Below are 121,896 nucleotides of genomic sequence, written 5' to 3'. Positions count from 1 at the left end.
GTTTTGGGGTGGGATCAGTCATCCTACTTTACAGACAACGAATATGTAGACATTCGTTGAAGAAATACACAGAAATCTAGCAATCCTAGCTTCAGTGAAGACACGTCTTCCCATACTTTTCAGGTGGGACATCCTTTCCTCCCTTTTTGCGCCGCGCTGACAGCTGCCTTGGGCGTTCCTTCCTCTCTAGTGCATCGCACGAGTACGTCATCAAGTTGCCCGTGTACACGTGCCAGATTCGCCTTTAGACTGTAATCTCTTCGAGATCCAGGAAGCGTGTACCTTCCGGTATCGGCAGTGCAGTACCTGAAATATCCTAGTTACTCAAGTAATATGTAATGAATGAACAGCCGAATCTGCAACCTGTTGAATGAAAGAATGAATGAACCCTCAATACAAACTCCCTCCTTCCTACGGGGCTCCACGGTGAAAATGTTGCTCTGATTCAGCAACAGCATTAAAATCTTTGACCTGTTGGAGGGAAAGGAACAGGCAAACAAGACGGACAGGAAGGGGCGAAAGGACAAAAAAAAGGGAGGACGCGCGGCCAATACGCGTGCCGCGCTGGGTGGCGGGCGCCGCCGCAGGCCCCGCCCTGCCGGCGTTTGTGCGCGTGCGCCGGCTGGAGCGCAGCCGCTGGTCAGAGCCCGGGCGCCGGGGGCGCGCAGCCGGGAGAGTGTTTGACGTGGCAGTTCCCAGCCCAGCTGCAACTCCGCGAGCGAGACCAGCCTGTGGGGACACCGGCCCTAGGCGAGGCACGGCGGGAGCAGCGGCCGCCGCGGGAGCTGGGTCACCGGGGAAAACCGGCACTGGGAGCAGAGCGCAGGCTCTCGGAAGGCCGGCGTCGTGCGGGAGCCGACCAGGTAATGCCTCGCCCAGCCTAGCTGCGCTCCGGCGGGACTCCTCCCCAGGCACAGCTGGAGTGGGGTGCGGTGCCCGGACTGGGGTCGGGAGTGGGCAGAGGCTGGATGCTCACCTGTGGCAGGGCAGCGGAGGAGACCTCCTACTTTGCTCCTTTAGCCCCTTCGTGCAGTTTAATAATGGGGGTGGGGTGGGTGGGCGTGGGCATTTTTTACCCGCCCCATCTTTGTGTCTGGGGATATGCTGGAACTAACTCCCTGATTACGGCCCTCAGTAGCCACGGTGTTCCAGTGTCGCTGCCAGCAGTTTTCTTATCTCCGTATCAACTTAATTTCCCCTTCTTTGGAGGAAGGGAATGTTGGAAATTCTCATAGTAATATTAGCAGCTGTATCTTCAAGCTTCGGGACAACCTGATAGTGAAATTGATTTGTCCAAATCCGAACTTGGCCCAGGGTGAGACTGCATCTTGGCTGGAATGGTCGAGTGACAGCGGACTGGGGGTTGTCCTGGGCTTGAAGCTCCCCAGATTTTGAACCTCGGTCTGCTCGTGCCAAGTGGCTTTCTGCCATGTTGCCTCTTGAAGCTGAGTCAGGTTTCTGTAACTTGGGGCTCCGTGTGAGGAAGTTTGACGTGGCAAACTGGATTGCGTGGGGAAGCAAATTCCTGCCAGGACCAGTTAAGAGGGACCCGACTGCTTCCTGCCCTTTGGAGTGAACATCCCTGCCTTTCCTTTCTGTCACTCAGCAACAGGCTGCTACGTAGGTGTGTTCCTGCTGACTTCCTAAATGCGCTTGGTTGGATGAGCTTGACCAAAGCTCAGGCTGCCACGTCTCTCTCCGCTAAGTGGGAGGAGGGAAAATACATTGTCAGTAACACAGTGGACCAGCAGGCCTATCTCTCCTTTCTTTAGATCTCCCTTTCCAAGGAGAAGAAAGTGATCTTATAATATTTTTACTTCGTTGCTTTAATTTTGGAGTCTTAGAGTTTAATATGAAAACGAAACCAAATGAAGAATGCAGTTTCCTGAATATAGATTTCAGACCTTAGAAGGTTGCACTGAACTTTTAGCTTAAAAGGTAGCATCATAAAATAACAAAAGGAAGAATATTCCTATGCTGGGTGAAGAAACTGGATAGAAATCGTAGAATCATTGTTTTATATCTGGAAAGGCTTTTAGAAGCTTTATTTTGTAAGAGGGAACTGATGCCCAGAGAGGTTCTTCAGCTTATTCCATGTCACACAGCTAAGTATTGGCAGCTTTGTAGTGTAAACCCACTTCTCTTGCCAGGACTCAGAGCTTTTTCTATTATAAATTCTTTTTTAAGAATTGTTCTATGAAATGTCTCTTATTTATGAAACTTGGAGAAAATGACAAATTTAAAACAAATTGATGTTTGGGTTCTGAGTAGAATCAAGATGGATCTGTTGTATTTGTGAGTTGTGTGTGTGTGTGTGTGCCTAAACACATATGCAATTGGACTTTTTTCCTTAGTTTCTTAAATATATGTACATATGTTCTTAGAGGTGTGATATTTAAATCAGAAAGAAAGTCTGTCATCTTTGACTGAGAAACCACTGACAACTCTCAAATAGTTGTAGGCTGCCACCTGGCTTCATCAATATATGACTCATAAAGTCAGTCCATTATCAACTTATCTTCTGCTGTATTTGTTGAACTTTTGATTTCTCTTTATCCTAACTGCCTGATTAAAATGACTAATTAGGATAGCACTAAACTGACACAAGTCAAAACATCTGATTGCAGACTACTGGCAGTTCTGCTGGTCAGTCAATTGAATGACAAGGTGATTATTGCCAGTGACATGCTCTGTGCTGTAACGGGGCTGTGGAAACCAAAGGCACCAAAATAGTAGATACATTATGAGAGACTCTGTGAAACAGTTTAGTCTTACGATGAAAAAGTGGTTGGCAGCTGTTATTCAGGATTTCATGCCTGAGAATTTACCTAGGGCTATAGAAGTGAGTTGCTAAGTTCCACAGAGCTATGGTTAGAGCCTTTTTAGGGGGTAGTGATATGATATATTGTATGATATGAAGCTGTCTCATGCACCTGATAATTGTACCTTTCCTCAAACCATCATAAACATTTATTAACAGTGTTTATATTTTTAATAACATCAAGCGACTCAAACCCTCTTGTTAACAATTTCTTTTATCTGTTGCAGGGTTCTTTTATAGAACTGTTCCTTGGAATGATATTTTTATAATGAGTCAACAAGGCTACGTGGCTACACCTCCTTATTCTCAGTCCCAGCCTGGAATAGGCCTTTCTCCACCGCATTATGGGCACTATGGGGACCCATCTCACGCAGGTTCTCCACCAGGTAAAGTGCATTATTTTGACCCATATGTGATTATTGAATCTCAGCCTCAGAGACATAAGATGTTCTGAAAGAGCTTTGGAAGAGTTGAATGGTCATTATAGATGATGCAATGGCTTGAGATTACAGGATTATTTGGAAAAACCTACCTCATTAGTTTGGTTATTGCATGGACCAGAACGAGTTTGTTTTTAAAATATAGATGAAAACAAAGACACTTGCTGAGTGTTTTGTTTTTACTGTTAGACTTGCTCTTGCTATTAATCAGTGGTGTGAGGTTATTGTAAACACTAAAAAACCCCACAAATTATGTATATATATATATATATATATATATATATATATACACACACACACACACTATATATACTAAATATATGTATATTAAATATATACGTATGTTGATATTGGAAAAATATCATTAGATTTGTATGCAAAAGATTAGTCAGTGATGATAATAACAAGAAAAACATGGCCTTGCTTTGAAATCATTATTGAATAATATTGGTTGCCTTAAAATATGGTACCCAGCAGGGAATCTTGGCTTTGGAGCAGAGGTGGGAGAAAAAGGAGTAATGGAGTGGGGTTGCCATTGCTCTGATGGCAGGTGACACGATGAAGTCACCTCCTATTATCAAGGGGCTGCTCTGAGGGACCAAGTTTCAGCGTCAGAAGTGAGGCTAATAACAGCTTGTTTCAGTTCTGATGATCCCAGATTCCCTAAAAATATCTGTGTAAGACAGTTCTTGGGACTTCTGAGGAATTCAGTTCAAATCCTTGGTGGAAATGGGCTGTGTATAACTCAGTGAGTGCCTCTTGGGGCTCACTAGGACTGACTCAGGTATGTAGGATCCCGGCTGTGTTGAGTAGCATGTATGGAGTGCAGAGTCAGCCGGGGGTGAGGAAGGCCTCTAGGGAGGCTTGGTGGTAGCAGCCACGCACAGTTTGCTGTAGAAGATGCTGTGAGACTGTGAATTTCCTGTGGGAAGTCACTCTGATGACTTAGTCTGCCCATAATTTTTAAAAACCTCCAGATGAGGCATCCTCCTCTTGTCCAGGACCAGTCCTCCCCATAACATTTCTAGGTCTGGATCCTGTAGGAACCATTTAACCCATCTTTCTCTGGTTTCTTTCTGTCCGGTGGTTCATTCCCGCTCAGCATTTATATATAATGATAATTTAAAATTTCTCTTTTTTGCATGCTTTCCATGTATCAAAAAAGAGTTATGTGTATTATCTTCTTTAATCTTCATGCAGTGCTACTCAGGACATTATTAGCCCTATTTTGCAGCTAAGAAAACTGAATGTCTGGTATACAATGATTTATCCAAGGTCACAGAGCTGGTGGTGTAGCCAAGATTCATGCCCCGGTCCCTCAAGAAAACAAACAACAGACTCCAGTACACACCTAAGTATAACATTCAGTATTATTCACTTTTCCTACCTGTCTTCACAGCCATCTTCTTAAACAAGTACTCACTTCACTCACTCACTCTCCATCCTTGCCTTGCAGCCCCTCCATGGCTCAGTGTGGTCTCCACTCCACAGCTTGGGCCCCATCCACCCTTCCCCTTCTCCCACCGGTGTCATTGGTGGCCTCCTAGTACCAAATGCAGTAGACGCTCTCCTGTCCTCTTTTGAATTTGACACTGTTTACTGCTCTTGTTTGTACAAAACTCTTTTCTCCTGTGGTTTCAGTGACACTATCCTTTTGTTATTTTTCTTGGTGGGTTTCTGGACATCTTCTAAGGAGTTCCCACTCCTCTACATGACCCTAAGCAGTGCTGTTTCTCCTTCTTTCTTCTATCTCCACCCCTCTTTTCCTCTCACTCTATAGATTTTTTTCCCTTAACTGTATCGTTCCATATAAAGTACTAGTCTCTCAGATCTATTTCTCCAGTTCAGATGTCTCTCCTAAACTCCAAATCTGTATTTTCAATTGCCCACCTGTTTACATAGGTATATCAAACTCATCATGTCCAAAATAATTCAGTATTTTTTTTATAAAACCTATTTTTTTTCTGATATTCTGTATCTCACCCAGCAGCTATCATTCATTCAGCTACCCAAATTAGAAAGTTTCACTGTTTAAAAAAAAGTCTCTTCCTTTTACCTTCTCTAATCCAAATTCTTCTGGGGTAATTGTAAATGTCTTTTCTACCTACTTCCTCCTTTCTATCCTGTTGTCACTATTCTTGTTCCAGCCATCCACCTCTCGCCTGGATTACTAACATGGTCTCTTAACCGTTATCCCTCTCTCCAGTACTGCCTTTCTCCAAACATTCAGCCCTATGCTGGAGGGACTCTTATAGCCTGCAGATCTAATTCTGACTTTCTTTTGCTTCAGACCTTTCCAGGACCACCAGAAAGCCAATCCGTGCCTCTGTGTTCTTCCTCCCAGCAGGGTGTACCTCACACTCCCCCTTCAGACTCAGTTCACCTGTAGTGCTTGCAGGCATTTCTGACCACTATTCGTCCTCAAGCTTATTTGTAAATCCTCTTCTCCTGTGTTCTCTAACACCTGTGCAGCCTCACTACAATTTACCACACTGTGTATAATAAATGTGCCTGAGCAGAGAAGGTCTTCATTCAATGTATGTTCAATGAATGAGTGAATGACCAGCTGCTGCATTCATCAGCAAAACACTCAGGTGTTTACCAATAATAAAAAAAACTGTCTTTGTTGGATTAAATCCTTCATGCTTTAATTTAAACCTCTTTCTCCTTATTCAATTCTCAGATGGATACCAGGCCATCAGACTCTGTATACATACCTTTCTGTAAATTATGGTGTCTTTGTTTAATGATTTAAGGCGGTCACTAAATTACCCTAGCCTCTATTTCTCTGTGCCGAATGACCTTAGATGTCTTAGTCTTTGGTCATCACGTGCCTTCTTTTCTAGCCTTTTGGTGATCCTTTTGTTTTGTTTTGTTTTTTTGTGACAGACACAGGCAGCTTAGCTGTGGTTCCTTGAAATATCTATTTTACTGTAGATCTGGCCAGTGCTAAGTCTTGGTTTGAATTTCTTACATACCATATTGCCATTTGTGCCTATTGTGTAATGCTAGTGCTATATGATAACAAACATAACAGATTTATTGAGTGAGCAAAATACTTGTGGAGATACAACAGTGAATGAAATGGACCTAATCTCTGTCCTTATAGTACTTACTTGTCTGGCAGGACATGCATTAAGGAAATTGACAATGACAATGCGGGGGAAGCACCACCTTAAGGAGGTAGAGGTGGGCTGGAAGCACACAGTGGGTGCACCTAACCGAGGCTTACAGGTGAAGGGAATCTTCCTGGAAGGAAAGACCTGAAAGATGAGTGAGAGTTGGCCAGGTAGGGAGGCAGCTTGCTGGGGTTGGGGAGGTGCCACTTCTGAGGACCTGCAAGAGGTTTACCATGGCTGAGGTGTAGAGTGTGAGCAGTGAGAGGTGCCTGAAGTGGAAAGTGGGGCCACTAAGACTTTGTTTAGGCTTTATTCTAAGGGCCGTGGGGTGCCGCTGAAGCATTGTAAGCTGGGAAGGGTCACGATCCCGTGTATATTTTTCAGTTACACTCCACGTTAGGAGGAGTGTGGAGAAGGAATCGGAGTGGGCACACTGCTTTCTGGAGCAAGGTTTCTTGTCCTCAGCGCTGTTGACATTTGGGGCCAGCTAGTTCTTTGCTGTGGGAGGCTGTGCTGTGCATTGTAGGGCCCTTAGCAGTGTCTGTGGCTTCTGCCTATTATTAGTAGATACCAATGCTCCCTCTCCTCCCCCACCCCCCGGCCCCAAGCCCTGCCAACCAGAAGTCCTAGACACTGCCTGTTGTCCCTTCAGGAGCAACGTCGCCCTTGGCTGAGGACCACCGGTCTGGAGGCTGAGGGGCAAGAACTGCTGATGTCCTGGAACTGGGGCTGGCGGCTCTGGGGGTGGTGAGGCTTCTGCTAAATAGTGAGCTTATGTAGGTAGGTACAGCACCAGGCACAGTGCCTCAGGAACAATCGTCATTACAGTTCTGCCCACATAATAGGGAGTTTATCTTTGTTTATCTTAGATAAACTTTTTTTTTTTTTTAACGAATGGTTTTTAACTTTGGTTTTAGTTTGTCAGATCCAGGGCCAAATCCAAGATATGCTTTTCTGTGATGTTGTTTTGGTCGGGGTTCTTTTGCCAATAACAGAAGCCAGTCTAGCAGAAAGAGATTTGGAAAAGGGTATCAGGAAGCTAAGAGAATATTAGAGAGTCAGAGAACCAGGCTTGGGACTCTGCGGTCCATAGAGTGCACACCCTGCATGGGGCTGTTCCGTCAGCAGCCACTGCCTGTCTAACCTGGAGCCACCATCTCTGGCCCCTGGCCAGGGTCTCCCGAAGGTGTGTGGCTTTGCTGAATTTAGAGCACGTGGCAGCCCAGTTTATAAGGGAGTCTAGGAAATGGAGAGTCCATCTTTCCAGCTCAGGACCATACAGAAAGGCAAGCCAGAAAGGAATTGGAATTGGTATTGAGTAAGCTAGTCTATAAAATCTGTCACTGTATTAAAGACCAGTTTATGATTTTAGATATTTTTCTTGGAGCATAAGCATAGTTAGATCTTTCTCTTGGTGTGGTTTTGCTTTCCTATTAAAATTCTCATACTGCTCTATAAAGAACCTGATTTCTCTTTATCTCTGATCACTTATGAAAATGCCAGTGATGTGGCCAGGCAAAGACTATGACTTTGCAGATAACAGTGATACTGACTTCCCTTTGCCCTGAGTATAGAGTCCAAATGGCACCCAGGACTTTGCAGTCTGACCCCAACCAACCTGGACAACCTCTGCTCCAGCCACTTTCCCCACCATCTGTTCACACCGCACCTTTTGCCAGTCCCTGATCGCACCGTGCTCTCTCAGGTCTTCACTTGAGCTTTGTCTTCTGCCTGGAATCCCCTATCCTGTCTCTGTACTAAGACAACTCCTGCCTGTCCGTCAAGACTCAGCTCAAGTAGTCCTTCCTCTTTGAACTTTTCTTGATTCCCCTAGGAAGAGTTAGGTAGTCCCTCTGCATATTACAACACTCGTCACAGGGCACTGTAATTGTTTACACGGTTATCTCTTCCCTAAGAGCTCTTAGTGTCTCAGAGGCACATTGAATGTATGTTGAACAAGAGTGAGTTTGAATCATTGCTATAGAGTTAATTTCCAAAAATAAAAGGGATTGACATGTACACACTACTATATTTAAAATAGATAACCAACAAGGACCTACTGTATAGCACAGGGAACTCTGCTCAATATTACATAACAACCTAAATGGGAAAAGAATTTGAAAAAGAATAGATTCATGTATACATAAAATTGAATCACTTTGCTGTACACCTGAATTTAGAGTGCATGGCAGCCCAGTTTATAAGGGAGTCTTATAAACTTCCTTATGTTGTGAAGCTAACACAACATTGTTAATCAACTGTACTCCAATATAAAATAAAAAGTTAAAAAAATAAAAGAGAAAGAACATTTTAGTAAGGTTGGTGTATGACATTTCTGCTTGAGTAAGAACTGTTTTTTGTTTTGTTTTGTTTCGGTTTTGTTTTTAGAAACAATATGTGCATCTCATGTACACATGACATGAGTAACTCCGAGAACAGTTTTTTTGATTTTCTAGACGTATATATGAGGGTTGTTGATGAAATTGCTGTTTACCTACTTATTTAAGAAATGAGAATATCTTTAGTTTCTTGTAGTGCATGTGATTATTTACTGCTTTAGTGCTAATATTGTAGATTTTCTACTTTTGTCCAAAATAATGTTTTAAAAATGAAAATACAAGTGTGCATATAATTATGGTATATATGTCTTGTTAGAATATAAATCCTTGAAAAAAAGAGAGCAAGGGATATGGCCAGGGAGAGAAACTAAGATTTCTTGAGAGATTACCTTTATTTATTGGGCATTGTTCTGGATGCTTTTATACCCATTGCCTCATTTAATTCTCAGAACAATCCACAGAGACAGGGGACATTATTGCCATGGTACAGTGTTAAAAGCTTAGGTTTTCGAAAGAACAACGTATCTTGTCAGGGTCACAGGTGTTTAATGGTAGGGGAGGAATACAAACTCCAGTCTGTGTGACTGCAAGTCTCATGTTTTTCTAACTTTGCTGGATTTGGGGTTTAAACTCTATGTAAAAATAAGAATAATATTAGTTGTTTTTGTTCTTGGTGTATGGAAAATGGCTAAATATACTGTGACTGTAAAGTTAATATAAAATTTTTCTTAAGTTTGAGGAATCCTGTTTTAAGAAAAGAAACCTTTGTAAAAGTTTCAATAATATTATTCATGAATACTGCCACCTCACTGGTTATATTTCATTCTGCATTACCCAAACATCTGAGAGCATGCGCTCCAAAGTGTTGGCCAAAAAGTTCGTTCGGTTTTAACAAAAGACACATTTTTCGTTTCACCAAGAACTTTATTGAACAATGTATTCATTAGCGTATTCATTAACCGAACGAACTTTTTGGCAAACCCAGTGTGACAATGTAAGAAATTCTTTCTGGGCTACTGCAAGGTCATCCAGTCACTTCCCTTACTATCTGAGCGAATAAACTTTCTAGAAGAAGATAAAAGAAGAAAGGAGATGTTGAGTATGAAATACCATCATGAGGTCAAATGGAGGAGTGCACAGAAGCCAGCCAGGAGGTCATTGGTGATGGTGCCAGAGAGGAAAATGGGGTCAAAAGTAAATTGAATGGTAGAAAACAAACTTATGGTTACCAGGGGGTGAGGGAGGGAGGGATAAATTGGGAGATTGGGATTGACATATACATGTTACTACATATAAAATAGATAACTAATAAGGACCTACTGTATAGCACAGGGAGCTCTACTCAATACTCTATAATGGCCTATATGGGAAAAGAATCTAAAAAAGAGTGGATATATGTATACGTGTAACATATTCACTCTGCTGTACAGCAGAAACTAACACAACATTGTAAACCAACTCTACTCCAATAAAAATTAAAAAGAAAAAAGAAAAAAAAAAGGTAAATTGAATGGCCTGGAGCAAAAACAAGCAGGATGGAAGTAGAGAGAGCAAATAGAAGAAATATACATTTTCTCCTTTTTTTTTTCCTTTTAAAAGACTGAAAGAGGTGTCGCAAGTAATCTAGTCTAAGCCTTTCCTTTTGCAGTGAGGGAAAACTGAGGTCCACAAAGATAAACTTCTTGCCCAGAGCCATCCATCTGCTAGTAAGTGGCCGGATGGGGCGTCGAACTGCTCTAACCCAAGCTCAGTGATTTTTCTCCTGTACCATGATTTCTCTAGAAGAAGGAGAGAAAAATGTCTGAGAATGGTTTTAAAGAGAAACCTTTAAAGATCTCTGTTGGAGAAGAGCTGCTTATAAATTAAAACGCCAGCACCGCCAGGGGCATCTCTTCATCACGTGTGATTCTGTATTTTGTATGAGTGACCTGATGACTTGAGAAGTCCCTCAACTCTTTAGAATCCTGGAAAAATTATTAACTCTGAAGGCTGTGCTCTGGATTCGTTGGAGAAACAGATGCTATTCTCCATTCACGTTCCTCATGCTGTAACTCAAATAAAGGTGTTTTCAGAGGTCTTTTTCCCCCCATAATTAGAGTTAGGATGTTTTGTGATGCCTCATACTGTTTTTTTTTTTCCAGATTTGTATTCTGATAGCCAATGGACATTTTTCACTGTTTATTCTAGCATTCTTTGTGCGATAGTGTGTTCCATCAAGGTGCCTCTCTACCAAATGCAAAGATTTATTTCTTTTATTTTAGCTTCTGTTTAGTGTTAAAAGGATTTCTGCTCTCCTATCATTGTGATGGTCAAATAATGATGCCACAGCCTGGCATTGGTAAGTCTGTGATGGTTAAAGCAAGTGTGAAGGAGAACTTGTTCTAACCTGTTTTTCCTTCTCCCCCTCCTATTTTGCATTTTTAACCTAATATCTTTGTGTCCTCTCTCTTTGCACTTTCATACTCTTCTAAACTCATGTCCTTCCCTTGCAGGTATGATGAAGGCAGCAGGGCCTTTGGGGGCTGCTGCCCCCGGGGGGATGTTGCCTCAGGGCCATCTGCCTCCTGGACCCCATCAGTTTGGCCAGAATGGAGCTCATGCCCAAGGTCCTCCTCTTCAAAGGTGAGCGAGATTCCAGCCCTCATTTGTATAATCTACTAAAATTATCTTACAAGTCCCTTCTACTCTTGCATGTTGGTTGATTGAAACTTTCACCTCCTGATACTGCCCACATCCTCGAAAGGATCTACTGGAAAACTGCCAGGAAACAAAGCATTTAAAGAAGTTAGGCCAGTGGTAAAGCCTGTGGATTTGATGTGGAAGGCGCACGGATGCCAGTGAGGGACTCTTGAAAGGCAGGGTGATAGTGACAACACGGGGAATGAATCATCTGTGTTTATAAATTAAGGAAGGGAGAAGTTGGAGGCAGGCCTGGAGAAGCCGAGGTATGAGATGTGGGAGATGCTGGGGCCATGCAACCCCTCAGGACTGTGCCCGCATCACACCTTCCCTGCTGGAATCCCATTGCTGTTTGTCCTGTGAGGTGTTGCTGGTGAGAATCCCAGTGCCAAGCTGTACACAGTGTTTACGTTGCAGTTTCTCCAAGGATCACCCAGAGGCTTCATTTCCCAGGTTCCTTTCTCAGGTTGTCAGGCTGCAAGGTTGGGGTTGGTGGAGGAGTAACCCCTCTTGGAGGACTCTGGACCTTGCTGATGGTGAGGCCATTTCGTTACCCTTTGAAGGAGCCTGTAGTCCCTGCCAGTGGGAAAACTCCCTCTGGAATGTTTTAAATCATCAAGTTCATTCACTGACAGGGCATCTGTGAGGTTGACATTCCCTGGCTCTTGTCTGTTGTGATAACATTTGCCATTGACGTGGTAGCTCTGAGATGCAGAGTGAAGGTTGATGTAGGAATCACTGGATGAGTGAGTCTGAGTAATTGGGTTTACATGGGATCGTGGTTTGAACAAGGAGCACGAAGTCAAAGGGCCTGACTCAGGACCTGCCCCTCCTGCCCCTAGCCTCAATAGCATGGTGGTGGGGCACGAGGGGAGGGCAGAAAGCCTGAACCAAGATGCTGCCTCTGGTTCAAGCAATTCGCTAGCCTTGTGACGCTGGTGACATTCCTGGGCCTCTAGACCGCATTTTCCTCACTTGTAAAATGAGGAAGTAGAATTCTCAGTGCAGAGTATAGAGGAGAAGATCTGGAGAAGTACATTGTTGTGAACTGCCAAGCAGGTCAGATTTTTTTTTTTTTAAAGAAATGCAAAAATTGAACAGCCACTTTGAAGTTAAGAAAAGATTTGAGTCACTGGTATTAGCCTAGATTGGATTGATCTTTTTGGTTATTTCTACTTGTTTCACTTGAATTAGGTTGCTTAGGAGTAGGTAAATCACAGATGTTGCCATCAGACCGATCTAAGCTGTGTGATTGTGATCTCAGCACAGCGTCTGGCACAGTGACGAATAGAGGCTCTAGGGTTGGGCACGTTTGATGCCCTTGGCTCAGGGAGTTCTGGGTGGATAAATTACTCTGCCTCTATGTGCCTTGGTTTCCTCATCACAGTTGTAACAATAATGGTGTGGTGGTGAGGATTTTGATCACTAATCCATGCAGAAAACCTTGCACAGTGCACAGCGCCCATGAAAGACAATGCGTGTTAGCAGTTATCAGCACCACTTCCACTGGATATGGAAAGTCTGCGGTCTCTTGCTTGCCGTTCCTACTAGCTCAGTGTTGCTACCCACCACAGCTCGGTTTAGGGATCTGCCTTCATTGTGATTCCCAGGGAAGCACTGACAGATTTTGCCCCATCTCTTCCTCCTCCACTGTTCACTTGCCTCAACTTGAACTTGAATTACAAGCTGGAAATGGGATTTAAAGATGGAAAAGTCTAATATTCAGGCTAAGCCTCCATAGTGAGGCTACCTAGCCTCATGGGACGTATTTCTGTGTATACAGTTCAGTGCAAGCACAAAGGGCTCAGTGACTGTGCGGGTGAGTCACACCCGTCTGATAACAGGGGTTGTCAGAGAGCATAGATCCCATATGACCTGGCTATGGTTGTAGTACTTCAGGGAGTCATTTGTACTTAGAGGACCCATCATGGACCCATCATAGAAATCTTTTCATTTTTACCATGTCTAAACTGTCAAATAAAAACGTGATTAATTCAGAGTCATTATGTTGATTTAAATTTAAAAATTATAAGTTTTATTTGTAAATGTTGCTACTTCAAAGGTAATGTTTCCTAAAACTTAAAAATCATACCTAATCACTTGTCTTTTGATGTTGGCTAAGGCAGAATAAATGTCTTAAACTTGTAAGTGGTACTAAAGTTATCTACAAAGTGTTACTGCTGGGTGGAATTAATCTCCTAAATAAATTCTATAACCTAAAGTTCCATTTTTTAATTATAGGGGGAAAAGTCAATTGTAAGTGTTCTATTTTGACCAAGAAATGGCAAATTGGGTGGGAAGGAAGGTTGGAAGGAGACTCGTCTTCCCAAATCGAAGCTATTATTAGGGTGAATCTAATAAGAAATTGGTTGCAATGGAAAAGGAGAAAACAAGAAAAATAAGAGAAGTACATACTTGTTTTCTCTTCCATTTGTGTGTGTATGTGTAAAGCAATGACATGATTGGGCAGAGCTTTTGTTTTTCTCTAGTCTATGGGCTGAGTATTTAAAAATCTAGATTTTGTATCAGTCAAATCTTGAAAAATTTGGTACCTTATCTCCAGATTCTAACAAACTTCAGCATACAGCTCACTTCTTAAGCAATTTGTTGTAAACTTGAAAAGTATTTGAGGTTGAGCAGGCCACAGACAACGGAGTCAACTCTCCAGAGGTTTAGGGTTAAACTGAGGCTAACTTTTCATGTTTTATTAATCCTCTGGTTATGATCCTTTATGGTTCTTTTTGGTTCTTTTTGATGGTGAATCTGCCCTCTTCTGACAGTCAATGTTAACAGTTAATTAAAATATGTAATTGAATGTTTCTCAGCCCAGAAATACGTTAAATGAAGTAATCAATGAGAAATATTTAAATCTATATGATTTTTAATTCTAACCACATTATATTTACAGCAGGGAAAGGGATTGTTCCATTTTTATGGATTGAAAGCTGAAAGCTACAGGGAATTAAGTGGCTTGTCCATGCTCACACACCAGCTCTCCAGGGTAGGGTCAGGGGCCTGGATTCTCACCTAAGCTCTGACACCCACATGCTGTGTGGTCTTGGATAAACTAATTCAGTAAAGTAATGAAATTGAAAAATAGTAAACCACTCTGTATGTTTAATATGTTTTGTTGATCTCTTTTTTCATATGTATGTCAGTTTTTTAAAATACTTTTTATTAAAAAATTATTTAATAAAAGTTACCCTTTAATACTATTTTATTTTTACTTTTAAGTTGATCATATTGCTTTAAAATCCAGATCTGGTTAAGACTTAGTTGATCAGAAAAAAAAATTTGTGAATTTCTGACGCCTAACTCCTAGGATATGTATTATGCAATGAGTGATGAATCGGTTTTTTCGAGTCAAAAAGTAATAGCTAATGGTGTACATTCTTTCATTCTGTATTTTAAATCTTTAACCTTTTGTTAAGTTAAAAAAAAATACTTGAGGGTGCTTGTCATAACTTCCATTTGAAACATATTTCATCCTACCTGTACTATCTCTATAAAAAATGATTCACAGAATGTTATATTTTAAAAATATAGTTAACATCTGTGAAACATCTCTGAACATGTTTTGGGGAATTTTTTTCTCAAATGATTAAATAACACTACCTACCCCCTCCTCCCATTAACTGCTGGTTAGCCCAAGCCCTGTAACCATACTGCACACTACAGCCACTAATACATTCTTGTAGAGAATGTACATTCTGCCTGTGTGCAATTGTTTCATATATCTATGAAACCCCATGCATGAGTTTTAAGAAAAAGACAAAAAGCATCATTTCTTGAGAAAAGGAAATGATTTCTTTTTATGAAGCTGTGGATTTACAAAACATATCTTTAAGACAATTCTCAAAATCATTTCTAAGTGATCATAAAGATACAGTCACAAAGCATTTTAGTTTTCTTGACTTCTGGTCTATTGACCATTAGCCCTAGCATAGATTAGGCTGTGATGGACTCAGCTTCCCAAATTGATTTCCAAAACTTGTTCTTTGTTTATGTTAGAATTTTTTTTTTTTTGGCTAGGTGTCTTGATATGTGTAGCATGTGAGCATAGATATGGGATGATGCTACATGATTCGTTTTGAGCTCACATTGAGGTTAATTAAAGATTTAGTGTGTAACTGCTATATTTAAAATGGATAACCAGCAAGGACCTACTGTTTAGCACAGAGACCTCTGCTCAGTGTTATGTGGCAGCCTGGATGGGAGGTGAGTTTGGGGGAGAATGGATACATCTATATGTATGGCTGCGTCCCTTTGCTGTGCACCTGAAACTATCACAACGTTGTTAATCGGCTATACTCCAATATAAAATAAAGAGCTAAAAAATAAATAAATAAAAGAGTTAGTGTATAATATCAGTCATTTTCCTAGTGCCACTAGATGGGCTGATTTAATTTTACAAGTTACTGACATTTGTTGTATGTCATTTGCATATGAGACTGTATGATATTATCACCCCTTTTCTCTCTCAGATTTCCTGGCCCTCCACCTGTCAACAGTGCGGCCCCCTCCTATGCACCATACTCACCCTCTACACAATCGTCTTACCCAAGTCCGGTGCCCACTTCATCCGTCACCCAGCTGGGCACTCAGCTCAGTGCTATGCACGTCAACAGCTATGGTAACAATTTCATTATTCACGCTCATTGACTGTCTTGTCTCATGAGTATTTTTACTAAGAAAGGTTTTCTTCAAATTCAAAATAGACATGCCTCTGGCATACCGTATTGAAGTAGTATTTGGACATTTTCATGTAAATCATCTGTATTATGTATGGCAATAATTACTTTTTTCCAAATCATGCTGCCATTTATTTCAAGATAATTGAAGGACCCTCAGAATACCTTATGTTCAACACCAGATCAATAAAGAACAAAAAATGCTGACTTCACAAATAAACATTAGACCAGTGAAATTATTTTAAGAAATGTGAGGGTAGTTTAACCCTGTGTTTATTATGAGGCCCCCAAATCAAAAATGTAGTACTCTTTGTTTCACAGTGCTTTTTTTTGTTGTTGTTGTTTTTAATATAAATTTATTTATTTATTTATTTTGGCTGCGTTGGGTCTTTGTTGCTGCGCGTGGGCTTTCTCTGGTTGTGGCGAGCAGGGGCTATTCTTCGTTGCAGTGCGTGGGCTTCTCGTTGCAGTGGCTTTTCTTGTTGCAGAGCACGGGCTCTAGGTGCACGGGCTTCAGTAGTTGCAGCACGTGGGCTCAGTAGTTGTGGCTCGCGGGCTCTAGAGCGCAGGCTCAGTAGTTGTGGCACACGGGCTTAGTTGCTCCGTGGCACGTGGGATCTTCCTGGACCAGGGCTCGAACCCATGTCCCCTGCATTGGCAGGCGGATTCTTAACCACTGTGCCACCAGGGAAACGCCACAGTGCATTTTAATTCTGCATTTAGATCATGGGAAGAATGGAAGCTCAGATGCTGTGGGACAGAAAAGAGAACAATAGGAGAGAAAACAGTTACAGTACTGAGATTAACATCAATAGCAATGCTGTATAAGAGCCATAGAAATTTTCACTGGAACAACAGCATAGTCAGCCATTTATCTTGATGACAAATGTTTTCATTACTTAAAGTTAGTTTCTTAAAAGTATCAGTAAAAAACCCCCTCAGAGTATTTCTTTTTACTGGTTTCAAAATGGCTAAGTCTCCAAAGCAGCAGCAGTGCAGTTTCACATAATCGAAGAAAGGAAAAAATAATCTGGTTTTACGATTTCCAGTATGATTGGATAGAATTTTAGTGGCCCATCCCTTCTCCTTGGTTATTTCTACCTACTTCCAAAATCCATTTGATCAAGTGAAGCACAGGATGCAAATAATTTATTGACTTGAGTGAATAATGCTTGTCACGCAAAAAAAGTTTTTTTTCTGTATGATTTTCCTATATTCTGTACCAGATAAAATTCCTTAATTAATGCCATGTGTCATGAAAAGTGAATGCAACTGAGTTAAAATTTATCCTACTAATTTTCTATCATTATAAATGTTGCTCCACTTGTATACAATACTCCAAATAGCATTTGTGTCACTTTCTGAATGATGATTTCATCTTGTGGGGGAAAAAAATGTGACTTGAACGGGTGCCTTCTTGCTTTATTCTGAAAAAGAAGTGTCCCTGTTGTATACGTGGTAGAAGTTAAAGTGTTGAGAAGTGTGGCATTTAGGTGGGCTGGTCTTTTTCTGGCCTAGGTTCGGGCATGGCTCCCCCCAGCCAGGGCCCCCCTGGCCCTCCAGCAGCAGCAGCAGCAGCAGCATTCCAGGGTCCTCCACGGTCTTCGCAGCCATCCATCTTGCAGCCTGGATCTCAGGTTCTCCCACCACCACCCACTGCACTAAACGGCCCCGGTGCCTCACCCTTGCCTCCATCAACGCACAGACAAGACGGGCTCCCTGGGCCTGCTCCTCCGAACGCCCAGTACCAGCCCCCGCCTCCTCCAGGACAGACCCTGGGCCCTGGATATCCTCTGCAGCAGGGTAAGGTGGGCAGGGCTCAGAGGGAGGCCTTGGGTCCCCTGGGGGTGCCCTTAATTGGGAATCAGATTTGTTCCTATGTTACTAGGCATCTATCACTTACTGTTTTTGATTGGTGTGGCAAGTGCAAAGTAAAGGGGAACTGTAAATATTCACGTTTAACTCCCTGCCTTATTTAATATGAAAAATGCAAGGTGCTTGACTGAACAGTATAATATTGTCAGTGAGCCCTACGTCTGGGTTTGGGGATTATAATCATTTCTTTTTAAAATTTTTTCCACGCAGCCAACTATGGCCCCCAGATGGCAGGTGCACAGCTCTCCTACCCAGGAGGCTTCCCCGGAGGTCCTGCACAGATGGCGGGTCCACCGCAGCCCCAGAAGAAGCTGGATCCTGACTCTATCCCCAGCCCAGTAAGTGCTCTTCTCACTCTCACAGTCCACCTAACAAAGAACCATTCTTCACTCATTGTTCTCAGAAACTCTGCAGTTTGTTAGCATTTATCCTGTCCTTTATTGTCAAAGCACAATACCCATCACATGGATAAGGCTTGCTTCCTTCTGTGTATGTATGGGGGTGGTGAGGGTGGGTTATGGCATACCAGAGGTCTCCATGAGAGAAACAGCCTGTGCAGATTTTTTTTTTGGTATCACGTAAACTTGGCAGTATCTATTGATGTTCATATTCACATATATTGGCAGTATGTATTGATATTTAATGAGTAATTAGTAGTAAGAGTATATTCTATATAAAAATGCTATTTTAAGAAACTAAAGGACACTTTTCAGGATACTCATAGGAGTACAAAGTATTTGGCATATTTTAAAAAACTGTTTTAAATAAAATTAGAGCTGTAACTTAATTCTCCTCCACCCAAGTGATTTTCTTTGGAGAATTACTTTTTAGTAACTGTATCAGTCGGCTTTTATTAGGTTAATCTGCATAACAAACACTCCCCAACTTGGCTTACATCCACAAAGATTTATTTATCACTTAGGTTACGTGTACACTGCAGTAGCTGCAGTTTGGTTTTAGATTCTGCTCCATATGCCCTTATCACTCCAGAATCTAAGGTGAAAGGGCACCCCTTATCCGGGACATGTATTCTCGTGGCAAAGAGAGAAAAGGAGGAAAACTGGTCAAAAGGTGCAATAGCTGTTAAAGCTTCCAGTCAGATGTGGTACATGTCACAACCACACACATGCCCTTGGCTGAGACAAGTCATATAACAAAGTCTGATGTCAATGGGGGAGGGACGTAAACACTTCCCTCAGAAGAAACTGCAAGTCTTATGGCTTTGAGCAGGGATATAAAGTCCTTTGGAATAAGAATGAAATTGTCTGCAGTTAACTTGCACCTTTGAAGTGGTTCTATAAACATGAGTAGAAAAAGTTAGAAAGAGACTAAGGAGCACTAAGAGGTATTATATTTCATGTATATATATATATGTATATATGTATGGCCTAACTTTTGCATGTAACAAACCACCAGCAAACTTAGTAGCTTACAACCACTATTTATTAATGCTCGTGAGTCGGTAGGTCCCCTGGGCTGGGCTGGACTGATTTTGGCTGGGCTTGCTTTGTGCATCTGGGGTCAGCTAGAGGCTTGGCTGGAGCCCAGATGGTCTAGGATGGTCTATGAGTTTTCTGCGGTTGTATAATCAAGTACCATAACCTGGGTGGCTTAAAGCAACAGAAATTTATTCTCTTACAGTTCTGGAGGTCATAAGTCTGAAGTCAATGTGTTGGCATGGCTGTCTTCCCTCCGAAGGCTCTGTGTGAGAATCCATTCCTTGTTTTTTCCAGCGTCTGGTGGCTCCAGGCATTCCTTGGCTTGTGGCCGCATCATTCCAATCTTTGCCTCTGTTGTCACATCACCTCCCCCTCTTCTCTGTGTCTTTTCCTCCGGGTGTTGATCTCGGAACTCCCTGTGCCCCTCTCATAAGTTTCATGTGATTCCAGTTGGGGCCCACCCAGATAATCTAGGATAAGCGCTCTCTCTCAAGATCCTTAATTTAATCAATTCTTTTGCTATATGCAGTGTTAGTCACAGGTTTCAGGGATTAGGACATGGATGTATCTTTTTGGGGGGCTATATATTCAGCCCACTATAAATGGTATCATTCATGCATTTGGTATTTGTTACCCATCTGTTAGCTGGGGATGATTGAGTCCTGTCACCAAGCAGGATAGCCTAGCTTTGGCGGTGCCAGAGATCCAAGAGGGAAAGTAGGAATATGCAAGGCCTCCTGAGGATGGTCTGCAGTGTTCTCTCATCCAAAGCAAGTCCCAAGACCACCCCAGAGTCAAGGCGCAGAAAAATAGACCCTGCCTCTGGATGGGAGGAGCAGCAAAGTCCTTAAAAACGGCATAGGTATAGGGAGGGGTGGAGGATTTTGGCTATTTTTTAAAATACAAACTTGAAGATTTGTGATAAAGTATCTGATGCTATGTTAGAAATTAAATTTTAATAACTCTTAGTGCCCTTATTGATGATCATATTACCAGCCATTACTTTTCTAGTTTAATATTATTTGATTATTCCAGTTGAAGAAGTATCATGTATTTACATGATTTACACTTTGACTTCCTGTTTCTCTGCTTGTATATAACATCTACAGACCCTCTGGGTCGTTCCACTTCATTCTCTGATGTTTCTAGCTCCTGGTTCATTGTTAGTTAATCTCTCCAGTACTGTTTCTGTTACAGTTATTGGCAATTTTACTATCCATCTGTAGAAACTTCCATTTCTCTGGCCTCTCAATTCTTGATCTTATTTTCTTCCAATGTTCTTTGTATCTACCCCACTTACTCCTATCATTACCAGTGACTGTACACCTTCAAAGTCTCAGTTGAAAGCATCCCATCCTCCAACCACTGCCTTCTATCTTTTCAGCTCATTTCCTTTAGGACTCAAACGTCAATAATAATTCACCCACCAGGATTTACAACCTACCACTTTTTCTTGACTCACGCCACCTTCATTTTCGCCCTTCTCCTATGCAGCTTATATTATGTGATCCATGACTATAAATCTGTCCCTTGCATCTTCTACCCTGAACTCCTTTGCCCCCCTCCCTCCACTGCATTCACCTAGAAAATTCCCAGTTGTTGTTAAACCAACTCTCCACCTACTCCATGCCTGCACCCCAGATGCTAAGGCAACTTGAGAAAGATGCCCACCACGCTTACTGGTCTCACTTTGAATTCATAACCACTAAACGAAAGTGAACCTTTAGTTGTGTGTTTCTAAAACCTGACTGCACAGAATAATAACTGGCGGAGCATTTAAAATTATTGATGCCTTGCTCCCAGCCCCCCAAATTATGATTTAATTGTACTGGGCATTGGAATTTTTCAAAGTTCCTCTGTTAATTCTAACGTGTAGCAAGTTTGGAGACCATCACCCAACTCCGCTGACCCTCCCATTTTCCTGGATGACTATCATTCCTTCTCTCTTGAAACTCCTAACACTACTTTTTCCTTTTCTGACTCTTTAATGATAACCTGCTCCTTATTACACTGAGAAAATAGAAGAAATCCAAAGAGAACCTCTGCATGTTTCATTTCCACATCTCGCTGCATCTGTGCTCATTTATCACTCTTCCTCCTGTTAGTGTGGATAAGCTTGTCCATACTCCGGACCAAGGCCATCACCTCCACTTGTGCCCTAGAATCCATCTCTATGGCCTTTCAAGAACAGCCCTCCAGAAAATGTCCTCTGTATTAGAGTTCTCCAAAAAACAGAACCAATAGGATATATGTCTATATATGGAAATAAATTTATTTTAAAGAATTGGTTTACTCAATTGTCGGAGACTGGCAAGGCCAAAATCTGCTGGGCTGGCCGGTGCGCTGGAGACACAGGAAGAGCTGATGTTGCAGCTTGACTCTGAAGGCATCTGAAGCAGAATTCCCTCTTCCTCAGGGAGACCTCGGTATTTTTCTCTTAATCCTTCAACAGGTCAGAAGAGACCTGCCCACACTGTGGAGGGTACTCTGCTTCACTCAAGGTCTACTGATGAAATGTTAATCGCATTTAAAAAAATACCTTCACAGCAAGATCTAGACTGGTATTTGAAACTGGCTACCATGGCCTAGCCAAGTTGACACATAAAATTAACTATCACATCCCTTCTCTGCTGCATTATCTTTACTTATTTGAAGATAAACTTCAGTTTTTCTCTGTCTAGATCATTCTCATCAGAATATAAACCTCCCGAAATACCTCTTATTGTTAATGAAAGAAGTCTCCTTTGTCCCTTCCCCATGTCTATCCAGTTTCCTCCCCATTTTGTGGCTCTCTTTTACAGCAAGAAGTCTCTAGAAGGGTTGCCTTTACCCACTGTCTTGGTTCATCTCCTCCTATTCCCTCCTGAACCTGTTCCAGTTTAGATCTTATCACTACAGCCCCACTAATACTATGCTTGTTCAGGTCTCCAGTGACCTCCCATTTCCAAATCTTGTGGCCAATTCTCAGATCTCCTCTGTCTTGACCTGTCAGCAACAGATTTGACACATCTGTTCATTCCATCCTCCTTGAAACACCTTTTCAGTGGGGTTACCGTGTCCCCAGCACATAGTGCCCAGTACATAGTATGCACTCATATTTGTTGAACGAATGAATGTTAACAACAAAAGCAATGAGCAGTATATTGTGTCATTCATCCAAGACCCTTAAAATACACACATACAAATCAGTCCAATATTATTTTATCTTAAGAGTAATGGCAACACCACCCACTCGTTTACATCTCTGCTTGTTTCACTGGTGGCTCTTTCCTGTCTCCTTTGTTGGTTTCACCTCGTCTTTGCAACCTCCTCGTGTTAAAAGTGTCCCAAAGTCTTTGGACCCGTCCCTTTCTCCATTGACATTAACTCTCTAGTCAGCTCTACTCGAAGTGTGCTTCTAGGACGGCACATGAATATTGGCTGGAGCAACCAAAATGTCCATCAGCAGATGACTAGATAAGGAAGATGTGGTACATATATACAGTGGAATACTACTCAGCCATAGAAAGCATGAAATAATGCCATTTGCAGCCATATGGATGGACCTAGAGATTATCATACTAAGTGAAGTAAGTCAGACAGATGAAGACAAATATCATATGATATTACTTATATGTGGAATCTAAAATATGATACAAATGAACTTATTTATGAAACAGAAATAGACTCACGGACATAGAAAACAAGTTTATGGTTACCAAAGGGGAAAGGGGATGGGGGAGATAAATTAGGAGTTTGGGATTAGCATATACAAACTAATATATATAAAATAGATAAACAACAAGGGCCTACTGTATAGCACAGGGAACTATAGTCAATATCCTGTAATAAACCATAATGGAGAAGAATATAAAAAAGAATATATATATATATGTATAACTGAATCACTTTACTGTACACCAGACACTAATACAACATTGTAAATCTACTACACTTCAATAAAAAATTAAAAACAAAGCAAAACAAAAAAAACATTGGCTTGGAGCTTAATAGAAATGCATGGTCTCAGGCTCCACCCCAGACCTGAATCAGAATCTCTAGGAACGGGGCCCTGGAATCTGTTTTAACAAGCTCTTCAGATGGTTCTTAGGCACACTAAGGTTTGAGAAGTACCACTTTAGGGAATTCCCTGATGGTCCAGTAGTTAGGACTCCACACTGTCACTGCTGAGGGCCCAGGTTCAATCCCTGGTCAGGGAACTATCATCCCACAAGCCACACAGCACGGCCAAAAAACAAATTAAAAAAAAACAAAAAACAATAACAGAAAAACCCAAAAACGTGGCCCGAGAAGTACCGCTTTCAATGACTCATTCTCATGGCTTTAAATGAGAACGTAGATACTCCTAGTCAAGACCTTTTCCTTGAAATCCAGATTGCAACCCCATTCTTCCAGGTCTCTGGCCAAAAAACTTGGAGTCATCCTTGATTCTCTCTTTCTCACATATCTCACATTAAGGACTCACATAGTCCTTTAGCTAATTCCATTGCTTCTGCCTTTTGTGCTCATCCTGGTCCAAGCCTCTACCATCTGTACCCACCTGGATTATTGTAAGAGCATCCTAACTGGTCTCCCTGCTATTCTAGTCTGCACAGCAGCCGGAGTGATCCTTTCACATTCTAAGTCAGATGATGTCACGGCTCATAACAAACCCTCCAATACTCCTCTAGTTAGAAACCAAAGTTCTTACAAAGGCCTGCAAGACCCTACCGTATTTGCCACCCCTGACACCGCCCACCCCCTGCCCCCCCCCCACACACACACTCTGACCTGGTCTCTTACCACTCTTCTCCATCACTTTGCTTTGCGTCACACCAGCCTCCTTGTTATTCCTCAGCCACGCCAAGCGTACGCCTGCCTCAAGGCCTTTGCACTTGCAGTTTCCTCTGCCTAGATTCTCCTCCCCTACATACATACGGGGCATGGCTCAATCCTGCATTTCCTTCACGTCCTCATTGCTCATCCCCCATCTCACTGGCACCCCATCCATATCACTTCATATCCACAGCACTTATTACCTGACATAGGATGTATCTTATTTATGCATTTATATATCGCCTATCTTCCATACTAGAATGTCAGCTCCAAGAGGTCAAGGATTTGGTTTTGTTCACTACTGTGCCCCTAACACATAGAACAGGGCCTGGTACAGAGTATGGGCTCACATATTTGTTCAATGAATGAATGTTAACAACAAAAGCAATAAGCAGTATGGGATGTGATTTATTCAAGACCCTTAAAATATACACATATAAGTCAGTCCAATATTATTTTTATCTTAAAAGTAATAAAATAGGGGCTTCCCTGGTGGCGCAGTGGTTGAGAGTCTGCCTGCTAATGCAGGGGACACGGGTTCGAGCCCTGGTCTGGGAAGATCCCACATGCCGCGGAGCAACTAGGCCCGTGAGCCACAACTACTGAGCCTGCGCGTCTGGAGCCTGTGCTCCACAACAAGAGAGGCCGCGACAGTGAGAGGCCCGCGCACCGCGATGAGGAGTGGCCCCCACTTGCCGCAGCTGGAGAAAGCCCTCGCACAGAAACGAAGACCCAACACAGCCAAAAATAAATAAATTAATTAATTAATAAAAAAAAAAAAGTAATAAAATAGCAATACCAGATGGAGCCTGTTTTTATATTCGTATTACCAGAGTAGGATGCTTTTGCTAACTAAATTAATTCTTCCTTCTGGAAAGAAAGATGTGAAATCATGTTTACCGAACTCCTGTTGCATTCCAGTCCTGAGCTAAGTGCTCACTACAACTCTTTTGGGTGGTGGTCTCAGCCATATTTTGGAAGTGAGGACACTGGTATCACCATCAGACTCTTCCTCACTCTTTGTATCAGCAGGAGGATTATTCAGCAGTTGAGCTCTTCCTATTCTCCTCTTTCTCTTACCATGCCCAAGTGCAAATAATTCTGCTTCAAGCAGCCTGCCTTAGATGTGTGCATGCATCTTATTATCTTGTCTCTCCCTTATCCTTTTTGTTCATTTATCTCAAGAGAATCACTTCCTTTTTTTCTCTTTCCTGATTCTATTTTATGAAACTAGAATACTCTGTTCATAGCAGATATGTGTGAAAGTAATTCTAGTGGCGGAAAAAGAGATCTATACATTTTGATGTAGCATTGGCATTATCAGGAGTCACTGTCACCAAATTTGAAACCCTTTAAGAACAGAGACACAGTCACAATCTCTATTGAAATTTCTGTGTTTTGTTTTATCTCTAAGCTGTTTTCCGAGAATATGGATTTGAGGTTAAAAAAAAAAAAAAAAAAAAAAAAAACCCTGTATTTTTAGAAATTACTAGAACTGTTTGTTATATTTCTTACTCCCTTTGTAGTATTCTAGCCAAGATGTGAATTAATTTAGAAATGTAATTACCACCAATGACATTGTTTCTTTGGAGGCAGTGCTTTGTGAGTTGCAAATGGCTAATTTAAAATAGACTTTTTGGAAGTAGAGTCTATCTGAAGACTGAGAGCTGCCTATGTTCAATATATAGATTATTATGACTTTTACCTTGCTTTCGTATTTGACACTTCATTGGTTGACATGATGACAGTAAATGTAAACTACTCCAGTTTTGAATGAACCAGATGAACCTTGTGGTTGAAATGTAGAGTATAATTACAGTGTTTTGATTTTTCTGTTTGCTTCTTGTCTCTGCCCATGGTAGCTTTTAGTCTCATTTGTATCTTACAGTAGTTGTGTTTGGAGCATATTCTATATCCTTAATTTAATAAGAATTCAAATCCTATGAAATTAAAAAGACAGAAATGCATGGATTTAAAAGCAGGCTAAATCTGTCTCTGATACGCTGTAAAAACCAATGATATCAATGCCAGCTGGGGCCTGGATTGGATGAGATGGGAAGGGAAAATGGAGCAGGTAACATTTCAGAGCTTGGGGGAAGACAATTTTCATATTATTAGTAGTTTCTTTTTTTTTAATTGAAATACAGTTGATTTACAATATTGTGTTAGTTTTAGATGTACAGTAAAGTGATTCAGTTATACATATATATTTTTTTTTCAGATTCTTTCCCTTTATAGGTTATTATAAGATATTGAATATAGTTCCCTGTGCTATAAACACAACAGTAAATCCTTGTTTATCTATTTTATATATAGTGGTGTGTATATGTTAACCCCAAACTCCTAGCTTATCTCCTGCTCCTTCCCCTTTGGTAACCATAAATTTGTTTTCTATGTCTGTGAGTCCGTTTTTGTTTTGTAAATAAATTCATTTGTATTATGTTTTAGATTCCACATATAAGTGATATCATGTATTTGTCTTTCTCTGTCTGACTTACTTCGCTTAGTATGATAATCTCTATAAGTCCATGCACCTTGCTGCAAATGGCAATATTTCATTCTTTTTTATGGTTGAGTAATATTCCATTGTGTATATATGTGTGTGTGTGTGTGTGTATACACACACACCACATCTTCTTTATCCACTCATCTGTTGATAGACACTTAGATTGCTTCCAAATCTTAGCTATTGTAAATAGTGCTGCTATGAACGTTGGGGTGCATGTATATTTTTGAATTAGTTTTCATCTTTTCCAGGTATATACTCAGGAGTGGCATCACTGGATCACGCGGTAGCTCTATTTTTGTTTTTCTGAGGAAACTCCATACTGTTTTCCATAGTGGCTGCACCAATTATATTCCCACCAACAGTGTAGGAGGTTTCCTTTTTCTCCACACCCTCTCCAGCATTTATTATTTGTAGACTTTTTGATGATAGTAATTCTGACCAGTGACACCTCACTGTAGTTTTGGTTTGCATTTCCCTAATAATTAGTGACGCTGAGCATCTTTTCGTGTGCCTTTTGGCCATCTGTATGTCTTCTTTGGAGAAATATCGATTTAGGTCTTCTGCCCATTTTTTGATTGGGTTGTTTGTTTCTTTGATATTGAGCTGTATGAGCTGTTTGTATATTTTGGAAACTAATCCCTTGTCAGTCACATCGTTGGCAAATATTTTCTCCCAGTCCATAGGTTGTCTTTTTATTTTGTTTATGGTTTCCTTTGTTGTGCAAAAGCTTTTAAGTTTGATTAGGCCCCACTTGTTTATTTTTTATTTTATTTCTTTTGCCTTGGGAGACTGCTCTAAGAAAATATTGCTATGATTTATGTCGGAGAATGTTTTGCCTATGTTCTCTTCTAGGAGTTTTATGGTGTCATGTCTTATATTTAAGTCTTTAAACCATTTTGAGTTTATTTTTGTATATGGTGTGAGGGAGTGTTCTAACTTCACTGATTTACATGAGGCTATCCACCTTTCTCAGCACCACTTGCTGAAGAGACTGACTGTTCTCCACTGTATGTTCTTGCCTGCTTTGTTGAAGATTAATTGACCATGGGTGTGTGGGTTTATGTCTGGCCTCTCTACTCTGTTCCGTTGAGCCGTGTTTGGTTTTGTGCCAGTACCATACTGTTTTGATTACAGTAGCTTTGTAGGGTTGGCTGAAGTCTGGGAGGGTTATGCCTCCAGCTTTGTTCTTTTTCCTCAGGATTGCTTTGGTAATTCTGGGTTGTTTGTGGTTCCATATAAATTTTAGGATTATTTGTTCTAGTTCTATGAAAAATGTCATAGGTAATTTGATAGGATCACATTAAATCTGTAGATGCTTTGGGTAATATGGCCATTTTAACAATATTAATTCTTCCAATCCAAGAGATGGGATATCTTTCCATTTTACTTTCTCTTTCTGATATTTCATTATTAATGTAAAGAAATGCAACAGATTTCTGTATATTAATCTTGTATCCTGCTACCTTCCTGAATTCATTTATTAGTTCTCATAGTGTTGGTGTGGAGTGTTTAGGGTTTTCTGTATAGAGTATCATGTCATCTGCATATAATGACAATTTTACCTCGTCCTTCTGATTTAGATACCTTTTATTTCTTTTTCCTGTCTGATTGCTGTGGCTAGGGCTTCCAGTACTATTTGAATAGAAGTGATGAGAGAGGGCATCCATGTCTTGTTTCAGAATTTAGCAGGGAGGCTTTCAGCTTTTCACTGTTGAGTATTATGATGGCTATGGGTTTGTCGTAAATGGCTTTTATTATGTTGAGATACGTTCCCTCTGTACCCACTTTGGTGAAAGTTTTTTATCATGAATGGATGTTGAATTTATCAAATGCTTTTTCTGCATCAGTTGAGATGACCATGTGGTTTTTGTCTTTTGTTGATATGGTCTGTCACATTGATTGATTTGCATATGTTGAACCATCCTTGTGACCCTGGAATGAATCCAACTTGATCATGGTGCATAATCCTTATTATGTGCTGGATTCAGTTTGCTAATATTTTGTTGAGGATTTTCGCATCTATATTCATCAAAGATATTGGCCTTTAATTTTCTTTTTTTGTAGTGTCTGTCTGGTTTTGGTATCAGGGTGATGGTGGCTTCATAGAATGACTTTGGGAGTGTTCTTTTCTCTTCAGTCTTTTGGAAGAGTTTGAGAAGGATAGGTATAAGTTCTTTGTATGTTTGGTAGAATTTCCCAGTGAAGCCATCCAGTCCTGGAGTTTTGTTTGCAGGGAGTTTTTTTTAAAGTTACAGATTCTATTTCACTTCTAGTGATTGGTCTGTTCATATTATCTATTTCTACTTGACTCAGTTTTGGCAGGTGGTATGTTTCTTGATATTTCTCCATTTCTTCTAGCTTGTCCAATTTGTTCACATATAACTTCATAGTATTTTCTTACGATTTTTTGTATTTCTGTGGTATTGGTTGTTATTTTTCCTCTTTCATTTTTATTTTTTTTTTAATTTATTTATTTTCCTTCTTGGTGAGCCTGGCTAGAGGTTTGTCAATTTTGTTTGTCCTTTCAAAAAGCAAGCTCTGGTTTTATTGATTTTTTTCTTTTTCTTTTTTTTCTTTTTTGGATCTCTAGTTTATTTATTTCCTCTTTGATCTTTATTCTTTCCTTCCTTCTGCTCACTTTGGGTTTTGTTTGTTCTTTTTCTGATTCTTTTAATTGGTAGTTTAAGTTGTTTATTTGAGATTTTTCTTGTTTTTTGAGGAAGGCCTGTATTGCTATGAACTTTCCTCTTAGAACTGCTTTTGCTGCATCCCATAGGTTTTGTATAGTTGTGTTTTCATTGTTGTTTGTCTCGAGGTATTTTCTGATTTCCCCCTTGATTTTATTGTTGACCCATTGGTTCTTTTATTAGCATATTGTTTAGTTTCCATGTAATCATTTTTTTTTCTCATTTTTCTTTCTGTGGTTGATTTCTAGTTTCATACCATTGTGGTCAGAAAAAAATGCTTGAAATAATTTCTATCCTCTTAAATTTGTCCTAGTATGTGGTCTGTCCTAGAGAATGTTCCATGCATGCTTGAAAAGAATGTGCATTCTGGGTTTTTGGATGTGGTGTCCTGTAGATATCAATTAAGTTCAACTACTCTGTTGTGTGATTTAGGATCTCTGTTGCCTTATTGGTTTTCTTTCTAGAAGATCTGTCCATTGATGTCAGTGGAGTGTTAAAGTCTCCTACTGTTATTGTATTCCCCTCAGTTTCTCCCTTTATGTCTGTTAGTATTTGTTTTATGTATTTAGGTGCTCCTATATTGGGTGCATATCTGTTAACCAGTGTAATATCCTCTTCTTGTATTGATCCTTTTATCATTATATAGTGTCCTTCTTTACCTTTCTTTATGGCCTTTGTTTTAAAGTCTATTTTGTCTGATAAGAGTATTGCTACCCTTGCTTTCTTGTCGTTTCCATTTGCATGAAATATCTTTTTCCATCTCCTCACTTTCAATCTATGTATGTCTTTCACCCTAAAGTGGGTCTCTTGTAGGCAGTATATTATAGGTTCTTGGTTTTTTTTAACCCAATCTTCCACTCTATGTCTTTTGATCAGAGCATTTAGTCCATTGACATTTAAAGTAATTATTGATAAGCATGTATTTATTGCCATTTTAAACCTTGTTTTGCAGTTTATTGTGTAGTTCTTCTTTGTTCCTTTCTTCTTTTTGTTTTTCTTTTGTGACTTGGTGGTTTTCTTTTGTATTATGCTTAAGTTCCTTTCTTTTTGTTTTTTGTGAATCTATTGTATGTTTTTGATTTGTGGTTACCCTGGTTTTCAAGCATGTTAACCCATAACTATTTCTACCTTCTTTAGACTGATAGTCATATAAGTTCAAATACATTCTAAAATATCTACATTTTTATGCCCCTCCCCCACATCTTGTGATTTTGATGTCCTATTTTACATCTTCATGTTTATTTTTTTTTTGCTGTTCATTATAGTTATAACTGCTTTTATAAAAATTTTCTTACTGGCTTATTTAAGTGATCTTCAATCTTTTTATATATTTGCCTCTCCTATTGTGTTTTTCCCTTTCCTATAGATTCTTGCTTCCTTTCTGCTTAGAGAAGACCCTTCAATATTTCTTTTAGGTTAGGTTTAGTATTGCTATATTCTTTTAGTTTTTGCTTGTCTGAGAAATTCTTAGTTTCTCCTTCTATTCTAAAGGATACTCTTCCTGTGTAGAGCATCCTAGGTTGCAGGTTTTTCCCTTTCAGGACTTTGAATGTATAATGCCACTCCCTTCTGGCCTGCAACATTTCTGCAGAGAAATCAGCTGATAACCTTATGGGGGTTCCCTTGTACTGACTCTTTGTTTTTCTCTTGCTGCCTTTAGAATCCTCTCTTTATCCATTTTAATTATGTTATGTCTCACTGTGGGTCCATTTAAGTTCATCTTGTTTGGGACCCTCTGTACTTCCTGTACCTGGATATCTGTTTCCTTCTTAGGTTTGGGAAGTTTTCAGCCATAAATTCTTCAAATACATTTTTGATCCTCTTTTCTCTCTCTTCTCCTTCTGGAACCCCTATTGTATGTATGTTGGCGTGCTTTGTATTATCCAGTAGATCTTGTATGTTCCTTTAATTTTTTTTTTTTTTTTTTACATTTGTCTTCCTGTCTGCTGTTCTGATTGGGTGATTTCTATTATTTATCTTCCAGATCACTTATTTGTTCTTCTACATTATTTGGTCTGCTATTCATTGCCTTTAGCTTGGTGTTTATCTTGGCAATTGAGTTGTCTAATTTTGATTGGTTCCTCTTTATAGTTTCTAGTTCCTTGTTACAGTGACCTGCATTTCTATAGATAAATTTTCTTAATTCCTTCAGCATTTTTATTACCTCATTTTTGAACTTGGGATCTGGTAGACTGGAGTTGTCTTTTTCATTGTTTATTCTTTCAGGGGGTTTCTCCAGTTCTTTTAATTGGGAGTAGTTCCTCTGCTTTTTCATTTTACTTAAGTTTCTCTGGCTCTATGAATTTAGGAGAAAGTTATCTACTGTGGTCGTGAAGGGCTTTTTTTATGTCCGAGTGTCCTTGTGTAGACTGTGTGAGTCCAGTATTTTTGATATAAGGGCTGCTTTTAGTATGGATGTCTGCCACGTCTTTCCTCAGAGTGTGCTGGCTGTTGTCCCTTTGATATGGGGTGTGTTTGGTGTTGTGGTGACCAGAGCCTGCACTGGATGTTGGGTGGGGCCTCCTCTTTGTTATGTGGTTGTCACAGCCCTGTCATGGGCAGGGTCAGCTCCCCAGCTGTTGTAGTAGAAGCCCCTAGATCTGGTTCTAAGCTGTGATGTGAGATAGGTGGGACTGGAGTGCTCCCGCTGGGAAAGGAGGTGCTGCATATTCCTTCCCAGGGGCTTTCCGCTGCAGACATGCAATTCTGTGAGGATTCTGTGACGCCACCCACCACCTGGTGTGCTTGCCCACAAAGTCCACCACTGCTGGTGTGCCCCCTGGACCTTCCCCCACTGTGGGAGCACTGATAATTGGCTGGGATGTCAGCCCCACCTCTGGTGTGTGCCTGCTGCCAAAGCCCACTGCCACCAGAGGCATGACCTGCCATGAGCATGCTGATAATGGGGCTTGTGTGATGGACCTGTGCTCCATCTTGCGCACACCAACAGTGGCGTCCCCGACCACACTCCAGGCCCCTCGGGCTGCCTCTGGGCAGCCAAACTGAGTCCCCTCCCTGGGTCTGTCCACTGAAGCTTATGTTTCAAGACCCAGCCACTGTGCACACCAGCAGGCACATGTCTCGGGCTAGGAAGTGGGACAGCATGGCAGCCCTCAGAGCTGGTCCCTCTCTATGCTGCCTACCAGCAGGCCAGAACCTACACACTCCTCCCGAGCAAAGTCCAGGCCTCTCCAACTCCCTCTCTGTCCCGGCAGACCTCCCAGCAGGGGAAGGAGGTTCCCAGGGTGAGAGAACCTTTCCTCCTTCACAGCTCCCTCCCACGGGCACAGGTCTCATCCCGATGGGATCCTTCTTGCAGCTTTGATCTTGTGCCAGCTTTCAGTTGGTATTCTCTGAGAATTCTTGCACATGTAGATGTATATTTGATGTGTTTGTGGGAGGAGGTGAGCTCCACATCCTTCTGCTCTGCCATCTTGATCTCCCCTCACATTAATAGTTTCATTAGGACCACAAAAACTCCGTATCCTCCAAGGCTACATGTTGCAGTCGGGGCACTCATCTCATTTCTCCCCTTTTTTCCCTCTTTATACTGCCTCTTTTTTTTTTTTTTTTTTATCCCCTTATCTCTTGTCACTCTTATCCTATAAAGAAAGAAGTGAGGACAGGGAGAAGATAAAGAGGAAGAGAAAGATCCTTTTATTATTAGAATTCCTTCTTAACTCCACGCAACTAGATTTTGCTCATTATTTTAATCCCTAGACAGTTACAACAGAAAGACAATGTTTTGTCTCTATAGTCTTCATCAATAAATGTTTCAGTAGAGAAATATAAGATGTTTCCAAATTAAAGGACAAAACTTAAGGGGACTTCCCTCGAGGTCCAGTGGTTAAGACTCCGAGCTTCCAATGCAGGGGGCGCGGGTTCAATCCCTGGTTGGTTGAGGAACTAAGATCCCATGTGCCGTGTGGCACAGCCAAAAAAAAAAAAGAAATTAGGGACTTTTGTTTCTTCTCATGTCTATATGATAGGCAAAAATCATATGGGAACACGATATTGTTTGTTTCTTATGTCTCAAGGAGCAGGGGTGTGGTGGAGGAAACTTGAAAGGCAGATTGAAGATCAAGAGGGATTTGAGGAGAAAAGTTAAGTCTTCTTCAGCTTATATATTTTGAATCATTTCTTCTGAATTTATTTTTAGCCTTTTAGAGTTTTCTTTAACTTCAAAAAGTATTTTCTTTTAAAAAGAAAAGATATTTTCCATTTCTTATCCTATGAGAATCTTTTCCCAAAAAACTCTTATCTATGGGCCCAAGGAACAAATTGAATAAAAATAGAGTTCCCCAAAAGATCAGGTCAGAGCTCAAGAGCATTACAGAATAGAATTTGGAAGCTACTGGCATAAAGTTGTGAAAGTAAGCAAAAGTGGGACTGAAGACATGGTGGGTTCTCAATGAGAGTTTGATCTGAAATGAGCTGAAAGGATTTAGAAAATGCCTTTGTGTGTGTGTGTGAATAGTGTGAGGGGAAGGTTGGGAAGTCTTAACTTACTTTAACTTGCTCTTGATCTCTTATTTATCAGATCCAGGTGATCGAGAATGACAGAGCCACCAGAGGGGGACAGGTTTATACCACCAACACCAGAGGCCAGATCCCTCCCCTGGTCACTACAGATTGTACGATACAAGACCAAGGTATTTCTTTTCAGTTACGGTTTTGACTGAGGTCTTAGTATTTCTCACATTTTTTAAGCAAATACACTGATACCCTTCAATAATGCTGTCACTGATGGGCAACCCCTTTATAGCTGGTTAACAGGAACTAATTTGCCATTAATCAAGTAAAGAGAAGGTACTGTCGTCTGAGTTCTACTGTATTCTCTGCTTGTAAAAATCTAGGGAGTTTCTGGTGAGATACAGTGCAATGTATCAATTTAAGAAAATTTTAAATTTTAATTTATGTGTTTAAAATTGTTCATGCCCTACTTTGGTTTAATTTATTTACTACAGTGGAAACCTGGCAGGATGACATGAGCAGAGCAGTAGGGGATTGAATACTTGAGTCAGCAGACCTGGTTCTAGTCCCAATGACATTTTTTTCAGCAGGTCCTTTAACATTTGGGGTTCTGATTTCCTACTTTTAAACTGGGATGAGGAGAGGCTGAGCTCTGTCTCTACTGACTCTGTCCCACGTCTGCTATCAGCTTCATATATCTGTCAAGCCTCGTGCAGGTTTGATCTTTCCAGGAATATATTATTCTGTTATTTATGGCAAGTTAAAATATAGCCTGATGAGATGTGGCATCTCAGATTCTGAATAAACCCTTTTAATGGGTCATATACTCAATCCTGGAAATATAACATTGGTATACAGGCAGTCGTGTTGTCTCATCTCAAAGTTGTCAAGCCACCAGTTTCCAGATGGGGCTGCCCTGTCTTCAGTCCCTCCTCTGTGCTGCCTTCGGCACTGTCCTTATAGGGCAGGCAGCACAGTGAGGCAGAAAGAGCTCTGATTGGGAGCCTCACACGCCTGCACGCAAATCCAGGGTCTCTTCCTTAGTGTCCTGAGCTCTGCTTATCCCACCTCTCGGAACCTCAGTGCCGCCCGCTGTAAGATGTTAGGACTAAGACCTGCCCTGCAGGGGCAATGTACGGGTCAGAGATGACTCGTGTGTGCGTGTGTGCACACGTATGTATGTTTATATGTATGTAGGGGGCTTGACATGTAGAAGGGGTTGATGTAAATCACACAGGATGTTACTGTTATAGGTATTAATATTAAAACACACTTCAGATTACTTCATTTCCTATTCTTAAAATAATTTGTTCCTGACTACTTACAGAATCCATCCAAACTTGTCAAATGAATTCACATTTGTTAAGCGCTTAGGACCTGGTATATAATAGGTTGAGCTATATGAAATTACTGATTTTTTTTCTATTATTGTTGACCTACAAAAATGGCAATTTCATTTCAACCTAATAGTAAGTGTTACGTTCATGTTTTTAATATTTATTTATTTATTTATTTATTTAATATTTTAGTTTGAGGCACTTTACAGACCTAAAGAATATTCCTTACCAGCCTCGTCTCTCACCTGTTTCTTCCTCTGCATCTGCCTCAGCCATACCAAACTCATCCCCTTCCCCTCCTGTCTCTGATTCTCACTTTGTACTATTTTCTCTGCAACAGACTGGGGACTGTTTTTTGTTCGCTGTTGTACCCCTAGAAATTCACCTGGTATCTAGAATATAATGGTTGCCCAACAAATATCTATTGAATAAATGTATTCGGTATATATAACTCTCACCCTTCTGGTTGAGAAATTCTTAGTTCTTCTAAACTCAATTTAATTTTTTCTTCGAAATCTCCTACAGTTTCTTCCCCCACAGTGCTTTGTATTCACTTCTTTCATAGCTCTTGTTCCATTAAATTTTACTGTGCTTTGGGTCTGTCTTTCCCACGAGACTATGAGCTACGTAGGAGCAGGATCGTACTTGTTCATTCATTCATTCACTCATTCAGCAAATATTTATTCAGTACCTATTACCAACGTGGTTAATATTTATTAAGTGCTTGCTGTGCGTTAAGATGGTCTTCTAAACACTTTATGTGGGTTAATTCACTTAATCCCCTCTGTAACTTAATGAGATAAGCATTAATATCATTCTCATTTTACAGAATGTGAAACGGAGGCACAGAATGCTTAGGTAACTTACGCAAGATACGCAGCTAATGGGAAGCAAAGCTAGAATTTGAACCCCAGCATTCTGATGCTAGAGCCCATGCTCTTAACCACTCACCTACTGCCTCTATTCAGAAATAAAAGCCACAGTTCTATCCTTAAATGGGTGTACCATCTGGCAGGGAAAAAGAGATAACTTAGTATTAATTAAACTGTTGTAATAGCAGGATAAAAGGAGTATTGCTGTGGGAACTTAAATGTCAGGTAACAAACCCAGCCTGTCTTGCTAGAGTGGAGACAACTAAGCTGGGTCTCAAGTGGGCAGGTGTAAACCGGAACAGAAGTGGAGACGTTGGGAGAGGAAAAGGTTGCCAGGCAGCGGAGTGGACATGCTGAGGTTTGGCAGTGGGAGAGAGTGTACGTGTTAAGGAGCAGCATGTGCAGAGTTTTTTGTTTTTTGTTTTATTTTTGAACGTAGAGGTGATTTTAGTATTGTGGTTAAATACACATACAATAAAATTTGCTGTGTTAATAATTTTTAAGTGTACAATTCAGTGACATTAATTACATTCACAGTGTTGTGCACCATCGTGATTATCCATTTCCAGAACGTTTTCATCAACCTGCACTGAAAGTCAGTACCCAATAAACAATCACTCCGCCAGCCCCTGGTATCTCGTATTCTACTTTCTGTCTCTATGAATTTGCCTGGTCTAGGCGCCTCACATAAGTGGATTCATACAATATTTGTCCTTCTGTGTCTGGCTTATTTCACTTAGCATAATATTTTCGAAGTTCGTCCATGTTGTAGCATGTATCAGAATTTCATTCCTGTTTAGGGCTGAAGTGAATACTTTTATGTATATGCTGCATTTTGTTTACCCATTTATGTTTTGAAGGACATTTGGGTTGTTTCCATCTTTTGACTACAGTGAATAGCCTTAGCTATGAACATTGGTGTACAGGTATCTCTTTGAGTTCCTGCTTTCAGTTCTCTTGGGTGTATACCTAGGAGTGGAACTGCTGGGTCATATGGTACATGTAGGGAAAGAGTATGAGGAAGAAGCAGAAAGAGAAGGAAAGACTAGGATGGCAGGGTCCAGATCATTATCATCTCTCCATAGCCTGCAGCCCAGCCCTTGGCAAAAAGAAAGAGCTGCCTGGCATGGAGGGAGCCCTGAAGCCGGCCCAGTCACATCCCATTTGCTGTAAAGCCTCTTCCTCTAGCTGGGTTATTTGCTAATACTTATTCATAGGATTTTTTTTAATTTATTTTTTTAATTGAAGTATAGTTGATTTACAATATCATGTTAGTTTCAAGTGTCCAGCAGAATGATTCAGTTTTATATAGATTCTTTTTCAGATTCTTTTCCTTTATAGGTTATTACAAAATATTGAGCGGAGTTCCCTGTGCTATGCAGTAGGTCCTTGCTGATTATCTATTTTATACATAGTAGTGTGTATATGTTAATCACAACCTCCTAATTTATCCCTCCCCCACCCTCCTTTCCCCTTTGGTAACCATAAGTTTCTTTTCTATGTCTGTGTGAGTCTCTTTCTGTTTTGGAAATAAGTTCATTCCTGTCTTTTTTTTTTTTTTTTAGATTCCACATGTAAGCGATATCATATATCCCATGATATTTGTCTCTGTCTGGCTTACTTCACTTAGTATGATAATCTCTAGGTCCATCCATGTTGCTGCAAATGGCATTATTTCATTCTTTTTTATGGCTGAGTAATATTCCATTGTATAAATATACCACATCTTTACCCATTCATCTGTCAATGGACATTTAGGTTGCTTCCATGTCTTGGCTATTGTAAATAGTGCTGCAGTGAACACTGGGGTGCACGTATCTTTTCAAATTATGGTTTTCTCCGGATATATCCCCAGGAGTGGAATTGCAGGATCATACGGTAGCTCTATTTTTAGTTTTTTGAGGAACCTCCATACTGTTCTCCATAGTGGCTGCACCAATTTACATTCCCACCAACAGTGTAGGAGGGTTTCCTTCTCTCCACACCCTCTCCAACATTTATTATTTGTAGACTTTTTGATGATGGCCATTCTGACTGGTGTGAGATGATACCTCATTGTAGTTTTGATTTGCATTTCTCTAATAACTAGGGATGTTAAGCATCTTTTCATGTACCTTTTGGCTATCTGTATGTCTTTGGAGAAATCTCCATTGAGATCTTCTGCCCATTTTTTTGATTGGGTTGTTTGTTTGTTTGTTTGTTTTTGATATTGAGCTATTTGTATATTTTGGAGATTAATCCCTTGTTGGTCACATCATTTGCAAATATATTTTCTCCCATTCTGTAGGTTGTCTTTTCATCTTGTTGATGATTTCCTTTGCTGTGCAAAAGCTTTTAAGTTTAATTAGCTCCCATTTGTTTATTTTTGTTTTGATTTCCATTACTCTAGGAGACGGATTGAGAAAGATATTGCTGCAATTTATGTCAAAGAGTGTTCTGCCTATGTTTTCCTCTAGGAGATTTATAGTATTCAGTCTTACATTTAGGTCTTTAACCCATTTTGAGTTTATTTTTGTGTATGGTGTTAGAGAATGTTCTAATTTCATTCTTTTACATGTAGCTGTCCAGTTTTCCCACCACCACTTATTGAAGAGACTGTCTTTTCTCCATTGTATATTCTTGCCTCCTTTGTCGTAGATTAATTGACCATACGTATGTGGGTTTATTTCTGGGCATTAGTAGACTTTTTAGGATGTAGCCCAAGGATCTCAGACACACACAGAAATTCACAGATATAAATAAAGTATAGAAACAGAAGGAACCTTGGACTTCGTTTGGTATGCTCTCTCACTTTACAGACGTGAGGGCACTAAGGCCCAGAGAGGTTAAGTGATTCGCCCAGGGCCACACAGCTGATTAGTGGCAAAGCCAGTGAAGAGAAACACGTACTTCAAGAATATTACTCCTTTGCCTTTGGCTGCAGGATCTAATTTAAGACTCAACTTGTCCTTTGCTTCTGTACTTCTGCCCATCCTACAAGACCCTGTTCAAGCACTGCATCCTTTCTGTAGTCACCTCTGATCCACGTGGCAGACTCATTGCCTCCCTTGGGCCACTTCATAATCAGTTTGCTCTTCTGTAATACTTACCAGCCGTGTTGTAATTATCTGTTTTATTATTATTCTCTTCTACCAGACCTTGAAGCCAGAAGCTTCATTCTGTCCTGTCGCTAAGTTTCTAGCATGGGGATTGGCTTCATAAATATTTGTTGAATGAATAACTTATTGAATGTTTTTAGTCAGATTATCCCATAAGTTTCTTTATTAAGCATATTAGGAATTTTGGCTCTTAATTACCAAGGTTGCTAAATTATCTACTATAACCTTACCTTTCATGCCCCACTTCTGTATACTGGCTTAAAAAACAAATGCTTCATTGCTTTTTTAAAATTTTATTCTTTATGTGCATTATCTTCTTGTAACAAGTTTGTTTAGTCACCTTCACGAGCTCATTCATATGCATATTTCACTGTAAAAGATAAGTTTTTTAAAGATAACAAATACTCAATTTCAATATGTTATTGGAAATGTTGAGTAGTGAAAATTGAGTACAATGAAAAAATATACTTTAAAATATTCAAAAATTCTTATTTCCCACTGTGTGTAACTTTGTGTGATGATGATAATGACGAAGATTTTATCTAAGTTATATGACATATACAGTAATAGGGGTTCAAGCATATTTACATTTACTACCTAATATTGGATTGGCCAAAAAGTTCCTTCGGGTTTTTCCTGTAACATCGTATAGAAAAACCCGAACGAACTTTTTGGCCAACCCAATATTTCTTCTTCTATTCTGGTTGCCAAAACTCTTGTTTTACCCTGTGTTAGTAGTCACCTGGATTCTTACAGCAATGGACCCATCTACCTGTCTCTGATCTTTTTTCCTGCTCCCAGAAGCTATCCAGTACATTTTGAATAGATTAATTTTCTTCAGGTATTTATTTGATCATATTGCTAAAAAATGTCCCATCATTGCCCCTGGGCAAACAGGATTGGTCTTAACTCCTCATCCAGAATTCAAGACCTGGACCCAACTTATCTGGGATGTTGTAGAGAATTGTGATAGGTTCTAATGCCACTTTTGCCATTTACTAACCCTTTGATTAAGGTAGGTCCCTTAACCTCACAGTGTCTCAGTTTTCTCCTCTGTAAAATCGGGTCATAGGGTATCAATCTCATAGGCGACTGTGAGATGAAAGTGAATTTACATATAACAGTCTTAGAATAATGCCTAACCCATTGGCAGTTATTGTTATTATTATTATCCTTTTTGTTAGTACCACGTTTCTCCCTTTTCTCAGACCCTCTGCAGCAGAGCCCCCGAACTGGATTCAGCCTACAGTCATGTTAATTAATCATACAGAATAATTTGTTTCTATTTGAATTAGTTGCCATTATATAAAAATCAGAATATTTTATGTAAAGATCCATATTTCTAGCTGGTCCCCCCAAAATGTAAAATGTGGCAGTAATAGATTGAAGATGAAAAGAAACTCAGCTTTCTTAGATCCAGCCTTCTCCTCATTCTGGACCCACCTGTGCAGTGAAACATGGCCAGAGAAAGGCTCACAGCCGCACTGCAGGGTCTCTTTAAACTCAGGACCATGAACTTCCCAGCACATTGTCCTTCCCAAGTCCTTTCGCTTTTCCACTCTCCTTAGTAACTGTTTCACAATCCCTTCTGAAACCGGTAACCTCCCATCCTTTCTTTCAGCTGCTCTTACTTCCTCCTTTCTGAGAAAAGTGCACAATCAAGAGAATTCTCACCATCACATCAACCCCCTGTTGTAATGTGTCCTCAGGCTCTGCCTTCCTGATTTGGCCATAAATGTGCTCTAGTTGTAAGCCAGCCTCTCCTGCTGTGCACTACTCAAGTGTATTGCTACCATGTTTCCCTTCTTTATTCTTATGTCATCAATATTTCCCCTTTTATACAAGTATTCCCATCTTTTAAAAACCCTTCTCCTACCTTAAAAAAATAAAAATGTTCTCTTGATCCACTTCTTTTACCAGCTACCCCTCTTTTCTTTGCTCCCCGCCACAATAAAACTTGAAAGGACTGTTGCCAATTCCTCGCCTGCCTTTCTCTCTTAAAGTCACTCTGGGCAGCCCCCCCCCCACCGCACCCCCACTCCTCACTCCCCCGTTCCACCAAAATTCTCTCTTCCGGGTCTCCACCCCCCTCCACGTTGGTAAATCCAGCGGTCATGTCGATCTGGAGGTACCACCTGGCACAGATGCTCCTGCCTTTTCCTTGATGTGCTTTCTTCACTTCACCTCCAGCACACCCAGACTCCCTTGTTTTTTCCCTTCTCAGTCCTTTAGCTGATTTCTCCTTTTCCTCTGGCTTCTTTATGTTAAGAGGACCCAGGGCTCAGTCCTCGGTCGTCTTCTCTTCTCTGGCCACCGTGATTCCCCGGGTGGTTTTAATCTAGTTTTGCGGTTTCAAATACCATCTATATGCTAAGAACTCCCAAATGTGTATCTCCAGCTCAGCTTTCAGCCCAACACCAAGACTCATGTATCTAATTGCTTACTCAGCATCACTGTTTGATTGCTTAATAGATTTCCCAAATGGACATGTCCAAACCCAGATTCCTGATCTCCACCCACACATCTGTTTAAAAAAAAAAAAAAAAAAAAAAAAAACCCGTTCCCTTCCTGCAGTCTTTCTCTTTTCTGTTGGTGGCAACTTCATGCTTCTGATTCCTCAGGCCGAAAACTTTGGAGTCATCCCTAACCCTGTCCTTCTGTGATACCCCCCATCTTCACACCTCGTACATCATGCCCATCAACAAGTAAGCCACTGTACCTTCAAAATACGTCCAGAATGTGCTGCTCTCAGGCTGGTTCCTGCCGCCACCCTGTTTCTCACCTTGTTGCTGCACAGCCTCCAAACTGGTCTTCCTGGTTCTCCTGCCTATTACACTCCATCCTGAAAACCACAGGTAGAGTCAGCCGAAGTCCGATCACAACACTTTTCTGCTTAAAGCTTGGCAGTGTCTCCCCATTTCATTCAGAGTACAAGCCAGAGGGTTTAAAAATGGTATCAAGCATCTAGCTAATCTGGCTTCTGTGACTTCTCTGAACTCCTCAGCAGCTGCTGTGCCCCACTTGCCCCACTGTCAGGCTCCTGACATGCCTCTACCAGGCCAGGCACACCCTTCCCCCAGGTACCTGCCAGATAAATCCCTTGCCACCTTGGAGTCTTTGCTCAAGTGTTGCCTTGTGATGAAGACCAACTCTGTAACTATTTAAAATTGCGGTCTGCTTTCCACTATGGCACCCCTTAACCAGAAATGCTTTTTTCATAGCATTTATCATCTTCTAAGGTCCTATGTAATTTACTCATTTATTGAGTTTAATACTTATTGTCTGTGTCCTCTGCGAGAACATAAGCTCTGCAAGGAAGCACCTAGTCTAAAACTTAGTAGACACTCAGTAAATATCTGATGTTCTTTTGCCAAAATATATTATAATTTAATTCAAAATTTATTTTAGATAAGTTATTCTGGTGATTTAAAAATATTCTTCATGCCATGGATATAATTTTAATTCTCATGTATGCCTTGAAAAAAATATTTGGTCAGGAAACCTAATGTGTTTTTAAAATAGATTAAGGTGTTTAAAAAAACAGTATTTCTATTATTTAGAATTTTCATTTCTAAATTGAATTTCAAGTTTAGAAAAAAAACTTATAGTCAAGTGGAATCATATTTGACAAAGTATAACTTGCTGATGTGAAATGGCATACAAATACTTACCTTTCCCATAGCAGATGTATTGATAGAAGAGGATGAAGAAGAAATTTTATTCTTATGTTTTGTACCTTTGCTTTATTTCTCCCATTGAATCTAAACACCTCTCAAGTCTCTGAGCGGCTATATTAACACCCTGCTTCTGGAAAATAATAATAATTTTAAAATCTCTTTTATATTTTTGCAGTAGAATGCAGAGTGTTTTATTTTACAAGAAACTACAGTGTGCTTAGACTATAGATTGTAAAGTTAGACAATACTACCTTTTTTGTAGAAATCATGAAGAAGTTTTACAAAGAAGACAATGCATTGTCTAGAAGTACCTTTTTTTTTTAATAAATTTTATTTATTTATTTATTTATTTTTGGCTGCGTTGGGTCTTCATTGCTGCACACAGGCTTTCTCTAGTTGCAGCGAGTGGGGGCTATTCTTCATTGCAGTGCACATTTCTCATTGTGGTGGCTTCTCTTGTCATGGAGCACAGGCTCTAGGTGCGCGGGCTTCAGTAGTTGTGGCACACGGGCTCAGTAGTTGTGGCTCGCGGGCTCAGTAGTTGTGGCTCGCAGGCTATAGAGCGCAGGCTCAGTAGTTGTGGCACACAGGTGTAGTCGCTCCGCGGCATGTGGGATCTTCCCAGACCAGGGCTCGAACCTGTGTCCCCTGCATTGGCATTCTTTACCACTGTGCCACCAGGGAAGTCCTAGAAGTACCTTTATAAATATTTAAATATTATAGGGCAGATTTTTTTTCTAAGCAGATTTTAAGTATGCATCCTTGAATATTTCAGGCAATGCGAGTCCTCGATACATCCGTTGCACAACATACTGTTTCCCATGCACGTCAGATATGGCCAAGCAAGCTCAGATTCCATTAGCTGCCATCATCAAACCCTTTGCCACGATTCCCTCAAATGAGGTAAGTGATAAAAAAAAATTCAGTAATTTATCAATTCCAGAATTCTTCTTTCATCATTATTTCTATATGCATTATTCTGTATTGTAAACAGAAAGCTGGAGTATATATAATGTGAAAAACATGTAGTCATTCAATTCATTAAGAAAACAAAAATCTGACAAACTATGTGTTTTGGCATCCTGTATTCCAAACACTGATGGGCTAGGTCACTTTTTGGCTTAGTGTAACAATGCACATATACGGGAAATACGGACTGTCACACATTGACAAATACCCAAACCTCTTGTGAGGCCCTTATGCCCTAGTTCAGGGCCCCAATATCTAGGTGCTCAGCTAAAGGAAGATAATAGAGCCTAAGGTCCTTGGTCTTACTGCTACATCTGCTTTAATAATCACTGGGCCAGGATGCTCATAAAGTCCTATTTAAAGTCAGCATGATTGGAAAGCATGAGGTAGATAAATCTGTATCTTTCAACTGGGGAAGATGTACCCAATTTATAGTTAATGGGGAAAAAAGACAAGAAGTGGTGTACATTTAAGATTTCTGGTATTAGGATGCCGTTAGTGGATATTATGATCAGGGCATCTCCTCTATGCAGCTGCCATTCCTCCTTTTGATGCCCCTGAGTGGTGGATACCCACATGCACACGGAGACAGACACAAGGTACTATAGCAGAGCTGGTCAGATGGGAGGTGAAGAAAAGCCTTACTTCTGGCTGGAATTTCCTTACAGTGGTCCAGTCAGCTAGGCTGAACTGAATTCTTGATTCCTTTCGCTCACTAAAAGGCCGAAGCCTCAGATTCTCTTCCCAATTTAAACCTCAGCTTGGCTTTAGTGATCCTTTGAGGTCGCTGATCTAACGCACACCTAGAAGCACCTGAGCAAGAGGTAGAGCATCTCTAAGAGAGAACAGATTGGTACCCTTTCTTGGGCCAGTGGCGCCAGCTGGGATGGGAGGTAAAGTGGCCTGGGATGGGGAGGGGGCCTGCTTTGTGTCCCCTCAGGGAGGGAAGAGAGTAGAGAGACAGTGTCCACATGGCAGTGGCGTTCATCCCCTTTGGGATGTCCGCGTACTCGTTCTATGAGTGTAGCAGAATGCTGCCATCTCTTCTTTTTGAGAGTATAGTGAACTGGGTTAGAGCTGGGCATAGGAGACAGACTGGGCTATTCCTAAAATCCAGTCTTACGTGCAGTGTGGTCTCATAGTTGTAAATCAAGAAGTACATTCAGTATTTACTTATTTTAGGCATGGTGTCTTCTATGATGGTCCCAGAAATTTAATGTAATGCTCATAAACTTCTCTTTAAAATCTCTATACTTAATAAAGTGGACCAGTATATAATGACAAAGAGATCCATGCTAAATAAGATATATGTGTTTTGAATACTAACTAGCTATTTTAACCAGATATTTTTCAACATTTTATTATGAAAATGTTTGAACATACAGAAAATTTAAAAGAATTTTACAGTGAACACCTATATACCTGCCACCTAGATTCTACCATTAACATTTAACTACACTTGTTTTATCACACATTTGACCCATCTGTCCATCAATCCATCTTTTTTATGCATTTCAAAATGAATTGCAGTTATAAGTATACTTCCCCCTAAATACTGCAGCATGTGTATCATTAGCTAGGGTTAATATTTGGTTATATATTATTTTTCCTTTTGCGACAAAATTCATTTACAATAAAATGCACATACCTTAAACATTTTACTGACTGAATTTTGACAGATGCATACACCTGTGTAATCCAAACCCCTATCAAGATATGGCACATTACTGTCACCCTAGAAAGTTATCTCATGCCCCTTCCTCAGTCAACCTCCCAGCCCTTCTCATAACCTCCCTTCTCTGACAACCATTGTTCTGATTTTTTTTTTTCCCCACCATAGATTTGTTTTGCCTGTTCTAGGTCTTCATATAAATAGACTTATAGAGTACACATTCTTTTGTGTAAGTTTCTGTCACCCAGCATCATGTTTTAAGGAGCCATCACGTTGTTGCCTGTTTCAGTGGTTTGTTCCTTTTTTATTGCTGAACAGTATTTCATTGTGTGGATATACCAGTTTGCTTATCTACTCTTTTACTGATGAACAGCTGGGCTATTTCTACTTTTTGGCTTTTGTGAATAAAGCAGCTTCTATAAATATTCTAGTACAAGTCTTTCTGTGGATATGTATCCATTTCTCCTGGATTAATACCTGTGAGTAGATTGCTGGCTAATGGGGTACATGTTTATTTAGTTTTATAAGAAACTGCCAGACCATTTTCCAAAGTGGTTATATGATTTTACTGTCCTTTCAACATGGTATCTGAGTTCCAGTTGCTCTACATCCTCTCCAACCTTTGGTATTGTCTTTTTAATTTTGGCAGTTCTGATGGCTGTGTAGTAGTATCCATGAGAGATTTTTTTTTTTTTATCTTGATCCTTTGAACAAAATTTAAAGTACTACTGAATAATATCACACCCATGTACATACCACCATCATTAACAAATTTTAATATTTTGTCGTATTTGCTTAAGATCATTTTCTGAGAATTAAAACTTCATAGCTACATAGGATGTCTCCTCTAATCAGGACATTCTTCTCTTCCCTCCCACTCCAGACACAAAAACTAATGAATTTGATGTGTAATCCTTCCTACATGTGGATTTTATATATTGACTTCATATGCATGTATCCATAACACTATGTAGTATTTTTTGCTTTTTAATGAATCAGTTACTTTTAAATAAGTAAAATATAAACATTCAAAAGATGAAAAGGGTATACAATGAAAAAGGTCCATTCCTACCCCTCTACTCCACTCCCCACCCTTACGGACAATTTTTACCCATTCTTTGTGATTCCTTCTAGAAATAAATATGCATATACCAGCATATCAATATCCATCCTTAAAAAAAATAAATATATAAATGATAGTATAGCATACACACTGTTCGGCCCTGTTCTTTTTTCAGTTAATATGTCTGGCACTTCATTCATGTTGCCACGTACAGAGCGGCCTTATCCTTTGTAATGGCTGTGTAGTATGATATATTAGTAAGACAAACACTGTTGTAACTGTAGGTGTCAATTTTAAGTTACCTACAGATTTCAGAAATGTGAAAATTTGAAAACATGAATCCTAAAATTGAAGGAAATATATGAACATAAACGTGCATGGGATTGCAGCAGATGTGCACGCTGTCTCACTCATTCCCATACTGTCTGAATCTTTCTGCAGTGATCTTCTGTTATTTTCATAATCAGGAGAAGATGACAGTTCTACCCTGAAAGAAATCTAGGCAGCAGCTTTATTGTGTATCAGTATGGGATGTACGCTCCCCAGCAGGGTTAGCTTGAGTGCATCTTGTTCGTGGCAATGAGTTTGCAGTTTTCAGCTACATGCTAGCAGAAACCTCTCCTCCCTGCCCCCTCCCCACGAGACAGCTGACCTGGGTCATGCATGCAAGGAACAGAACAAAATTCAACGTTCTCCAGACCCCAAACCAGAATGTGTAACCACCCTCTTGGTATCACCATTACATATTAACAATGAAATTATTCAGTAACGTCTCCTGAAAATGAAACCTTGTATTTAGTTTTTTGGTTGAAAAAAGGTTTCAAACATTAGTCCAAGCCTCCTCCTAAACGTATATACACATTCCATCCACACACTGAATGTGTGTGCTTTCTATTTTCTGAAGTTGTTTGATCTAACCAAATAGTACCTTCTCACCAGCATAAGGTTTTCCCTTAGTGAAACTTATGCTGTATTTTAGTGTCTGTGCTTTCCAAAGTAACAAGCAGATGAGTTTAGAGTGATGGCTTATTTTCGGAATCTGACTTAGGGTGAAACTCTGCTTAAGCAAATAACACACTCTAGTCTTTTCATGTTGCTATAGACCCTGTGTGCTGACCAGGTAAACGTATTTTCTCTATTCAGGCTCTCTCTACAGAAGCCTTTCCTTTTTTCTTAGACCTTCAAGAACAGGATTACTCAAAGATATATTTACATATTATACATATGAATATTTATATATATTTATATATAATTAATTTATATTATATATATAATTGCGGTAAAATCAGTGAACAAAATTGTAAGCTATTTAATGGATATACTGTATTTGAGAAGGATTACTATTTCTTATATAGCAGTGTGTCCTGGGTTGAATGAAGACATTCTCTATTTTAAAGAATACTTTACTTTTATTTGTTGAAATAGACTTAAAGGTGAAAAAAAAAGAAATGTAAAAGGGATGCTAAAACACCAGGAAGAAGTTCCTAAAGGTTGTGCCCTCAAGAAAGTTGTCTCCCTCTTTGGGCGCTTAACTGGACCTGAACGTGGAGAGCCGCTAGCATTAGGGAACCATCACTGCTCCACTCTACCGCTGCCTGGATGAAAGTCTAGGTCGCCAAGGATCTGGGCCTTCTTGGCAGCTTCCCCTCTTGTGGTTTCCATGACACCTTTCTGGTGTATTTTTTCCTGCTTCACAAGCGGGGAACATTTTAGTTCCCTTTGTTGCCTTCCTGACATCTAATATTGGGGTTCATTAAGGCTTGGGCTTGGGGGTCTCCTCTCTTCTCTCGCATACTCCCTGTCCCCGCAAGGACTAAGTATCATCTATAACAGCTACTAGAGTAGCTAGAGAGAATAATAGTCAAAACTTATAGAGTACTCATTGAGCACAATTATCAGTTTTTAAATGTATGTTTATTTATTTCATCCTCACATAAACCTTTTTTTTTTTAAACCCAATCAAGATTTGCCCATTGCATTCAATTGTTATATCTTTTACCCCACTCTTTTTTTTTTAATTTATTTTTTATTTATTTATGGCTGTGTTGGGTCTTCGTTTCTGGGCGAGAGCTTTCTCTAGTTGCGGCGAGCGGGGGCCACTCTTCATCGCGGTGCGCGGGCCTCTCACTATCTCGGCCTCTCTTGTTGCGGAGCACAGGCTCCAGGCGCGCAGGCTCAGTAGTTGTGGCTCACAGGCCCAGTTGCTCTGCGGCATGTGGGATCTTCCCAGACCAGGGCTCGAACCCGTGTCCCCTGCATTGGCAGGCAGATTCTCAACCACTGCGCCACCAGGGAAGCCCATAAACCTATTTGTTGTTCCATTTTAGATGTAAGGACACAGGCACAGAGTTAGATAACTCATTAAGGCCAACGGCTGCTAAGTAGCAGAGCTAGGATTCCAAGCCAGGCAGTCAGAACCCGAGTCCCTGACTCTAAATCACTACGCTGCTGCTCCCTTACTCGTTCATCCCTGTATCTGTAACCCCGCATTCACATATCTAAATGCCTTTCTGAAATCTCTCCTTGGGTAACTCATAGACCCCTCAAACTTAACACGCTCAAAAGTGAATTTCTGCTCTCTACACCCTAAGCCTGTTCATGCGTCCACATATCCATAAATGGCATTGTCATTTATTTAATTGTTCAAGCCCGAAGCTGAACAATTAGAGCTAATAATAGAAAAGAAGGGGCATGCTGATTTTTGATATTTATAACCTATAATCAAGGAAATAAGTTTTAAAGTATGTTTCTTGAAGGTAAATGAATTACATGAATACTGCTATTCTCCCTGTGAGTAGCATTTTAATTTATTTTCCTCTAGAATAAATGGCTTGCTTATTTTTAGGTATAGTAAAACTTTCCTATAAGGAAAATCCAGATAAGGATTTTATTCCTTATCTGACTAATATTGCCATCATTACTGCAATTTAAAAAAAGATATCCTTCAAGATATCCTGATATGGCATTGATCAAAAGGATTTATTTAGTACAGTTTTGTGGTTTGTTTTTTTTAAAGTCAGTTCTGTTGTTTGACAGAACCTTTAAAGCATGTCATGGTGTTAGCAACGGACTATAAAAATAAACCTGACCCAGGCAGTTACCATCAGAGAATGTTCCCTGTGAGCGTTTGCTTTGGAGATGTATGCTATTTCCAAGGGCATATCTGTGTCATCTTTGTTTAATATTTCATATTCCTTACCATAAATTTTAACTTTTTTTGGTATGTGTTTTATGTGAAACCCATTGCTATATTTAATATAGTTAACTATGAGGTACTTATTCAGCAAAAGTAATCAGTTACCTTGTAAGCTCTTTTACTTAGTAACCTGTGATTTTATTTTTGATGTTGTATTTTAAGACTGAGGTAGAAATGGTATAGATTTCCAGCACAAAGGATTGAAGATTATACTTAATTTTGCATTTTCTTTAAAATAGGAAATCTTTAGATTTTGGGCAAGTGCATACATCATCTAATTATACATGAAATTAAATAATTTCACCTATAAGCCAGATGGCAGAAGCTTTTACTCCATCTGTGAATAGATTCAGGAATATCTGTGTATTTTTTTTTAGATTATAAACGGATATAACAGTCAAAGTAATTTCCTTTCTTATTGAATTAGTTTAATCAGATAAATTTTTATCCAAGACTTTAAATTTCACTTGATTTATAATCCCCTACTTACTTTATAGGAACTGAGCTGGACTTTAGGAACACGGGGAAAAACAAGACCAGTTATTCTTGTCTAGAACGTATAGAAAATCTGCTGGGACAGAGCTAATTTTTGTACAGTGTGAAAAAGGCTGTAATGGAAATAATCTCATTCTTTGGAGTTTAGGTTCAGGGAAGTTTTACGTTAGTTATGACTTAATGAATAAAGAAGTTTGTACTGTTATTAAATACTGTTTAAATTATTTTTCTTCATGATTATTCATATTCTGATAGATTCGGTAGGTATGAAGAAGATGCCATTGGAAAGAAAAAGGGATGGATGTCAATGAACTGACAAATGAGGTTAACAAAAAGGGAAAAGACTGTAAGAGGATAAACTAAACACCAACACATTACGTCCACATCCATCACCAGCAGAAAGCGTTGCTTTGTCATGCACTTGACTTAGCCAATCTTGCTGGCATGAGTTGGCAGAGTTTAGGCAGAGTTTCCACTGCTGTTTAGTGCATCAAAGGAAAAAAATTCTGCCTCACTGTAGTATTTTGTTTGTGTGTCAACTTTTTTAAAGGAAGGTAGCTTGTGAAATGGGTGTTATGCGAGTTTTATAGATATAGAATTTCTACAGGTTCTGGGGCAATGAAAGTCACACAGCTAATAAGTAATGCTGCTGGAACTCGAGTTTCCAAATTCCAAGTTCTTTCAGCAACATCTGTCTTGTTGAGGTTTTATTTGGTTAAACACATAAAATAGCATTTCTTTTTCTTGCTGGTAATTGTTTTAGCAGTGGGCCTCCTGTTTCTGCAAGCTTGTGAGTTATCTTGACATGTCCATCTTAGACCTCTTTTCTTGAAGTCTTTCGACTTCAAGCTGCTGCTTAGTACTCCTTGAAGGCAAAGACCATCCGGAATCTGGCAGTGGGCTGGGCATACAGTAGAGGGCCTGGGTGAGTGAATGCACTCTTCTGAGGATTGGGTAGACATGACATTTAAAAGACAAAGACAAATCAAACTACAGAACAGTGGTTGATTTCTAGGTATTTTAGGCTTCTGACAAACTCTGTGGATAAAGAAAAAAATCATTTGAGAGATCATAGATACATTCTATCACATTAATGAGAGAGATTATATTTCATTATAGAGCAGAACAGCTAAACAAGTAGGAAGAATTGTTGATCATATAAAGATATTTCAGAAACCAATAAAAATTGACTGCTTTCTCCAAAGCACCATAGATAGTAACCGATAGGTGGAACACCTACTGGGTCAGGAGCCAGGAAATGACTGTAGGTCTCCGCTGTGCCTTGTACTGTGACCTTGGGCTGCCATTCCCAAGAGGGAGAAGCCTGGCTCCGATGTTCTATAAATCTAGAAGGCTGCTAGTGTCTACTTTACTTTTCCACTCTTTATTGGACTTTCAGCGTGGATTACCATGTATTGGTCACACATCCTATGTGTTGTTAGAAGTATATGTGAATATGTTGTGCAACCCAACCCAAAGGGGTTTCATTTATATTATGCTTTTAGTATAAGAAATCTAGTATATTATTCACTTTAAAAAGCACATGAAGATTGTGAGACTATGCATTTTTATATATAGCCCCAATTTAGCTAGCTTTAGTGATAAATCTGCTCTGAAATGAAACTGATTACTGCATAATATTGTGTCCTTTGAAGAACTTAAAGAAGACTTGTATCTTAAATTATTTTAAAATGAAAGCTTCAAAAACCTGAATCTGTTTTTTAATATGTGCATTGTAGTCTTAAATTGTTTGCTTTAATGCAATATTTTAAAAGTATTAATATAAAAACTTGGAAAAATAAAATCTATGTACTCGTGTAGAAATAGAATTACGAATATAACACTTAAAATACTTAATGTATAAAGTTACTTTAGAAACTAAATCTTATCCCTTAAGGATTTTGGCCACTGTTTGTACAGTGCTATGAAAAAGTACTATGAAAAAGCTAGGCAGCTGAAGAACAGGACGTAATCCCTTTTTAGAGTGGTGTTATAGCAGGCATACAGGGAGAGTCACATTTGTCAGGGCAAAGGTTGTTAGAATTATATTTTAAGTTACAATTTAGAAGTTTAAATATACCAAACTTATGTTTTTAATCACAGAATTATTCACGTAACTCTTTATTTATTTATTTATTTAATTAAATGGAGAGTAATGTCAGGAGAAACAAGAATGAAAAAGAAAGCATTCTTCCTTGGTTTAACTTTCAGTGAATCCAGGTGTGGGTTTTACGACCTTCAATGCCTGGCAATTGAGTATACAGCATCCATCACATGGGAGCCGAGAAGACCAGGCTCCCTGGATGTAGGATGCCGGGCATCCGTGAGGAGTCACCACAGGAGAGGAAGCATTTTAGAGCCTCTCACTATCATTTTCATCAATTCTAAGGCCCACATTTCCTCACATTTTCTTCACATTTTAACATTTCTAAAAGAGAAATATATCTTCCTAACAATGACTTCTTAGCATTGTGTCATGTTGAGTTGGAAGCTTTGATGAGATTTTAGAATCAGTGAAATACACTATTTCTACACTGCTTCGTTATTACTAACTTCAGTCACGTTTTATGGATATTTAGGTAATACAAGAACTTAAAATTTCTGCAGTTGATGTGTCTCCTCAGTGCTCAAGTATACGAAAGTCAAAATTTTAAAGATTTTTATTTGAAAGTTTCCTAAGCCACAAGTTCTCACTGAATGAAAGGCTAAAAAAAAAATAAAGTCATATTTTTAAGGATGAAAGGAAGAGAAAGCCCTATGCAAACCTGTAATTTGAAATTGTTTCATGAAACGTTTGAAAATAGCACCCAAGTTTGTCTGATGCACAAGTGATTTGGGGACCAATTCTTTGTCAGGAATTGAACGTCGTGTGGGTAAGGTGGTGCAGGCAGGAATTTGAGCGTCGATTGAAGTTGGGTACACAGATTGACTCTACCACTTCTAGCAATGTGACCTTGAAAATTTTTACTTAACTTTTTTGAACCTCATTTCTCTCATAAAATTATAGCACCACTTAACTCTTAGTTGTTTAAAAATAAAATAAACTGGTATGAGAAATGATATCTTTATCATTAGTTATGATTATTTGCTGTACCATATAAATTCCTCTTTGGAAAATTTAATTTAATCCAACAATCACTGATTTGGGGTTTCTACTATGTGCAAGGAAGAGAAGTATGAAAACTACAGTAATTTAAATTTACCTGAAGTGTATACATCTAAGAGGGATATTATCATACCCTTTCAGTGATTCTAGCTACATATCTTACATAAGAAGGAGGGAACTGATGTGGATGCCACAATTTATATTCATATAAAAGGGAAAGAGCTACTCATTTACGTTTTTTAAAAAATGTTGCATGGTCTCTGTCATCTGATATTACATCACTATTTTCTGTTTTTACTATTCAAATGATAAACACCCACCGTTATATAAACATTTCTATAGCTTTTGTTTTTTCATAAGGTGCTTCATGGACATTTGCTGGAATAATTTTCTCTCCATCTCCCACACACTATCCTGTCCTTTTAGCCTAGTTAATTACTATTCACCTTTTAGATTTCAGTTCAAGGTCACCTCCTCCCGATAGCTTTCCAGGATACCCCACATTATACTCCCTGGAGCTCTCCTAATACTGTTTATCACCGTTTGCAATTTTGTATTTGTGTATTTGATTCCTGTCTTTCTCCCACTAGGTTCTATGAGGGTAAGGACCACCTGTAATTTTTCCTTACTATTTTATTCCCAAGACCTGAAACAGTTCCTGGAAAACCTTTGTGCTAAATAAATATTTAACATGATAGTTTCATTCCACAATATCATTTGTATTTGGAAGTAAATTAGACTTTTGAGGCCAAGTAATTTGATGAGATTTTCACATAGAGATCTATGCTGAAACACTTATTGAGCATGTACTTTATGTAAAAATGCTGCATTTGCTACTGAACAAGTTCCAAGGTAACTTAAAAAGGAACTGACAATCCAGGAGCCAAGTTGTGCTGACTAGGATAATAGTTGCTTAAAGAATTTCCTGGACAGTAAAATTCTTCATACGTTTAGCTTAGGTTTCACTTTATTCTCCCATCCAGTATTTGTTTCTTTCCATATCATCTCACTATAAAGTGAAGATATACTCTGTGTGTGTATGTGTGTGTATTTATGAGAGAGAGGGGGAGGATATATGGACATACATGTTTAAAAAAAAGGATTAAAATCTTTAAAATGTTATTATTTGGGAAAATAAGAGCATCTTTGACTTTCTTGAACAATATGTCTGCAAAATACAGGTAAAACAGAAGAGCCATAATGATAAACTCTAGTGTATGTAGATATCATGGAACTCATCCACCACAAAGTTCACTCTTTTTTAAAAAATAATTAATTGATTAATTTTTGGCTGCGTTGGGCCTTTGTTGCTGCGCGCGGGCTTTCTCTAGTTGCGGCGAACGGGGGCTACTCTTCGTTGAAGTGCATGGGCTTCTCATTGCAGTGGCTTCTCGTTGCGGAGCATGGGCTCTAGGCACGTGGGCTTCAGTAGTTGTGGCATGTGGTCTTCAGTAGTTGCGGCTCGCGGGCTCTAGAGCACAGGCTCAGTAGTTGTGCACGGGCTTAGTTGCTCCGTGGCATGTGGGATCTTCCCGGACCAGGGCTCAAACCCGTGTCCCCTGCATTGGCAGGCAGATTCTTAACCACTGCGCCACCAGGGAAGTCCCAAGTTCACTCTTCTTAATCCAGAACTGAACTACCAAGGTAAATTGATGTATATCATAGTCTTTAACATGAGAATGAGATTTAAGTTTCTTTTTGTTTACTATATTCCATACTCTCTTCTCCTCCACAGTTTAAAAAGTTTTGAAAAACTCTTTTATCTAAGTACTTCAAACATCAGTTTTGTCTGCATTTCTCCTTTTCCTATAGAAAAAGGATAGAAAATTTATTAGCTCATATTTATCAATTTTTATTATTTATTTGATAAATTAAAAAGTCATCTTTCCTCTCCTTCCAGCTCATTATTGATATATAATAAATATATAAATGTGTTTATTTCTCTAGATGCTTTCAAATTGGTCACACACATTTTTTAAATTAAAAATTTCTTCTCAACTTTTTTTAAAACCCTATTTTCAAGTCTTACCTCCAAATGGCTTTTGTCTATTTGCCCAGATCAAATTAACTCACAAAAGATGATTTGCTGCATTACTTGGAAGTGGCCTGGCCAGTGCATGGGGCTGCCCACCAGGGATGGTGGCATTGATAGCACATCGGACTGCATGAATCTTAGAGTCCTGTATTTTTTCCCACTCTAAAAGCAATTCATATAAAAAGCTTGGATATGCTTGGATAAATGTGTAGCTTCTGTAGGTGTCAACTCTGAAAAGGGAAATAGTAATTTGACTTTTCTGATATCCTTATTTACAGAATCAGTTTTATAATTGTATAATCACATGAATTTTTAGGAATTTTTCAATTGTTTTGTACAACATAATCTGGGCAATAATACATTGTTTTGTGATATGATGAGCAGTGTCCATTTTTATGAAGGATTGCTAATTTACTTATTCTATTTCAACAAGAATTTTTTTTTCCTTTTTTATTGAAGTATAGTTGATTTACAATGTAGTGTTAATTTGAGGTGTACAGCAAAGTGATTCAGTTATACATACACACACACATATATATATATATATTTTTTTTTTTTTTTTCAGATTCCTTTCCCTTACAGGTTATTACAAAATATTGAGTATATAGTTCCTTGTGCTAAACAGTAGGTCCTTATCGGTTATCTGTTTTATATATAGTAGTGTATGTGTGTCAGTCCCAAACTCCTAATTTATCCCTCCCACCCTTTCCCTCTTGGTAAACATAAGTTTCTTTTCTATGTCTATGGCTCTGTTTCTGTTTTGTATATAAGCTCATCGTGTCATTTTTTTCCTAGATTACACATATAAGTGGTATCATATGATATTTGTCTTTCTGTGTCTGGCTTACTTCACTTAGTATGACAATCCATGAAATAATGGAAAAGGATAGAAAATTTATTAGCTCATATTTATAATGCAAATGGCATTATTTCATTCTTTTTTTATGGCTAATATTCCACTGTATAAATATACCACATCTTCTTTATCCATTCATCTGTTGATGGACATTTAGGTCGCTTCCATGTCTTGGCTATTGTAAATAGTGCTGCTGTGAACATTGGGGTGCAAATATTTTTTCGAAATAGAATTTTGTCCAGATATGTGCCCAGGAGTGGGAATGCAGGATCATATGGTAGCCCAATTTTTAGTCTTTTAAGGAACCTTCATACTGTTCTCCATAGTCGCTGTACCAACTTATATTCCCACCAACAGTGTAGGAGGGTTCCCTTCTCTCCACACCCTCTCCAGCATTTATTATTTGTGGACTTTTTGATGATGGCCATTCTGACTGGTGTGAGGTGATATTACACTGTAGTTTTGATTTGCATTTCTCTAATAATTAGTGATGCTGAGCATCTTTTCATGTGCCTCTTGGCCATCTGTGTGTCTTCTTTGGAGAAATCTCTATTTAGATCTTCTGCCCATTTTTTGATTGGGTTGTTTGGGTTTTTTGATATTGAGCTGTATGAGCTGTTTATATATTTTGGAGATTAATCCCTTGTCGGTCATACCATTTGCAAATGTTTTCTCCCATTCTGTATGTTGTCTTTTTGTTTTCTTTATGGTTTCCTTCGCTGTTGAAAACCTTTTAAGTTTAATTAGGTCCCATTTGTTTATTTTTGTTTTTATTTCCATTACTCTAGGAGACGGATCCGAAAAGATACTGCTGTGATTTATGTCAAAGAGTGTTCTGCCTGTGTTTTCCTCTAGGAGTTTTATAGTATCAGGTCTTACATTTAAGTTTCTCATCCATTTTTAGTTTATTTTTGTATATGGTGTTAGAGAATGTTCTAATTTCATTCTTCTCCATGTACCTGTGCAGTTTTCCCAGCACCACTTATTGAAGAGACTGTCTTTTCTCCATTGTATATTCTTGCCTCCTTTGTCATAGATTAATTGACCGTAGGTGCATTGGTTTATTTCTTTCTATGCTATTCAATAGGTATTTAATTCTACAAACATTTACCCTTTACCCATTATGTGCCACGTACTCTTCTTGGTCCTGGGATATGTCAGTGAACAAAACAGACAAAGATCTCTGCCCTCATCGAGCTCACATTTTAACAGAAAGAGGCAAGACAATGAACCTGACAATAAGAAAATTATTGAACAAATGGAGGAAGGAAAAAGAAGAGCAGATTGGGGGATGAGAACTGCCCGTGGGAGGGGCTAGAGTGCAGGTTTCCGATTGAATAGGTTAGACAGGTATGCCTGATTGAGAGGGTGTCATTTAAATAATAGACTTGGCTCATGCATAGGGGGGAACATTTTGAAGGTGTTTTCATGGCCATAAAGAAGTGAGATAAATGGAGGGAAGACGTTGGCTGACTTGTAATTCTGTCAGAGAGACAAAGGAAGTTTGCCTCTAGGCTTATTATTTTTAACACTTTCATCTTTAAAGTGTGGAGTATTTTACAACTTTCCTTTGAGGAACAAAAAATTGCCAATCATTTTCTTGTTTCTTCATGGAAGAAACAAACTTGATTCATAGGGTTTTTAAGTCTACAATATATTTTCATCATCTGTGGAACATTGTGCGTTCTTATAGCAATTGAAGCAATTAAACATGGCTTCTGCAAGTGGCCTATAATTAGACAACAAAATGTAATTCTTCCTTAGGGACCAAAGATAAACTATAATAGGTCAAAGTTTAAAAGAAATGTGGGAAAATGTCTTTCAGCTATAGAATTCCTGAATATCATAGCTCCTTGAGAGGGAATGTCTTACTCAAATTGCCAACATGTGTTCCAGGAAGAAAAATGATGCTGATCTTTGCAAATATACCCGTAACTTGAAAGACTGCATCAGCATAACCCAATCCAAACAGAGCAGTTTTTGGTTAAGTATCATTTCTCACGGTTTATAATTTAGTCATGAACTATGACTTCCATTCAGGAAAACTGATATTATGGTGCTCTCCGAACTGCACTGATATTTATTTTCCCTTTCGAAACTCTGGATGCCCCGTCACCAGGAGCAGCCCTTTCATAGACTTCAGCATATAGTCCAATTTGACCTTCCCCCTAAAAAGTCCCCCTGGCATTAGAGGGCCTGGGGAGAAAGGTCACAGCTGTGTTTGCTTTAAGACGCTATTGGCCATTACAAGAGAAGAGTCTCCCAGTGTAGTTATTTGTGCATATATTGGGATGAACTTAACATATTAAGGTTTTTCACACCCACACCTAATCTTCTGTGATAAAAGAACTGGCAAATATCCTCATGTCCAAACGTGACTTCTGTATTTTCCTTCTTCCTTCATTTTTTTTTTCATTCAGACTTCAGTTTTTCCTTTTCTCCTCCCTCCCTCCCTCCTTTTCTTATCATCTATTCAATAAATATTTATTGAGCATCTACTGTGAAATACAGGCCCTGGGGATCAGTGGTGAACCTGAGGCTTACCTAAGCTGTTAAGGAGTGAATTTTTTTATAGTTAGAAATTTACCTTAAAAATTAGATCTAATATTCAAACATCTTTTGAGTTTATTTTTAAAAGAGTTTTTAGGAATTGAATAACATACAGGGGATGATGAAACAAACAGAAATTCTAAAGTTCCCTCATGGTAATTGTAAAACATATGATAGAATTTACTAATTGATGGGCAGGTTTCAAAAACCTATACCAACCATTCTTCCAAAGACATGGTTTTTGTTTCATGAATGGTGAAATCTCTTAACTATGTTCTGTCAGAATTGTTACTATGCAGCAACAACTGATTTGAGATGAGAGAGAGAGAGAGAGAGAGAGAGAGGGAGAGAGGGAGGGAGAAACCTGGCCAGTGAGGACATACTACTCTACCCGGTTTTGACAACTCTCCATAAAATCCCTCCATCCTTCCTCTTTATCTCCCTTCTTCTCAGCTGGACTAGGCTGCTTGCATGCTGACCACCAACAGACGCCAAGCTCAGGCTTTTCTTCCTGAGTTGTGCTGTTCTCACTATTCCCTCCCTGTCAGTCCGTGGAAATGTATCTCTGCGTAACTACCCACCTTGAAAGAATGCTTTATTGACCTCTCCCCCATGCCCAGCACCCCCCACCCCCCCGCCACAAGTGATTTCTTCTTTTGTCTGTGCCTTTTGCTTAGCACCTATCATGAACTGCCGCAGGTAGTCATGGTAGTATATTCGTGGGTAGCTGGTGGATATTTTGTTTGTTCATTCAAAAACTATCACTGCCCCCTCTCTCAGGTATTGTGCTATAGGAGACACGCGATGAAACAAATGTTATACATGTGAGGCATGGGTCTGAGAATTTAGCAGTGATGCTGAAAAGTAAAGCATTGTGATGAGTGCTGCTGGGCACAAGGTCATATGGCAACGCACAGCTGAGATGCCTAAGCCAGTCCTGAGGGGCCAGATTGAGACTTGGTCCCAGTTTAGACAAGGTCACTGACAGCAAGTCAGGAGGAGGGAGGGATACCCCTTCTGTTGTAACAGGAGGGAGAAAGGAAGACCTTAGGTAGGTGCTGGTAAATCCGTGGGGAAAAGTCAAGGCAGTTCCTCTCTGAGGTTTTCTGTTTTTCTTTGTGAGCAAGGCGGCAAAGTTACCTGCTGAGGGAGGTGGGAGGAGAGCTTATTTGAAGGATAAAATGGAGTTAAAAAGATATAAAATAGCTCCTGTAGAGAAAGAGAGAGAGAAATGGCAGGAGACACTTCGTGGGTACCAGGGACCACCAAGGGCTTGGTTCAAGACACAGACGGTGTGTGATGGCAGCTTTCTCTGAAACTATGTGCTTTTTCTACAGAAGCGAGCTGCAAGCAGTTTCTGAATGTTTCGCACAGAAAATGAATGGGGATTCAAGCTATAGCCCTGCAGTTTATTGGACAAGTCACTGCCCCTCACATGTCCATTCCCTTCTGAACAGCATGGGTGATAATTCCCACTGCCAGGGTTGTGAGCGTCTCAACATCACGATTAGATTTTATATACATGAAAGCATTTTAAACTATTGAATATAAATCATACAGATGATAGTTATGATCTTACGTATATTATAACTTTGAATCAGTAACATTTTCCAGGATTTTTCAATGCTGGATAGACCAAAACAAAAAATAAAAACACCACCCCCCAAACCAAAAAAGACCAATTTCCAAATAAAAGACATGTTCAAATCCAATATAAGCTCTAGATATAGTTATAACAAGAATAAATAGACTTAACAGGGATTTCCTTGGCAGTCCAGTGGTTAGGACTTCACCTTCCAATGCAGGGGGTACGGGTTTGATTCCTGGTCGGGGAGCTAAGATCCCACATGCCTCACAGCCAAAAAACCAAAACATAAAAACAGAAGCAGTACTGTAACAAATTCAATAAAGACTTTAAAAAAATAAAAATAAATAGACTTAACAGCATTGTTGAAGAGGAAAAAATTGAAAATGATCTCTCAAGTGCCACAAATACCATAACTAGCAAGAGGTTAATTTTCTGGAAATATGAAAATGCCAAGTTTTAGGACCAACTGAAAACATTTTTTAGAAGTCTGAATAATTCTCATAATTATTATAGTACATTGAGTATTTTATTATCAGGCTTGGTTTCTTTTTAAAGGTTGCATAACATGATTTTTAAAAGGCATTCAGAAAATATTATTCTTTCATGCCATACCTGTTATTTTAAAGAGTCCAACAAAATAGAACTGCTGTTGAGAAAACGTGTGTATGGTAAGCAGCTACTGCCCTGTACTTTTTCTGCCCACGTAGGCTGACTGAATGTCATATATGGTGAAGCCAAAAATAGAAAACACACACAAGCTGCTTCTCATTTCTCTTTCCTATGGAAATATCTTTAATAAGTGCAGTTGATACAGACTCTCTTTTCATTTTAGCTACTGGGCATAATCCTCTGAGAATCCGGCTCTGCTTGTCTTCCAGCATGCCTAACAGTCTGAATGTTTAACATTTTTAAAGGGTAGTTGTTCATCACAGGTTCTGGATTATCTTTTCACATACCATTTTCATGCTTCTACTTATACCCCCTGATTAATCCAAATTACCAACTGACCTCTCTTGAGACAGATCCAAAAAATAAGCAGCACTCCAATCCCAAAGAAGTAGCTGTGTACCAGAATCACATTTGACAACACAAAATCTTTGCTGCTAGAGATACATATTTACCATTGTAAAGATCAAATTTACTGGGGAATATAATCTGATGTTGAATATGATCCTTGATCAAGCTGGAGGACCGTGTCACATTTTGGCAGGTCTTCTTGCTATAAATCTTCTGATCTGATTTAGGAACCACTGTAGGCACAAATGTCTCTCTCATTACTAGTAATTATTTAGCTGAGATATTTCCTTCAGGCACTTAGTAAAGTAGAATATTGGTCATGTGGGGACAACTATATAGTCCCAGGACACTGATTACTTTCCTGGAGACTTCTAATGAAAGAAATAGAAGGAGAGGGAAAAAAAGGAAGAGAAGTATACATTGAAAATGGGAAATGTGTATTTTTTCAAAATCAGTAAACAAGTGTTAGAAGACAGGGGAAAGTAGGTGGTTAAAGAGTGAGCGTGTGTGTGCGTGCGTTAGAACTTAGGTGAACTCTCGTCCTGAAGAAATAAGGTGAGCAGTGAGGCAATGGAAGAAGAGAGAGGAGAGGGGGACGGTTTTCACCGAGGAATATCCTGGAGATGGGCAGGAATACCTTCTTCCCAAGCCAGGGTGTTCCTGAAATCTCCGATCTGGCCACTCTGTCTTCTCTCTCCCCTCAGCCACGCTGTTGCCCGTGATTTGATGTTCCAGCAGGAAGAAAACCATTTCTCCATCACAGTGCGCTGCTGAGCACCATGATGCAAGCCTCCTCGTCTTTGCTTTGTTATCTTGCACCTCGAGTGCGAACGCAGAGAGCAGGGGGTGGGCGCTGGCAGCAGGGGCACTGGCTTCCTCGCCTCCCAGGCTGCCGTCAGCGGCCTACTGTGCCTGCTGTGCTTGGGGCTGCCTATCCCATCACTGTGTCCGTTTTCCTACGTGCAGACAAGGAAAAGTTGGAAGAGGATTAGAAACTTTTAAAATAAGTTTTTCTTGGCTATTATCTTCAGTTAATTTGGCACAGTCTGTAATTTCTATGTAATTCATGCTTAAAATAGCCTGTATTTCATGTTTAATCACGTTTTGTTTCACCCAGAATATTTTTTAACCATTATCAGAGGATTTTTCAAGAAAAGTATAGGTTTCTTCATTTTGTGATGGTAATAACTGATGTAAGTTCAGGTCAATGTTATTATAGTTACATAAAATGAAGGTAGCATAATTATCTTGAGTATTTTATTACCTACTGAGGAAATTCTATAGTTTTGTTTTAATTTTTAGTTGTACAGTGCCACCTAGTGGATCTGTGCTATAAGAACACCTTCATATTTTCTTCAGTTTTCCAGATTTGGTATAATCAGCTTGTAATATTTAGCTGCCTTCTGTTATTCATCACTTTGCTAAGACAAAGACTATATAGCAAGACTTGGGTATTCAGACTTTTCTTAGTTATAGAGATGCCAAAACAAAAATACAGAGGCTATAAACTTTACCAGAATTCTTCATGTTGGATCTTTCTAGGTTGTGCTTCATTTCTGTTTTTGTTTTGGATTACAATCTGTGAATGGTTTAGCGGTACTTTTTATTAATGATGATTTCCCAAGTATGCTTTCTACTCCTGCCTTGCTCTTTTAATCGCATGTTTGCCTGCTTGTTTGTTTAATGTCTTTCTATCCCACTGGACTGTATGCCCCAACCAAGGCACACAGCATACCCAGCACCGAATGCACAGATGTTAAAGAGAATGGCAGTAATACTTAGAAAACTGGTAATATATAAATACAGGAAAACTTTAAAAATTGTATTAGTAGTGCCGAGGAGTTGTTGATTGATACATTTTGTTATCTACTCCTTTTACGTGGAATAATAACCAAAAGTTTTACCACTGAACCTAATTTCTCAATGAATTATATTCTTTCTTGTTCTCCAGAATCGACCACAGTGTTACATATGCACAAAAAAGAGATACATTTTATTCAATTAAAGCATCTTAATTAAAATTAGTAACAATAAAGTATTTGGCATAACCCTGGTAGTCCAAAAATACAAGCCAAAGGTTCAAATATTATTCTCCTCCCTCTTCTTTCCCCAGCATCCCCATCACTTACATGTTATATAAACTCATGCCACACAGGACCAAAGCCAAGAATAGCCAGATGAAGGTTTTACAGCAAGGCTCTCCATCCTTTTACTTTTTCCATTTAAGAGAAGAACAGAAAAGAAAGAGCAGGCAGGAATATACCAGAGGCCAAAAGATTAAAACACACTTATAAACAAAATTGCAAAGTCTGAAAATAGCTCTGAGGTGAGTATAATATAATGCCCTTGGTAAGAAGAAAAAAAAACTTAGGCAACTTTTTGGAAAGTAATGTGATTTTTTTTTTTTTAAAGCTGTATACACTGAAGTTGAACTCAGAAGAAAAGTGAGATTAGCTGTTTATGAGCTCATGCACGCTACTGTAGAGCAGATAAGCAGACATCTGGAGAGAGCAAAGAAAAATCTCTGATGGTCTTCAACATAGCCTAAGAGAGATGAAACAAGACAGTGTAATTTGGAAACCCTTGTCCTGTTGCCCAAAAAGAAAATGCAAACAGTTAAAAAGCTTTTAACATTCTTTACTGTCACCTCAATTGTCTGAGGACCTTCCTTACCTCTCCATCATCCAGTTTCCAGAAGAGTGAAAATAGAAAAAATGCAAGCGTATTTTACAGCCTCGATACAGTCATTACTCGACTCCAGTTTGTTACTAGACATTCATTTTCAGTTCTGCAAGTTTGAATCTGCCAGGACTGGAATGCTTAGGTGGTAGCTGCCGACAATTTCACAGTAATTTTAGGCTGGGCCTGTCTTTCAGTAAATCATATCAGTAAAAATAAGGTTAATTTTCCTTCCATTATCTCTGCTTTGTCTAGCAAATAATTGCATCAGATTTTGTTTCTAAAGTGTCTCAGGGAATTAATTATAGCCTTTGAACTCTGAAAATAAAAGGATGAGAGAAGTAAACTTGGCTGGAGTTTATGCACATTGCAGGCTTTAACCCTAGTTTAACTCTCTTGAAATCACCTCCTCAGCTCCGAGGTTGAAGCTGTAGAACAGAGTAGCAACCAAAGTCATGACTGATGACTGGATTTTTGACCCAGAAAAAGCTACCTTATCATTACATTTTTTGTTGTCTTTCACTTCTTATTCTGATTCTCCATTCACTGTCCTAAGAATCTCTTGTTGGTACCTATATCTTTCTGTTTGCTTCCCTTTTGTCCCCTCATATTATTTCTTGTTATTACCAGTTGAAGAAGATACACATTCATCACTTTATGCTTTTCAAACAAAAAATTTATATAAAAAAAAGTATTGTATATGTCAATATTTGAATATATATGTATTTATTTTATTATTTATTTATTTATTTATTTATGGCTGTGTTGGGTCTTCGTTTCTGTGCGAGGGCTTTCTCTAGTTGCGGTGAGCGGGGGCCACTCTTCATTGCGGTGCGCGGGCCTCTTCACTGTCGCGGCCTCTCTTGTTGCGGAGCACAGGCTCCAGACGCGCAGGCTCAGTAGTTGTGGCTCACGGGCCTAGTTGCTCCGCAGCATGTGGGATCTTCCCAGACCAGGGCTCGAACCCGTGTCCCCTGCATTGGCAGGCAGATTCTCAACCACTGCGCCACCAGGGAAGCCCATATGTGTATTTAAATCAAACTCCTAGCATGGTTTTAAAATCTACTGTACCTGTCAACTTTTGTAACCATCAGATACTATCAAAAGCTCCAGCAAGGTAGATTCCCTGTCTTCTAGATCATTTTTTACAGTAACATTTTACAGTCACAAGGTAGCTAATTTGAAAGTTTATATAAATAAATGCCTTTAGAAACTCAAGCCTATCTCACACTTATCAGACTATAACTGTCCTATTAAATATACACTCTCTCCTGAGCTGAGTGGTTTGGAGGAAAGGCTGCTCAGCACAGATGTGATAACAACAGTTAGTTATGCCAGGCTTAGTAGTCTGTCCTGCACGAGGCTTCCTCATTTAATCCTGTCACAACCGTGTGCGTGGGACACCAGAGCTACGCCCGTGCGTACAGATCAGAAGAGACCAGAAATAAGAAAGTCCAGTCCATCTTCTGGCTTCCTTGAGGCAAGAGATGAGGGAGAGGGCAGTGCAGAGGGAGTGATTCTGAATGTATTTTTTTTTTTAATCCTTTTCCTGATTCTTTTATGTATTCTATTATCTGTGTTTTCCTACTCTGAGATCTCACAACTCATTTCTGAAACCTCAACAGTGGATTAGTTTTCACATTGAACGTCTGGGCAGGGACAGACAGTAGATCTCTCTCTCTTTTTTCTTTTTTTTCCCCCCGCAAGAAAATGGCAGAAAACGGCCTTATGACCCCACTTCATCGCCACCCTCCTCCTGCTCCTCAAGTCTCCATGAAACAGCAGTCTGCTTTATTTACGTCTTTGTCTTTAAAGAAAAACTTGGTTGATGTGCCAAACCCTGTAATTGTCAAGCTTTTCTAGAAATGTTATCTTTAAGGAGATTTATACAAGCAAAAAGAATCTATGTGGTTTTATTCTGAAAGCTGGAAGTGTTGAGAAACAAGGCAGACTTCTAGTGCTGAGTTTTTTCACTTTCAAGCTGTAAAAGATGTGTAATGGTTTCTATGCATGTTTGTGAGGAAGAAGCAATTGAAATATTTATTTTTTTGTTCTGGCAAAGCATGACCAGCCACATTGAAAGTACTTCGTGAGACGTTTTGTCATGGGATTAAAGACACAGAAAAGGCAGAATCAGCCTCCTTGCCTAAATAAGTGAACATTATTGCATATTTCTTCAGAGAGTTGCATTTTTGAAGAAACATTTTATATACTGTGATGGAATTAGCTAAGTGGCATACCACTATGCAAACTAGAGCTTTTATTTGTTTGTTTGTTTATTTATAAATATTTTGGGTGCTCTGTGCGACATGTGGGATCTTAGTTCCCTGACCAGAGTTGAAACCCACGCCCCCTGCAGTGGAAGCACAGAGTTTTAACTGCTGGACCACCAAGGAAGTCCTGCTCTGCTTTTTTTTTTCTTTCAAACCAGAGCTTTTCAAATCAGACCCAGTTCCGCCTTCTTTATTTATAGTTAATGAACAAACTTAGCGAAATATGTGATACACGGTGCCCAGGACGTTTCCAACATAAGCTTTATTAAGTATTACTACCATCATGATATTTCTTCTCTGTCTTCGCACACGTGGGTAAATACACATATACATAAATGTACACATATGCTTATTAATTACATGTACATTTAGATTAATTTTCGTTTGGGTAGTGCCTTGAATTCCACAAGGTACCAAGAGGCGTCCTTACTCCCCTGGTGAACACTAGGAGTTGAGTTCCTTAATGAGTCCAGAGTTTTCAAATTACAATTAATACGTAAGACTTCGGAAATAACCTTGGTTATTTAGAATAACCTAGAAATCCTATACCCACATGTCTCTTACTTGTGCTTGCTTCCTGTAGACGCCCCTCTACTTGGTAAATCATGGGGAGACTGGACCAGTCAGATGCAACAGGTGCAAAGCCTACATGTGCCCGTTCATGCAGTTCATTGAAGGAGGAAGGAGGTACCAGTGTGGATTTTGCAACTGCGTGAATGACGGTAAGTGGCGCCAGCACGTGCCCTCAGGGAAAGTTCTGTAGTAAACGGAACATATTATACTTCTTAGCTTAGGAAAAAAATGTATGTCTGTTAAGGCTCTTAGTTAGACCTGAGCTTTTCCTAAACACCCTCAAGAATAACTCAAAGGAATGATGAGACAGGGAACAATCTCTGAGGTTTATCTTCTGTAAACATAAGAGGTAAAATTTTGTTTTGCCTCCAACTGAGGCTTTGTGGAAAGGAATTGAGAAACTAAATGACTTCCCTATTTTTTTTTTAATTAATTAATTAATTTATTTTCGGCTCTGTTGGGTCTTCGTTTCTGTGCGAGGGCTTTCTCCAGTTGCGGCGAGCGGGGGCCACTCTTCATCGCGGTGCGCGGGCCTCTCACTATCGTGGCCTCTCTTGTTGCGGAGCACAGGCTCCAGATGCGCAGGCTCAGTAGTTGTGGCTCACGGGCCCAGTTGCTCCGCGGCATGTGGGATCCTCCCAGACCAGGGCTCGAACCCGTGTCCCCTGCATTGGCAGGCGGATTCTCAACCACTGCGCCACCAGGGATGACTTCCCTATTTTTGAGTTTTATAAGAAACATAGCAACGTCCCTGGGGGACTCGCGCATTTCTATGCGAGTAGGAGGGGCTTGGGTGTCCTAAACTGCGGGTGCTCTGGTTGGCTTCCCTTCAGGGAAATTACACAGAAGAACTGTCTTTTATCTGCGTTTACAGATGATAAACTTGAGAGATTGTTCCCTCTTTCACCATTCCTCCGAATTATTCTTGAATGTGAGTTCATCAGTATTTAGGAGAAGTTCAGGTATAGCTCAGGGCTTTAACACATATATAGATTTTTTCCTCCAATATGAATGTCAGATTGTTTAAAAAAGAAAAAAAAAAAAAGTTATTATGAAGGGCTTTCCCAGATTCACTGTATTTTCAATTTCATCCTGGTATGAATTCACAGATGTTGAAAAAAACTGCAAGCTTGCCAAAAGTGTTTACATTCGTTATATTTATAACACGTCTCTCTTTTTAATTCTTTGGTGTCAAATGAAGCACATTCTCAGGCTGAGAACATTCCCATATTCATTTACATTTATAGAGTTTTTCTAGAACCACGCAATGATTATGAGAGCGTGAGTCTTTTATGTGTTTTCCTCTGTTCCTTATCTTCGTAGATATCCTTCCCTCCAGGACACTAGGTCTGAGGAATGTACAGCACTCTGCCCAGGAGCCTGTGGCTGCGGGCTGCTCCTTGATGACAAGGGAGCTCAGGCAGTTTTCTGCCTGTGTCACGGCGTTGTCGGCCCCCTGGCTCCTGTGTGTGCTCTGGTGGGAGAGCAATGCTGGTCTCCTTGTTTACCTGCCCCCTTATCACAGCCCATGGCTTTGCCCAGCTCCCAGGGCCGGAGACTGACATGGTGAGGCTTACTCACAAAGACCTTTAAAAATGCCTTGCTGTGGAGTGGATTCATTGGTTTCCAGCCTCACCTCGAAGACCGGGCCGTGATCCTCTTGGGAGGTCTCTTTCCTTGCTCCACCTGTGGCACCTACTCAGTACGAATTGGATACACTAGTGAGACCAGATCTTGTTCATCCTCCACCCTTACTTTTCTTTCTAAGGAAGATCTTATTCCATCTCTCATCCTGGATGAAATCTGCAACCAAATCCTTGGCTGTCACACAATCCTGGGACCTGGATTTCAGGAACCCTGTGACCGTGCACTTCCCAGGGCTTTAGTTTTGGAGGAAAAAAGTCACGAGACGGCAGAGGCCTCTCCTGAAGCATTTTGATAAACGCCTCCACCAAGGTCACCAGATTTCCATTGTCTCCGCTCAAGCCTTCAACCTTCTTAGCAAGGTGATCAGAAATCTGTCCAGCATCTGTCCACTTAGAGCATCTAGGATCTTCAATTTGGTGTGACCCTCTGGCTTTACGCCCAACGTGTCAGCTCAGAGCCTTAAAAGGCCCCGCCACTTCCTAGTAGAGGAAAACCACACAGAGTTCCTGTATTTCTACACAGTAAATTCCCCTCCCTTGATATCCAGGCCTAGGAAGCTGCCATGTTCATTTTCTATTCATATTAGACTCCAATATTAGTTCCTGCAAGGAAGCCAGACTCCCTTAGATTGACATAGGTGCCTGCATTCTTCATTTAGGTTTAAAGAAGACAGAGGTTTGTTGGAGTTAGAACCCACCGGGCTTGGTCACATGGCTCCACTCTGTTTCCCTTCAGAGTGTCCAGAGATTACACAGTGGGAAGCACGTGAGGCCAAAAGACACGCCGGAAGACGAATGTCATGTGGCCGTGCATGATTTACGGGGGGACTTGAATTCAGGTTTATAAAACATGGCAGATAATATTAAATGCTAAAATTAAATTGATTTGATTTGATTCCCCCTAAAATTAATTGATTTTAAGGGGAAATTTTTTCACATCTTACATGCAGATGTGTGAAAATAAATTACAGGAACTGTAGAAAGTACCACCCGTGCATCCTAGAACAGCCAGTGCAGCGTCCTCTATCTCATCTAAATGTAATAAAGTAGCAGTTTAAGGCCCCTATAGCTTTCTCAGCTCAGCCAAGACTATCAGTCTCCCACTTCCATAATCTTTTCAAGACATTGAATTTTCCGAATTCAGAGATCCATATGTACATGTGAATCTTATAAAACTTGTTTAAAAAGAAATGGCCATGATATGGTAAGAAAATAGAAAAAAATCAAGCCTTAGTGATTATTTTCTTAAGGCGAAACTAAGAAAACAGTCCTGTTATAACCCTTGTGTTAGTTCACAACTGAAAATAAAGAGTACTGAGTTATTGGTTTTAAAACAGGTCATTACTTCTGTGGTTTTACAAATGAAAATGTTGTTCTTTACGAAACGCTTAAAACCAGAGCATTACTGCTTATTCTAAATACTTCTATTGTCAGTGGTTTAATAGCCAGCCGTATTAATCTCAAGGCAACAGGAGTTCGTTTTCACAGAGATACCAGGCCATATTTGTCCAAGTGTTTGGTGTGTGACTCATAAGTGTTCCTATGCTATTGGATGACTTCCAGGGCTTTGCCAGATCTAACCTTCTTAGACATTTGAATCAAATTAAGAGTTCCTCAGCTGAGATCTTAGTGGTGTAGTCTTTCCCAAATACAGTAATCCTTTTCCACTCTGAAGCCCAAACATTAAAGATTACCATGCAAACTACCCATGGCTGAAGACATCTCTTAATTAAAGGATAATAAACATTATTGTTAATAATATGGTCCAAATAAGAAGATAGTAAACCAGTCTTTCTTTTCTCTGTGTGTGTAGACTTCTGTTTCTAATATTCTGAGGAAAATTCTGGGCCAATTACCTGCTTATTGTTAAATAGTTAGAAAAGGTCAAAATTCCTTTTAAAAGAGGTAATTAAATAGGGACAATTAAATTTTGGTTGTGACAATTTTAAAACGCCAGTACTTTTATCCGCTATTTCTCTGTAAAGATCCAAGTCATTAATGATTCTTTGTCATCAATAACTTGCAGAAGGGTCAAGAAGATATTTTAGAAAACCCTTATTCTTTCTAAGACATGCTTTTTAATAGTGGATGTTTAGAATATACTAAAATATTTTTTTCTCATACTAACTCCTTTCTTCCCATAATAAATTTTGAGAACTTACTAAATTGTCTGTGTTGTAAAAATAAAAGATTTCCTTTCCTATTTTGTTTTTATTAGTTCCACCATTCTATTTCCAACATCTGGACCACATCGGAAGAAGACTGGACCACTATGAGAAGCCAGAGCTATCTCTAGGATCATATGAATATGTTGCTACTTTGGATTACTGCAGAGTAAGTGTTCCCAGGACTTCAAGTGTTTATATATGGATGTCAGATACAAGCGAATTACTTTTATATGTCATGAACTGACCTTTGATTCACAGACAAACATTCGGGTGGTGCCATGGGGATGTAGAAATGCCTAAGACACAGATCAATCCTCCTAGGCTGTTAACATGATTAAATAGCTAGACCATCCACTGCAGTGATCATCTTTAAAAACTAAAAAGTGGTGGCAGAAAGAAAAAAATAGGGACTTCCCTGGTGGTGCAGTGGTTGGGAGTACACCTGCCAACTCAAGGGACATGGGTTTGAGCCCTGGTCCAGGAAGATCCCACATGCCGTGGAGCAGCTGAGCTCGTGCGCCACAACTACTGAGCCTACACTCCAGAGCCCGTGAGCTGCAGCTACTGAAGCCCGTGTGCTCTAGGGCCCATGTGCTGCAACTACTGAGCCCACGTGCCACAACTACTGAAGCCTGCACACCTAGAGCCCGTGTTCCGCAACAAGAGAAGCCACCGCAATGAGAAACCCGTGCACCGCCACGAAGAGTAGCCCCTGCTCACCGCAGCTAGAGAAAGCCCACGCACAGCAACGAAGACCCAACACAGCCAAAAAATATATATGTAAAACTAATAATTTCATTTGTATGTCCCTTTCAGATAGAATATGATGCTAGGTTCTTTTCCTTTCTTTTTTTTTTTTCAGTTTTTTTTGATGTGGACCATTTTTTAATAAAATAAATTTATTTATTTATTTATTTATTCATTCCTTTATTTTTGGTTGCGTTGGGTCTTCGTTCCTGTGAACGGGCTTTCTCAAGTTGCAGCGAGCGGGGGCTACTCTTCGTTGCAGTGTGCGGGCTTCTCATTGCAGTGGCTCCTCTTGTTGTGGAGCATGGGCTCTAGGAGCGCGGGCTTCAGTAGTTGTGGCCCACGGGCCCTAGAGTGCAGGCTCAGTAGTTGTGGCCCACGGGCCCTAGAGCGCAGGCTCAGTAGTTGTGGCCCACGGGCCCTAGAGCGCAGGCTCAGTAGTTGTGGCGCACGGGCTTAGTTGCTCCACGGCATGTGGGATCTTCCTGGACCAGGGCTTGAACCCATTTCCCCTGCATTGGCAGGCAGATTCCCAGCCACTGTGCCACCAGGGAAGTCCCTTGATGTGGACCATTTTTAAAGTCTTTATTGAATTTGTTACAGTATTGCTTCTGTTTTATGTTTTTTGGTTTTTTTTGGCTGCGAGGCACATGGGATAGTAACTCCCCGGCCAGGGATCGAACCCACACCCCCTGCATCGGAAGGCGAAGTTTTAACCACTGGATTGCCAGGGAAGTCCCTCCGCTAGGTTCTTAATGCAGCAGTTTCATATAGTGCCCCTGCCTTATTTGTTTTGTCAATCATCTCAGAAAAATTTCCCTTCCAAGGCAGAAGCTCAACTGATATGGTCAGTAAGACTATTGATGTGTTTCTGTAGCTCCTCCTCCACTCCAGCTGTCATCGCAGTGATTTAGGCTCTGAGAGTCTCCCTGAGACTATTTCAGCAGCCTGGGATCCTGGCCTCCAGTTTCCTTGCTTTAAAATGTAACCATGAGACTCCCCCCACTACCTTAATCTAAAAAATTAAATTCAAAAATTTAAGTTTCTTTATAAGACCATTAGCTACCACCTTAGCTACATCTTCAGTTGTAGAAAATTCTGGCTCATGTACTCTGAACACATCACTCCCCTGTACAACTCCATGCTTTTATCTAAGATGCTTTTTTGACCCAGCTACCTTTCCATCCTCCTGTTACATCTATACATACCCCACCTAGCAAACTCCTACTTATTCTCTAATCCCTGGCTGAAATTTTATTTTATGTGAGTGTGTGTCAGTGTGCACACAACTTTCTCTGACTTCATCATGGTTGTTATTTACTAAATCTTCTGAATTTTTTTCCCACATAATTTGGTCCATATGTCTGTTTTAGCAGTTATCCCCATAGAATTTAAATCTTCCTCTATTTTCCCTCTTCCTAGATTCTGATATCCTTGGGGACAAGAATCTTGTCCTGGCTGTCTTTACAGCATCTATCATAGTGCCTGCCACAGCGTAGGCAGTTGATCAATGCATGTGGATGAATGAATGAATGAGCGAGTGAATGAGTGAATGAATTTGCAGGTGGGTCTTTATTCCCAGGGCTGGCTGTTTCCCTTCTCCAGCGTCACAGTGATAGTGACATCATTATGGATATCTTGAATATCTTTCAAATTCTTCAGGGATTTGAAAATATCTTCGTGAGTATTAGTTCAGATTTCGGCTTGTATCTGAAGTACCGCGTGTAGACTTGAAGAAACAGAATCATTCTGACTTACTTCCTTTTCCAAAAATGAATGCCTCCTAGTGCCCAGTCCTCAGAAAGCAGCCTCTGACCCACAGTCTTTCCTATATATTTGCTAGGGGACCAGTCCATGTTGTGTTGAATATAAATTACAAAGAACATTATTCCTAACTAGAAGTTTTTTCAACTGAGTGGATTTAAAAATGTTTTCCAATTAACATACCTTTTGCATTTATTTTAGTGTTTTGTATGAGTTTTTCAACTAGTTATTAAAGAAGAGTTAACACTTTATTAGTTTTAACTGTAACATTTGAACATATTTTGGGAAACATAAGAACATTTTTGGTACAAATGATTTATTTCAGGCAAAAACAAACAAAAAAACCAAAACAACAGAAAAAATGTCCTAAAATACCAGTTACTTTTGGACAGTTTATTTGTCCTTTACTGTTGTTGACTGAAGGAGAATGACCAGGCAGAACATAAACATTTGAAGTTCTAATTAAATGTAATAAAGCCATTGTATCTAGTGATGGAAAATTTATTCACTCATCTTTGCAACTGTAGTATAAATCTAACTATGCTCTGAGTTTCCAGTTCTCTGCCAAAAAGGCTATATTATCTTGATTTTATGCTTTTTTAGCAGGAACTTAGGCAGGGAGTCAAAAATCTATTTCTGGGAACAAAAGTCTCAGTATCTTCAAACTCTTTTATCTGGAAATGTTCCAGATGTCTAATTGATGGGAAAGCTCACACAGCAGGCAAGGAACCAAATAAAAACTGTACATTTTGAAGAGTTTTTTGTAAGGTTAATCTTCCTTTTATTATTCCAAATAAGGTTCATAATAAAAGAACTCTTAATATCTTCAAATTTAATTATACCTTAAAATATAAATGAAGAATAATAATGAGTTGCCTTAGGGGTTTGGGTGATGAATAAGAGCTTATTTAATTTAAAATTAACATTCATTGAACATTCACTCTGTGTGAGGCTCTGTGCTAAGTGCTTTCTATGTATTGTATCGTTTAGTTCTCACAGTGACCTCATGTGGTGAGTTATCACCATGATGTGGGGAAACTGAGGCTTAGAGAGGTTAAGTACCAACCTCAGGCCATACATATAGAAAATGATGGAGCCAGACTGAAAACCATGTCTGTATGACCACAGAACCCCTATTCTCTATCAGTACACTGTGGATATGTAGGCATGTATTTACAAAATCACCATGGAGTTCCCCTGGAAAAGAAGACCCAGCTCTGTCTAATAACTGACAGTTTTTCACTTAGAAGTTTACAGAATATATCTATCTACATATAAAGTGTACCTGAAAGGTAAAATCTCATTCCAAGCCAGCCTGTTTTTTTTTCCTAAATAAAAATGTAGTTTCTCCACTTAATTTTAGTTCACTTTGACATTTATTATATACCTAGCATGTCCAAGGCACTTTGGCTGTGTTTGTGAGTGATACCAAGGTTAGCAAGAATATGAACCTGATCTCAAAGTCCTTACCATGCATAGACCTGATAATTAAAGTATATAATTATGATATAAATAATAGGATAAATGCTGTAAGAATAGAATAGTCAGAGTGCCATAAGAAAACAGATGAGCAAGAATTTATGATTTGGTGGATCAAGGAAGGATTCTAAGAGTAAGTGACATTTGAGCTGGTTAAACCACGAGCAGAGAAGGGGAAACGAAATGTTGAGCAGAAGCAGTTTCTCAGAGGTATTTGCAACTTACTCCAATTTCTTCAGGGGCTGTGCGGGGCTTTGTAGATGAGTGATGGGGACCTAGTATAGAGACTAGGATGGTTGGAGAGTATATTCCCTCTTCCCCCAAAACACATTCAAATTCAAATATTTTTTAAAACACTATGCCAAACGAAATACTTTTCCAGCCAAGGAAATACTTTTCTTGGCCCACGCCCACTAGATTGTGACTTCTGGATAGAAAATGTTTTGAAAATGGCAAACACTTAAATTAGTTGGAGGAATGTGTATTGGGGCATAATAGGAAGTAAAGCTGGGAAATTGTTTTGAGACACAGGCTATCCTTTTATTTTCCACTAGGCTTGGCATCAGAGCTTTGATCTCTTAGGCTTTTATACATGTTTGCTAAATGAGTATTATGGGGACTCTCAAATGCCAGGCCATTGAAGGATTGTACTAATTCAGTAGGCCATGAGGACAATTAAAGGCAAAGAGGGAGTTGTTTCCATTAATCCATCCATCCATCTACACATTTATTCACTCATCTAACAGTATTGAGCGCTCTCTTGAGCCATGCTCTGTGCTTGGCTCTGGGGACTCAGTAAACGTCCTGTCCTCAGAGGCAGTAGCCTTGGGATCTTTCTTGTGCCTTGGATAGTTTATTCTGACAGCAGTCTGTATAATGAGAGGAGGGAGATTGGAGGTAGGGAGGTATGTATTAGAAGTTAATGTAGTAGTCAAAACAAGAGAAAATGAGGGTAATATAACAATTCCTCAAAAAATTAAAAACTGAATTACCAAATGATCCAGCAATTCTCCTTCTGGGTATATACCCAAAATAATTGAAAGGAGAGTCTCAAAGAGATATTTTCACACCCATGTTCATAATAGCATTAGTCACAATAGCCAAAAGGTAGAAGCAACCCAAGTATCCACAGATGGATGAATGGATAAACAAAATGTGGTATATACATACCATGCAATATTATTAAGCCTTAAAAAGGAAGGAAATTCTGACATATGCTACAACACGGATGAATGTTCAGGACGTTATGCTAAGAGAAATAAGCCAATCACATAAACAACAAATACTGTATGATTTTACTTTTATGAAGTACCTAGAGTAGTCCAATTCATAGAGACAGAAAGTAGAAATGTAGAATGATGGTTCCCAGGGCTGGAGAGAGGGGGGGAAATGGTAAATGACTGTTTAAAGGGTACAAAGTTTCCGTTTCCGCAGGATAGAAAGAGTTCTAGAAATGGATGGTGGTGATGGTTGCACAACAACGTAAATGTACTTGAAACCACTGAACTGCACACTTAAAAATGGTTAAGATGGTAAATTATATTCTGTGTATTTTACCACAGTTAAAAATAATTTTTAAAAAGGATGAAAATGAGGGTCTGAATTCGGGTACTGGAGCTAGAAGGAGCTGCTGAGGGCTTCACGGTTAACCAGGTGTGGATAGTAAGGGAGGTGAACAATTCCACAGAGGAAAGGAGGCGTCAAGCCCAGATCATTCTGGAGGATCATATTTTCTGTAAGTTCCTTGTAGAAAAGGCCAGCATCGTGGGAGAAATGTTGTCTTCACTTCTGAGATTTTGAGTGTAAGGTGCTGGCGGGACCTTGCTGTGGAGGGGCGCTGTGGTTGATTGGAATGCTGGTCGGGAGCTCAGAAGACAGACCATGAGGAGAGAATCTGAGGGGTCGCCTACAGAGAGGTGCTGGTTAAAAATGAGCAAATGAGATTCTGTGATGGAGCATGTGATAAGGAAAGAGAAGAGGGTACCCTTCAGAGAAAGATAACAAAATGAAAAACAGAAGCAGCAGTCAGAAAAGTGGGAGAGGAAATGACACCACGGTGCCTCGGCAGCTGAAAAAGGGAAAGCGGTCTGCCAGGCCGAAAATTGCAGAGATAAGAGAGACTGAGGATGAGAGCTGGGTTTTATTTCAAATCACTGTAGTTTGCAGCCAGGAGATGTGTGAGCTTCAAGATGTCACGGTAAACCAGGTTGTAGAGTTCATACATGCTAAGGTTGGCCGGACAAAGCCAGCTGGGTTGAATGGGTAGAGTGATCGATTAAGACAGCCAGGGATGAAGCCAGTACAGTTGTCTAGGTGCAGGATGACAAACTTCCGGGTGGTTAAGAGTGGGGCTGGGGTACAACATGTGAAAGAAGCATTTTGAAAGAATAAATCAATGGGACTTGGTGATGGAAAGAAAAGGAATAGTCAAATCTAATTTCATGTTTTCAAGCCTTTGGGCTGACGTGTAGTGATGTTATTGATAGAGATATTGGAAGAGAACGTTATTTATAGAGGAGTGATGTATTAGTTTTGCATATGTAGAAAACAAGTTACGGTGAAGCATTCTGTAGAAATGTGTAGGTTGGAGATATCAAAAATATTCAGTGGGGAACTGGTGATGCTGAACTTAGGAGAGAATATAAGAATGGTAAGGCACATTTGGATTGGTCACAGGTTTTGGTTTAATTAGTGGAAACGATTGTTATTTTCATTCTATGTAAATCAGCATAAGTTTCTGTTATGAATTAGATTAGGTGGGAATCAGGAATGATTTGCAATAAAAATCATTGCTCACGGGACTTCCTTGATGGTGCAGTGGTTACGAATCCACCTGCCAGTGCAGGGGACACAGGTTTGAGTCCTGGTCCAGGAAGATCCCACATGTCACGGAACAACTAAGCCCCTGCGCCACAACTACTGAGCCTGCGCTCTAGAGCCCGTGAGCCACGACTACTGAACCCGCGCACCTAGGGCCCGTGCTCCTCAACAAGAGAAGCCACCGCAATGAGAAGCCTGCGCACCACAACGACGAGTAGCCCCCGCTCGCAGCAACTAGAGAAAGCCCGCGCGCAGCAACAAAGACCCAACACAGCCAAAAATTAATTAATTAATTAATTAATTTTTAAAAATCATTGCTCATGTGGACAGCAACAGAGTTCTTACATTTCTTTGTTGGTCTGATTTTGGATGTGGCAAAGCAATGAAGTTTTCAGGTTGATAATTTTCAAGTCCTGCAATTTTTTTCCTTTTTTCAAATGAAAGACTTTTATTAGAGGAATGTTATTATTACATCTAGCCCTATAGTGGACATAGGATGAATTAGTAACTTAATTTGGAGATAGTGTCATCTAATTTTATAACTGTAACAATTAAAATTTAATCTAGAACATTTTTTTCATTTATCACAAAATTAAGTTTAAATTAACCTTAATTCTTTACTCTAGTGTGAGTCACTAAAGTTGTTTGCCTGTGGTTCTATTTTCTAAATACTCTGTAAGATCCAACTGAAGAATTGCTTCCTGAGAGCTGTTTGAACACCAGCCAGTAAAGGGACCAAAAGCTACAAAACATTTATGTAGCAGCTGCTTTATGTTATAGTGATTGTTTTAAACAGAGAAAAGACCCAGTATTCATTTTTTTTTACCATAAATATGTAAGGAACAGGTACATATTTAATAATACAGCACAATTTTTTAAGTATACAATTATATTTTAGTATTTAATTTCATATCTTTGAAGAGCTTATAAAGGAAGAGAGTTGAAAATGGTGATAACAAGTTAATGAAGTTTTACTTCAGTTTCAAAAACAAACACTAATTATAGTTTTGTATACTATTTTGGGCCACAGTTTGCCAGGGTTCCAGACATATCGCTTCCCCTAAGGCAGAGTGTTCTAAGCAAGGTCGTCACAAGACTGTACTCACCTTTGGGGAATTGTGGTAATAAGGTCTTCTGAGCCTTTCTCTGCTAACTCTCGTAATCCTGTCTAATTCAATAGTGGGACCCAGGTCATAGCCTGGAAAATAAACAGCTTTTATCTTTTTTATAGCATCAGAGACTGTTCCAGAAAATGATTTAATTCCACACATGTTATATTAAATGAGCTGTCTGATGACCTTAAAGAGTTTCTGGGTGTTTTAATTTGATTATGAAATGTATGTACATTATAATTATATGTGTGTGATTTGTTTGCTTTCTTGTAGAAGAATAAGCCTCCCAACCCACCAGCCTTTATCTTCATGATTGATGTTTCATATAGTAACATTAAGAATGGACTTGTGAAGCTCATATGTGAAGAACTGAAGACTGTGCTGGAAAAACTTCCAAAGTAAGGGAACTGCCATTCTTTTTGTAACTTATACAATATTGCTGAATTAGTATATTGGCCAGAAAACAAGTGCCGAATGGCCCATTGGTCTCTTTTGCTAATGGGGACATCGGATAATTGTTTATAATTTATAAACAATTACAAACAGCATCAAAAATCCTTAAAAAGTCAGAGTAATCTTTTGTACAAAGCAAAAGAAACACAACTGATAAGAAATAATGCCATGGTAAACAACATTCAAAAATCCATTCTAAATTATAAGGAGAATCCCAGCAGTGTGGTGGAAAAGACCTTGGAAGTCTGTTATTTGCTTTTCAAAAACGCTGATTTTCCAGCAGAAACGGGTAGTTGCTGGGTGTGGTAGAGAGTTCTAAGGGATGCCAGGAAACTGAACTGTTGTCTCATGGCAGGCCCCGGGGCTTTTTGGCCAAATTCCCTTTTGCCCTTATAGTACCCTGTCTAACCCCTCTGCAGCTTTCCTGCCTCTATGTCCTGTAACTTAAGGGCACAGGGTACATCATTTGTCCTGCTGTTGCAGGGGGCAGTGCATAAAAGGAAAGGTGGAAAGGTACATTAGCAAACATGACTATGTTTTATCGTGTACAAACTAGTTGTTTAGGATGGGAACTAGCATCTAGTAAGAAGACTTGTGAGCAGGGAGAAAGCTTTCCTTTATGAGAAGATGACATGCTTAAGAAAATAAAAGAGGCTAGAAAAGATTGTCTGAAACCTAGTATCTGCTCCGGTCTTAACATCTTCCACCCCTCCCTGTGTTCTGAACAGAAGCAACCTCTGTTCTGAAAGGGGATGCTTTGAGGGGCGAGTTGTCCGCAGCCCCTAGGTCTCCCCAGGTCCCCGGGTGCCCACTCCTCTGTATTTGTTCCACACGTGGCGGGTGCTTTGGTGCCTGTGAGGCTCAGTTGAGCGAACTCTGGACCTCCCAGGAGTAGTTTTGTTTGTATCCATGAAGCTGAAGTCATAATATTCTCAAGGATGGTTTGGAAAAGCAGTGGGGATGTTTAAAAAACATTGAGGTGATTTCAAACTGAATCCTACAGTGAAGAATGAGCTGGGAGCAAGTTGAAGATGGGGCAAAAGAAAGGCCTCTGACGCCTGCCGACTGTTGTGACTATAGTTTCTGTGACCTCATTCTCAGGGACACTTGACAAGTATGGACTTTCTGCCTAAAACGGCATATTTGATCACAGACCTCCCCCAGGGCTGCTTTAACACTACATCTGAATTTTGAACTTGAGTTGTATGAAAGCAAACTACTCTAATTTCTGGAAGTGGCCTCTCTCTCTCTCTCTCTCTTTTTTCAAACTGGTTCAAATTAGTTCCTCATAACCTATTTTCATAGTCACTTCACCAACCCCTTGTTTCTTTTCAACACACTGGTGATATGAAGCTTGTAACCTGTTGATGCAAGTTATGAAATCACACTGTTAGGTGTCATCATGACCTTTATATCCCATTGGAGCAGAAGTGTGGCTTTGGCAAGAGATGCGGAGCGGGGGGAGAATACTGCTGGCTATTCCCCGCCACTTTTCAAGTAACTCTCTTGAAAGCTTTTATTCAAGCCAAAATACCTTCTCTTTCTTTATCTTTTAAAACAAATCTGTTTTTTCTTTTCTCCCCTGAAATTTATTCTGGGCTGCGTGTATGTATAACTTTATATTTTCGATGGTAAGATTGCCATCAATTTGATTTACCTCTGTGAACTAAAGCAGTCTTTTTAAAGCATAGTATATAAGTCTTGATTAATATCTAACGTATGTTCATCTCTCAGCTAATCTTTTGAAAAGGGAAAGCCCATTCCTACTCTTTAACTTTGAATTTGCATCTTTGATATTGCCAGGTTGCCAGACTTTTCTGTCTGACTTCTCTGGAACAGGAAAGAAAAGATTTGAAGTGCTTCACTCGTTCCTCAGATCAAACTCTCGGACTTTTTTCTGGTTGTTTGTTTTTAATGCTGCTGTAGCTAAGATGTTCAAAATGCTTGATTTTGGAATATTCTGGTTCTTCCAGTTACTAATATCTTCAGTGTTGCTCTGTCAGATTCATTCCATTATAATAATAGGGGCAACTGTTGAGGGAAGGGGTCATTGAAAAATGGAACAAAACATGTTCTTTAGTAAGATATCCCTTGTATAACTTTACAAAATTTGTGTAGAATCAAATGAAGGAGAGACTGAGGTTTTGTTTCTCCTGGATATGATTTAACAGGGCAGCTATACTGTTGAAAAAGACAATTTTAGGATAGTTCTTTGTTTCTCAAATTTAAAAAGAGTTGTTCCAATGGAAACACTACTACTATTTTGTAATAATGTGAGATGTCCTGATTAGATGTTTACAAAAAATGTTAATTAGATTTTAAGTGAACCCTATGAATCCCAGGATACTCTTTTCCCATCACTAAAAATGTCCAAAGCCAATGGGGAATAGCAATCCAGATTCTTCTCTGTAATTTTTCTTTTGGGTCTTTTGCCTTGGTTGACTCCAAATTAACTATTAAAAGGAATAAATCCCCTTCATGATTTGCTGGACATTTTTCACCCTTTGTAATAAAAGGTTTACTGGGAAACAGGAGCTTAACCAGTGGTGTGCTGGAAAACTGGCTCTCAAATAAATAAAGCCTTGATTTGTAGTGTTTGCTCATTGCTGTGGTATAAATACTTCCAGCTGGGCTGATTTTAAACTACCAAGGCGACATCACTCCACTGGAGCTGAGAAGGGATACACACAAGTAGTTTATCAGTTTGGGTTCTAACTTGCCATCCCAGACAGTGTCCCACATCATGGCAGTCATCCTCAACGAGACCTGTATTCTCCACGTTGTACTAGACCCTCCAGGAGCAGAGAGTGTAAGCCTTGAGCCCTGCCCTTTATTGGTTTATTGTCAGGGATTCCTGAAATGTTAACTAAAAGGCACTTTCTACCAAGAGCCAAATGTGAACGAGTTGTAGAAATTTAGGAAGAGGAAGTAACTTCCGGTTGGTAGCATCAGGGGAGGCTTCACAGAAGGAGGATTTGTGCTTGGCCTTGAAGAGTAAAATTCTAGTAAATAGGGAGCGGGACGGGGAACACGGATACAGTATAGTATGGTCGTTGGTTGCGTAAAGTCATACAGTTTTGATTGTGGAGGGGATGTGTGTGTGTGTGTGTGTGTATGTGTGTCAAGTCTGTGTATGTGTAGTTACAAAGGATAAGGATTCCCATTTCTAAAAATGTTGCAAGAGTCCAAAATGTAAACATTTTCCAAGTACTTTTGGGATTATGAGGATCTATTTAAACTGCCCAGCCATTTATCAAGGCCACAGTGGAGAGCAAATGTCCTCAGTTAGCAACGTAAGTAGAGAAGAAATAGAACAGAGTTTAAAGTGAATAGTTTGTCGGCCTGTACTCTGCTGAAACATCAAGGAAATTGGGAAGTCTTTGGTGGGAACTTCAGACACTTCCACTGTCCTTTCTCTTGTACTCAAGTAACTCTTTTTTTTTTTTTTAAACATGGTTTTCTGCTTGAAGTGTTTAATTGTTTTTTTTTAATTAATTTATTTATTTTTATGGCTGTGTTGGGTCTTCGTTTCTGTGCAAGGACTTTCTCTAGTTGCGGCGAGCGGGGGCCACTCTTCATCGCTGTGCGTGGGCCTCTCACTGTCGCGGCTTCTCCTGTTGCGGAGCACAAGCTCCAGACGCGCAGGCTCAGTAGTTGTGGCTCACGGGCCTAGTTGCTCCGCGGCATGTGGGATCTTCCCAGACCAGGGCTCGAACCCGTGTCCCCTGCATTGGCAGGCAGACTCCCAACCACTGCGCCACCAGGGAAGCCCTCAAGTAACTCTTTAGGCCATGTGCAAAATGTAGAAACTGAGCAGACTAGGTTCTTTTTCACAGAAGTTGTCCCCGAAGCAAAATAAGTTTTACTGATATCTAAGGGTCAAAGAAAATGGCTTTCATGTAGCCACTCGGCGCTATGTTATATCCGCTGCTGAAAATGCGTAAGAGCATCATTAGTGTCTAGGTGTGTTTTTTTAGGAGGGCGTGTGGAAGGAGGAAGGGGGAAGGAGAGACAGTGAGAATAAAAACTAGAGTCTAGACCACTCAACTCTGAATATACTTAATATAAACTTGAACAGCAATATTCATGCCTTTATACTCCTTTCAGGAACATTAAGGCCTTGTCCTGGAATTCCTCAAAAAAGTTTTTACTAAAAAAAATTTTTTTTACTTTTTGTTACAGTTTTGGAGATTTTATTGCTTTTATTCTCTAGCCATGACCATTACAAATGGTTACCTAATAAGAATTACATTGTCAATTCGTATATGTGATTTATTTTAGTATTTACACTATATGTTTATATGGTATATAGCTTTCAAAATCTAGCCCATTTCCTATTGAGAGTCTTGAGAATGTGTAAAAAAAGAATCACACAGGAGGAGCAAGTCCTTTCTTGATAAAAATAGCTGTCCTGTTTGTAATCTGAATATGCCTTTCTCTTGCTTCAGATATGCCATTTGTTACTCTGACCTTCTGGTGACTTCTGAGAGCTTTGTTTCTAAAGACTGTAATAAACCTAGCTTGTTTGTGGGGGGGAGAAAAAAGCACCTTGTAATTGCTATGGTTAGAATAAATATAGTAGAAAAATATGAGCAAATGTTTTCATAATATCTATTCGGTTTGTTACCTAGATTTTTGAGAATTTTTTTAAAAATCAACTTAAGTTAGTTTTGTAGTATCTCCCATCCCCTACCACTGTGACTCAGTAATATCTATATCCTGTAAACGATAATTAAGACCAAACCTTTAAACATGTCTTCTGTATATTTTATAGAATGTATTCTTACTGAATTTCTCATAGAAGCCGCTCTCTCAGGACTTTATGGAAGAACGTCAAACCCTTTCTTTGTCTCTCACAGGGAAGGTCAGGAAGAGACTTCCTCACTTCGAGTTGGTTTCATCACGTACAACAAAGTCCTCCATTTCTTTAACGTAAAGAGCACTTTGGCACGGCCCCAGATGATGGTGGTGACGGACGTCAGCGAGGTCTTTGTCCCTCTGTTGGATGGTTTCCTTGTCAGCTATCAAGAATCCCAGTCTGTGATTCACAAGTAAATATCGAGTGCTTTATAATTTAGATCCTAATCAGTTGTCTGTTCTTTTAAAATTAATCTTTATTGGCGTAGAGTTGGTTTACAATGGTGTGTTAGTTTCTGCCGTACAGCAGAGGGAATCAGTTATACATATACCTGTATCCATTCTTTTTTAGATTCTGTTCCCATGTAGGTCATTACAGAGCACTGAGTAGAGGTCCCTGTGCTATGCAGTAGGTCCTGATTAGCTGTCTATTTTATACATAGTAGTGTGTATATGTCCATCCCAATCTCCCAGTTACCCCTCCCCACCTCTTTCCCCCCTTGGTAACCATAAGTTTGTTTTCTACATCTGTGACTATTTTTGTTTTGTAAATAGGTTCATTTGTACCATTTTTTTAGATTCCACATGCAAGTGATATCATATGATATTTGTCTTTCTCTTTTGTAATGTTTTGATTCAATCACACATATTTTGTCTTGTCATTAGCAAGGGGGTTTTAAGACATGGATTATAAAAGTCTATTATTTATGTTAGTTCTGTCTCTTTTCATTGCAGACTGGTATCTAAAAGGAGGAATTTTTTTTAGTACACATACTCAACCCTACCAGTCCCTTCTCTTTGCTGGAAGGCAACGCAAGGGAGTTATTTCCTGAGTGTGCATGAGAGTATTTGGTGATGATATAGCCACTGTTCCATAATTTATAGTCTAAGAGATCAGAAATGTAGTAAATAGGAAAAAAATCTGTAAAGAGTGTGATTCTGTAAATGTTCCAACCAAATCATAAATTTTGGTGCCAAATCATGCCAGGATATCATTCCTTGAGGAATGACCTCTGAAATTCACCCACAGGTGTTCAGTGTAAAAAAAACACCATATGTATTTAGGCCTGAAGTGTTCATGATTTATTTCCTGATGTTTATTACAAATATGCTAAATATTTAAAACCTTTTGCTCCTTCATTTCTTGCAGTTTATTGGACCAGATTCCAGAGATGTTTGCAGACTCTAATGAAAATGAGACCGTCTTTGCTCCTGTCATCCGGGCTGGCATGGAAGCATTAAAGGTGAGAAGAAGGCCCTTTTAGTTGCTAGTAAATAAATTCTAAAAACACACACACACACACACACACAGAGGAAGTTTCATCCATGAAAGAAGATACAGCCTTCATTAAAACATGCAGCTCGGTGCTTTGTGACCACCTAGAGGGGTGGGATAGGGAGGGTGGGAGGGAGGGAGACGCAAGAGGGAAGAGATACGGGAACATATGTATATGTATAACTGATTCACTTTGTTATAAAGCAGAAACTAACACTCCATTGTAAAGCAATTATACTCCAATAAAGATGTTTAAAAAAAAAAACAAAAAAAAACATGCAGGTTGCTAGAGGCTGTTCAAACTTCCCTGCAAATCTCAGGAGGAAACGGCCCAAACCACGGCTTGCTCCCAGCGTTTACATTCCAGCGCTGTTAGCATCTGAGCAACTGATTTTGTCGGGGTTTCCAGTTTAGCTCCTCCTTTTGGCTTTTATGTGAACTTTATATGATCTATTTTTAAATTATTTCAACAATATCTGAACTACCAGATACGAAAAGAAAAATCTCCATCTCTCTCCTTCCTTGGGGTTTTCAAACATGCAAGGGCAAGGTCATGACAGTCAGTGACAGAAGGGAATGCTGCCTGGGGCCTTGCTGAATGCCAGAAGCAGAGTGGGGTTGGCCGACTCTCTGGTTGGGAAGCTGAGCCCAAGTGACTCTGGTCGTTTCCATAGTAATAAAGACATTAATCTGAGGATGGCAGAATGGTTGGAAAGTGCTTACTCTTAATCATTATTACCTTAGCACAAGAGTCAAACCACTTTGGCCCAGACAGCTAGTTCCTAAAATTGATTTTTAAATTTTATTATTAAAGTTACATTTAAATTATCTTTTAAGATAAAATGGCTAGCAGTAATAACAAACAGCAACAACAACCCTACAGAATTAAGTTTATGAGATACTTCCACATAAATTTTATGACCAAACATTATAGTCTGGTTCCAGTATAGTGATTCTTGCCTGGGTTCTTTGGTCTTCAGAGTATTCACTCATGGGATCAAAAACTTGTAGATATCCCTCAAAAAGCCTCAATACAAGTTAATTTAACATGAAATTAAAGATAAATTTTACATCAGAAAGCGATTTGGAGATGTTAAGTTTCATCCCATGGAAGCCAGCAGTGATCATTGTTTGGGCTACAGAAAGACTTGGGAATTCCTATTTTATTCCACATTGCTAAGGACAAATATCTTCTGTTTCAATTTGAAAGAGTTTTACAATTGTTGTTCTCTCCTCCAATAAGGTGTCTAGAAATTCATATGTAAGTTTCCTGATACGTGATAAGTTATATATGACGCTACAAGCCTTTCTACTCTGAGAAGTTAGTACTGGGAGTAACACTGTATTCACGTGCTCATGTCTGAAAGATGAGTGGATATTCATAAGCCAATAAATCATTAGTTAAGACAGTAGAGTGGAAAGAAGAGCGCGGCATGGGTCTTCTTTAGTTGCTAGTAAGTAAATTTTAAAGAAGACAGGCACATGCACACGCACACACACACACAGGAAGTTTCATCCATGAAAGAATATACAGGCTTCATTAAAACATGCATCCAGAATCCCAGCTCAAACCAATATATCTTTTCTAAAAGGGAGCAATACTGTCTTGTCACAATGGGTTCCACACTGGCAGTCCACAAGAGGTCTAGAGGCTGCTTAGCAGCTGTGAAAGAAAAAAATATATAAAGCAACTTGTGTACCTGCATTCCACATATCTAAAATGTGATATTATGATACATGACTGAAAACCACCGTGTTCTTATTAAGCATGATGTTCTTCGAGGTTGCTCAGCACCCTGATAACTGTGCTGTCAGTGTTCTCAGCTGCCTGTCATTTGCCAGAGGCCAGTGCATTTCAGCCAATCTACTTTCATGTCTTTTGCATGTTATTTTTTGTTATACTTGCAATTTTAATGTTAGAGTAGCATGTACTTTTACACTGAAGTTTAAAGATGAGAAGAAACTAATATCTAAATATAACTAATCAGAATAACTTTACAAATATCAAAGTAAATAAGTAGCATTATTCTTACAAAGTAGAATGAACTCCCTTTAGAGAAGGTAAAGGACTTCTTTTATAGCTTTTTTTCTTTTATAAATTTATTTTATTTATTTATTTTTGGCTGGGTTGGGTCTTTGTTGCCGCGCGCGGGCTTTCTCTAGTTGCGGATAGAGGGGGCTACTCTTCATTGTGGTGTGCAGGCTTCTCATTGTGGTGGCTTCTCTTGTTGCAGAGCACGGGCTCTAGGCGCGCAGGCTTCAGTAGTTGTGGCACACATGTTCAGTAGTTATGGCTCGCGGGCTCTAGAGCGCAGGCTCAGTAGTTGTGGCGCACGGGCTTAGTTGCTCCGTGGCATGTGGGATCTTCCCAGACCAGGGCTCAAACCTGTGTCCCCTGCATTGGCAGGTGGATTCTTAACCACTGCGCCGCCAGGGAAGCCCCAAGAACTGTCTTTATATGAAGATAAGGAGCTACCTTTATAAAATGACACTGTTGGACATAATGTTAGTGGTGCTTACTGCCCTGTGCCTGCTGGCAGATTGCTCTCCCAGCCCGTCTTCACACAGACTCCAGGGCTGCAGAAGACCGGGAAGGCAGGCATGCCCCAAGTCGTGGAGTCACGTATTAAAGGGCGGGAACTTTTTTAAAATGCAGATCTCTGGCCCCACTTCCAGAGATCCTGATTCATTAGCTCCCCAGTTTGCTCTGCTGATTATCCATATTTGGGAACCACCAGCATAAAGAATTGTTATTCAGGGCTTCCCTGGTGGCGCAGTGGTTGAGAATTTGCCTGCTAATGCAGGGGACACGGGTTCGAGCCCTGGTCTGGGAAGATCCCACATGCCGTGGAGCAACTAGGCCCGTGAGCCACAACTACTGAGCCTGCGCGTCTGGAGCCTGTGCTCCGCAACAAGAGAGGCCGCGATAGTGAGAGGCCCGCGCACCGCGATGAAGAGTGGCCCCCGCTTGCTGCAACTAGAGAAAGCCCTTGCACAGAAACAAAGACCCAACACAGCCAAAAATAAATATAAAAATAAATAAATAAATAAAAGATTACTATTAAAAAAAAAAAAGAATTGTTATTCATTCTGCAAGCTCTTGGAATAGCCTTACGTTAAGTTAACTCACGAGAAAATTGCATACCTGACCCGTACAACTTCACATTACACTTGCACTAAGAACGCTTTTGTTTAACTATGATTTAATGTCTTGCCCTAAGCTGTTAATTAATGGTTAAATTAAGAAAGAACACTATGAAGAAAGTTCTTTCTTGTGTAGAACATTAACTGGAGACATTATTGCATGATTCAATCTCTTACATGGAGAAAGATTCACTAGCTGGTTTCCTAGAGTCGGTTGCTATAAGCAGTCTAACTCATAATGTTTCTTTTAGCTTTAACTACTAAGATACTACTTAGGGTAGATATTCTAATATAACGACTTCTTTTCCCTGACCTTCTTACTGATTTCCAGTTCTTTACATTTGCCTTAGTATTTCTATTGTATATGTGCCTTTAATCATCTGTTTCCTCAAAACTTTTTTTTATAAATAGACCGTTGCCATAAATAACCTTAATGAAAAAGGTTTCTTCTGCATCTTCCAAGAAGATTCTGGGTGATTATAATTCGTTGTATAAGAGCAGAAGCTGCTGTAGTACAATTCGATACTTTCTGCCTCATAGCAACTTTTTCAGGTTTGGATGAAGGAAAAAAAATTCCAAATAAGATAAAAGTGTGTGTGTGTGTGTGTGTGTGTGTGTGTAAATGTCTGATGTGTGTATGATAGCTTAGCTGCCTCTGACCGTCACATCATTTCATCATCTTTTCAGGTCCCATGTAGCTAAAAATCAGTAAGACTTAAATTTGTGTAATATATACATGGGTACTAAAATTCTTGCCTGAGGTCATTATTAGGCTAAGAGCTAACATTTTTGAGAATTTGCAGGGTAATATCTAAATATTGAAGAGACCACATCATTCATTCACTTTTCTTTCAATCAACAAAGATGGATTAAATGCCTGTGTTTTGTAAGACAACTTGAGGACTACTGTCCCTGCTTCTAAGTTGCTCATAGTATGTAGAAGAGATGTAACTCCGTAATACCATGTGTGATGTTCATTGCTTGTGTTCCCAAAAATAAAGGGGGTGGGGGAGGCAAGCAAAGAGTAACTTTGGGAAGTCCGGGACCGCTGCAGGTCAGCCGAGTAGCTCAGGGTGTTCTGCACGAGAGGCCAGAGCTGAGAGTCTCATTCTCTGTGGAGGGGAGGAGAAACTGAAAGAGCATCAGAGTGCAATGTTTCTTATTTGTGTCCAAGTGGAGACATTTTAGAACTGGACTCCCCCATTTGAATTATAGCTTTACTTTCTATCAGCTAGATGCCAAGTAAAATCTATATATAATTAGTTGTAATAAACTTTTTGAAGCAAAGAGAGTAGACAAAAACTAACATAAAACATGTGCTAATTTGTCACAAAGATAAAGAGGGACTGTTTGGTAACTTCTGATGCATACTTTCTCAAAAGCCCTTGAACTATCCAACTAAAGGTTTCCATTCCCTATTTTCTGTTGTACATGCTTCCGTGTCCACAGCCTCTTGTACTCTTAGTGTCTTTTTTTCCACATAGTCTTCCAAAATCTGCATCTCTTTCAAAATCTGACACTCATAACTCAACTATATGTGAATTTCTGGCATTGTCTTTTAAGTTGGCCTCAGAACAGTTTTCTGAGTTAGCTCTTACTTCCCCCATAAAACTAGATAAATAGAGTTTGGCAAAATGTTGGAGGGAAATGGCTTTTAGTGGTTATGCTTCAAATATATCATTAGGTGGGGGGAATTTGTCTTTCAGTTGTCTTAATATATGCTTAAATTTGGTTTCAAGGTGATGCATCACCACATTCCTTCCACAAAAATTTATGGAATATCTATAGAGTGAAAGGCACCAGACCCTGGGCAGGGGGCTTGGAGAAACACATTGTAGAAAAATCAAGGTCCTTCCTTTTTCATGGAGCCTGTGATCCATGGAAGACAGTAGAATACCTAAAGTTGTAACACAGTGTCATTAATTCTAGAAAAGTCTTATCTACAAAGCAGAGTAGGGACATAGAGATAGAGGCAACCAGCTCTACCGAGGGGGATAATAACACATCTCTCAGAGGAAAGGACATTGGAGCTGAATTTAGAACAATGGGTTCTCCAGGCCAGCCTTTCTCAACCTGTTTCCACCATAATAAGAATGACATGTCATTCATCTAATCCTACATGATGCGCTCATGTGGGCACAGTCAGATTTTGGTAAAAAGATAAATTTTGTAGGGATTATAAAGCATATAATGCCATAGGAGCTCTTTCTTTTATTGCTACTCATAAAAGATTTTATAAGGATGTGATTAATGAAATAATAAATCTGAAATTAATAGCCATTAGGAAAAAAGATAAATATGGCTTCTTTATTTCTTTCAATATTGTACTTTATTTTTTTTTTCCTTCAGAATTTTACTCCATAGGTAATATTAACTAGGCAATCATGTATGTGTAATTATGATTAACACCATGTCCTGGGTCATTGAATTCTCTCAACAGTATTTTGTAGTTACTATTTTTCCTGTGTCATATAATTAGGTAGCTGAGGCTCAGAGAAGTTAAACATTTTGCCCAGTGTCACTTAGCTGATAAAATGGCTGGGATTCTAACCCATGCAGTTAGGAACTAGGACCCATGCTCTTAACTACTGTGGTATAAAGTTACAATGCATCTGTGAGTAGAGAAGATCTAGATGGATAGAAGAATTTTTGACAATGAATTCTTTAGGGGAATTGGGCAGGCGAGGCACGAAAAGTCAGGGAAAAGATAGACTTTTAAGAAAAGTTTTATACCTTTTCTGCTACTTGGAATAAAATAAAAAGTACTTTTATAATAGTAAAAGTGATAGAAATGAAAAAAATTTAGTCATAGAATTGCAAAAAATTTAACGTGTTATTATCAATATTACTGGAAATTTTACTTGGGTTTGGTCATTGGAACTGCTGCCTTTGTTGGCCAAAGTGTTGAAAACATCTTTCTCCTATGTGGTGTGTATACACATATACACACAGTCACTGCCCATGCTCTTCATTCAGCCTTGCCTTCCTTTTTATTAATGCTGTTATGTATCAGTAGTTTTCAGTAAAAGACTCGGGCAACAATAAAGTCACTGCTCACTACTGGCCACACAGCAAAGACAAGATGGGGCATGGGTTACACACCCTTCCCAGGGTGTCAGCTGGGACCCACTCCACAAAGCATATCACAGTGTCACTCGGTGAGACACATTAACACAGGGCTAGCCTTGAATTCTCTTCATTTGTTTTTTTTTTTTTTCTGTTTTAAAAAATTTTTTACTAGCACAATCTGGTTGTCAAAGCTTCATTATACATTTTACTGTACAAATGCTTTTCAGATGATTTTTTTTTTAAACACCTTCATTTGTTTTTTAAGGAACTTATTCACAAACCCAAGTACCTTATTATTAGTGGCAAATGATTTCACATTCTTGCAGCTGACCCAGGCACACAAGTGTGTGCCGCTAAACCGCATCTTTGCAAACAACAGCTCCAGGCCAAGGAAAGGGAAAGATGGATTCCAGGCAGAGGGAACAAATACGGAGGTGTGTAAAGCACGTGGTGTATTCCAGGAAAGCAAGAAGGTTGTGTGGCTGCAACTTCCAGCGCAGGGGATGGTCAGGGGCGAGAAGATTAGACTGGAAAGACAGATTCAGACTAAACTCCAAAGGGCCTCAAAACTGTTGTTCACGGGCTGTGTGAGCTCGCCGAATTGGATGAGCCTCAGTTTTCCTATCCTTAACACGCAGACAATACTACCTTCGTCACCAGGTTGTGAGTATTAAATAAGAAATGTGCGCGAAGGGTCTGGTGCAGGGCTGCACACAGCGAACGTTGGTAGCAGCACATCTCACTGTTTCCCGGCCTTCCTGCTCCCACCCAAATAAAGAAATGTGGACTTTATCCTGTAATGGAAAGCCTTCAGGAGTCTTAAGGAGAAAAGCCACCTATGTGATCAGAACAGTTGCCTTGAAATTATTTCAAGGCAACAGTGTGCCTGGGTGGTTTGGAGAGAGGAGGGGCAATATATTGAATCATTTAATTTCAGTAAATTTTGCTTGTAGGTTACTTATTAGCTCCTTAAATAAGATTTTAAATATTTTTAATGCTGATTTGACTTTCATGGAGCCTCCCTGGGCTTTTTGTTGCTTCCCAGGGACTACAGATAGTGTGATGTTGATCCCGCATTTTTTCCTTTTGTCATCTTGCCTGGTAGCTGGTTCCTTGTGTCTGCAGTTGCCACAGCACCGATGCATTCTTGTGCATTCTTCCTTGACGTACCCCTTCAGGTTTAATCTGTGTTTACTAATGATTTCAAAGAAGAGCTTGTATTGCATCATGATCCTGGGAATCCTGTCATCAGGGGATTTACCTGGTCCTGAAAGACTACTGTTGGCTAAATGAGAAAGTATTTTTACTTACACATCATTTTAATAGGTGTTTAAAGCATCATGGTATAGAGACCTACATTTATATATTGGCTCTTTGGGGAATTCCCTGGCGGTCCAGTCGTTAGGACCTGGTGCTTTCACTGCTGTGGGCTCAGGTGCGATCCCTGGTAAGGGAACTAAGATCCTGCAAGCCACACAGTGTGGCCAAAAAAAAAAATATTGGCTCCTTCGTTTACAACTTGTGTGACTTTAGGCAAATCACTTAGCCTCCCTGAGCCTCAGTTTCCCAATCTATAGAAGGCACAAGGTTATTGTGAGGATTAATGAGATGTATACAGTGCTTGGCTCATAGAAAGTACTTATATTTTACTTTTCTGAGTCCCTTAAAATAAAACTTCCCACCCAAGACTCTTTTTTTTTCCCCCCAGGCAGCTGACTGTCCCGGGAAACTGTTCATCTTCCATTCCTCCTTGCCAACTGCGGAAGCACCAGGGAAGCTCAAAAACAGAGATGACAAAAAACTGATTAATACGGACAAAGAGAAGGTATTTGTAAACAGTTGCCCTTTGAAGTCCATATGTCAGTTCTTAAAATGGAATAAAGAGAGAGGGAGTGTGTGCTTTGTATAGGAAAGGGGGAGAAGCTACATGTAATGTATAAATCCAGGACATTGTATCTTGCAGGAAGATTTTGAACTGTAAATAATTTAGGAAATTGTATATTCCTGGAAAAACTGATGTCTGAAATAAGATAAGGTCTCAAACTTTTTTCATGTATAGTATGTGTAAGAGACTGAGTGATAAGACTATTAGGGGAATGGAAGAAATGGGGGGAAACGCAGAAAGAAGATCAAGGCAGAGGGCAACTGTAGGGGACGGTCCCGTGTGACAGCACTCCTGAGGCATGAAGTAGACGTGCCCGGGGCTCAAAATATGCTTTGCTCAGACCCCCTCTGGCAGTGTAGCCGAGGGGACAAGTCGGGGGAAAGGATAAACCGCGAGGTGAGCATCCAGCCGCGGCCACGTGACACCGACCAAGTTGCCTCTTCTCGGTCTGTGAAAGGGAGGACTAAACGCCAGCTTCCTTAGAGCTGTCGGAGAATCAGAGAACATAGCGCACATACGTGTATCAAACACGGCACACGCCTGGCGCACGGGGTGCTCGACACATGGCCTCCTCTGCGCTGATGATTATCACGGCTCACTTCTTCTTCTGCACTTAACTGGGGAAAAAAAATTCATTTAACAAACTTCAGTGAGAATTCAATAGAAATTAAAAACAGAAACCAGAAACATTATGTGGTTTTCTTTTTTCCCTTTGTGTATCTTTTTCTTCAGATCCTTTTCCAGCCCCAGACAAATGTCTACGACCCTCTGGCCAAGGACTGCGTGGCTCACGGCTGCTGCGTGACGCTCTTCCTCTTCCCCAGTCAGTACGTGGACGTGGCCTCCTTGGGTCTCGTGCCTCAGCTCACGGGAGGAACCCTCTACAAGTACAACAATTTCCAGGTAAAGGCCAGCAATTTGTTCGCCTCGGTTTTTCCACTGCTGGTTTACTTTTGGTGCTTAGATCTGAGGGTGAGAAAGCTGTGCCCCCTTGTGGGCAGCCGACAAATGTAAATTCTAGGTCCGATGGAAAGGGATGGACAGATGGTTAAGAATTGCTTGCCTGCTCCCTAAGGTATGGCCACAGACTGACTCATTCAGCCTCAGAGTTGAATGTCAATGTTAAGCTTCCATGTTGGGGGGAAATATATTTAATATAAAATCTTGATATTTTATATTAAATATATTTAAGGTATTGTTTATAAAAGTGACTATATATTTGTTTTAAAGTGTTATGATATGGGGGGGGGGTCAGTTCATGATACTCCCCCCGCCCCCTCCAAGCCTGAACTGAGAGACAGAGTCGAGAGACGATCAAAATGCCAGCCCTGGAACGGACCTAGGTCTGTGGGCAAGTGGGCCTGCTAGCGCTTTCCCCTCAGTGAGACAAACTTTACACCGAGGCACGAGGCGGCACAGACAAAAGCGTCCCCTGCGGACTCCTGCCCCTGCTACCGTATTGAGGGCCAGGAAACGTGGGCTTCCTGCAGGCAGGCTGCTTCCCCAGAAAGAAGATGTGGAAGAGGCCGAGCTACGCCCGCCCAGTTCCTTTTCCCAAGCTTAGAAATTGGATATGTCACCTGCCCTCCCCTGAGGAGAAGAGGTTGGGGGGCGCCTCTAAGTTATGTACCTCCAGAGGGAAATGTGGAGGGGGAACGAGTGTTCCCCGAACATAAATGACAGTGTTCATCATCTAGTTGTATTTTGATGAAAGCAGTTATTTTTCATTGCCTAGCTACATATTTATATTAGGAACTAGATGAGGGGTTTGATAAGACCAAAGATTATAAATGAAATGACACTGAAAAAGCTTTCAGGACCCTTTCTGAGATTTCTGGATAAAGTAGGTTTTAATCAAGATTTTTTTAAAAAAGAATTGTTATTTTAAGTATTTTGCTGCCACCTGGTGGGCATGATCATACTTTATTTTTTAGGTGCACTTGGACAGCCAACAATTTTTGAATGACCTCAGAAATGATATTGAGAAGAAAATAGGATTTGATGCTATTATGAGGGTTCGTACCAGCACAGGTACTTTTCGTTTTTATTATTTTTCAGGTCTCTGTTGTATAATTGTTTCCTCTTCAAACTCATTAACAGGCCAACAAAGAAAATAACAGTAAGATAAGGAGAAGCAAAATTTCCCTTTTCCCTCATCCTTAGGTTTCAGAGCCACTGACTTCTTTGGTGGCATCTATATGAACAACACCACCGACGTAGAGATGGCAGCCATTGACTGTGACAAGGCAGTGACCGTGGAGTTCAAGCATGATGACAAACTCAGTGAAGACAGTGGAGCCTTAATCCAGGTGATCTAAAATGTATTCCCATCTTTTGCTTTGTAGTTTGTTACTGACATTGACCAGTGGGGGAGACTCCAGGGCCATCAACTGTGTTAGTCTCTCCGTAAAGAAATTCAGCTCTATTTCGCCAAAGGCAAAAGTCACTAGATGAGAGCACTCTATGGTATATTCTCCATACTGATTCATATATGCTATTTATGTGAAGTAACGATTATGTATGTCTTTGCATGAGAGCCCCGCAGACTTGAGGTCAGAATGACAGGCATCAGTACCCACTCACTCACTGGTTTGCTGCATTCCTGACGGCCGTGTGCCAGACACCACTGCTGAGACGTGTTATCATATCAGAAGCAAGTAACAATAGGATTTGGCTTTGTAGCAAGTAAGATTAACTAGAAGCCATGGAGACTTTGAATTAAAACAGGAGAAATTCTAATGGTCATAGTTTTCAGACACGAGCATCACCCTCAAAGAAAGGAGAGAGATTGGCATCAAGTTGAGGAAAAACTCTAATGTTTATTTTAAAATCACACCTATTTGGGGAAATGGTTACTTGTTTGCATTTTTGAAATGTATGCATACATTATTAGTACAAAACCTAAGTACGTCACCAAAGCTAGTTGTCCGTTTTTAATCGACGTGAGCCTCGAGGAGGACTATGAGAACATGCAGGTATTATTCCTGCACCTGAATCCCTGGTCATAACATCTGAGCTAGGAAATGTAGACTAGTTGTGGAAAGGCACACAGATATCTGCATGTGAAGAGCCCCATCAAAGCTTACGTTTAAACCAGTGAAATGCTGCATCAGAACCCAGTGTATGACTGGTCATTATTCCTCCCTTATGTGTTGTTGTTCAGTCTTTAGCAATAATAGAAAAAAATCCTGTAGGAAAGTTTAGAGGTCTTTTGGCTGTACACACTGTTCTGTAAATGTAAATAAGATCAGGCTAGCTTGGGTGAATATGTTAACCAGAAAAACACGTGCCCTCGATGTTGCCTCTGCAGTGTGCCGTGCTTTACACGACCGTCAGTGGGCAGAGGAGACTTCGGATTCACAACCTGGGCTTGAACTGCAGCTCCCAGCTGGGTGATCTCTATAAGAGCTGCGAGACTGATGCCCTTGTCAACTTCTTTGCCAAATCAGGTAACACTCTGCTGATTCTGGGGTGCAGTATACCTTGCCTAGCAATGCAGGCAGGCCTCGTTGGTTAATCGAGTTAGCAGCTGACAGGTCCTGCGGTGGTGCAGCCTTTCGGTGGGTAAAGTCAGAATTTGTAAAAGCAGAGGGTGAAGGAGAATAATCAGCATTTCTAACTCTAGACTAATAAGGAGAGCAGTGAGTCGGGCCCGTGCTATCCAGTTTTGTTTAAAGTTTCTTTCCCAGGGGGACTGAGTTGAAATTGAGGAAGGTGATACTTAGACTCATTATGGTATATGAGTGTGCCCTCTGGGACACGAGGATAATAGAAGATGGTCCCTCACGTGAGAGTGAATTTGCTTATCCATACCAAGATAATTAGGAAATGGTAGGGGCCTGAGGTGGAGTTTTCTGGCTTCTTCTCCCCTCCCTGCTCCAAACCCCAATTGAAATGCTACACTAAGGTTTAGAAGAAAGAGCAATCCAGCCCATAAGAATTCAGAACATCAGAAGATAGTAAACTGGTCTTTCTTTTCTGTGTGTGTGCAGAGTTCTGTTTCTAATATTCTGAGGAAAATTCTGGACCAATTACCTGCCTATTGTTATAGGTAGGCTATTGTTCTTCATTTGCTAAGTTATAATTAGTCAAGAGGAGAGCATTAACAAATGGCGTGAACATTTTTAAATGCTGTTATCCCTTGCTGAGTGGTCTGAAGAGCAATTTATTTTATTATTATTTGAAGGGGTCAATTTCTGAGCTAACCCTTTGATGCCCTTTTCATTGTTTTGTGCAAGTAGCTTTTAAAGCAGTTCTGCACCAGCCCTTGAAGGTCATCAGGGAAATTCTGGTCAATCAGACCGCCCACATGTTGGCCTGTTACCGGAAGAATTGTGCTAGTCCGTCCGCAGCCAGCCAGGTAAGTTACCTGCTGTCCTCAGGTGCTGAAGTGTTACAAACACCTACTTGTTCATTCAGCGTTCTGCTAGTAAAGGCTTACGATGTTCCAGGCACTTAGATGCTGTATAGTAAACCATACAACCAAGATTGACAATGCCATTTTGGGGGACTGTGGTATATTTATAGCCAACATTAAAATGCTTAGTGGCTTTACAAGATGCATGAACCCCAAAATGTGTGTGTATATTGGGTTGAGGGTCACTACATTATGTGTAAACAAAAGAATGTTATATGTAAGAAATGTCAGTATAAATGGGGTTATCTTTTGCATGGATGAAGATGGATATAGAGTTATGAAATGTGGGTGCTTAAATACTTTTTGGACATTTATTAACAATCAAAGTTGACAGGAACTAATGGCAGTAATGATTCTTTTATATTTTATAAACAAATATAATTTATAAAATTTGGAGTTCTTTATATTTAAAAGTTAATAATAGGTATGAAGAGTTTTGAAAAAATTGTCTCTCTCATCTAGTAATTTGAAATTTTAGAAGATCCTTTAAATAAACCTGACTCTCTGTTGTAAAAACAAAACACAAAAAAAAGCAAAAAAAAAAGGTAGAACCTCATGTCCACATTTATTTTTGCATCTGTTTTCTTTTTTATATTCTTCCCCATCAAAGCTAGATGCCATTTTTCATAGTTATGTATTGAATATCTGAGTATAGAATTTGGATTAAAGAGAAGACAGTAAGCAACAGATGGGAAAACTTTCTGGTTAATTCCTTGTCGACAGTGACATCTGAAACCCCACCCAAAGCAACCCTTCAGCAGTAGCAATAGTGCAGATACATCTGGGGGCCAAATTCATAATCTGGGTAAAGAAGGAAATTAAAACAAACATAGTTATTAGCTTGGACTTTTCACAAAAATTCCTTTCTGTGCTGTCCAGAGAGATTAAAGTAGCCATCCATTCTTTCATCTCCTGTTGATAATCACAAAAGCAACTCTTAAATCTGTATTAGTCAGTTCTCTTTATTATTCAGAGGACTTGCCACTCCAGTAAATTCCAGTATCAGTCCTGTTTCAGAGCACACGTGTTTACTTTATACAAAGCCCCCCAGGTGCACCTGGATATAGTCCAACCGAGACCACTTTACTCCCTAGTTTTACTACTTGTTTTGGAGCTCTGGAAACGTGGAGTGTTTCCATACTTTGTCTCTGGAGTGTCTCATACTTTGGAAGGATTGTTGAAGAAGAACAGGTACAGTTAGTGTCCTCTCAGGAAGTTTATTTGCTAATGTTAAAACAACTGGATTCAGAGACCTTAAGTCAAAGATCTGTTGCCTATTAAGGGAAGAAATGAAACTGGTCGGTTGCTGCTGGTTTAAAGTTAAAAGCTTTGACTCTACTACTAGATCATCTGTTTGCAGTTGAATTGTTTCTGGAGTAACGGAAACAATGATGCCAATTTTTTTTCTGAAAAAATTGATAAAGATTATTCCTGTTCTTTTGGAGATTTTTCTTTCTCCAGTAGCACATTTCAAGTGTACCTTTAACCTAGGATTACCCATCATGGAGTGGGGAAAATGTAGAGATTATAAAACTGTTAATAACGATAATATATTAAAATATACCATTATTTAAAAACAGAATGGCTGGACTTGAGGTTATCCTCAGAGAATGTAACTTCAAATTTGGTGGCTTTCCATAGTTCACTTGCAAGAAATAATTTCCATGGAGAAATTCGTAAAGGAATTCTACTGTTTTACTATAGAGCCCAGTTTCCTTGATCCAAGCAAGACTGTTAAGGACCTATATACTTGGATTATATGATACTGGACCTCAGGAGATATGCTTTTACTGAATTGCCAGGGCCAGGACTAGGTTGATGCAAAAGAGGTGCTTAAGGTCTAAAATTTAAGGAGACACACACTTTGGGGGGGGTCACAGGATAGATGCTGGGTTAAGACATATAATTAAAAACAACATTAAAACAAATTTTTAAGTTTACATAAGCAATGTAGATTCTTTTTTATTAAATCTAACAACCCACTGTTCTGAACTTAAATATATTACATCATATGGGAGTACACTGACTTTAAAAGGCAAGTCACATGACCTTAATTGCAAAGTAATAGTTTTTTTTCATTACCACATCTGTTACTTCAAAACCCAAAGCAGAGAATTCTCCAAATTCAATTAAACTGTGGATTCATGAATTTCCACTCCCTCCTCACTCAAACTTTTTCTCCCTGAGAATAATTTCATTATTTATGGAGAGGATCAAGGAGGTGGGGAAAGGTTTTAATTGCCGATCTGTTGCCACATTTTCTTCCCCTCCTCAAAAACATAGACTAAGACTGTCTCTCTGTTTTCTTTCACTCTAACTCCATTTTTCTTCATCATAAAATTTCCTTCTTACCTCCTCTGTTCTCTTCCCCCTGCCCTCTATAATCCAGTCTCCTCTAATCAGATTTTTCAGCCCTGATAGTGTCATCATGGGCCAAGCTCACCTCTTTGTGGTTTTCAGGACAACACATTTCTAAACTGTCTTAATATGACCTGATTAATGAGCAGCAACCAGTGAATGGCAAGACGATATTAAAAAACTGTACATATATGCTTCTCTATGGGAATCTAAGAACATTCTTAATCCATAACATCTAAGATGCCTAACTGGTAATTAGCCCAGAAATAGTATTGGAGCCACATGGCTCTGGAATATGACCATGATCTGTGTCCTATACCTTTGGATAATCATTTTCTTTTTTTTTTTCCTAATTTTCCTTGGCTGAAAACATATTCCAGTTCCATATGTTGTCAAATAAAAATACTTTACGCTAAATAAGTGAAAGAAGTCAGACAAAGAAAGACAAATACCATATGATCTCATTTGTATGTAGAATCTAAAGAACAAACAAACAGAAACCAAGCTCACAGATACTGCGAACAGACTGGTGATTGCCAGAGGCCTGGGGGGTGGAGGGTGGGCAAAATGGGTGAAGGGGCTCAAAAGGTACAGACTTCCAGTTATAAAATAAATAAGTCCTGGGGAAGTAATGTACAGCATGGGGACTGTAGTTAATAACACTGAACTGCATATTTGATAGTTGCTAAGAGAGGAGGTGTTAACAGTTCTCATTACAAGAAAAGAAGATTCTGTAACTTTGTACGGTGATGATATTAACTAGATTTATTGTGGTCACCATTTCACAGTATATACAAACATGAATTATCATGATATATACCTGAAACTGATATGATGTTGAACACTGATTATTCCTCAACTTAAGAAAAGAAAAAAATTTTATGCTAGAGAGAAAATTACAAGAAGAAAAGAGCTTTTCCTCATATGAGGAAACATGCATTTATTTAACTGTCTTTGGTTCTTCGAAAGGAGATAAAAGTTGAGAGGGAAAACTAACTACAAAGTAGGATTGTTCTGAAATATGTTTTCCTGAACCAGTGAAGTAAGTTCTGTTTACGCATTCCTTACTTAATAGATCATGAGAAGAGACCTGTGATAAAGGGATTTAAGTTGAGGAATAAATCCTTACAGAGCCCTGAGGGAAATTTCCTTTTTGGTGTGGATTCTGATAAGTATATATTCTTTTTCATCATTAAGATAGAAAGCTAAAAAGAAATCATGAATTTATAGACCAGATATTTCTATTTACAGATTATCATTATCTCCCATATATACTTTTTTTGTGGATATTTCGTTGTCCATTGACCTACTGTTAAATGGAAGGAAGTGACATTCAGATCAGTCGATCTTGATTCTTAGCCATATTTATAAAATTGAGTTGGGGAGAAGGTTAAACACACAGGCAAATTACTTGTAATTTTACAAATTACAAATTATTTGTAGTTTTTTTACCCATCAAGTTGTGTTTCTAGAACTGTTTCATTGTGTTATTATTTGGGGCATCACTTTATGGTATGTACTTTGAGGCAGTTAGAATGAAGTCAGAATGAGGTCACATGAGCCAAAGAGAGGATGGAGAGGAAGGTACAGGTGGATTATAAAGGTAGAATAGAAAGAATTCATGTACTAATTGAAGGTAAAGAAAAAATGAAATTAGGGTTCATCTGGTAGTTCTAGTATCTAAAATAGGAAACGTAACAGGAAGAACATGTTTGTGGAATTGTAGGAGTTTGAGTTCTCGTTAGCATTCAGTAGTGACACAGCTAATAAATTCATGAAGCACTTCCTGTTTTATTTTCTACATATGGTATTGCAATTTCCTTATTATGGTTTATCTGTTATATGTATATCATCCCCAGTGGACATTAGACATCTTGCATGTGGACTATGCCTCATTCCTCTGTAGACCTTGATACTTTGATAGAACCTGTGACGTGGTGGCACTCATTCATTGTCTGATGAGTCTATGACTAACAGATGCACGAAGAGCATAGAGGAAGAGATATCTCGTGGGCAGTTGGAAATGCTGTTCTTGACCTCAAGAGGTAGAAGCTGGTAATACAGATTAGGAAATAACTTATTTATTTCATTTTATTTAATAAACATGTATATGATACTATCTGTTCGGCACTATTGTAAGTGCTTCACAAATTAGAAATAATTTAATCCTCGTAACAACCCCATGATCATGAAGTAGAGGGGCTATTATTCCTTTTTTAGAAGAGAAAACCGAGGGAACGAGGGTAAGGAATTTGCTCAGCGTCACACACCGGGTGAGAGGCAGCGCTGGGATGGCATCCCCGGCCGTGAGTTGTGCTGATAAGCACTACACCAAGCTGCTAGAGTACTAGAGAAAATAAAGCCACCTGCCGCTCTCTCAGTACCTACTCTGTGCCAGTTTCTGTGCTTTAGGTGCTTTACGTGGGTTACCATTTAATCCTCTCCACGATCTCAACAGCAAACCTTTCTATTTTACAGGTAAAGTTGCTGCAGGTCTTGATTTTCGGTAAAGACCAAGCATCTGAAACCAATGTCTCTCTCTTCCAGCTTATTTTACCAGATTCCATGAAAGTATTGCCAGTGTACATGAACTGTTTGTTAAAAAACTGCGTGCTGCTCAGCAAACCAGAGATCTCAACGGATGAGCGGGCCTACCAGAGGCAGCTGGTCATGACCATGGGTGTGGCCGACTCTCAGCTTTTCTTCTACCCACAGCTTCGGCCGATAGTAAGCCCACTGCGCTGGCGCGTTTCCTAGAGGAGTCTGGAAGGGAATCATATTTTGCCTTTTCCCATGTGTTATGTCTGAAACATTTCGTTCTTAACAAGAAACTTGCGAGTCACGCATGGCTTCACAAGGCGTAGTGAGGGCCTGAGAGCCGCGGCTCTGGGCGACCTGCGCATGCGCTTCAACCTGCGCTCGCGGTGGCCGTGTGGGTGGTGGGCGGACTTCAGATGACTGCTTTTCCTTCCTCATTCCCAAATTGGTAATCTTCAATTGAATAGGCAGATTGAAAAGTGAGTCGACAAGTTGTTGAAGAAATCCAGCCTTAAGGCATGAAAGGCAACTGATACGTGTGTATATGGGATTTCACGTGCACACATGTTATCTGTTTTTAGACAGTATATGAATGTCTAAGAGTCACCACATTTAATCAGAATGGCTATGATTAGCCTTGAGCAAATGCTATCAGGGGTTTACAAATCAGCATGTATTTGAGGCTACCTACACTGTACGCGGAAGGAACTGTCCTTGTCCTCAGAGAATTTACTTGGCAATGTATTCTACTTATTGAAAGGTAATCCTTGATGTCGTGAAGGCCCCTGTACTCTCTGACTCGACTCCTTCCCCTGAGACCTAACAAGTTATAATTGAGGGATAAGAGGGGGGAAGGCTGATGGCTTATTTCTAACTCCTGTATCCAAACTCATACCCAGGCTCTCAGTGCAATTAGAGCATTAAATTAGGTTGGAAGTAATTAGCTGTTGATCCTTTCACTTCATATGAATGTTAGATGTAAATTGTTAACAACTGATTTTCATATGAAATTGGATCATCAACTGTGCGCCAGAGAAACTAGAACTCTCAGAGGCACGAGCATCACCGCTCCACCAAAATCGCCTTGCTGAGTCCAGTGGGCAGTCCTCCTCCTTTCTGACCTGTCCTCAGCATCTGACACAGTCTTCTCCCTCTGGAAACACCCTCTTTACTTGGCTTGTCCCAGTTTCTCTCCTGCTTCCTTTGCTAGTTTACCCTGTTTTCCCTGTTCAGGTACCCCGGAGCTCAGTCCAGGGAAGCGTCTGCTGTCTATCTACACTTAATCCCTTGGGGGTCTTACCTGTGCCCTCAGCAACATTTCTGTACCGATGATTCCCAGGTTCCTGTCTCCAGCAGTACCGCTGCCCTGAACTGTGGCTGTGTCTGTGCCTTCTGTCGCCTCCCGAGCGTCTCTCCGTGAGCGTGCTAACGGGCATCCTAAACTGAGTCCTGATTGGACCTCCCACGCCTGCTTCTCCTGCAGTCTTCCCCGTCTCCATTTATCACCCCTCCCTCCTTCCAGTTCTTCAGGACCAACGTCCTGCAGTCACCCATGGCTGCTTTCTTCCTCATCCACCCCATCTCATCCATCAGCAAACATGTCAGCTCTCCTTTCCAAGATTATCCAGAGGCTGACCACTTTTCACCCCCATACGTCACCACCCAGACTCAAGCATAATCACCTCTCCTGTGGACCACCGCAATCCCTCCTAACAAGTCTCCTTGCTTGCCCCTCCAGTCTGTTTTTGGCACAGAAGTTAGAGTGATCCTGTTAAAATAATTGTCAGTTCACGTCCCTCCGCTACTCAGAACACTCCAGGATTTCTCATTTCAGTAAAAGCCAAAGTTCTTTTTTTTTTTTAATAACTTTTTTTTTCTTTGATCCATGGCTATGTAGAGGTGTGTTTCTTTTTCTTTTTTTAAAAATTTTTTATTTATTATTAATTTATTATTTATTTTTGGCTGTGTTGGGTCTTCGTTGCTGTGCGAGGGCTTTCTCCAGTTGCGGCGAGCGGGGGCCACTCTTCATCGCGGTGCGCGGGCCTCTCACTATCGCGGCCTCTCCCGTTGCAGAGCACAGGCTCCAGACACGCAGGCTCAGCAGTTGTGGCTCACGGGCCCAGTTGCTGCTCCGCGGCATGTGGGATCTTCCCAGACCAGGGCTCGAACCTGTGTCCCCTGCATTGGCAGGCAGATTCTCAACCACTGCGCCACCAGGGAAGCCCAAGCCAAAGTTCTTACCGCCCTGGCCCAGTGCTGCCTGTGCTACCCTGCCCTCCTTTCTGTCTGACTCATCTTATTACTCTCCCCTTTCTCACTCCACTCCAGCCACACTGGCCTCCTTGCTGATCCTAGAACATCCCAGATAAGCTCCTGCCTCAGGACCTCAGCACCAGTTGTTCCCTCCATCTGGAATGCTCTTCCCCAGATATCCCCATGGCCCTCCGCTCATGCCCTCAGGTCTTTACTCAAAAGTTATCTTTTCAACAAGCCTTCCTGGGCTTCCCTATTTAAAACTGTAACACTACCACCACGGACATGCCCTATCCCACTTTCCTGCTTCTTTTCTTCATAACCCTTTTAGATTATTTGTTGTCTCTTCTTCCCTCCAGAAAATTGTTAGCTGTACAAGGCAGGGATTATTGTCTAATAACTAGTAGGATAGTAGTAGATAGGACTAGTAGATAGTAGGAACTCATTAAATATGTACTGGAAGGAAGGGAAGAAAGGAGGAAGGGAGGGAGGGGAAAAGAAAAGAAGAGAGAGGAAAGAAGGAAGGGAAGAAAGAGGGAGTTTCTAACTCTCTTGCCTTTGCCTGCATAGCACACATTAGATGTCAAGAGTACAACATTACCTGCTGCTATTCGTTGCTCTGAGACCCGTCTTTCAGAAGAAGGAATATTCCTATTGGCTAATGGTCTGAACATGTTCTTATGGTTGGGAGTAAGTAGCCCACCAGAACTCATCCAAGGAATATTTAACGTGCCATCTTTTGCACATGTCAACACAGATATGGTAAGTATATTTTTTCTGTGTTTTGTAGTAATATACAAATTCTTAAATGTTGCTTTCTTTTTAGAGGCAGTTGGTACTTTGAGACATATATATGAAGTATACTTATGTGTTTATTTTTAATAAAAAGATCTTAATCTTAATGTCAAAGAATACACAGAGGGAGTGGAATGTGAATATAAGTAATGAATTTCCTGCTTTTTTTTTTTTAACAACTCCTGTGAAAAATATTGGCCATGATCTTTTCCTGAAACTTGTGACTTTGTGGTAGAATGTTCTAATTCACTTTTTCAATGGCTAACTCAGAGATGATGTATTAGCTCTTTGTGTCTTCTTGCTTAGAAGCATGCATTAGCATTTTACTGTCTTAATGGAGGAAATCTAAGTCCAGATCTTTCACATCCCCCAGGGGCCACATGCAGCTGGGTAGTTATCTTTTGTTCACCATGAACCAGATTTCAGGGAAATCTAAGAGGCCACATTCCCTTTGAGAAATCAGCATTTGGTGGTTAATTTTAATGTTGGAACAGTGGTATTTGGATAGCATTTTCCAAATGGGGTAATGCCTCAGGGTCCTGCAACTGATCCGCTGAAGGACTAAAGTGTGTCCTTTTCTCACACAGCATAGCCTTGAAATATCCATCTTGCAAAGGGATGAAAATCATGGTGAATGGGCCAAAGACATCCTTTGTAAAAAACATAACACCCTTTGTGTCACTTCAGTGATATACATGTGTCAAGTTCCAGGGAAGGATTTTTATTTTCAAAAGAGAGTTCATTGGTGGAAATGCATGCTGTTAAGTATGAATAATTTTTAGTACATTTTTTCATATTTTTGGTTTTTAGGTAAATGAACTAAGCCAGTAGTTCAGTATATGGTTTAGAAGGATGTTTTTTAACTTTAACATTCTAGTAATCTCATTCTGCTTCTATCTAAATGTCAGAAATTGTACTGAAACTTAAACTCTGATTTTCCTAAATTTAGACATTATTGCCTGAGCTGGGAAACCCGTACTCACAAACGCTCAGAATGATAATGGGTATTATCCAACAGAAGCGGCCATATTCAATGAAGGTAAGAATGAGATTTTATTTTTTTCTTTTTTCAAGTCTTTTTTTAAAAATTTCCTTACAAACTTTTAAAATGCATGTCCTATATTTTTATAACATGATTTTTTGATAGAAAATTCACATTAACCTCTAAGTATATCTACCTCCTTGTCAATCACAAACATATAAAAATAAACAGCTATCACCATGGGTTAACCATGGGTCATCTTACTAAGTATTAACTTAGAAACAATTGATATTATTAACAGGCTTTGAAATGATTTTTCCGTCAGTGCTTAAAATTACTTAGAACATTTGTTATATTTGGATTTTACAATTTTTATTATCTCTGAAAAATTTTGCTATTCTAGTCCTTCTAAGGACTCCTTTTTGAGTTTGAGGAAAAGAGTTTAAAATGTCTGTATCTCAGGAAAATTATGCCTTGTCGCTAAGTCCCACGTACTCACCTCTGTCTTCCTTCTCAAGCTCAATATTAGAATCTCCTGGAATTTGGAATGTACAGATGACAGTGGTCTATTACTGTACTACTTCCTGCAGAGGTACAGGACACTCACCTGAAGGCAGGCCTCTACAGGAGCCAGGGTATTATGGGGCTATTTTTCTCCTGAAACATAAATGTGATATCAGTTTACATCAACATTCTTTACCATTGATACTCACGCATGCAAACATCAACTTTAGGTAGAACTTAGGAAATTTGAACTAATAAAGAGCTTTATAATCTCTAGGACATCTGGGTGAACATAAAACCTTTCCAGAACTGTTTTTACATCACTACTTGGGTTCAGTTTTAGGACAGGACCTAGAGATGGCAGAGAAGGTTCAAAATAAACATGTTCTTCACTCTCTGAACACCCTGGAGACATGTAATGAAATCTTAGGGTCTTATGAAACACAAATTGAAGACCGCTGGTGCTCAGAATGCACAGCAAGGATGATCCACCTCTGTCCCAGCAGCAGCAGCTGCGTCTCCACAACTGAGCCCATTTGCAGAGAAGAGGCCAGACTAAACCTGGGGATCACCCTTGTGCTCAGCAGCCCCTCCTTCCTCTGCTTTCTCCCACCCGCTCCAGTAACCCCTTATCAATCAAGGTCATGTCAGCTTTGGTTATTAAAATATCTGGGGTAAGCTCCAAATATGATATGTAAATAAAATATAAGCAATTGTGTAATACAATAATTTTAGCTTGAATACTTAATCAGATTTTTTTATGTACCAGTGGCAAACTTATCTGTTGTTTGTAAAATCCTTGCCATTTTCAGGGTATCATCTGTATAAAGAATTTGAAAATCTAAAATCCAGAGATGTGAGAGCTAAGGGAATCTAGGAGACACCTGGTCCACCCCTAGCCTTTCAGCTCCCCCCATCGCCATTTAGCAGATATGAAAGTGAGGCTCAAAGGAGTTCACTTACTTGGTCAGGGTTGCACAGCTAGGTCACGACAGACACAGGCCTGACCCTGGCTGTTTAGTCCAATGCACTCGGTTTTGCATGCTTTTCTCCAACATTTGAAAATGGACCACACAAAGGAAATGAAAACACATTTAAGGAGTCTTTAAATCTCTTTGAAAGAGTCAAGATTGACTAAGATTGGGAAAGCTGAAATGGAAGGGTCAAAGATAGCAAAATCAAACCCAGAAGGCACTGCTACCTTCTAGATTATGCTAATTAGTTTTGCAGAAAATCAGCCCTCTTAGACCTCACTGTCTGCACAGTCTTACATTTGTCGGGGAACAAAAAAAAAGATTCCTATCACAGTGTGTTTCCAGATTACCTACATCAAATGCCTTACTGACAAATTCTCCCCCTGCCCTGCTCGTGGTCCTCCAGGCTCCAAGTTATCTCTTCTTCCTCTTGTGTTTTCTGGATTACTCCCTCCCCATCGGCTCCTTTCCAGTTTACAAGCTGTTCAAATCTACCTTCTTTGAAGCTGCTGCTTCTCCAAGATTCTGCTTCCTTTTCCTTTCATTTTATCCCGCAAATTTGTACTGAACACTAGCAACACAGCAGGCATTTTACTGCCATGCTTCCTGAAAAGTCATCTATGTAAACTGCTTATAGTTCCTTATTCCCGTCTCTCGTTTTCTATGAACTGCCACATTGCTGAAGACATTTTATTCTCAATCCCTTTACAGAATTTACAAGATCAAATACTACTTCTTTCCTCAATTTTTCTCTTCTGTTAGCTTTCAAAACATCATACTCTCCTGATTCTTCTCCTTTCTCACTGACCTTTTTCCTCTGGCTTCTCTTCAGTCATCTGCCCCTTAAAAAGAGTTGCTGTTCTCTTAAGTTATATCCATGGCTCTCTTCTCCTTTCATTCAACATACTCCTTCTGGGCCATCCTAATCACTGCTACCTTTTATCTGTTCCCTGTGAAATAGGCAATGAGAGATGAAAATGGCTTATGAAGTACAATAATTCTGTAAGGCCACTGGTAACATGGCCCAGAGAATATCAGATTTAGACCTCTTGAATTAGCCAGTCATTCCTTGGAGAGGACACACAGGAAGCTGGGAAGGAGACTAACAGTGACCATTTTGCTGTTCTTCCCCCACTCTACAGAGCTATGTCCCTCCCTATAGAAATGTTAAGGAGGGTAATAAAATATGGATTCCCAATCCATCCCAGTGTTTTCTCCTCTGATTTGTGTGGTGTACCCCTTGAGGAAAAAAGACCACTAGCGTGTCAAGACAGCATATCCCCCACTTCTATAAATGCAGTTCCCTGAGACCTTCCACCAACAAGTGCTGGGTGGTCCAACTTTGTAGAGACTCAAATGGTAGAGCAGGATATTAATTACTTTACCTTATAGTTGAGTTTCCCCCAAGGCCGAAATTCATTCTATTTTCCACTTCACATCACGGCCAGATGCATTCATCAGAGAAGGTTTTACAGTGAGTACCACATGAAAACCAAAAAAATAAATAACCTAAATGAATGGCAGCATTAGAAAATACCCCACAGATGAGCAATATGAACTTCCATTAATTTCCATAGAGAAATTAAATTCTAAGGAAATCAAGGTCTCAAATCCTTCCCTCCACCATGTTTTTATTCTGCCCAGTCTCAGCCTGAGTTGTGTCACTGAGGCTGGACCCACGTTGCTGTTGCCGATAATGCACAATGGCAGAGGTCCTAGTGGCACCTGGGGAAAGGTGGAGAAAACACAAGTAAAGAGAAAATCGCCTTGGTTTCAGGCTCACCAGGATGCACATCTTAAACTCCTTTGGAGATGTTTCCATGAAGGGGTTAGTTTCTTTCCCCATGTCAGAGTGGAATATGACTGCCCACACAGCTGTTCCAGTGTCAGCTCCCAGGGCTTGGCACTGACAAGCCAAGACATCACACGTGTCCATATCCACATGGAATTAGCTGGCTTGTAATGGTAGCAGCAGTTGTTATAATATTATTATTAGTTCAGGGTTGGTTCAGAGTTTATCAGCCTAAGGCCCCGGCCAAAATAACATAAAGGAAAAAAAGCAAGCCATGTTGACAACATTATTCTACTTGATTTAAAAAAAAAAAAAAAAAGCCTATATAAAGCAGCAGTAGGGAGGGCTGGGCCCTTCCAGCCGATATGTAACAAACCTTCCTCGCTGCAGCTGGCGTGAAGCTAGTAGCTGCAGGCCCTTTGGGTGGTTCCGCACGTGAAAGGAAGTAAGATGATGCCCTGGCTCTTCTGAATCATACAGGAGGCAGGTGGAGACAATGATTTGCATGTGCGGCTCCATTAACCACGCTCATGGCTCAACAGATATCAAATTCTGACCGTTCTGATCATCTGCTCTGAATTCCTGACACAGGAGTGAGTAAGGGGGCGGTCAGTAAGTAGAAGGGCTCAGAGTATTCATGACGGACTACCCTCTTCTGGGTTTCTTCTCCATGTGCCTCTCCCTCTAGAGCAGCACTGTCCAATAATGCAAGCTGCACATGCAGTTCTATACTTGGTAGTAGCCACAATTCAAATGTAAAAAATCCATTTTGATAATGGATTTTATTAACCTAGTGTATCCGAAATATTATCATCTCCACATGTAATCAGTGTAAAAATTGTTTTGAATATTTGAAGAATTAATTAATTTTAGTGGTTTAAGAACTTTACATTTTCTTTTTCATCCACTTCCTTTGCACCTACACTGCCTAATTCAGATCCTGATCATCTCCCACCTAGATGCTTCCAACTGCTTCCTGTCTGGTTTCCCTCACCCCCCCGGTGCATTCTAGGCACCATAACCAGTTGTTCTTAAACACCTTCACTGGATCACATTCCCTACAAAAACCCAAAGGCGTTACCTCCCATTGCCTTTCAGAAGTGTGGGCTCCTTTACATGCCAGGCAGGACTGTGTCTTTTGTATGTGGTCCCCGCATGGAATGCTAGCTCGGCCCCCACCTCCTTAAGGAAATCCCACCCTGTCCTTTAAGGTTCAGTACAGCCACTACATTGTGACGCCTTCCCCGTAGCACTCGGCTTATGTTTCATCGTTGCCACTTATAATTAATTGTATGTCTTGGTTTTTGTGGTTTTGGGGTCATTGCCTCTCTCCACTCTGGATAATAGGCACTTTCCTATCATCCTGCAAGGCCTCACAGACAGTGGACATTATGTAATTTTGGTGAAATTGAAAGATACAAAATTTAGCCACATTCATAAAATGTTTATAACCAGCTACCTTGTGTTTTTTTTTTTTCCTAGCTTACCATAGTAAAGCAGCGAGAACAGCCAGAAATGGTTTTCCGACAGTTCCTGGTAGAAGACAAAGGACTTTATGGAGGATCATCCTATGTGGATTTCCTTTGCTGTGTTCACAAGGAGATCTGTCAGCTGCTTAATTAATTGAACCTTCTCTATTGTTAATACTGCATTTCTAAGGAGATAATCTCCTTCTTGGTGCCTAACTCTCCAGATAATAACAGGCTAGTTTTGATTTCTTGCTCATTTTCAGAATAGCTTTCCAAGACGGCATTTAGAACTACAGCTTTGGTGCTCAGGTATAAAGCCAATGAAGGTACAATTGTACCTTAAAGGGAACAGTCTATTTCTGATTGCACAATTTTTAACTGTTAAAACTGATGCAGTTTGCATTTCATGAAAGGCATAGTTTACAGAACTGTAAACATTCTCAATTTTCTTTCTTTGTGCTAGACATATAAATTATTTTTCAAAATGTATAGATTTGGAGTAAAAAGTTTTGGTTCCTCTCCCATTTGCAGTGAGGAAAAAAACAACTTAATTTTTACATTATACTTAATTTTTTTAAACCATGTAACCCCATTGAACACATTTTTCAACTTAAAGTTTGCATAGCAGACTTTTAAATAACCTTGGAATCTATTTGGTAGAACAATTTGTGTTCTATATTTTTTTCATAATTATATGTTGTGTATGTTAAAACTATTTTCCAGTTGTTGTTTTGTCTGTAAAACTGTCTTTATCAATATTCTTAATGGTTCCCTGTACAATTTTGATGGTTTCTACCTGTATATAATGGATCTTAACCAGTTCAATAAATCACTTCATATGCTCTTACTCAGCAGACAAAATTCATTATTTAGGTATTTTGAGATTTTAAAAAGAAACGAGGGTAGTAGTTAAAGCGTCTTGGAAAACGTTGTTTGGATGGATCACTAAAAACTGAATATTTTGGGGGGGGAGTTGAGGAAAGTTAGGTAAATAAATATAAGCAGTGTCAGAGACAGTGTACTTGAGAAAGGCAATTTAAAAGTTCTCCAATATGTGGGGCTTCCCTGGTGGCCCAGTGGTTAAGAACCCATCTGCCAATGCAGGGGACACGGGTTTGAGCCTTGGTCTGGGAAGATCCCACATGCCGCGGAGCAATTAAGCCCGTGCACCACAACTACTGAGCCCGCATTCTACAGCCCATGTGCCACAAGTACTGAGCCTGCGAGCCACAACTACTGAAGCCCGTATGCCTAGAGCCCGTGCTCTGCAACAAGAGAAGCCACCGCAATGAGAAGCCCATGCACCGCAATGAAGAGTAGCCCCCACTCGCCACAACTAGAGAAAAACCCACACGCAGCAACGAAGACCCAATGCAGCTAAAAATAAGTTTATTAAAAAAAAAGAAATGTAGGTTTGTCAATATGAACATGCAGTGGGATGACAGCATATATGATCCCCAGCTACTTTTTTACAAGGACTGCCTGTCAAGTAAGTATGGCGATGATCCCACTCCACTCTGAGGTGAGTGTTCAGTTCTAGGCACCACACACTGTGTGAAACAGAAGCCCAGACCACATTCCTTAATTCACTTGAAGATAGTCTAATGAATCAGATCAGCCAAGATGGCAGAGTAGAAAGATCCTGAACTTACCACCTCTCACATGCACAACAAAATCACTATTTGCAGAACCATTGATGCAAAAAAACAGAACCTACCAGAAAAGATATACAACTAAAGATAAAAAGGAACCACAGGGAGATGGGTAGGAGGGGCAGAGTCATGATACAAACAAGTCTCATAACTCCAGGTGGGCGATCCACAAATGGGAGAATAATTACAATTGCAGAGTTTCTCCCAAAGGAGTGAGAGGTCTGAGCCCCATGTTGGGCTCCCCAGCCCAGGAGTCCAGCACTGGGAAGATGAGCCCCCAGAGCATTTGACTTTGAAGGCCAGTGGGGCTTGCTTTCAGGAGTCCCAGACGGCTGAGGGAAATAGTAACTCCACTCTCTAAGAGTGCACACAAAACCTCACCTGCTCTGGGACCCAGGGCAGAAGCAGTAATTTGATAGGAGCCTGGGTTAGGCCTACTTGCTGATCTTGAAAAGTCTCCCAGAGAGGCAGGAGGCATCTGCAGCTCCCCTGGGGACACAGACACTGGTGGCAGTCATTTTGGGGAGCTTGTTCTACCAGGTGGACACTGGTGCTGACAAGCGCCATTTTGGAACCATCCCTCTAGCTTATCAGCCTCAGGACCCAGCCCTGCCCCACTCAACAGCCTGTGCGTGCCAGTGCTGGGATGCCTCAGGCCAAGCAACTAACTGCATCGGAACACAGGCCCACCCACAGGGAGACAGGCTGATTTAAGACCCTCTGTGCAAAGCCCTGCCACCAGAGGGCTCAGGGCCCGGCCCTACACAGCAGACCACAGGCAATAGCCCTGGGACCCCCCAGGGCTCTCCAGCCAGAGACCCCAGGACCCAGCCCTACCCACCAGAGGGCAGACACCAGCCAAAAGAAAACCGCAGCTCTACATACCTGGCCCACCCACTACCAAGCTAACAGAAGCTTCAGGATCCCCCAGACCCCACACCCAACTGTGTCAGGAACCAGCCCCAACCACCAGCCATCTGACACCAGCTCTGGGACACCTGGGCCCTGCATCCAGACTCCAGGACCTGTTTCTGCCTGCCAGTAGGCCAGCACTAGCCCCAGGACCTGGCTTTACCCACCAGTGGGTGGGCAAATGCACAGGGTCTCCTGGACCCTGACTCCACCCACCAGTGAGCCAGCATTAGCCTCGGGGCCCCTGGGGTTCTGCAGTCAGTCACCTTGTGACCCAGACCTGAGCTAGGAAAAGGTAAAAAAAATTGAAATATCTTTCTCAGACTCATCAAGAAAAAAGAGGGCCCAAATCAATAAAATCAGAAACAAAAAATTAGTTACAACCAACACCACAAAAATACATAGGATCATAAGAGATTACTAAGGACAACTATATGCCAATACAATGGACAACTTAGAAAAAATGGACAAATTCCTAAAAAAGTACAGTCTCCCAAGGCTGAACTAGGAAGAAACAGAAAACATGAACAGACCAATTACCAGTAATGAAATTGAATCAGTAATATTAAAAAAAAAAAAAAATCTAACAAAGAAAAGTCCAGGACCAAATGACTTCTCAGGTGAATTCTACCAAACGTTCAGATAAGAGTTAACACCTATCCTTCTAAAACTATTCCAAAAAATTGCAGAGGAAGGAACACTTCCAAACTCACTCTATGAGGCCAACATCACCCTGATACCAAAACCAGATAAAAATATCAAAAAAGAAAATTACAGGCCAATATCACTGATGAACATAGATGCAAAAATCCTCAACAAAATATTGGCGAACCAAATCCAACAATAAATTAAAAGGATAATATACCATGATCAAGTGAGATTTATTCCAAGGATACAAAGATTTTTCAATATCCACAAATCAATCAGTGTGATACTCCACATTAACAAATTGAAGAATAAAAACCACGTGATCATCTCAACAGATGCAGAAAAAGTTTTAGACAAAATTCAACATCCATTTATGATAAAAACTCTCCAGAAAGTGGGCAAGAAGGGAACATACCTCAACAAAATAAAGGCCATATATGACAAGCCCGCAGCTAACATCATACTCAGCGATGAAAAGCTGAAAGCATTTCCTCTAAGATCAGGAACTCTTGGATGCCCACTCTCACCACTTCCATTCAACAGTGTTGGAAGTCATAGCCACATCAATCAGACAAGAAAAAGAAATAAAAGAAATCCAAATTGGAAAGGAAGCAGTAAAATTGTCACTGTTTGCAGATATCACACTATACGAAAAAAATCCTAAAGATGTCACCAAAAAACTACTAGAGCTCATCAATGAATTCAGTAAAGTTGGAGGGTACAAAATTAATATAGAGAAATCTGTTGCATTTCTATATACTAACAACAAACAGAAAGAGAAATTAAGGAAATAATACCATTTACAATCGCATCAAAAAGAATAAAATACCTAGGAATAAACCTACCTAAGACATGTACTTGGAAATCTATAAGACACTGACAAAAGGAATTAAGGACAACACAAACAGATGGAAAGATATACTGTGTTCATGGATTGGAAGAATTAATATTGTTAAAATGACTATACTACCTGGGGCAATCTACAGGTTCAGTGCAATCCCTATCAAAATACCAAGGGCATTTTTCACAGAAGTAGAGCAAATAATTTTAAAATTTGTATGGAAACACAAAAGGCTCCAAAGAGCCCAAACAATCTTGAGAAAGAAGAAAAGAGCTGGAGGAATTATGCTCCCTGACTTCAGACTATACTACAAAGCTACAGTAGTCAAAACAGTACAGTACTGGCACAAAAACAGACACATAGCAATGGAACAAAGTAGCCCAGAAATAAACCCACACACTTATGCAATTAATCTATGACAAAGTAGGCAAAAATATACAATGGGAAAAGACGATCTCTTCAATAAATGGTGCTGGGAAAACAGGACAGCTACATGTAAAAGAATGAAATGAGAACATTCTCTAACACCATATACAAAAATAAACTCAAAATGTATTAAACAGCTAAATGTAAGACCAGAAACCATAAATCTCCTAGAAGAAAACATAGGCAGAATGCTTTTTGACATAAATTGTAGCAATACATTTTTGTATCTGTCTCCTGAAGTAAAGGAAACAAAAGCAAAAAAACAAATGAGACCTAATTAAATTTAAAAGCTTTTGCACAGCAAAGGAAACCATAAACAAAATGACAAGACAACTACTGAACGGCAGAAAATATTTGCAAATGATATAACCGATAAGGGATTAACATACAAAATGTATAAACAGCTCATACAACATCAAAAAAACAAACAACCCAGGACTTCCCTGGTGGCACAGTGGTTACGAATCCGCCTGCCAATGCAGGAGACACGGGTTCAACCCCTGGTCTGGGAAGATCCCACATGCCGCGGAGCAACTAAGCCCATGCGCCACAACTACTGAGCCTGCACTCTAGAGCCCGCAAGCCACAACTACTGAGCCCAAGTGTCACAACTACTGAAGCCCATACGCCTAGAGCCTGTGCTCCACAACAAGAGAAGCCACCACGATGAGAAGACTGCACACTGCAACGAAGAGTAGCCCCCGCTCACCACAACTAGAGAAAGCCTGTGCGCAGCAACAAAGACCCAATGCAACCAAAAATAAATAAATAAATAAAAATAAATAAATTAAAAAAAAAAAACAACTAAAAGAATGGGCAGAAGACCTGAATAGACATTTTTCCAAGACATACAGATGGCCAACAGGTACATGAAAAGATGCTCAACATCGTTAATCATCACAGAAATGCAAATCAAAACCACAATGAGATATCACACCTGTTAGAATGGCTAGCCTCATAAACAAGACAAAAAGACAACCCTCAGAATGGGAGAAAATATTTGCAAATGAAACAACAGACAAAGGATTAATCTCCAAAATATATAAACAGCTCAGGCAGCTCAATATCAATAAAACAAACAATCCAGTTAAAAAATGGGCGGAAGACCTAAATAGACATTTCACCAAGGAAGACATACAGATGGCCAAAGGCACATGAAAAGGTGCTCAACATCACTATTAGAGAAATGCAAATCAAAACTACAATGAGGTATCACCTCACACCAGTCAGAATGGCCATTATCAAAAAATCTACAAATAGTAAATGCTGGAGAGAGGGTGTGGAGAAAAGGGAACCCTCTTGCACTGTTGGTGGGAATGTAAATTGATACAGCCACTATGGAGAACAGTATGGAGGTTCCTTAAAAAAATAAAAATAGAGCTACCATACGACCCAGCAATCCCACTACCGGGCATATACCCTGAGAAAACCATAATTCAAAAAGAGTCATGTACCACAATGTTCATTGCAGCACTATTTACAATAGCCAGGACATGGAAGCAACCTAAATGTCCATCAACAGATGAATGGATAAAGAAGATGTGGCACATATATACAATGGAATATTACTCAGCCATAAAAAGAAATGAAATGGAGGTATTTGTAGTGAGGTGGATGGACCTAGAGTCTGTCATACAGAGTGAAGTAAGTCAGAAAGAGAAAAACAAATACCGTGTGCTAACACATACATATGGAATCTAAAAAAAAAAAAAATGGTACTGATGAGCCTAGTTGCCGGGCAGGAATAAAGAGGCAGACATAGAGAATGGACTTGAGGACATGGGATGGGAGGGGGAAGCTTGGGCGAAGTGAGAGTAGCATCGACATATATACACTACCAAATGTAAAACAGTTAGGTGGTGGGAAGCAGCAGCATAGCACAGGGAGATCAGCTCGGTGCTTTGCGATGACCTAGAGGGGTGGAATAGGGACGATGGGAGGGAGGCTCAAGAGGGAGGGGATATGGGGACATATGTATGCATATGGCTGATTTGCTTTGTTGTGCAACAGAAAATAGCACAGTACTGTGAAGCAATTATACTCCAATAAAGATTAAAAAAAAAAAATGGCTAGCATCGAAAAGAGCACAACAAATGTTGGCGAGGATGTGAAGAAAAGGGAACCCTTGTACACTGCTGGTGGGAATGTAAATTGGTGCAGCCAATGTGGAAAACTAAAACTAAAAATAGAGCTACCATATGACCCAGCAATTCCACTCCTGGGTACATATCTGGAAAAAACAAAAACACTTAAGTTGAAAAGATACATGCACCCCAATGTACACAGCAGCATTATTTACAATAGCCAAGATAAGGAAGCAACCTAAGTGTCCATCAACAGATGAATAGGTAAAGATGTGGAATATATATATGATGAAATACTACTCAGCAATAAAAAGAAAATGAAATTTTGCCGTTTGCAACAACATAGATGGACTTGGAAGGTATTATGCTTAGTGAAATAAGTCAGAGAAGATAAACACTGTATGTTATCACTTACATGTAGAATCTAAAAATTAAAACAAATTAGTGAATATAACAAAAAAGAAACAGACTCACAGATATTGAGAACAAACTAGTGGTTACCAGTGGGTAAAGGGAACAGGGGGAGAGCAAGGTAGGGGTAGGGCATTAAGAGGTACAAACTACTACATATAAAATAAACTACAAGGATATACTGTACAACACAGGGAACATAGCCAATATTTCATAATAACTATAAGTGGGGTACAACTTTTAAAAAAATAAAAAGTCTAATGATTGTCCTGTGTGTTCCCAAGGGTACAGAAATAGAACCAATAAATAGAAGTGACAAGGTGCTGCTCAACTGAAAGAAGAACCTCCTAAGTAATTAGGTGCTCAAAGAATGTGCTGTTCAAAGAGGCAGTATGTTCTCACTTAACAAATATTTATTTCACACCTGCTATGTGCCAGGCACTATGCCCTCTACTGGGGAGACAGACAACAGTAAGCAGCACAAACCAAATCCCTGCCATCTCTACAATTAAAGTTTCATAAATGCCATGACATGCTATATATATATTGTATGTATATGTATTCCTGATATGCAAATATATATATAGCATATATACTAGGGATATCTGACCTAGTCTAGCTAGGGGGCAGGGTGTAGTCAGTAAAGATTTCACAGTAGTTACACTGAAGCTGGGACCTGGAAAATTTAGTAGACATTAGCCAGGTCATCGGGAGTATTGGTAAATATTCCAGAAGAGGGAAAAATATGCATGAAGGCCCAGAGTGAGAGAGGGCATATATTACCCTTTCAATAAACTTAAAGAATTTTAAGTTTCAAGTTGACTGGAACTTACTAAGGAGAAAAAAGTGGCAAAAGATAAAACTGAGTGAGTCCTAGTCAAGGGGGAGTTTGGACTTAAGCCTAAAGGCAAACTGTAGACATTCAGTGACTTCAGCAAGAGTGACAAGATCACGCTCTAGGAAGATCACTTTGGGGGTGTAAGGTGGCAGAACTAGAAGCAGAGAGACCATTTAGGCGGCTCTCAGAGTAGCCCACTGAGGATACATGTGGTGGCCTAAACTAAAATAAGGGTACTTGACAGAGGGGGACAGGGAGGAATTGGAGTTAGTGAGGGAAAAGGAAGTGTCTGAAAATGATTTCTGCTTTGGGCAGCTGGGTAGACAGTGAGACCATTCCCTAAGAAAGGAAACAGAGGAGTTGAAGCAGATTGTGCATATATGTGTGTGTCTCTCTGTGTGTAAGGGGTAAGGGGCAGTAGTTCACATCTGTACATGCTGAGGTCCCTTGTAAGCTATGCAAGTGAGATCAACTATAGCACCTAAATATATGGGGTCTGAGGCTCAGGAGAGAACTCTGGGCTAGAAATTTGCAAGCCACCTACATATACAGGGGAAAAAAAGCTACACAAATGGATGAAAAAAACAGGGCAATCCTATAGTGAGAGCACAGCAAATCCTTGACAGAGTAAAATAAAAACCTGAAGAGACTGGGGAGGAAGGGCCAGAGAAGTAAGAAGGAAAACGTGGCGAGAGGATGTCACAAAGCCAAGGGAAAAGAGGGGTGCAGGGAGAGTGGGCAGCCAAGTTGCAGGCTTCCCAAAGGCAAGTTAAGAAGACTAAAACATGTTGAAATTAGTAAAAAGGTCATGGGGAACTGGTGAGAGCAGTTTTACTGGGTCAACGAGCTTAAATGCTAGATTGGAATAGCTTGAGAAATGGGGGGCAGAATGGAGGCAACTCAAGAAGGGGATGAGAGAGGGTCACAGACAGAACGGAGGATTTTGTTGTTTAGGACAGGCAGGGATGATTTGACATTTAAATGCTGGTGGAGAGTCCAGTATTATGCTGGGAAAAAAAATAGTGGCAGTACTATTTCATTCTTCAACTCTAAAGAATGTTGAAGATTGAAAACAGAAAAAAACAAAAAAACCAAAACCAATCAAACAAACAAAACCCATCAAACAAACAAAACCCATCAAACAAACAAAACCCTTAGAAGAGCAAGACTTGGAGGACAGAAGGGAATATAATACAGAGTACAAATGGAGAGATTCGATTTCAATGGTAGAAGAACCCAATATACAATGGAACTGCTCCAGTGAATCCTGAATGACCACTTGCCAAAAACGGTGTGAGTGCTGACCCACGGTGTTCTGAAATCGTCACCCCTCCCCCAAACCTTGAGAGGCAGTAGAGCATAATGGCTAAGAGCATGGGCTCCAGAACCAACCACACAGATTTCTATACCAGCTCTACCCCACAGCTGTGTGATACAGGTGAATTAGAAACCTTTCTGTGCCTCGGTTTCCTACTCGGTCGTTTCAAGGATTAGGTTAATAAGTGTAAAACGTTTAGAATAGTCCCTGGCACAGTGTGGCACCCAGGCATTACAGTTCATTGCCATTATTATTTTATTAGGTTTTTAAATTAAACTTGCTAAGGATCATGAAAAGTAGGACTAATCGGACTCCTACATGCCATGAGAATCTTAATTTATATCCTTAAAACCAAGCATCTTTAAATGCTATAGAAGGGTCCAGTTAAAAGATGGTTTCAGAGATTTCACTTCCTAGAAATCTAACCTAATGACAGTAGGTTGAGAATTAGGAACAGCATATTAGTCTTTTTTGTAATGTTGTCAGATGGAAACATGGTTCTCTATTAATATAATAATGAAGAGTAAGGATCAAAATTTAGATCATGTTCAAAGATAATCTGAAATTGAACTTCAGCTCCTCTAGGAGGCATTACACACTATAGTGTCTGAAAGCTTCCAAAAAGGTTAGTCAGTAATCTTCCAGAGAAGACAATTCTTTGGGGAGAATTAACTATGTGATTTATAATTGCTGAAAACATAAGATGTAATACTGAATAACCTGGATAAAAAGGAAAAAAAATCTTAATTGAAAAGGCAAGAGAAATCCCCTAGTCATCATCTCTAACAGATGTTTTCTGGCCTCTGCTTGAAAAAAAAGTGATGAGAAGCTACTCCTTCCCAAGCAGCCATTTATGAACAGTTCTGTTAGAAAATCATATTTAGCAGACTGTTTTACTGAAATTTCCCCTTTTTATGCAAACTGTCTTTTGAGGGCACAGGTGAATTCTTCTTCCACTTGATGGCAGTTTTCAGATAGTTCAAAGGCTGTCACGTATCCCTATCATGTCCCTTGTCCAGGCCAAACTCTCCCATCCCAAAGTATGTCCTCATGAACATAATTTCCAGAGCCATTGTCATCCCAACTTAATACAAGAAAATCCAGTTTTAAATCACATAAAGAACAAAGTCAACTTGGGAAGCAAAATGACTAGTGTCTAGTTTAGGAAACTATCATTATAATAGTGACTGCAGATCCAATCCCACTAGTATGAGTTGTGCAAGAATTTCTAGGGTGTACTTTCTATTTTCATGACATTTAAAAAAATTGTTACCAGTTATAAACACACAGCTCTTTTACGATAAGAATTTTCAATTTTAAG

At 39.9% G+C, this 121,896-nt stretch overlaps 1 protein-coding gene and 1 non-coding gene across 3 annotated transcripts; both read left to right on the top strand.

The window, feature by feature from the left end:
- Positions 1–623: 623 nt before the first annotated feature.
- Positions 624–112,296, top strand: SEC24D (SEC24 homolog D, COPII coat complex component). Of its 2 annotated transcripts, XM_036852301.1 has the most exons (24): positions 624–863; positions 3,049–3,207; positions 11,212–11,341; positions 15,883–16,031; positions 17,608–17,892; positions 18,175–18,302; positions 33,955–34,066; positions 43,647–43,774; positions 66,954–67,092; positions 70,808–70,923; positions 78,953–79,077; positions 83,992–84,183; positions 85,140–85,233; positions 93,187–93,303; positions 94,096–94,266; positions 95,298–95,394; positions 95,527–95,672; positions 96,674–96,812; positions 97,605–97,723; positions 102,686–102,865; positions 105,500–105,691; positions 106,674–106,763; positions 107,225–107,341; positions 111,459–111,587. In XM_036852301.1, the coding sequence occupies exons 2-23, from the start codon at positions 3,090–3,092 to the stop codon at positions 107,315–107,317; spliced, it is 3,060 nt and encodes a 1,019-aa protein (XP_036708196.1). In that variant the 5' UTR covers positions 624–863; positions 3,049–3,089; the 3' UTR covers positions 107,318–107,341; positions 111,459–111,587. The 2 variants fall into 2 exon arrangements, with proteins under 2 accessions (XP_036708196.1, XP_036708195.1); XM_036852300.1 differs by lacking the exon at positions 107,225–107,341 and having other exon boundaries at positions 111,459–112,296.
- TRNAD-GUC lies at positions 23,530–23,602 on the top strand. Its single transcript has one exon. It is a non-coding gene; the product is annotated as a tRNA-Asp (tRNA).
- Positions 112,297–121,896: the final 9,600 nt, after the last annotated feature.

This window comes from Balaenoptera musculus, chromosome 5, assembly GCF_009873245.2.
Source record: "Balaenoptera musculus isolate JJ_BM4_2016_0621 chromosome 5, mBalMus1.pri.v3, whole genome shotgun sequence".
Taxonomy (NCBI): domain Eukaryota; kingdom Metazoa; phylum Chordata; class Mammalia; order Artiodactyla; family Balaenopteridae; genus Balaenoptera; species Balaenoptera musculus.
Note: the sequence above shows the minus strand (reverse complement) of the source record. Positions and strands in the feature narration are given on the sequence as shown.

Coding starts and splice junctions, on each gene's coding strand:
- SEC24D (XM_036852300.1), top strand. CDS start 3,090: ATGAGTCAACAAGGCTACGTGGCTACACCTCCTTATTCTCAGTCCCAG. Junction 67,093..70,807: donor TTGCAACTGCGTGAATGACG/GTAAGTGGCGCC, acceptor TGTTTTTATTAG/TTCCACCATTCTATTTCCAA. Junction 105,692..106,673: donor CACATGTCAACACAGATATG/GTAAGTATATTT, acceptor TCCTAAATTTAG/ACATTATTGCCTGAGCTGGG.